Raw genomic sequence first — 144,179 nt, forward strand, 5'->3', positions numbered from 1 at the left:
GAAACCCAGCCACCTCTGCCTCCACCGGCCACGATACAAAAAGAGCGAATCCCGAACTCGCAACATCCCATCAAAGAAAAGCAAAAACCCGAAACTGAGTAATCGGGGGGTGGGGAGCAAAAGAAAAAAAAAAAGGGGGGGGGAGGAGAGCCCACAACTATAACCTTGGATCAGAAAAACGACACAAAAGCGACAACCCAAATCCGACCCGCAGCCGCCACCAAGCGACCCAAAAACTGATGGGAAAAACTGGTCGCCGACAGCCAGGCCACCCACTTAGATTTATTTATTTATTTTATTTAAACTTTTGCGTGCCCTAAGTATACACCAACATCACACCAACCCCAGAGCAGAAAAGAAAAATCTCCCCCCGCCATGGGCCGTGCAGCCGCACCCCACTGGATCGCAGCACTGTGGGAAATCCACCCAACTTTTTATTTATTTTTATGTATTGTTTAGTAGGAGATTCACATGAACAGGTGAAGAGTACCCAGCGTCACACACTAACAATGTTATTGGGATGCACTGATAACATAGCCCAAATCTCGGACCTCCTTGGAGAGTTGACACAGAAGTTAACTTCCATTATCACATACCATTAAAATGAAATAGGAAATCAAAACATCAGAGCCTTGGAAGGTTACTTCAAGGGGCATTCCAGGTATGAAAAACAAATCCCCTATCCACAGACAAATTTGGAACCTCTGGGACCCTCCACAACTGTAGACATCCCGGCCTCAACACCAACCACTCGCAAGCGCCTTACTGTGAGTGAGACCAGGTCGCATGAGCCACCAAAGTGGACCAAGAAGTACACCACTCTCCACGATGACCCACGGGCCGGCCGCACAAGCAACCCTCCGACTCCGCCCGAGGGAGCAACCTCCGGAACTACTGCCAGAGAAAAATGGGACAAGCGTCAACACCCAATACCGACCCCAGGGAGCGTAGCCCTGAAATAAAATGCAGCTCCAAACAGCGAAGCACTAGGTGCAACAAGCCGAGCACAGGAAGAAAGCCAAAAGAAAGAGAAATATTAGCAGTGACAACATCCCTACTGTCAGACCGACAACACGCCCCACGATCACTCAAATCACACCCTAGAAAAGAAGAAAAGTATCACCAAATGAGTGTGCAACCAAGCGCAGGGGCCATGCCAACCCACACAGTATCTTTACAATTCTAGAATATGAGCTGCCGAAGCAAGCACGCAAAGTCCCACAGCCAACACTGACTACCAAGACCCAGGGGTAAACCACTCCTCAGCACCACTGGAAAACCAAACACCACACAAAAAACCGACCAAACCGGCCATATCCGGGAACGGAGCGAGCTCCCCGTGTGCTGCAACAGGGGACTGAAAGCAGGCCTGTCCGTCGCACGACTCTTGAAAACCCCAACCACCCGAAACACCAGCCCTTAGCGCACCAGGGGCACATATGCGGGGGCATAGATACTGCACACCCTCAGTGGCCAGAGACAACCTGCAGGAAAAAACCCCACCCAGAACCATATTCTACACGGAACATTCAGTAAACCAGCAAGGACCGGAACAGGGGCACCCAGCGAGCCCCGAGGAAACCAAAACAGAGAAAACACAAACACTCCCCAGTCCACAGGAAAGCTGCAGACCAACGCCAACGAGGCATGCGGAAGACAGCAACAAACCACACCCCAACAAGCGTAGAGCACAGTAGAATCGCCCTCCGGAATACCACCACGAACAGAAGAACCCACAAGGAAAGACAAACGGAGACTCAAGCGAAACACACCCACAGCCAAAGCAGCCAGCACGACATACAGGAGTCCCATGCCTACCAGAGATTGGGAGCAAAACAGGAGAAAACATCAGACAAATACACTAGGACAAATGGAGCAGCAGAGAGGGACTACAACTAATGACGGAGAGAAACACCAAACAAAGGGGGAGAAAACCAAACGGAAAAAAAATGTAACTGGGTGGCAGCCACCGATTCAGGATAAGGAACAAGCCTCAGCATTTAAGTCCACAAAAACCCGGCCATCCAGAGCGTAAGGCCAAAAGACCACTCACCCAAGCCCGCCAAGTATGCTAAGCCGCCGAAAATGATACCCTACCAAGGTATCCCATCAAGAAGAGACGTACCCAACTCCCAACCAGAGACCAACATAGACATACACACATATCCGAGACCCAAACATTGCAGTGGCTGCAAGAACCATGGGGAGTACTGGAGAAGCAGGAGGAAAAGGGGGGCTGCAGTGGGAGGGGGGAGGTAAGGGGGGGGGTGCTAGTGTGGTGGGGGTGAGGAGCTGGGTAAATGAGTGGGGACGGTATGAGGGATCATTTAAGTTGTCAGCGGTACCATTGTCGTTTTGATCTGAGTTTTGATCGCTTTTTATTAATTTATTATGGTATAAAAAGACTTTGGAACTTATTTATTTTATTTTCATTTTTTGCGCGTACACCATTGACCGTGCAGTTCAATTAATGATATAGTTTTATAGATTGGATATTTACGCACGCAGCGATACCACATATGTGTATGTCTGTTGTAATTTACACTGTTTTTATTTATTTTTTGCATGGGAAAAGGGGGGTGACGCAAACTTTTATTAGGGAAAGGGTTAAATGATCTTTATTATTTCATTTTTTTTTTTTTGCAATGTTATAGCTCCCATAGGGGGCTATAGCACTGCACACACTGATCTGTACACTGATCACTTGCCATGTATCAACATGGCAATGATCAGTGTTATCTGCGATTGATTGCTCAAGCCTGGATTTCAGGCTTGGAGCAATCAATCGACGATCAGACGTGCAGGAGGCAGGTAAGTGACCCTCCTGCTGCATCCCAGCTAATAGGGACATCGCGATTTTATCGCGATGGTCCCGATCAGCCCGACTGAGCAGCCGGGATGTCTGTACTTTCACTTTCAGACGCGGCGATCAACTTTGATTGCCGCGTCTAAAGAGTTAATGCCGGACATCAGCCCGATCGACAATGTCGGCATTAGCATGGGTCCTGATTGCTTATAACAACCGGGACCCACTGGCTACGATGCGCGCTCACCTTGGTAACGTCCATTTGCGCTAAGGGGTGAAAAACAGCAGCAGCCGTCCAGGGGCTGCCACCACAGAGACGGAGAGGACAGTAACAGGGGGGAAAAGGAGGCAGAGCGCGCTCATAAGGAGTACGCCCGGGGAGAGTGCTCAAGGCACAGGCAGGGGAGAGGGCTCGGGCCACAGGCAGGGAAGAGGGTGCAAGGAACGGGCAGGGCTCACAGGGACTACAGGTGAAAGGAGGGTGGGACTGAAGAGAGGTCTGCCAGCCTCCCGAACCTAATGCTGGCGCCACGAGCACAACAGGAGGGGAGGTCAGCTCAGTCACAAGCGAGCATGCCAGCCCTCACCCTCCTGCTCCATCCGGGCCATAAACAAGGGGCAGAAACATACCAGCTGGCAGCCAAAACTCCAGGTCCTGGGCAGATTGAGGGGGGAAGGGAGACACCCCAGCTATAAATACCCAGGGGTGGGCCCCTGAATGCCCGGGAAACTATTAAACCCCTGATTGGTGCACTCCTCCCCCCCCCCACCGATGGGACATACCACTACAGTTACCGACAAATTTTATAGGCGGGGAAGGGGGCTAAAAACCTTGCCTGTATTTTTCTTAACCCCTTAACTGCTCACCAGTCAGGGGGCAAGCTAGATATGCACAGCTTGCCCCTCCATATGAGTGACTTGAGACTTGGAGATATCCCATGCTGACTAGGGTTCGGCTAAGGTCCAACTTACTGACACCGCCAGGGTATGAACTCACCAACTCCTGTGCGGGGAACACTTGCAGAATGGCGGGGTTGATTTAATGAGAGATTTCATTCCAGCTACTCTTGGAATCGCCTTTTAAAATTATTCAGACTCCTCTCCACACTGCAGCTGGCATGGAGATCTGAGCAGCAGGGCCTAGGTCAGGCAACTGAAGCAATGTTTACCTGACAGGACACACTGGGATACCAAAATTTCATCTTCAAAAAGGCCTCTGAAAAAGAAGCAATCTGATTGCTATGGGCAACTGCAGCACTCTTCTACACATGCTAAGGGCCTGGAGCCTTAAGTGAAGGGCCACATGGGAGGTGCCTCCAGCCCGGGGAGTTGTTGGAATAGGGGTTAATAAAAAAAAAAAAAAAAAAAATGATAGATATCAAATGGTTGTTTTACATGCAGTGGGTGCTGATTGGTTGCTCACCTGTAGCTGGGCAGATGTTCCTGGCCAGATGTTCAGATGGCATGGGATTGGTCGCTGGGCAACGGCGGGAACTCGCTGTGTTTATAAATAAGGATGCTGCCCCTGGTTCCAGTCAGATGCCGGCGAGTCAAGCAAAGAAGAACCCTTGTCCGCGGCCTGAAGGATGGAGAATATGGATTTCAGTCAGCCCGGACCCAGCTCGGCCACTAATCCAGCAGACGCCGTGCAAGAGCTGTATGTGCGGCTGCTGGAGAAAGCGGAGGCAGCCGGGGGAGAGGAATGGCTCCGTAGATGCTTGAGCCTGTCACTCACCGGTGAGGGCGGCAGCGCGGTTGCCGGAGAAGCGCCGTCCCTGGGAGCAGCGTCGGGGACGGCGAGACCTGGACCGGAAGTCGCTCCGTCGCCGGTGTCTGACGTCGGCGTCGCAAGGGCCGGAAGTGACGCTGGGGCGGTGCCGGTGACCGGAGGTGACCCAGGGCCTGTTCCGGCGGCGCCCATAGTGGAGAGGCGTTCAAAGAGGCAGGCCAGCCGGCAGAGGAAGCGCTATGCCCCGACCGTGGCCAGCGGGGGCAGAGGACCGGGAGACAGGGGTCGGCAGAGCGGACAGAGGCGTCGGGATGGACGGGGTAATGTAAATATGTATGTTTCTAGTGCCCCTGCTGCCAATGTTATGGATTGCTTACCCCGAGTGTCCTCTTTGTCTGCTCCAGGTCACCAGTCAGTAGCTACCCAGCGGCAGCCTGCGGCGGTAGGGGGTTCTTCAGTTGGTCCAGCAGCTCCCACCCCCCCGGCCCGTGATGCCAGTGCGGGTTCCTCTGCATTACGCAGGTCTGCCCCCCTTTTGGGCGCTGGCAGGGAGCTGGTCTCCTTTCACCCCCCTGTGAATCCTGGATCTCTGCCTCCTGTACTTCCAGTGGCTGATACATCTGCTGAGCCGGCCATGGGTGAGTGCAGCAATGCGGGTAACAGTGCTCAGACTGGGATGGATGCTTTAAAAAACTTGCCAGGTAGTCAATTGTTATCTGGGATGGCGGCTTTATTTAATATGTTGGCTGCCATTCCGGGTAATAATACCGGGGCTGTAAAGGCTAGTGCTGGGCAGTCATGCGCCGCAGCTTGGGTTAATCCACCCACAGCTAGTGGGGGGGATCCTGGAGGTCTAGTTCCGTTTCCTCTCAGCTGTCTAGTGCATCTGTCTTGGATGTTGCTAACTCAGTCGTGTCTGTCACTAATGAGAGTCCTGTTAGTGTGGTTGCCACGGTTACTAATCCTTCTGTTTCCAAACAGGATGTTGCGTCAGTCTCGTCTGTTTCTAATATTCCTGTGATGTCCCAATCTGTCCCGGAGATTTGTTTGAAAGAAGCGATTACATGTGAGGTGTCGCCACTAGGGTACCATTTAGCGTTATCTGTAAAAGAAAAAATTTGGAAAGGTGATTTTGTTGATATGTTTTCATTGCTTCCATCCTTCAAGGAGCCAGTCAAAGATAAAGGGGAGAAGGAAAAGGAGGAGGATAGAAGAAGGATGGCGGCAATGAAGACATTCAATAATTGGGTGCAAGCATTTAGTATTTTTTCTGCCGTCATGGGTGAGAAATTTCCGCATAGATGTGCATTGCTGTTCCAGCACTTAGATATAATTTTAGAAGCGTACCGCAATTTCGGTGGTTCTGCATGGCACATCTATGACGAAATGTTCAGGCAGAAGCTGTCGGTGCACCCATCAGTTAAATGGGGTCAGAAGGATGTGGGGTTATGGATTAATTTGATGATCCCACAAAGAAGTAGACAGGTGCCGGGCAGCACGCCTCCTTCCTTTCGGAAGGGGGTGTGTTTTGCCTTCAACGAGTCGCAGTGCAAGTGGCAGTCCAACTGTAAGTACAAGCACGAGTGCTCTCATTGTGGGGGTACCCATTCACTCTCCAGATGTTTCAAGAAGAACGCGTTGTCTTCTCAGCAGCAGCCCTCAGTCAGAGAATCTCTTTCAAAGAGCTTGGACGCCAGTGAAGGTGCAAAACTTGCGTCCTTGGCTAGAGCTTTACCCAGACAAAGCGAAAGCTGAATTGCTATTTAAGGGTTTTACAGTTGGTTTTGAGGTTCCGGAGTTCACTGGTCGGGGCTGCTGCTGGGTGGATAATTTGCGTTCAGTTAATCTGAACCCGTTAGTAGTGCAGGAGAAGATTGACAAGGAGGTCAAGGAAGGTAGAGTGGAGGGGCCGTTTCGGTCCCCTCCTTTTCCTAATTTTAGGTTATCCCCTTTGGGGCTTGTTCCAAAGAAGGAGCCCAACTCTTTTAGATTGATTCACCATCTTTCTTACCCTCTGAAGGGTTCGCTGAATGATTCTGTTGACCCTGGGGCATACTCGGTTGAGTATGCGTCCTTTGATTCTGCTTTAATTTTGTTAAGACAATTTGGTCAGGGCGCTTTGCTTGCCAAAGCAGATATTAAATTTGCTTTCCGGCTACTACCGGTTTGTCCTAAGGGTTTTAATTCGTTGGGTTTTCAGTTTAACGGTTGTTTTTATTTTGACAAGGCTTTGCCTATGGGTTTTTCTTTATCTTGTTTTTATTTTGAGAGTTTTTCGACGTTTTTAGAATGGGTGGTTTCTTCTTCTTTTAAAGGGGGCGGTTTGCTACATTATTTAGATGATTTTTTGTTTTTTGGTAGACAGGGCACTAATGATTGTCTAGACATTTTTTCTTGTTTCCTGCGCATTTCTCAGCATTTTGGCATACCTTTGGCGTCAGAGAAAACTGTTCTCCCTTGTAGCAGGTTAGAATTTTTGGGTATCGTAATTGATACTGTTGACATGGTTTTTTATTTACCGGGTGAAAAGATTCAAAGAATGTTACAGTTGATTAATTTTATGTTGTGCAGAAAAAAGACTACCCTTAGAGCACTTCAGAGTTTGCTTGGCTTGTTGGTATTTGCTTCTAAGGTGGTTCCTATGGGTAGAGTGTTTTGTAGGAGATTGTTCTTAGCTACTAGGGGCCTTAAGTCGCCTAGAGCGCATATCCGTCTGTCTAGAAGTCTGAGAGAGGACTTATTGTTGTGGTCAGAATTCCTTCAGGTTTTTAATGGTGCTTCGGTGTGGCAGCACGAGTTTGTTGAATATGGATCTCTTGGGGTTTTCACGGATGCAGCTGGGTCTCTCGGCTTCGGAGCCTTTTTCTCAGGACATTGGTGCGCTGAGCCTTGGCATGATTCTTGGGTTAGGGCTGGTTTAGTTAGTAATATTGTTTTGTTAGAATTATTTCCGGTTTTGGTTTCACTAGTGATTTGGGGTGAGCACTTTAGGGACCATAGGATAGTTGTTCATTCTGATAATAAAGGTGTCGTTTTTGCAGTCAACTGTTTGTCTTCAGCTTCCGACCCAGTTATCAAAATTCTTAGGCATTTGGTTTTGATTTGTTTAAAGTTAAATATATGGTTAAAAGCCAAGTATGTTAAAGGAGTGTCCAATGTAATAGCTGATGCATTGTCTCGTTCTCAGTTTTCCAGGTTCCGGGAGTTGGTGCCGGATGCGGATCCAGAAGGGGCAGCTTGTCCGGACCATCTTTGGGAGCTGGTTTGGGACTAGCTGAGCATTATCTACATCAGTCTATTGCTCCTAAGACATGGTCGGACTATAGTAAGGCGTGGAAGTCTTGGTTGCAATTTTGTGTCGACCACGGTCATGATTACCTTAGATCAGATGGGGATTTGGCTATCAGTTTCGTGTCAGGTTTGTTAGCTGAAGACGTGTCGCATAGCCACATCCATAAACAGTTGTCGGGTATTTCCTTTTTTCAGAAATGGTTTGGGGTTAAGTCTATTTTGTCGTTTTTTCAGGTTAAGCAGGTTTTAAAGGGGTTAAAGTTGGCCAAATATAGGAAGGATGTTCGACGACCTATTAATTATGGTCTTTTAGAGAAGTTATGTGCTGCTTGTTTTCAGGTTTGTTTTTCCGATTTTGAGGCGCATTTGTTTTCGACTGCTTTTGTGACTGCATTCTTTGGGGCTTTTAGGATTAGCGAGCTGGTTTCTCCCAACAAGGTTAGTTTGTCCCCTTTGCTGTATACTGATGTGTTTTTGTATGATTGTCATGTCTCTATTTATGTTTCTCGTTCAAAAACTGACATAGCAGGTAACGGATGTTTTATACGTTTGAACAAAGTAGAAGGCATTTCCTTTTGTCCATGGGGGACTATTTCCAAGTTTTTATCCATTCGTCCTGTTGGTTTTGAAAATTTTTTCATTCACTTGGATGGTTCGCCATTGACAAGAAGTCAGTTTAATGGGGTCTTGAAGAAATGCCTTTGTTTTTTGGGTTTGGGTAATTTTCATTTCAGTTCGCATTCTTTTAGAATTGGTGCTGCCACCGAGGCCTCTTTATGAGGTTTAGATCCGCGGGCTATTAAATCAATTGGTAGGTGGTCGTCGGATAGATATCTGAGTTATGTTTGCCCTAACCTGGTCTTGATTTAATTTTTAGGTCCTTCTGCAAAAGTGGTTTGGATTTTAGGCCATTCTTTTATCCGGTGGGCGGCTAAAAGAGCAGCTTCACGAGTGTATACGTTGAATCTTGGTTTTCAGGAGGAGAACTTCAACATCTTCTGGTGCGGTGTGAGCGGGTTGCAGCTTTGTCATATTTGGGACGTTATTCTGAAGCGTGCTGCTATCTGGCCATACCCGGATATATTTATCCTACATATTGGGGGTAATGATATTGGGAAGGTAAATACGGCAGTCCTTTTTTCCGAGTTAAAGGCTTTATTTCTGGAGCTCCAGTTGGTCTGGCCTTCTTGCTCAGTGGGGTTCTCAGAAATTGTCCCTCGCTTATTATGGGCGTCCAAAGAACTTATATTTTTGGAGCGCATCAGAAGAAGGGTCAATAGAGGTATGGCCCGCTTCATGAGACGGGTGGGTGGTTTTTCCTTTAGGCATGTGGAGCTTGAAGGTTTCATCCCTGGTTTGTATCGTGATGACTTTACGCACCTGTCAGATGTTGGAAATGATATTTTCAATACGGGTCTTCAGACCCTGATTGAAATGGCCGCGGGTCTGGTGGTACATGGATAGTAGGCTATCCATGTTTGTGGGGTGTCACCCAGCTAGGCTGGGCGGACAGGTGGTAAAATTCACATTGGTTTAATATTTATTATTGAGTTTTTTATTATGTTATGTTATTGGTTTTCTTAATAAACGAGGACCGCGGCCTGTTTATCCAATTTAGTGTGTGGTCATCTTTATTTTAGTTTGGTACTTAATGTTAATAATAAAGTGGTCTCCTCCCTGGGTATGGAGGCTAGCCCTCCCATGCTAAGGGCCTGGAGCCTTAAGTGAAGGGCCACATGGGAGGCGCCTCCAGCCCGGGGAGTTGTTGGAATAGGGGTTAATAAAAAAAAAAAAAAAAAAAAAAAAAATGATAGATATCAAATGGTTGTTTTACATGCAGTGGGTGCTGATTGGTTGCTCACCTGTAGCTGGGCAGATGTTCCTGGCCAGATGTTCAGATGGCATGGGATTGGTCGCTGGGCAACGGCGGGAACTCGCTGTGTTTATAAATAAGGATGCTGCCCCTGGTTCCAGTCAGATGCCGGCGAGTCAAGCAAAGAAGAACCCCCCGCCCACCCTCCCTTGTTTTCTTAATGTTCCTTTTGTCGCGGTCGGAGTTTGTTAAGCAGGGTGTCACCCAGCTAGGCTGGGCGGACAGGTGGTAAAATTCACATTGGTTTAATATTTATTATTGAGTTTTTTATTATGTTATGTTATTGGTTTTCTTAATAAACGAGGACCGCGGCCTGTTTATCCAATTTAGTGTGTGGTCATCTTTATTTTAGTTTGGTACTTAATGTTAATAATAAAGTGGTCTCCTCCCTGGGTATGGAGGCTAGCCCTCCCATGTTTTGGTAAGTCTCTGCCGTAGTGTACAGGTGAGCGCTCCTGTCTCTTGGTTTTATTGATCAGTGGAGATGACATGTCACTATGAGGTTGGCAGAAGTTGTGTGAAAGTTTAGGTACAGTTTAATGTATTTAACAGTCTTTTTTAGTTTTCTTTTTCATGACAACTATTAAATAAACCCTGAAATGTTGCACTTTACCCCCTAGTGACTAATGCTTATAAATAGCCAATTTCCTCTTCTCTAGAGAATTTCTCAGCAGTCCTCTCACTATTATCGTAGACAGATTACACTTAATCATGAATCTCTATTATAAAGCTAGAGGTAGATAACACGGGTTCACGCCATTGATAATTGGTGATAGGGCAACTCAGCTCATTACCCTCCTTGTGCAGTGACGTCTGTCAAGTGTCTAAAAGAGGCTGCCGGGAGTAAATAAGTCATCTTCTGACTGAGGTTCCTAATGGTCATGTGGCTGCTAATAAGTACATGTCTGAACTGCCCGGTCATATATGCCGTATAATTCCTCTATTTATATAGCGTCAACCTTTTCCATGGGGGGTCATCCTCACTCAGTCTGTTTCAAATCAACCTATCATGTTTCAATGCATGAGAACATTTGAGTTCCTTGAGGAAACGTGTTAAAACTCCTAGTAGATCTTGCCCTTGGGGGGGTTTGAATCCAAGACTTGGGCATTACAAGGCACCAGTGCTAACCACTGATCCAGAAAATTAACACAGATCAGTAATGGAAGCCATAATTATGGCAAATAGCTACAGCCGTTATGTGTCGGATGCTTATAAGGAAATATTAGGGCGAGTATTTTTTTTTTGATAAAACATAGCTGTGGGAAGATATGCTAATAGGGATATGCACGAACCACAAATATAGCCACATGGCGAGTTAAATGACAATTGCAATGTAATGACAGATTTGAAGACTGAAATTCTGTTTCAAGCATAATATTGCTTTGTCTGCATGGTAGGAGGACCTGTAACCAGGACAAAGCTGGGAAGACTTATTGAGCAATTGCCCAAGGTCCTTATCCCCAAAGTGGGCCCCCACAAATCTAGGGACACCAGAGATTTGGGCTAAGGCCTGAAATTAGGGCAGACCAATGAATCCCCACTTTCAACTGTATGTTTTGTTTGGATGTGCATGCATTTGAAAACTGTGACAGAAAAGAGTAATAGGTTGCCTTATACCTGCACAAGGTGTGCATGAGGTCTCTGTGTTTATTTATATTGGTGCAAAGGGAGCATTAGAAATATTCCTACCTACTAAAGGGACTAACCTTGTTATTAAGAAAATCTTCCTACCTACTGCAAAACAAAATTACTTAGAGAGACCCTAGATAGTGATACTTAAAGTACTTGTCACAGCGATCCAGTGACAGGATGTATGTAAACTGGCTGGCATTTTCTTAGCAAGAGATTAGTCCTGACATGAAATGCCAAAAGTCCCATGCAAAGTTCATGGGACTCTTAGTGTTTTGCCTCCTAATCGTGTCATGTGTATACTGGCCAATATACACATATCCTGATGCCAGAACGTTGTGACAAGTACCTTTTAAAGAAGTTATTCAGGCAATTAAGGTTGTGTGTGGTATTTAGAGATGAGCGAATTTACAGTAAATTCGATTCGTCACAAACTTCTCGGCTCGGCAGTTGATGACTTCTCCTGCATAAATGAGTTCAGCTTTCAGGTGCTACGGTGGGCTGGAAAAGGTGGATACAGTCCTAGGAAAGAGTCTCCTAGGACTGTATCCACCTTTTCCAGCCCATGGGAGCACCTGAACGCTGAACTCATTTATGCAGGATAAGTCATCAACTGCCAGGCCGAGAAGTTCGTGACGAATCGAATTTACTGTAAATTCGCTCATCTCTAGTGGTATTACAACTGGACTATTTGCTTTAAGAGAAATGAGCTGCAAAACCACATACAACTTTAGGACAGGTGTTGTGCTCTTTTCTGGGTAATCCTTTTAATGAGGATGACATTCCTACCCAATGAGTAGTCCTTCCTACCCACCCTTACTGATTGGACACAAAAAGGGCACTGTTACGGTGCAGGGCATCAAGTGGGCATTATTGAACTTTGTGACACCATTGGAAAGGTGTGTAGGTGGGGAAAAGGAGATGAGCTTAAGATATTTGTGTGGCAAGTCCTGTAGAGATTTGAGGCAGAAAAATTATCATGGCGTCTGAGCTAAAAAGAAGAGACAAAAGTGAATGACGTCAATCAGGGAGCAAGTCACTGGATGTAATTGTACAGTCATCATATATTCAAGCTACCCATCACTGTATAGGGGAATTGTTTACTTTGTATTTTGGTATTATTCAGTCACTATTTATAGTAATGTCGTGAGGGTGTGATGAGGGCATATGGCATTAACCCTTGTGTTCGTGATGCCAGGGCGTGGTTTAATCTCTACACCCACAGTAGGAATACAGCTGGATCCTGGGCTAGGCAGGGGGGCAAATAATGACTCAGACGCCAAGTTAAGGAAAAACGGCAGCTTTACTGAGTCAGACAGGTGTATCAGTCTATACAGCTTGGCTAGGCCCTCGGAGGTGACCAGTGACCTTAGGGCTTGCTGGGACTTATAGTGAACTAGAACAATTTGGATGCAGGCCATACTGATTTGAGACAGGATGACTTGCACTAACTTGACTATGACTGACTTCACCCCTTCTGTAGCTTACCAGGCTTTGACTTGACCTGTGGGGAAATTGACTTGAGAATCCGTGGCTGCTTGACTGACTTTAGGCCTCTTCTGGACTCCAGACACACTCTAGCAGGACTTGACCTCACTGCGAGTCAGCATACAAGAGAGAGCAGAGGCTCCACCCAGGGCTTATATGGGGACGACTGAGGAGTCCCATAGATCCCCCCCTTAGGGCACATGGTCACAGATTCCTCACTGGGTTGCAATCACACAACTGGTTAATCACATGTCAACTATTCTTAAAGGCATAATACTTTTATATACAATACACAGCCTGAAGAGAACTGTATAAGGGAAACAGGGGACACTGTAGGGAGGCTCCCTGACAGGGCAGCCAGGGTACAGGGTACTCCTTTACTGGGCCACCAGTGTAAATACAGTGTAATGTTGGACTTTGTATAGTGACTGACTATGGTATGACATTTCAGCTATTTGAGGCCCAACTTATTTTGCCCAGGGCTGCACAATCTAAAACTGGCCCTGCCAAGTCACATTGTCTATGTGGGGTACAGCTTCAGTTAGCACAGTAGAAATAGGCAGCAATAAATATAAATTAAACAAAGGAAGGTCTACTGTGCAACTTGGATGGATTTTGTCTGTGTATGTTCTGTGCTTAATTTGAGACTAATCTCATATATAAAAGGCATTTAAGTTAACTTAATAGGGGTAGATATACAACCCTATTAAATTTGGCTGAAATCAGCCAAACAGAAGGGAATAACTACCCCCCTTAAAAGGGGTATTCTGGGAGCAAAATCCCTTATCCAAAGGGCATGAATGGCGGGGGCATGGCATTACATCACGTCTCCAGTCGGTTTTCAAAACTGGAGACACAGCCCTGCATGCAATGTGGGTGCTGCAGAGGAATTGCGGGGGTCCCAGTGGCGGGCCACCCACGATCAGACATCTTATCCCCTATGATAAAATGTTTGATCCTGGAATACCCCTTTAAAATTCTCGATAGTATGAGTAAGCTTATATGCTGCCCCTATTGTCATAATTGGTTTGGTCCACAGTCACCTGACCGTTGGGACAGTTCATTGGATCAGTCAATTATTTATAGGTAGTGACTCTGTCTCTTAGCTAACTGTGGACTGAACGAAAGCAGTTAGGAGAGGGGAACAATACCTCAAACTAAAAAACACATTCCTGAAAACAAAATGGAAAAAAAAAAAAAAAAAACTATAAAAGCAAACGAAACAATGAAACCTGTACATGAGCTCTGTCATCATTTATAGGTTTAGATTAGGCTGAAACTGAGCTCCTTGCTTCATACTTTATGAGGGAGTTTTCTTCAAACCTATGTAGAGGAAGAGTGGTGCAGTTGGCCACAGCAACCAGATAGCTTCTTTCTGCTTTAAAAAGGCCTCTGAAAAACGAAAGCAGCAATATGATTGGTCACTATGCACTACTGTTCCCCAAAACACATTTTAATAAGTCTCCCCCTATGTATTTGAATGGTCTGAGGTCTACTGTTCACCAAACTACTAGTAAATACAGTACATTGCAAGATCTGGATATTGACATATGACCTATCTCAAGAGCTATATAACAGTCTGAATCCTCAGTTGTGTGGTGAAAGATATTATTACAACACAATAGTTGTAATAAGACACCTTGGCCATTTTAGCCTGTGTCCTGTGATTGGCCGGGGAAGAGGAGATCAACATGGACTGGGCACCTTGGAAACAACAGCGGCACGGGATTGTAGCTGGTAAACACATGTTTAGCCCAGCCTGGCCCCTTCTGAAAAAAAAAAAAAAAGTTTCTGGATAACCTTTTTAATAGAGGAAAGGGGTTAAACTGATCAGTTTATCACACCCCAAAAAAAAATAAAAAAATAAAACAAACACAAAACCAAACATTTAATACAAATTTTATATTATATTAAAGGGTCATAATTTAATAAAAAATATCTTCTAAAAATAGGATAGTACTGTAAACAGTGTACATTAATATTTGTGGTCAACATTATCATCTCAACATATTACATGTTATCTTTACTATTCCTTGTTAAAAAAAAAGTGAAAAAAAAAATAAAAAAAATTTAAAAAATCTCCTTTCGTTTGGTTATTAATAGAGCACAGTATACTTGTTACATGTTTATCGGGGGACAGCGCAGATCCTGAAAGGGTGAGGCTGTAACGTCAGTTTATAGATATATTTTGTGTTGACTTCAGTCACTCCTTCTGGTAGCTGGAAGCTGAAAGACCGCATCAACGTGCTAAAAAAATTGAAGACCTCAGAGCGGGCAAGTTGTTCTCCCAGACATACCCGAGAACCTGTATATAGAACAAATAGCAAATGATGTGTTAGACACAGAGAAATAATGCAAAAAAAACACAATTTTACTTCTACCATAGACTTCTATGGGAGAGAAACCTCAAGATGTCATTATCAAAATCGCAGCATGTTGACTGTGCGTTTTTTCAGTGTTTTTTGGCCTTAGGCATTGTTTCACTTCTCTTTGGCATTTTTTTCAATCGAACACTAACATCTGGCTGCAGTGCTTTTCCTAAAAAACAAACAAAAACAAAAAAAAAAAGGAATAGCTGGTATACGGATAGTGTGGAAAACTTGTTACCTGGAATATTACATTTTCTGGAGTCTATAGGCTACAATAAGTGATCTATCAGTATGTAGACTAATTGTAATGTTCCAGTACAGGACATGGTCCTGTACTACCCTTCGGCCTTGTCAGGTTGAGACCCTCAGTGACCTGCAGGGTTTCCCACTGTTTCCAGAATGTTGTGTATACTGCTTTAATGTATAGATAGTGCAGAGGACCTGTGAGAGGTTGTCTCAAGGACTTGTGAAATGTCACATGTTATGCAGTCACATGATTTGTTGTCACATGTTCTCCCAGAGAGCACAGCTTAACCTTTGACCCGCAGCTTGTCCAATGGGCTTTGGCTCATTCCTCCACTATAAAAAAAGGGCGGCCATTACTATTCACACTCTTACCACCTGCTACTGAGCACAGCAAACACCAGAGATCTCAGACTTTTGACTTACTGGAATGACTGAAGCTTTGTGGCCTTCCAAGTAGCTGACCACTAGCACTATGTCTGCTGTCACTACAAATAGGCAAGTCCTGCATATAGTCAAGCCTCAAGATAATAGTCTCAAGTCTATTACAAGTACAATTGGTCCCAGCAAGTTGCAAGGTCTTCCGAGTTCCTGGCCACCTCTCTGGGAATCTGGTCTAGCTGTGAAGATAATACCATCTGTCTTAAACTCTGTAAAGCCTCTGTTAAACCACAACTGGTTGTGGACTCTGTTCCTTAACTAGCCATTGGAATAGCGGAGATACAGTTAGTGTGGTTCCAGTACCAAAAACCACTCTGTCGCGAACACTAGGGAGTTAATAACATCTTGCCCCAGGGGTTAATACCATTTGACCCCACCACCAACACGGCTACACCCATGGCCCCACCATACACCGGTGGTCCGCCACAAAATAAATCAACCAATTTAAAAAAAAAAAAACGAGCAAGCTCCAGCTGTTAGAAAACGGAAACAGAGGCATAAAAGTATGCAGCAATAGAAACATTTTATTGGAATGGTATATTGTGCTGCCTACGGACTCCAGGAAAGTTAATTTTAGGTAACATTTTTGTGGTAGCCCAGTAGGGTAGGTGTTACCCCGTACCTTTGCTGCCCTCCGGCAGCCTCCCTTCAGTGTTCCATGGGCTCCCTTGTACTTGTTTCCCCCTGTACATATGTTCTGCATTGTAATGTATTATAAAATGTCTTGTTGCTTTAAAGGGGTACTCTGACGCTAAGACATCCTATCCCCTATCCAAAAGGATAGGGGATAAGATGCCTGATCGCAGGGGTCCCGCCGCTGGGGACCCCCGTGATCTTCCACGCCGCACCCAGTTAGAATCAGCCCCCGGAGCTTGCTCGCTCCAGGTCTGATTACTAGCGATCACAGGGACGGAGCATAGTGAGGTCACGGCTCCGCCCCCTCAATGCAAGCCTATGAACCACAGACTTTTCCGAATTAATGTCTTGAAAAAGTCATCAGGTCAGTACTATTAATCCCCAGCACCGCTCAGGAGGAACCTCTTACAAGACTCCTTTATGAATGATTATATTTTGCTAACTCATAACATTTTTTCATGGTGGATGTGATGCAGGTGTCAGAGGATGTGGCTGACCAGAGACTTACATTTTGAAGTCAGAAATCATTTTGCAACTGGTGCCTTAACCTCTTCAGGACACAGGGCGTATGGATACGCCCTGCATTCTGAGTCCTTAAGGACTGAGGGCGTATCCATACGCCCGTGGGAAATCCAGTCCCTACCGCTAACCGGTTGGGGACCGGAGCCGAATGCCTGCTGAAATCATTCAGCAGGCACCCTGGCACATCGCCCAGGGGGGGTCCCGAGACCCCCCATGTCAGCGATCGGAGAAAATCGCATGTCAATTACGACATGCGATTTTCTCCAATTCCGGGCTGATCGGGTCTCTGGTGACCCGATCACACGGAAAATAGGGCTGATCGGAGCTGTCAGCAACAGCCCCGATCAGCCTAAAGGATAGGAGTGAGGTCGCAAAGCTGCGATCTACTCCTATCCCCTGGCATTAGTCAGAACGGAGTTCTGACCTATGGCAGCGCAGGACAGGGGGTTGCCATGGCAATCCCCGTTCTGCCCGCCCCTGGATGTGGAGGGGCTCTGGGAAGAAGATGGAGGCGGTACCTGCAGGAGAAGATGCCTGGGGACCTGGTATCTTCGCTGGAGCCTGCTGGATCCTGATCAGGTAGGGAATAGACAGTGGGGGGGAATTGAAAGTGAAAGTAAATCGATCTTTACTGTGGCAACCACTAGGGGGGCCAAACTGCAACTCCCAGCATGCCCAGACAGCCAAAGGCTCTCTGGGCATGCTGGGAGTTGTAGTTTTGCAACATCTGGAGGGTCACAGTTTGGAGACCACTGTTACAGTGGTGCCCAAAACAGTAGCCCTCCAGATGTTGCCAATCTACAACTCTCAGCATGCCTCGACTGCCCAGGCATCCTGGGAGTTGTAGTTCTGTAACATCTGTCCCTTCAGATTTAGCAATTTTCATGACATTTTTGAAAATTGCTGCTCTACTTTGAAGCTCTAATTTTTTCAAAAAGCAAAAATATGTCCATTTTATGATGCCAACATAAAGTAGATATATTGTATTTGTGAAGAAAAATTAATTTGGAATATCCATTTTCCTTACAAGTAGAGAGCTTCAAAGTTAGTAAAATTTTCAAAATTTTTATGAAATTTTGGGATTTTTCACCAAAAAAGGATGCAAGTAACGCCGAAAATTTACCACCAAAATAAAGTACAATATGTCACGAAAAAACACTCAGAATCAGAATATTCGGTAAAAGCGTTTTCGCGTTATTAATTCGTAAAGTGACGGTGGTCAGAATTGCGAAAAAGGGTTCAGTCCTTAAGGTGAAAAAGGTCTGCGTCCTTAAGGGGTTAAAGAGCTGAGGGATAGTCTACCCAGCTTAGCATGGTCCCTTAGAGCTGTCTGGCTTTTATGCACAGAAGTGTACAAGAATGTCAGATCCCTCGCATGTGCAGCAACACTGGCACCATCCTGAGGAAGAATTCCACTACGTGCATGCCAGACAGAGTGCAGAAGGCACCCCGACCCGCAGCAGCCATATTAGAAGTCCCAATTCCAGAGTACAGGGTATGGAGAGTACATACAAACAGGATATGCACAGCAAACATAGGTATGTTCTAGTAAGTACCAACTTTAGAAGTGGTGCAAACAATTCCCCATATGCAGTAAGACAGCAAAACATGAGCAGGTACAGATGAGCCACCCATACATAAAACATGCTGAGGGACTGGGAAAATTGCAATCTCTTGTTTGTTCCAGGGATAGGAAAAAACAAAACCCCACCATACAGAGAAAAATGTCAAAATCTCAGTAGGGGCATACAGGTGTAGCCCTAAACTTCGTAACCTTTTTATTCTGCTTTATGCAACTACTGAAGAAAAAAAATACAAAGACAGTTTTTTTTGGAAGAGTTTTATGCAATTTTAATAAAAGTAAAAAAAGTAAAAATCCAAAAAGCATGTGGAAGTATCAGTCATATAACCAGCATTAACCAGAATATACAACATATCAGAAACCAGATGCTCGCACAAGGCTACGAGATCCCACAATCAGATACCACAAGTTGCAATGCCAAGAAACCTGACAGACCATTAGCATGCCTACTTAGGTGACGGAATGCCCAACAGGCAAGTTCTAAAATGCTATCAATAAGCAAAAAACTAAAGATAAACACAATACACCAAACACCACAAGAGCATACAACACGGAGGACAGTGAGGGAGAAACACAAGGAAGGGAGAGGAGAGGGCAGATCAGGGAGTTCGCTGATCACAAAAACTGTCCCATGGTTTGCAAACCTCCCAGAGGCCCATGTACCTATGCAAATGGATACCAGCATCCACAAAGAAATTCACAGGGAATAAGACAGCAGAAAGAAGGCCTTTAGTTCGTTATTAGGCCCTGGCTACAAAGCTGTTCAAACTCTGTGGGTATAGAAACCACTGTAGAGCACAATTAAGTAACCATGTGAGGCCTCAATTGCAGGTAATGGAGCAGCTCCGAGTAGGGAAGTCAGTGTTTAGTCACCAGAAGGAGCAGATGAAGACACCAATGACGTCCGCGTTAAAAAAAAAACAAAAACACACTCAACAGACCCCTAGAACCCCAGGCCCCCACCATCTCCAATGCCATACTCGTGGTAGTTCAGGATGATAAAGGAAAGACAGTAGTGAGAGGAGGAAAGTTTGGATTTCAAGGCACATTATCCCCATATGTACATAGGATGTAATATTTAGTCAAATCTGGTACTGCCAGCCCACCCATGGATTTATTAGCCATCATCACCGACATGGGCAGTCAATGTCTTTCCGCATCCCAATTGAATTGGAACAGAGCTGGCTTAAAAAGGAAAACTGTCATCCCATTCACCCTCACTAAACCCAAAACACTGTGCTATAGTGGGGGGTGAACAGGAGACCGGTGCGGGGTCTCTGAATACACTTACATGCAGTTCGATGCCCGTCCCTCTGAATCACTATAACCTGGTGTATTGGGTTTTAGTATGGGTGAACGGGATGACAGTTTTCCTTTTAAAGTCAGCTCTCACCTACCCTGATAGGGTGCATGACTGGGTCATTAGTTATCTTGTCTTTTATACTTTATTATCAGTCTCCCCTGTGTTTCTACAGCTGTGTTTAAGTCTTGTATCCTTTTTCTGCCTCCATTGGCTTATGCATTGTATTGGTAATTATTTTTTATTTCTATGTATCCATAAGGCTTGAACCATAGAACTTTACCCTCCATCTGTAATTATTGACATACAATGTAGCCCCCTTAGATCCATTTGGGATATACTCCATATGTGTTTTCTGACCATCTATTCATTATATCTGATTTTATGGATGTATTTTAATAGGTCTTCTAATAAAGATTAACATATGTTTTCCATATTTAGCCTAAATTTTTTGTGAGAACTAGACATAACTTCTAAAGTCCAACAAATATAATGAGGGAAAAGCAAAGTGCTGCAAAAAAGGCCTACAGACATTTTCCAAAATCCCCACCACAAGTCAATATGAGTACTATTCTGTGATCGAATACAGAGATCATATAGGAGGTCAGATATCTTACAGGCAGTCAGCTGCGTATCACCACACTGCAGACTGCAGAAATAATGAACCCCTTCTCACTGCAGTGTTTATTTTTTTTAAACTTTTTTCTGATAATCTAAATAACATTTTTAATTATTCAGAGCCTTTAATCTTATCATATAACTAGCTGAGTACCTGGGCCCTGGTTTTTCCTACCTAATCCTTGTGGGGTAGGGAAAGCAATGTTGGAGGAAGTACTTATCATATCCCGACCCCATCTCCCATCCTCAGGTGGGGCAGAGTTGTGAAGAAGAGATTGTAGGCCGAAAATTGAAGGAGGCATGGTTTTGTGGAGATGGGCATGACTTGCAAGCTGGACCAATGCACAAAAAACACACAATAAAAGGGGTGTGGCTTAAATGGTGGGTGGTATGCGGGAAGGGTGTGGCTGGACTGGCACACTCACCAGGAAGATGCACTAAGGTATTGGAAGTAATATGGGACTTAGACAAAAAAAACCATCCTTCACGTTAGGGGGTATGTTAGGGTTAATTTAATCATTTTTTATTTGACATAAAAGTAACATGTGTACTAAGTTTCATCAAATATCTCCAGCCATTTGGAAGTCATGCTGGAACACACATTTCCCATAGACTTACATAGGGCTTTAAAGAAAAACCACACCCCTTGCAAATGGGGGTGGGTTGGGGGTCAACATATTAACATGAAGCTTGGTGTACATGTTTTTAATATCTTTAGCCATTTGGAAGTGATGCTGGAACATACAGATATTTATGTATATATAAAATGCTGGTTCATGCACACTATAGCCCAGATTTATCAAACTGAGAAAAAAAAAAAAAAAAAAAAAAAGGAGTGATTTTCCCAGAACAACCAATCACAGCTCTGCTTTCACTTTACCAGAGCTAGTTAGCCGAGCTGTGATTGGTTCTTGTGGGAAAATCAATCAGAGTTTGATAAATCTGGACATATATCTATATATATGATGCTGGAACATACAATATATATTCTATATACACTCTGAAACAGAAAAAAATTGAAAAAAAAAAACATTAAATACATTTCCTGTTCCCTGGCTCCGCCCTCTACACGGTGCCACCCTAATCACTGGTCCCCTCAGTGCCTATTGGCAAATCTAGCCTTGGCTATTGGCCCTCATATCCAGGCAGATTAAGTATCTGATGAAGGACCCTACTTTTTGATAGAACAGAGCTTCCGTAAGTCAATCCAAAAATAACTGCTTTTCCCTTTCTAGGCCACCATTGATTGGATAAACAATGCCAACTGAAAATGCCAAACTATAGAATATATGGGGAGATTTATCAAAACCTGTCCAGAGGAAAAGTTGCCCATAGCAATGGTTCAAATCGCTTTCATTTTCAGAGGCCTTTTCAAAAATGATAGAAGCGATCTGATTGGCTGTTATGGGCAATTCAGCAACTTTTCCTCTGGACAAGTTTTGATCTCCGCCTATATGTACTTGTTTAAAAACCTTGAGATATTATAATCATAAATGCTTGCGAAACAAGAGAATTCTTCTTACCTGCAGAAAAAGGCATGAAAGCCTCATTCATCAAAAAATTCCCATCACTGTCCAAGAAATTCTGTGGGTTGAACTGATTGGGTGTTTTCCAGTACTGTGGGTCATATAGCACCGAGTCCAAATTGGCCAAAACCATTGTGTCCTAACAGATGTATACATAGTATTTGAAAAAAAAAAAGAAAATATAAAGTTGATTTTAGAGAAATTACCACATCACTAGTACAGACTTGTCAAAGCATGGTAAACGTGCAGATCATGTTATATAAAACACTTATGCTGTTCATCACAATATTCACCTTCCGCAATGAGTAGTTCCGAATTTTAATATTTTTTGTGCAAGTCCTTGGCATGCCAACAGCTGCTATGTTTCCATAACGTAGAATTTCATGTATCACAGCATTGGTGTAAGGTAGATTCTTTCTGTCTTTATAATATATCTGAGGTCCATTACTTGTGGCATCCAATTCTTTCTGTACCTCCTCTGTAACATGTGGCAGATAAAAGTAAAAAATTAAAAACAGGCCCCCAAAATGCTTGGGGGGTGTATTGTGAGCTCCAACTGGCCTAGACACTGTGTTCATGTCCTATCGCACAAATAGGGCAAGTTAAAAATTTGTATTTATTTTTTTGATATATAGCTTAAAACTATACTCCACTAGATAAAAAAAAAATTCTATTTAAAACTCTCATCCCTTCCAGTACTTTGCTGCTGTATGCTCCACAGGAAATTTTTGAAAGTATTTTCTGTCTGATTACCGTGCTCTCTGCTGACATATCTGTCCATGTCAGGAACTGTCCAGAGCAGGAAAGGTTTTCTATGGGGATTTTCTCCTACTCTGTCCATTTAGGAACTGTCCAGAGGTGTCAGAGTACTGTGGTCAGACAAAGGAAATTAAAAAAGAAAAGAACTTCCTGTGGAGCATATAGCATCTGATAAGTCCTGGAAGGATTAAGATTTTAAAATAGAAGTAATTTACAAATCTGTAACTTCCTGCCACCATTAAAAAAAAAAAAAAAAAGTTTTCCAGTGGAGTATCCCTTTAAGCTTTTAGCTAGTGCAGAGCCAATTGCCCCATTATGCAGGGTGCCACCCTAGGCTGAATCTCCAGTGCCTAGTGGTTAATATAGTGTCTGCAGATGCGATCTCCTGTTTATCTACTCCTTTGCTTACTTCTGCCCACAAGCATCTTTGCCACTCACCTATTCTCACCTATTCATCCACTTATGGACACACTGACATTCACCTTGCACATGCACTCATTTCACCATGATATAAACATATATACAGTTACCTTTTGTGTAGTAAAATAGGATCTGTCGCAACAGATTTCAGCATAAAAATGTTTCAGCGCATTTTTATGCTGAAAAAGCCCCCCTCAGCTTATAATCGGGCTGTTCACCATAGTCCACGAAGAAGAAGAGAGTCGCGGTCTGAGATCCTGCAGCTCTGCCTTTCCCCTTCAGGAAGCTCAGACCAGACCGTTGAGCATTAAAGGCCCGGCCGGCCGTAGGAAGATAAAGTCAAAGTATACACAACTGTGGTGTCCCAGCACCAAAGGCTGTCCTGTGGGCTGCAGATCTCCTCAGGCAGACCTGCTGCACAGGAGTTGGGCCCACTATGACTGCCTGCTGTATTTTTATTGTTCAAGCACTTTATCATATGTTTATTATGTTTCTCATGTGCACTGTAAATTATGTAATTTAAATTATGTGTGTTATGCCGTAAGAGCAGAGGAGCAGTGTATGTGTGACCCTGCCTGCCCAGTGGGAACCCCTAAACTGTTAGTTATATAGTGTAGTGGGGGAGGAGTTGCCCAGTCTAGCCCTAGTGCTAGAGCTGAGCACAAGTGTGGTAAAGTAGTGAAGTGGTGTCGGGAGAAACTCTGGAAAGTCCAAGAACAAATCTCTTTTCAATCGTTTAAGTGATCCCCCGTACAGTGGAAAGTCAAGCCTTAGCGGAGAAATCAATTGGACCTTGACGGAACCCTAGCCGGCCTGGAGAATCTTCAGTCTCATATCAAGTCAGTATTAATCAAGTGGGTGAAAAGCACCATAAGTCCCAGCAAGGCAAGAGGGCTCTCAAAGGGTTACACTGCATCCTCTCCACTCTGCACCATACTGTTGGCGTGTAACACAATATATATTATAGTATGGGCCAGCCAGGGCAGTGGGCACAACACATTCGATGTATGCATGTCTGATTTTTAACCCCTTAAGGACGCAGGGCGTACGCCTCTCTTTCCGAGTCCTTGCTGCTCGCCGGGCAGGCACCGGACCGTGATGCCTGCTGAAATAGTTCAGCGGGGGGATCCTGAGGTCCCCCCATATCGGCGATCGCGGGTCAATTCAGACCTGCGATTCTGTTCCCCACTGCTAGCCGGGCGGGGATCGGAGCTGGATGCCATTCAGCAGGCATCCCACCACAGTGCCGAGAGGGATCCTGAGGATCCCCCATATCTTCAATCGCTGGTAAATACTAAACTATCAATCCGCTGCGATTCCGGGTCACGTGTGACCCGATGACCCGGATAATGATGAAGACCAGTGGTGTAATATACACCACCAATCATCATCAGTACAGTACTGTGAGGTGTTGCCACCCCCCAGTACAGCGGTGATTGGGCGGCTGTAGTGACCGCACCAATCACATCAGTATGGGGAGGGGGGAGGTGGGTGAAGGAGCATGTTACTCCGTTCTGCCCACCATTATTCAGAGAGCTGGTGTGCAGGATGGAGCCCCGTGCTGCCATCTCCCCCCTCAGTTAAAAAAGTGCCCCCTTGCCCCTTTTCTGTGGCCCCTTAGCACAGAAAGCAATCAGGGACAGTTTAGATTAGGTAGGGACAGATTAGGCGTACCGCCTGTAGGTGTCTACGGGTCCGTAGCACCTTTAGCTGTGTGACCCTGGCCCTACAGGGTCGCTGCGGTCTGCCCCCGGCATTTTTTTTTTTGGGGGGGGGGGGGGGCACAGATTTTTTTTTTTTTTGCTAAAACGTGTGGCCGGGCCCTCTTAGCTATAAAAGAGCGGTCCGCTACTGTTTAGCTATGGACTATTTCAGTGACTTCTTTGTCAATCTGATGGTTGACCAACTTTACGGAGCCTTGTTGTGTGGCCGGGCAGCACGTTACCCCATATGTGAATGTATTTCCATAGTCAGGAGAAAAAGCCCTCCAATTTACAGCCCACTGTTCAAAAAAACCTGTGAGGTGTAAGTTCTCGCTGTACCCCTTGTTACCTTCCTTAAGGGGTGTAGTTTCAAAATTGTGGTTACTTTTTTTATTTTTGAGATTTTATGTCAGAACCTCAACCATTGCAGTGCAAAGCACCACTTTAGGCCTCAAATCTCATCGGTGCTGTCTTACTCCTAAGCCCTGTTTTGCACCCATGTATATGAGGTATATCCTTCTCCAGAAGAAGGATATACCTCATATATGGCGGAAAACACAATGGGGGAGATTTATCAAAGGATTTAGACTGGTTTTTCCTGTCTAAATTTGTCGCACAGAAAGTCGCAGTCTAAATATGTGCGACTTTTCTGCGACTTTTGCTGTAGAGGATTTTTAGAACATGATGCATGCAAGTCTATTTTAGACGGAAATGCATTGGAAAATGCATTGGTGCTGAATTTATCAAGTGCGACTTTTGTGCGACAAGTTGCATCTGCCCAAAATACGCTGAAATGTCAGACCATGTTGGAGCAGGTCTAAATGCAGTTTAAGCTGTAGACCCTGAAGTCTGAGCACAGAATTTATCAAGGGCTGTGAGACCTTTGATAAATTAGGAGCACAATAGACAGGAGACTACCACATAAGCTGGTCTATAAGCATACCCAGAATAGACTAGATTAGTAAATGTCCCCCAATGTGTTTGAGGGGCCTTTCTGTGAGAAATACCCCATTATAGAAACTACATTCCTCAAAGCATTCAAAATGACATTCAGAAAGTTTAGCCCTTTAGGTGTTTCACAAGAATAGCAGCAAAGTGGAGGAGAAAAATCTAAATCTGCATTTTTTTTACACTAACTAACATGTTCTTGTAGCCCCATTTATTTATTTTTTAAAACACATGTAATACTATTTTAGAAACTACACCCCTCAAGGAACGTAACAAGGGGTACAGTGAGCCTTAACACCCCACAGGTGTTTGATAAATATTCATGAAGTGGGATGTGAAAATGAAAATTGGCTTTTTTACACTAAAATGCTGAGGTTACCCCAAATTTTTCATTTTCACAAGTGGTAAAAGGAGAAAATGTCATTGTAAATGTGTAAATACATTTCTTTGGAGTAAGGACATACCGTATATACTCGAGTATAAGCCGAGTTTTTCAGCACGATTTTTCGTGCTGAAAACACCCCCCCTCGGCTTATACTCGAGTGAACTCCCCACCCGCAGTGGTCTTCAACCTGCGAACCTCCAGAGGTTTCAAAACTACAACTCCCAGCAAGCCCGGGCAACCATCGGCTGTCCGGGCTTGCTGGGAGTTGTAGTTTTGAAACCTCCGGAGGTCCGCAGGTTGAAGACCACTGCGGCCTTCGACATCATCCAGCCCCCTCTCACCCCCTTTAGTTCTGTACAGTACTCGCCTCCGCTCGGCGCTGGTCCGGTGCTGCAGGACTGTCCGGAGAGGAGGTCGTCCGGTGGGATAGTGGTTCCGGGCTGCTATCTTCACCGGGGAGGCCTCTTCTAAGCGCTTCGGGCCCGGCCCCAGAATAGTCACGTTGCCTTGACAACGAAGCAGAGGTACGTTCATTACCAACGTACTTCTGCGTCATCGTCAAGGCAACGCCTCTATTCTGGGCCCGAAGCGCAGAGAAGAGGTGCCCCCGGTGAAGATAGCAGCCCGGAACCACTATCCCACCGGACGACCTCCCCACCGGACAGTCCTGCAGCACCGGACCAGCGCCGAGCGGAGGCGAGTACTGTACAGAACTAAAGGGGGGTGAGAGGGGGCTGGATGATGTCGAAGGCCGCAGTGATCTTCAACCTGCGAACCTCCGGAGGTTTCAAAACTACAACTCCCAGCAAGCCCGGACAGCCGATGGCTGCCCGGGCTTGCTGGGAGTTGTAGTTTTGAAACCTCTGGAGGTCCGCAGGTTGAAGACCACTGAGGGCGGATGATGACAAGAGGATGATGAAGGGGGGGTGTGGGATGATGACAAGAGGATGATGAAGGGGGGGGGTGTGGGATGATTACAAGGGGATGATGAAGGGGGGTGGGGATGATGACAAGGGGATGATGACAAGGGGATTATGATGAAGGTCTGGATGATGACAGGTGATGATGATGAGGAGGATGTTAATGACGGGGGTCTGGATGATGACAGGGGGGGGGATGATGTATTTCCCACCCTAGGCTTATACTCGAGTCAATAACTTTTCCTGGGATTTTGGGTTGAAATTAGGGGTCTCGGCTTATACTCGAGTATATACGGTACCTCGTATCTTGGCGTAAACAGCATGCACACCGGTCTCAGAGGTGCCAATCAGGGTCCTTGAGCTTTGGCTTTCTCCTATGGAGCCAGAACAGTGGGACCTCCCCCCCCCCCTCAAGGGGCATTACATGGGGTAAATAACTGGGGTACACTAAACTAAATTGGGGTACAGTGGGACATAAAATTTTAAATGATGTTCCCAGAATGATGACCCAGAGCATAGCCAAAACTTTAAAATATGCCCACCCCAAACCCTATGCTCTGAATCATCATTCTGGGAATGTGATGTGTGGCCGTCCCTAACTTGTTGCCTCAAATGTGCACCCCGCTCAGGTGGAGAGAGAGCGCTGCGCATTTGAGGCAACATAAAAAGTCCCTGATGATAGTGACTCAGTGACCCTTTTTTTTTTTTTTTTTTTTTTTTTTTTTTTTAAGTTATTTTGGGCAAATTAGTGGTTTATGGGGTTAAAACTTGGAATGTACTCTGGACTTGGTACATTGGGGTCAAATTATGGAAAGTTAAAATGAGAAGGGAAAATGTAGTACTCCATGGAAGTGAGATACTCCCTGAAGCAATCCTTAATGCAGAGGCCCGGATGATCGGGGCAAGTGTCACATTGAGTGGTGGTGTCCTTCTGTATCCCCCTCTTGCAACACTCTGCATCTTTTCTGGGTTTGTCCCTTCTTTCTAGTGTGGGGGACTTCCCCTGGAAAGTGTTGGCCTGGGACGATCCTGGCACCTATAACTCCAGTTCCTTCGGAACTCCGGCCTGCTCTTTCCCGGTCGCCAAAGATAAAGACCTTTAGGACTTCTTGGAACTGGAGGAATGTCCCTGTGTTGCCAGCGTGCTGGGAGAGTACAAAAGAGTTGTACATGGCAACCTGTACCAAGTAGACCGCAACGTTTTAGTACCATACCCATGTTTTGCGCATGATCAACTCCCCCCATACACAGATTGTAGTCCAGAATACAATCGGGCTTGAGGACCGATGTTGTGGTACCTCGCACAGGGACAGGTGAGCTGCCGTTGCCATGAATAGTGGTCAGCATAAGGACATCCCTCTTATCCTTATACTTGACCAACAACAGGTTTTCATGGGCAAGGGAACGGGACTCACCCTTGGGAATAGGTTTCTGGATCAAATTTAGAGGGAGGCCACTCTGGTTTCTCCGCACGGTCCCACAAGCGGACATCGATCTGGCGGCAAGGGATGTGAAGAGAGGGATGCTGGTATAAAAGTTGTCCACGTACATCCAGCAATGGGTACACAAGCTCCCAAACAAGTTTCCAGCTAACACCCAGAGTGGGGGAACAATCTGGGGGTTCAATACGGGAATCTCGTCCCTCATACACTCTAAACTTGCAAGTGTACCCGGTGGTACTCTCACAAAGTTTATAGAGCTTCACGCCATATCATGCCCGCTTCGAGGGAATATACTGGTGGAAGATGAGTCTCCCCTTAAAACTGATGAGAGACTCATCAACCGAGAGCTCCCTGAGCGGTACGTAGGCCTCCAAAAATTTGGCCCCAAAGTGATCGATGACCGGCCTCACTTTGTAAAGCCAGTCATAGGTGGGATCACTTCGGGGTGGACATACCTCATTATCTGCATAATGAAGGCATTTCAGAGTGGCCTCGAACCGCTTCCGTGTCATGGCCATACTGTAAAGCGGGGTCTTGTATAGGATGTCCCCGCTCCAGTAGTGCCTGACACTAGGCTTTTTGTCCAGGCCCATATGCAGCAAGAGGCCCCAAAATGTCCTCATCTCTGCTGCATCAATGGCGCACCATTCATTGGACCTGGCCAAAAAAGAATCAGGGTGGTGGGCGATGAACTGCCTGGCGTACAGATTCGTCTGCTCCACCATTAGATTGATCAGGCCGTCACTGAAAAAACAACAAATAGTCAATTTCAGCGAACCCAGCCGCGTCAATCCGGATTCCGCAGTCGCCAACAAACTCCGGAACCCGTGGCTGGTCGGATTCCTAGTACCAGCAGCATTGTCGCTTGTACTAGTCCCGGCCACTGGGCCACTATCATGGGGGGTGCGTGGCCTCACCTGGCGCCGTCTCCGCCACCGTACAGGGGACTTATCACTGCTAGATGAGGACGATGAAGAACACAGGAATGTTGGATCTTAATCGTCCTCATTGGCAGATTCGGAGTCGGAGGTAAGAAAGGCGTATGCCTGCGCTGCCGAAAATGCCTGGCGAACCATCGCCTTTATCTACGGTGGTGGGGGGGGCGGTTTGGGGAGTATGTACTGTGTGTGATTTGTGTAACTATAAACTGTATTGAGGGGGGGGGGGGAAGCGCTGCGGCCAAAAAAATATATAAAAATGGGGGGGCCAAATGCAGCGCCCTGAACCCCTAATAGGGCCCGGGTCCCACTGAAAAATTGCGGCGGACCCTTGGGGACCTATTAGGCTGTCGGGGGGGGAGAAATGTTTTTACTTTTTTTTAACTTTTATATTAACTTTTTACCCTACCTTTCCCTGGACTGCATTCTTTCCCTGATCTATGGGGGGGGGGCTTCTTTTCTTCTGTGGGGGCTCCGATCTCAGCAGAGGGGGGGTCCCGGTCTTCCTCCAGTAGCTCTGACCGCTGACTGAACCCAGCCAGCCGCGGGAGCTGCAGGAGGATGCAGTTAACCCCTCCCCTGCCGGCTGCTATTGGCTGGATGATCGTCCAGCCAATAGCAGCGATCCTGGGGGGGATGAAATCGCCACCTCCCCATAGATACAGGAGGTGATCGGGGGTGTATCCTACACCCCCAATCACCTTGTATCTCCAGGTCAGCGGGTCACCAGTGACGCGCATCACCGGAATCGCACCGGTTCACAAGTGTGAAGTCGCTTGCGTTATTTTGCGATTGCCGACATATTGGGGGGGGGGGGGGGGGGGTCTAATGACCCCCCTGGGCATTTGCACGGGATGCCTGCTGAATGATTTCAGCAGGCATCCCGTCCGATCCCCGCCCGGCGCCCGGAATTGTCCATGACGTACGCGTACGTCATGGGTCCTCAAGTACCAGGGTTTCATGACGTACGCGTACGTCAAGGGTCCTCAAAAATGTCTTCAAAAAGTTAAAACATGTCAACTTCCGGATGCCAACATAAAGTAGACATATTGGATTTGTGAATCAATATAAAAATTTGGAATGTTCATTTTCCTTACAAGCAGAGGAATTTCAAAGTTAGGAAAATGTTAAAATTTTCATGACATTTTGGAATTTTTCGCAAAGAAAGCATGCAAGTAACGACGAAAATGTACCACTATGTTAAAGTAGAATGTGTCATGAAAAAAATCTAGGAATCAGAATGAAAAGGTAAAAGCATCCCATAGTTATTAATGCAAAAAGTGACAGTGGTCAGAATTGCAAAAATAGGGCTGAGTCCTTAAGGGGAAAAAGGGCTTAAGGGGTTAAAAAAGGGGTTAAAAAATTTGCAAATTATGGTAGAAAATAAGTATTTGTCAATAACAAAAGTTCATCTCAATACTTTGTTATATACCCTTTGTTGGCAATGAGAGGTCAAAGTTTTCTGCAAATCTTCACAAGGTTTTCACACAATGTTGCTGGTATTTCGGCCCATTTCTCCATACAGATCCCTTCTAGAGATGTTTTGGGGCAGTCGCTGGGTAACAGACTTTCAACTCCCTCCAAAAGGTTTTCTATAGGGTTGATATCTGGAGACTGACTAGGCCACTTCAGGACCTTGAAATGCTTCTTACGAAGCCACTCCTTTGTTGCCCGGAAGTGTGTTTGGGATCATTGTCATGCTGAAAGACCCAACCATGTTTCATCTTCAATGCCCTTGCTGATGAAAGGAGGTTTTCACTCAAAAGCTCACGATACATGGTCCCATTCACTCTTTCCTTTACATGGATCAGTCATCCTGGTCCCTTTGCAGAGAAACAGCCCCAAAGCATGGTATTTCCACCCCCATGCTTCACAGTAGGTATGGTGTTCTTTGGATGCAACTCAACTAGTCATGTTTGGAGGAAAAAGAATGCTGAGTTTTTACCAAAACGTTCTACTTTGGTTTCATCTGACAGTCTCCCAATCCTCTTCTGGATCATCCAAATGCTCTCTAGCAAACTTCAGACGGGCCCGGACATGTACTGGCTTAAGCAGGGGGATATGTCTGGCGCTGCATGATTTGATTCCATGGTGGCGTAGTGTGTTACTGATGGTAGCCTTTGTTAATTTGGCCCCTGTCTCTTAAGGTCATTCACTAGATCCCCCTGTGTGGTTCTGGGATTTTTGCTCACCGTTCTTGTGATCATTTTGACACCAGGGGGTGAGATTTTGGGTGGAGCCCCAGATAGAGGGAGATCATCAGTGGTCTTGTATGTCTTCCATTTTCTAATAATTTCTCCCACAGTTGAGGTCTTCACACCAAGCTGCTTGCCTATTGCAGATTCAGTCTTTCCAGCCTGGTGCAGGTCTCCAAAGTGGAGTTTGGAGTGTGACTGAGGTTGTGGACAGTTGTCTTTTATACTGATAAGTTCAAACAGGTGCCATTAATAGAGGTAACAAGTTGAGGACAGAGGAGACTCTCAAAGAAGAAGTTACAGGTCTGTGAGAGCCAGAAATCTTGCTTGTTTGTTGGTGACCAAATACTTATTTTCCACAATAATTTGCAAATTCTTTAAAAATCTGTTTGATTTTCTGGATTTTTTTCCTCATTATGTCTCTCATAGTTGAGGTATACCTATGACAATTACAGGCCTCTCATCTTTTTAAGTGGGAGAACTTGCACAATTTGTGGCAGACTAAATATTTTTGTCCCACTGTATATCCCCTGAGGTTTTATGTCACTGTATACCAACGACTGTGCCTACTGCCCTGCCGGTACTACTACCTAACCCACATACGCACAGTTGTACATTCAGTCACTGTGCTTAACCCTATACCATCACATCACTGTGTATATTAACCATGTTGGGACATCACTGTAAATTAATCATGTACTATGCCATCACTGTGCATATTAACCCTGTACTGTGACATCACTGTGTAGGGTTAATCTACACAGTGATGTCACAGTACAGGCTCCTCTACAGTGCTGTGATCAATGATGTAGCCTTTACACAGTCTTACCCATGCTTGGTCACGCCACCCTAGGCTTATACTTGAGTCAATACGTTTTTCCCATTTTTTGTGATAAAATTAGGTGCCTCTGCTTATACTCGGGTATATGCAGTAATTTTAATAATGGGAGTAAGTATTAGATAGGCGGATTATACAGCCAGGGGGCTCCATATCTTTATTCTGTAGGTCCATACGGTTACAAGGATACCCAATTTATGTAGATTTTTATACTTACTAATTTTGGTGCATGTAGTTTATAATTTTATGTTTAAAATTGGCATCTTATGACCCCTAAAACTTAATTTTTCCATGTCTGGGGCAGTATGAGTGCTCATTTTTTGCGCCGTCATCTGTAGTTTTTATAGGTACCATTTTTGTTTTGATGGGACTTTTTGATCGCTTTTTATTAATATTTTTATGGTATATGAAGTGACAAAAAATACCAAAGTCCAAAATTGTGCATTTTTGAACGTGTACGCTAGAGATGAGCGAACTTACAGTAAATTCGATTCGTCACGAACTTCTCGGCTCGGCAGTTGATGACTTATCCTGCATAAATTAGTTCAGCTTTCAGGTGCTCCGGTGGGCTGGAAAAGTGGATACAGTCCTAGGAAAGTCTCCTAGGACTGTATCCACCTTTTCCAGCCCACGGGAGCACCTGAAAGCTGAACTAATTTATGCAGGATAAGTCATCAACTGCCGAGCCGAGAAGTTCGTGACTAATCGAATTTACTGTAAGTTCGCTCATCTCTAGTGCACGCCATCAACTGTGTGGTTTAGCTAACCTAACATTTTAATAGTTCGGACATTTAAGTACGCGGCGGTACCACATGATTATTTTTATTCTTTATTACATTATTTTATTTAAAAAATGGGAAAAGGGGGGCGACAAACTTAATAGGGAAGGGGTTAATGGACTTGTAAAATTTTTTTAATTAAAAATTTTATACTTTTTTTGAGCATATACTGATCAGTGCTCTGGCGTTGCAAAGCACTGATCAGTGTAACTGGCATCCTGCTGCGCAGGCATGGAGCAGTAGATCACCGATCTAACAACTGAGAGGCAGATGAGGACCCTCCCAACTGTTAAGCTGATCAGAACATCACGATTGTGTCGTGATAGTCCAGATCAGCTCTGCTGAGCTGCTGGGATTCTTTTACTTTCGTTTTAGACTGCGCAATCAACTTTGATTGCGGCGGCTAAAGGGTCAATGCCGGCATGGGCCCGATCGGCCATGTCCGGCATTAGCCGTGGGTCCTGGCTGCTCGTAGCAACCGGGACCCACCGGGTTTAACCCGTTCTCTGCTGGCGAGAACGTTTTAAAAGGAACGCCGAGTCCTTAAGGATCGGGGATGCAGGGCGTATGCCTACGCCCTGCATCCCAAAGAGGTTTAAATGCTCAAAAAGGTATCAAGTACCACAGAAATTGTACCAATAAAAATTAGACAAGACACGTCTACACAACTGCATTGAGTGAAAAAAAATGGGGTTCAGAATATGGGGACAAAAAAGGATTTTTTATTTGATTGTGAAAAAGTTTTAAAACCTAAATATATATTATTGCTGTTAGACTTTTTTTTTTTTTTTTTAACATAACCACAGGATAAATCATAAGTGATTAGTGGGGATCCAACTACTGTGACCCTGTTCAATTACAAAAATAGGGCTCCTAAATGCCTAAGCATTTAGGAGCCCTATGTTTGTAACTGGACAGGGCCACAGTAGTTGGATCCCCACTAATCACTTATCCTATGGCTTGAATGGAGCAGCATTATATTTTTATTTTTCACTTTTATTTTTCACTTATAATAAATTTAGGAAGCATCTGTGAGTGTCAAAAGAAGCTCACTACACCCCAAGATAAATTCCTTGAGGGGTGTAGTTTCCCAATATTGGGTCTTTGGGGGGCATTTATGTATTTAGTATCTCAATTCTTTTGCAAACCCAACATGATGCTTGAACAACCTAATAAAAAGGCCCCAAATTCACAGGCTTATTCTTTATTTCTGAGGCATGTCTGCATCAAGCAATGCACTAGGGCTAATGTCGTGTCCCGGTACAGAACATGGTTCTGTACAGTCCTAATGTCCCCTCAGAGGGACCTCAAGTCCACAGGGCACTCCTGCGGGATCCCCCTAGGTCAATATTATGATTTCTATTGTATATTACTCATGTACATTTATTATAGGTATTGTACAGTGAATATAAGCTATGTCCAAAAGGTTGTTAGGATGTTTAAACTGTATAGGACCTTCCTAAGGTCATGTGATCTAGTCATGTGATATGTGATCACAGAACAGTAGTACAGTGGCCTGCATCATCATTATTACCACTACAAGTCCAAGCAAGCCTGAGAGGTTCCCTGTGTCCCGGTCACCTCTGTGGAAGTTTCTGTAAGAAATGTTATACTACCTTCTTCAGTAAAGTTCCAGTTGCATCAAAACCTGCTTTGGACTCATTTAAATACATGCAGTTTTGTGTTGGTTGTCGGCGATGCCCTACACAATACAACCACATCCTGGCGTCATGAACACTAGGGGCTAATAACACCTTGCCCCAAGGGTTAATACCATTTGGCCCCACCACCTACACAGCTACACCCCGTGGTTCCGCCATACACCGTGGGTCACCACAACTTTGGAGTCATTAACATGCATACAGGTGTGTGCCTTAACCCCTTGGGGACGGAGCCCATTATAACCCTAAGGACGAGAGCATTTTTTTGCAAATCTGACCACTGTCACTTTAAGCATTAATAACTCTGGAATGCTTTTACTTATAAATTTGATTCCGAGATTGTTTTTTCGTGACATATTCTACTTTATGTTAGTGGTAAAGTTTCGGCGATACTTGCATCCTTTCTTGGTGAAAAATTTGAAAATTTCATGAAAAATTTGAAAATTTTGCATTTTTCTAACTTTGAAGCTCTCTGCTTATAAGGAATATGGATATTCCAAATAAATGATATATTGATTCACATATACAATATGTCTACTTTATGTTTGCATCATAAAATTGATGAGTTTTTACTTTTGGAAGACATCAGAGGGCTTCAAAGTTCAGCAACAATTTTCCAATTTTTCGCAAAATTTTCAAAATCGGAATTTTTCAGGGACCAGTTCAGGTTTGAAGTGGATTTGAAGGGTCTTCTGGTTAGAAATACCCGATAAATGACCCCATTATAAAAACTGCACCCCTCAAAGTATTCAAAATGACATTCAGTAAGTGTGTTAACCCTTTAGGTGTTTCACAGGAATAGCAGCAAAGTGAAGGAGAAAATTCAAAATCTTCATTTTTTACACTGGCATGTTCTTGTAGACCCAGTTTTTGAATTTTTACAAGGGGTAAAAGGAAAAAAATCCTCAAAATTTGTAACCCAATTTCTCGCGAGTAAGAAAATACCTCATATGTGTATGTCAAGTGTTCGGCGGGTGCACTAGAGGGCTCAGAAGCGAAGGAGCAACAATGGGATTTAGGAGAGTGAGTTTTTCTGAAATGGTTTTTGGGGGGCATGTCCCATTTAGGAAGCCCCTATGGTGCCAGGGCAGCAAAAAACCCCACATTGCACACTATTATGGAAACGACACCCCTCAAGGAACATAACAAGGGGTACGGTGAGCCTTAACACCCCACAGGTGTTTGACAACTTTGTTAAAGTCAGATGTCTAAATGAAAAAAATCTTTTTCCACTAAAATGCTGTTTTTTCCCCAAATTTTACTTTTTTACAAAGGGTAATAGGAGAAAATGCCCCCCAAAATTTGTAACCCCATTTCTTCTGAGTATGGAAATACCCCATGTTTGGACGTCAAGTGCACTGCGAGCAAACTACAATGCTCAGATGAGAAGGAGCGCCAGTGAGCTTTTAGAGAGATAATTGGTTTGGAATGAAAGTCGGGGGCCATGTGCATTTACAAAGCCCCCCGTGGTGCCAGAACAGTGGACCCCCCCCCACATGTGACCCCATTTTGGAAACTACACCCCTCACGGAATGTAATAAGGGGTACAGTGAGCATTTACACCCCACTGGTGTTTGACAGATCTTTGGAACAGTGGGCTGTGCGAATAAAAAAATTACATTTTTCATTTTCACGTACCACTGTTCCAAAAATCTGTCAGACCCCTGTGGGGCGTAAATGCTCACTGTACCCCTTATTACATTCCGTGAGGGGTGTAGTTTCCAAAATGGGGTCACATGTGGGTATTTATTTTTTTGGGTTTATGTCAGAACCGCTGTAAAATCAGCCACCCCTGTGCAAATCACCAATTTAGGCCTCAAATGTACATGGTGCGCTCTCACTCTTGAGCCTTGTTATGCGCCCGCAGAGCATTTTACGCCCACATATGGTGTATTTCCGTACTCAGGAGAAATTGCGTTACAAATTTTTTTCCTTTTACCTCTTGTGAAAATAAAAAGTAAAGGGCAACACCAGCCTGTTAGTGTAAAAAAAATAAAAAATTTACACTAACAGGCTGGTGTAGACCCCAACTTTTCCTTTTCATAAGGGGTAAAAGGAGAAAAAGCCCCCCAAAATTTGTAGTGCAATTTCTCCCGAGTACGGCGATACCCCATATGTGTCCGTAAACTGTTTCCTTGAAATACGACAGGGCTCCAAAGTGAGAGAGCACCATGTGCATTTGAGGACTAAATTAGGGATTGCATAGGGGTGGACATAGGGGTATTCTACGCCAGTGATTCCCAAACAGGGTGCCTTCAGCTGTTGCTAAACTCCCAGCATGCCTGGACAGTCAGTGGCTGTCCGGAAATGCTGGGAGTTGTTTTGCAACAGCTGGAGGCTCCGTTTTGGAAACACTGCTGTACAATACGTTTTTCATTTTTATTGGGGGGAGGAGAGACAGTGTAAGGGGGTGTTTATGTAGTGTTTTACTCTTTATTAGGTGTTAGTGTAGTGTAGTGTTTTTAGGGTACATTCACACTGGCGGGTTACGGTGAGTTTCCCGCTAGGAATTTGCGCTGCAGCAAAAATTTGCCGCAGCTCATACTTGAAGCAGGAAACTTGCTGTAAACCCGCCCGTGTGAATGTACCCTGTACGTTCACATGGGGGGGGGGGGGGGCAAACCTCCAGCTGTTTCAAAACTACAACTCCCAGCATGCACGGTCTGTCAGTACATGCTGGGAGTTGTAGTTTTGCAACAGCTGGAGGCACACTGGTTGGAAAACCTTCAGTTAGGTTCTGTTACCTAACTCAGTATTTACCAACCAGTGAACCTCCAGCTGTTGCAAAACTACAATTCCCAGCATGACTGATCACAGAAGGGCATGCTGGGAGATGTAGTTATGCAACAGCTGGAGGTACGCAACTACAACTCCCAGCATGCCGAGACAGCTGTTTTTTGTGTGGGCATGCTGGAATTTGTAGTTTTGCAACATCTGGAGTGCTACAATTTAGAGACCACTGAACAGTGATCTCCAAATGTTGCAAAACTACAACTCCCAGCATGCCCAGACAGCAAACAGCTGTGTGGGCATGCTAGGAGTTGTAGTTTTGCAAGATCTAGAGGGCAGTATAGAGATCACTGTGCAGTGGTCTCTAAACTGCAGACCTCCAGCTGTTGCAAAACTACAAATTCCACCATGCCCACACAGCAAACAGCTGTCTGGGCATGCTGGGAGTTGTAGTTTTGCAACATCTGGAGGGCTACAGTCTAGAGACCACTATAGTGATCTCAGACTGTAGCCCTCTAGATGTTGCTAGGCAACTACTCACCGGCTTCCGTCGCATCCGGGAGCAGTCCTCTTCTGCCGCACGCCGCCGCAGATCTCAGTCGCCGCCCGCCGATCCCCGTCGCTCCGCTGCCTCCGGAGGGGTAAGTGGACTCCGGTGCCACTCCTCTTCGTTTTCCCCGTTCTGCCCCGCCTATTGTGGGTGGGCAGGACGGGGAAAACGAAAGTAAACCCCCCGCCCCAGATCTGCTATTGGTGGTCGCGTCTAGACCACCAATAGCAGAGATAGGAGGGGTGGCACCTCTGCCACCTCACTCCTATCGCTTTAGGGGGATCGTGGGTGTCTTAGACACCCGCGATCCCCATTCTATTCCGGGTCACCATAGACCCGGAATCGGCGCAAATCGCAAGTGTGAATTCACTTGCGATTTGCGCCGATTGCCGACATGGGGGGGGGGGGTCTAATGACCCCCCTGGGCATTTGCACAGGGTGCCTGCTGATAGATGCGACCGAAATTTACACGGGCGTATGGATACGCCCTTCGTCCTTAAGTACCAGGACGCAAGGGCGTATGCATACACCCTTCATCCCCAACAGGTTAAAGGGTACCTCTCATCAAATAAACTTTTGATATATTTTAGATTAATGAATGTTGAATAACTTTCCAATAGCATGTTAATGAAAAATATGGCTTCTTTCTATTGTATTTTTCCCGATCAGTCCTGTCAGCAAGCATTTCTGCTGGAGTCCTAAACACTCAGAGCTTCCAGCCTGCTTTGTTCACAGCCAAACAGGCTGTGAACAAAGCAGGCTGGCAGCTCTGAGTGTTCTCCTTTGTGAACAAAGCAGACTGGCAGCTGGTAGTGTTTAGGACTCCAGCATGAGTCTGAAATGCTTGCTGCCAGGACTGGTAGGGAGACCCCTAGTGGTCATTTCTTCAAAGTGGAAAAGTAAATAGAAAGAAGCATTTTTTAATAACATGCAATTGTGAAGTTATTCTGCATACATTAATCTATAATATATCAAAAGTTTTTTTGATGAGAGGTACCCTTTAACCACTAAACCCCCAGGTCACCCGCAGCAGGATACGGTTGTATGCCTTAACCACTCCACCACTAAGTCAAGTCAGGCCACCCATTAACCCCTTATGGACTCAGCCCATTTTGGCCTTAAGGACTCAGACAATTTAATTTTTACGTTTTCATTTTTTTCTCCTTGCCTTCTAAAAATCATAACTCTTATATTTTCATCCACAGACTAGTATGAGGGCTTGTTTTTTGCGCGACCAGTTGTCCTTTGTAATGACATAACTCATTATACCATAAAATGTATGGCGCAACCAAAACACACTTTTTGTGGGGAAATTAAAAAGAAAAACGCAATTTTGCTAATTTTGGAAGGTTTCGTTTTCACGCCGTACAATTTATGGTAAAAATGACACGTGTTCTTTATTCTGAGGGTCAATACGATTAAAATGATACCCATTCTTACATACTTTGCGATTTTTTTCAAGCACAACAATAATAGAAAACTTTAACCAAATTAGTAATTAGTAATTTATAATTTATAATCCCTTTATTTTGATGACCTAACTTTTTTATTTTTCCGTATAAGTGGCGGTATGAGGGCTCATTTTTTGCGCCATGATCTGTACTTTTTTTTGATACCACATTTGCATATAAAAAACTTTTAATACATTTTTTATAATTTTTTTAAATAAAATGTATTAAAAAAGTAGCAATTTTGGACTTTTTTTTTCGTTCACACCGTTCACCGTACGGGATCATTAACATTTTATTTTAATAGTTCAAACATTTACCAGACATTGCCGGCGGCTGCGATCAGGGGTTAACCGTATGAGGGTGTGTGCACCCCCCCCCCCCAGAGTTTGAACTGTGTCCAAGTCAAAATCGCATGCGTGTTGCTAAAATCTGTTTTTACTGTGGCACAGATAGATAAAGATTGCCAAGTGTGTAAAGTCAGTACCTGAAGGTGTTAGAGCTTGATGATGCCCATGCAAGGGAGCAGTCACAGCTCCACACAGTCAGTCCCCAGCGGTGACACCTCTTCAGTGTGCAAGCCGGAACTAAGAATCTGCCCAGTGCTGCACAGGGAAAGAATTTGCCACCCGGACCACACCGGAATCTCCCTGGGCGCAGCCACAGTGAAGGTCCCCACGGCTGTGTCAGGTCGTACAGAATATCGGCAAGTACCCACTGCAGCGCAGACTCTGCATAAACCAACGACTTGCTGCAATAAGTCTCCGGCACCAGTGGCAACATTAACCCCTTGGTGCCCAACAAAGTCTGCAGATACTCGCTACAGTCTATTGGCAGGCGTCTTAGACAGCGTACTCAAAAAGTCTACAAGATGTCAGCACCGGTATTCTTGGGGAATCCTGTCCTCCCTACCTACAATGGAGACCCCTTCACCCTGAGGGATTTCAAGGAGAAGATCCAGAGCTTGGTTTGTCTTTTATTCTCTCCTAATTAACAGGTGCAGCTGCTCACAGGGCAACTACAGGGACCAGCACTTGAGGAAGTCCGCACCTGGCCCGCCTTCGAGAAGGCGACGGTAGAGCAGATCTTTGAGGGGTTGTACCAGGTATTTGAGTCACATTCTCCGTCAGAGGTACACCTCCGGTTGTAGGGGAGACTGCAGAAGCCAGGTGAGACTCAGAGCTTATGCAGTGGCTTTACAAAATGCTCTAGAGACTGTTCAAAAACTAGATGGTATCACTAACAGGGCAACAAAGTGTTAATGTACAGGCTTATTGATGGGCCTCATAAGTGGGACAAAGCCCAGTTGAGAATGCTAGCAGTTCAGAACTAGTGTTGAGCCATATTCGAATTTGCGATATTTCGCGAATATATGGACGAATATTCTTCATATATTCGCCAAATTTGCATATTCGTAATATTTACGTTTTTCGCATATGCGAAAATTCGCATATGCAAAAATTTGCATGGATGTAAATTTGCATATGCGAAAAATTAGTATAAGCAAAAATTAGCATATGCGAAAATTCGTACGCCAGTCTCACACAGTAGTATTAGAGCCTTCTTTACACCACACAAGCTGGAAGCAGAGAGGGATGATCACTGTGATGTGTACTGTAAAAAAACAAAACAAAAAAAAAAAAACACAACGAATATATAGTGCTATATTCGCAAATTTGCGAATATGCTATATTCACGAATAACATTTGCATTGCGAATATTCGCGAGCAACACTATTCAGAACCCCAGTCAGTCTTCCGATTTTAAAAGACTGGCTATTGAAGTAATTAAGTCCGGGACTGAGTCTAAAGATATTTGTACTCCCCTTGCACCTGCTCAGGAGCCCTCAGGGGCGATGGTCAGGCCTATACTGCCCCATTCAGATATCCTGACCACAGTCCAAGCAACCATGTTAGTCAATTGTTCAAAGTCTTGTTTAATACGTTGTAAGTCTGAATCCATAGTGACTGCGGTTATCAGGGAGCTCGCCACCCGGCCTGCTCCACTCTCCCTTGAGCAATCCTTGCCTAGAGAGACCCCCTCTACTCCTGCCCCATGTAATCCCAGTTACGGTGCTCTTTCACCCGCTAGGTATTCTGGGAGTAATAGACCCTTCTGTACTCACTAACAAGTCTGGACACTGGACAATGCACTGCAGGGGTTTAAACAGAATTTCCCCTGGGGTTGAGGACCGGTCCCCAGGAAAACAGCCAGCAGTCAACTCCAGAACGCCCTAAGTCAGGACTATGCCTTTAAGTCATCCCCTGCCCCTATGTAAATGTCATTGTAGAAGGTGTACAGTTGGAGACGTTAATCGATAGACATGTTTTACAAGTACTGGAATGCTAAATTGTTGTGTGAACCAGACAGTGTTGATGTCAAGGTAGTGGCAGGTAACAGGAAACCAATACCCAGGCATGGATATTGGGAGCCTACTATTCAAGTGGGGAAACATGGGCTTAAGGGACAGGGAGTGATTGTAACTGATGTGTCTGATAAGGGATCTGCAGAATTCATATTGGGGATAAATATCATGAAATATTGTTTTACTGAGATTCTTTGCATGCCTCTCTCCCATACATGTCCCCCTCAGGCCAGTGGATTGCACAGCACCACTAAAAAGGCTCTCCCGTTTCATATGGGATGGTAAGAAACATCGCCTTCCGATGTCAATCATGCTCGCGAGTGGGGCCTCTCAGTTCCAGATGTCACTAAATACTATTGGGCTGCTCACCTACGTCACCTTGCCACGTGGACCACGTACCGAGCCTATTGTGGCTGGCCCCAATTCATCCTAATACATTTCTCTGGAGTCGCTCCCACCCGCCTTCTCTCTCAGGTCCCCTGCTGGGTCTTATGGCCTTCTCCCTATATGTCAGGGGTTACTGCTCTAGGAAATACCAACTCTTCTCTCGTGTCTCCCCTTTGCAATCTTTCCTTTACCATCCATCTTTCCTCCCGGGTCTTAATTCCCCAGTGGTCAGGGAATGGGGAGGTAGGGGGCTTTTCTGTTGGGCGGACTTAGTCAATCCCCTCACCCGTATACTGTTACCCTCTGAAGATTTGGTCTCCCGCTTTGGTCTTCCCTCCCCCGAACGGCTTCACTACCTCCAGCTCAGGCATTTTATGATGTCGGAGTTGGGGACCTACGAGGTCTCCCAGCCTTCGGCCTTTGAACGACTATGCCGGTCTGGGCCGCAAACGAAAGGCTTGCTTTTTGATATCTATTCTATTATTATAGAACCTCCGGGGGGAGATGCCCCTACCCATCGTTATATGAGTCGTTGGGAGGAAGTTCTGAATACCACTATCACCCTTCCTCAGTGGCGATCTATTTGGGAGAGGGCTTCCCGAGCATCCATTTGTACCACATATAGGGAAACGCAATATGAACTATTGATGGGCTGGTATCACACCCCTGAGCTTTTAAACAAATTGAATCCTAGTATCCCGCCCCAATGCTGGCGGTGTGGTGTAGGGTTAGGTACGATTTTCCATGTCTTCTGGTCCTGCCCCCTGATTGTTCCCTATTGGGTAATGGTGAAGGGTCTGGTGGAGGATGTAGTGGGGACTGGGGTCCTTCTGGACCCTATGGTATACCTTTTATTTCTCTCCTGTAGATCCCTTCCCAAGAAACCATTTAAGCTTTTCATGCACATGGTCCTAGCTGCCAAAAACCCTAGTTGCTAAGCTCTGGAAATCTTCCTTGCCCCCATCAGAATCTGAATTGATAGTCAGAATTCGTGAGATCCGTTCCCTCGAATCCCTCACGGATTCCCTTAATAACACTCAACCTTTCAGTTTGGGAACCCTGGGACAGGTTCATGGACCGACAGCCTCCCTAGCTTGTTTTCTTTCCTTCTTCCTACCTTCCGCCCTCCCCCACCCCCTACCTTCTCTCTCCCCCCTCCTTTTTCTTTTTTTTTCTCTGACTTGTGGTCCCTTGTCTAGCGTGTGTTTCTATGTCTTCCCTAGTGTTGCTCGCGAATATTCGCAATACGAATTTTATTTGTGAATATCGCATATTCGAGAATATAGCACTATATATTCGTAATTACGAATATTTGCTTTTTTTTTTTTTTTCCCACAGTACACATCACAGTGATCACCCCTCTCTGCTTCCAGCTTGTGTGGTGTAAAGAAGGCTCTAATACTACTGTGTGAAACTGGTGTGCGAATTTTGCATATGCGAAAATAAAACGAGAATGTTACGAATATGAGAATATTCGCGAATATATGACGAATATTCATCCATATATTCGCGAATATTCGCGAATTCGAATATGGCCTATGCCGCGCAACACTAGTCTTCCCTTGTCTAATTGTGTTGTGCTTGGTGACACGGAAGAATCAGACTTTAGCTCTCCTGGAACGTTCCAGGTGTTAACTAACTTTTCAGTCAGAGGTTTACTTATTGTTCGAGTTATCCTGAATTTGCTCTGCCTTTGCAGTACTGTGCCTTTTTGTCTATGTTACCTGTACTTATGTTTCAAAAATTGTGAAACTTCAATAAAAATTTACAGTAAAAAAAAAAAAAAAAAAGGCTCTCCAAGCGGAGCAGAATTTTGCAGAGTACAGATTCAAGACATCAGGTTGGTGGATAACAGCTGTACACAGGATGTGTATACCATATAAGTGATTACATTTTGGGACTCACAATTACGTCTTTTCTGATCAGCGGTGTCCTCTTTCCTTTTCTTCTCCGTCCGGATAAGACCGCCATGTGGTTCTCTTAACATCTGCAAGAAAAACATGTCAGACTCTGCATTTTTTCAGAGCCCTCCCCTACTCTACACAATCTTTCAATCTATAGGCCCACAAACTAATAATGCCCCCCTTGGTGTCCTGCATAGTAAAAGGGCAGGTAGGTATGTGCAGAGTTACACCACCCCCCCCATAGGTATATGCAGGAGTTACACCCCCCGTCCCATAGGTATATGTAGACCTACACCCCCCCTCCCCATAGGTATACGCAGACCTACACGCCCCCCTTAGGTATATGCAGGGTTATAAAAAAATAAAAAATTATGCTCACCTGATGTCCCACGCAGCGATCTCCTCTTCTCCCCTCCACAGTATAGGTGCTGATGAGTGACGTCATCGGTGCCTGTACTGAGTGCTGCGTGGGGGCGGAGGTCACGTCTCCTCTGTGTAAGCTGCAGATGTGGCTCACACAGAGGGGACGCATTCTCCTGTATGTGCGTGTATCGTGCATACAGGAGAAGGCACCGCTGTCTGCTGGGGATCTGGGACGAGTGTCCCAGATCCTCAGTAGTGGTGGCGGCGGCGAGTCAGTCCCTTGTGAGTGGCACCCAGGGCGGGCCGCCCCCCCTTGGTACGCCACTGGGGCCATTTAAACTTAGAGTGTCCTGCTGTACCTTGATGATTTCATTGTTTACTCCTAAGTTTAAGTCCTAATCAAGAGCACCTTGGTCATCTGTCAAACGTCTTCCAAGTATTGATCAAACATGGATTGAAGATCAAGCCATCCAAGTGCCATTTGCTCAAACCTCAGGTACACTACCTAGGTCAGGTCAGCGCTGAGGGAGTCCAGCCTAATCCCCACTAGGTGAAAATTGTTAAGAACTGGCCTACCCCGCGCACAGTGAAAGACGTTCGGAGCTTCCTGGGATTTGCTAGCTATTACCGCCCCTTCATTCCTCACTTCGCTCAGATTGCAGGACCACTCACAGCCCTTTTGCGGGGTACAGCGAAGGAGAACTACAGTGGGAAGCTACCCGTTGCCTGGACCAAAGAGCACAAGACAGCCTTCCAAGCCCTGAAACACCTATTGACTGAGCCACCCATCCTGGCGTATCCAGACTACACTCAACCGTTCCTTCTGTACACCAATGCAGTTTTCGAAGGTTTGGGGGCGGTTCTCTCTCAAGTCCAGGAAGGACAACACTGGGTGATAGTCTATGCCAGTCGTAATCTACGCGGAGCAGAAAAGAATGATGACAATTACAGCTACTTCAAGCTGGAAGTCCTTGCCCTTGCATGGGCTGTGACTGAGAAGTTTAGAGATTACCTGGCTGCCACACCATTCACTGTCTATATGGATAATAATCCGTTGGCCCACCTGAACACCGCCAAACTGGGTGCCATTGAGCAGCAGTGGGCTTAAAGGTTGGCCAATTATGACTTCACCATCAAGTACAGAAGTGGCAAGTCCAATGTCAATGCTGATGTACTCTCTCGGATGGCCCCCGGTGAGGAACCACCTGTCGAAGACAAGTGGGAAGACGTGGAGATGCCCCTATTCTACTAGAGATTCATGAGTCAGAATACTGTAACTATTCTCGAAGAGGGCGAATCTAGGTCCAAGAAAGTCCAGGATGATTTGTACACCTGGAGGACTCTGCAGGACGAAAGTCGAGTCATGGGGGATCTGTTGGACTACCTTCTAATGAAAAGGGTACCAACCCATCTATGTCGAGCTCAGAGTGACTGAGTTGAAGCGGCTGTGGCAACAAAGAAAACGACTGTTCGTGCACAAGGGACTGTTGTACCGAAACTTTTTGGATCTGGTTTCAGGTGAATGACTTCAGAGCCTGGTTCCTTGAAGGGACGCGGTGATGGACCTCAATGCCTACCATGATCAGTCGGGGCACTTAAGAGTCCACAGGACAGAAGCCACTGTCAGGCGACGGTTTTACTGGATTCGGAAGGACATTGAGAAATGGTGCAGTGAGTGTGCCGTCTGCAATGTCCCCAAGAACTGGCGTAAGGACGCTAGAGCACCCCTCCATTCCATCCAGAGTGAGAGGCCTAACCAATTGGTCGTGCTAGACCATGTCAAGTTGTCTCCTACCTGGTCCGGGTACTCTTATGCTCTAACCATGGTGGATCATTACTCAAAGTGGGTTGTAGTCATACCAGTCAAAGATCTTACAACCAAAACCACAGCCCAGATGTTCTACTCCCATTGGGTACAAATCCTTGGATGTCCAGAGTCTGTCCTCTCGGAAGAGTGTGTTCCTCGGTCAAAGAGTTGTGTCAATTTCATGCCTGGAAGAAACTCCAGATCACTCCTTATGACCCTCAAGGGAACGAGCTCTGTGAGAGGATCAATCAAGTCTTCATTCACATGCTGCAAGCAGCGTCTGTGTCCAGGCACGAAGAGTGGCCCCGGTTGTTACCCAAGCTCTTGGAGATTTATAACTGCACTGTTCCACTGTATACACCCCATTCTATTTGATGATGGGCCGACATGGCCAGCTAACAAAAGATTGCACATTCAAACTCCAGGCTCCATTCAATAACTCTCCACAGGCTTCTATGGAATGGGTTTCTGACCATCAAAGAAGGATCCAAGAAGCAAAAGAGATTGTCAACAGAAGGATGGGTGAGGCTCAACAGAAGCAGTAGCAAGACTACAACTGTCATGCCTCCACCAAACCCCTCCAAATAGGTGACAAGGTCTGACTGCGGAAGTACCCGAGAACTCACAAACTGGACTCCTAGGACACTGAGCCCTATACGGGAATCGCAGTAACCTATGCTGACAGATGTGTATGCTATCCAGAAGTCTGTATATGAACCGCAAGTCGTTCATCACAATCGAATCAAGTTGTGTCACAAGTAGGATTTGACTGCTTCAGATACCTCCCTCAACACCAGTCGAACCTGTGAGAGCATGTGCCCAAAGAGGGAATTCACCAGTTCATGGATGTTCATGCAATCTTCGGTTTCATACCAACCTCTGGGCCTGTGCAACCAACTCTAGTCACTACACTGGCTCAAGCTCTGTCACCATTGGCACAAGAATATACTCCAATCTCCAGATCACCTACCTCACCCATGACCGAACCTCCAAGTTAAAGTCCTGTCAGTCCAGAATTACCACCTACTTTGGCTGCTGAAGGTGGGGAACCTGTCGTTAATCCAGCTGAGTCAAGAGCTCCTGAAGAGGTTGCTGTTCCTGAGTCCCAAGAGATTGTCCTGCGTAGGTCCCAACGGTCTACGCAAGGGCAGATACCCACCAGATTTACAAAGACTAAAAAGTACACAAGTATTGTATACCTCAGTCGCATACAGCAGTACTGTAGCACTCAAAATTTCAGTCTACTTGTTGTCGTATGTCAAATGTACCTAATGTCAAATATCATTATGTTCGTGCACAGGCAGAAAGTACTCAGACTAAAGTAATGCACTTAGTCAATACAAGGTAACTAGAGATGAGCGAACTTACAGTAAATTTGATTCGTCACGAACTTCTCGGCTCGGCAGTTGATGACTTGTCCTGCATAAATTAGTTCAGCTTTCAGGTGTTTCAGTGGGCTGGAAAAGGTGGATACAGTCCTAGGAAAGAGTCTCCTAGGACTGTATCCACCTTTTCCAGCCCACAGGAGCACCGGAAAGCTGAACTAATTTATGCAGGATAAGGCATCAACTGCCGAGCCGAGAAGTTCGTGACGAATCGAATTTACTGTAAGTTCGCTCATCTCTAAAGGTAACAATAAAGTCATAATGTTATCTATAACAGTTGTCTAGCATAAATATGTCTAGAACAAACTAAAAATAGTGTTCTGGTGGAGATGTTTTAAATGCCAAGGGACCCCAGTAGCCAAGGCATTGGGCAGAGAGCCTCGGGCAACCCAATCCGAAAATGTCAAAGTACTAAATCTAGTCGTGTATACAATGTCTAGTATATAGTCTAGTCATGCATAGTATGTTACGTACATAGTCGAAACGTCTTTTTGTGTATAGTTAACTGACTATGGACCTTTGTAAAATGCATAGTCCAGTTCTATGCATAAAGAAAAGTTATAGGTCATCACTAATCCTGTTCAACCACAAGTCAGAGCGTGTATGGAAAATTTACACAATGACTAATGTTATCCGTTACTTCACTCAGGGCAGTTTACCAGCCTGAAATGGGCTTTTGTTATCTCAAAATGCCACAGAACTGCATACGGCCCAGTGGCCAATTCGCTCCTCTCCCTACAGACGTCAAGGGCGACTTATATTAAGTAAGGGGGTTTGTTGTGTCCCAGTACAGAACATGGTTCTGTACAGTCCTAAAGTCCCCTCCGGTAGAGTCCCTCAAGTTCACAGGGCTCTCCTGCAGGTTCCCCCTGGGTCATTATTATGATTTCTATTGTATATTACTCATGTACATTTATTATAGGTATTGTACAGTGAACATAAACTATGTACAAAAGGTTATTAGGATGTTTAAACTGTATAGGACCTTCCTAAGTTCATGTGACAGTCATGTGATGTGATCCCCTGATACCCAGAGTTCCAGAGACACAGGTGACCACAGGCAACCAGCCACCAATGGGCTTTAGTCCAGCCCCCTGATATATAAGGAGCTGTAGTTTCCACACTAGCTCTCAGTTCCTGCTCTTTTCCTGGACACTAAAGCAAGCCCAAGTACAAGTCCAGTACAGCTAGGCCAAAGCCTACAAGTCTGCAGCTACATCTTATCTGTAAGTCTCATCTATGTCTACAAGTCAAGTCTCTACTGTCCCTACCAAAGTCATAACAGTAGTACAGTGGACTGCATCATCATTATTACCACTACAAGTCCAAGCAAGCCTGAGAGGTTCCCTGTGTTCCGGTCACCTCTGTGGAAGTTGGCTGTAAGAAACGTTATCTTGCCTATTTCAGTAAAGTTCCAGTTGCATCAAAACCTGCTTCATTTAAAGGGGTATTCCAGGCCAAAACTTTTTTTTTTTTTTTTTTTTTTTTTTTTTTATACATCAACTGGCTCCGGTAAAGTTAAACAGTTTGTAAATTTGTAATTTGTAAATTATTTCTATTAAAAAATCTTAATCCTTCCAATAGTTATTAGCTTCTGAAGTTGAGTTGTTGTTTTCTGTCTAACTGCTCTCTGATGACTCACGTTCCGGGACGTGACCATCATTGAGCAGTTAGACAGAAAACTTCAGAAGCTAATAACTTTTGGAAGGATTAAGATTTTTTAATAGAAGTAATTTACAAATCTGTTTAACTTTCTGGAGTCAGTTGATATATATATATATATATAAAAAAAAGGTTTTGCCTGGAATACCCCTTTAATATATGCAGTTTTGGTTTGGTTTTCGGCAGTGCCCTACATCATCTTGCCCCAGGAGTTAATACCATCTTGCCTCACCACCTACACTGCTACACCCCGTGGTCCTGGCATACACTGTGGGTCACCACAGCTAGCAAAGTTTTTAGGCTCTCATTTTGTTGTAACAGGCCAAGTCTAAGGGTGCGATCACACACTAGTAACTAGCAGCGGGTTTCCCGCTGCAAGTTACGCTACCATTGATTTGAAGGTGTCCGTGAACAGTCCGCAAATCTGACACTATTGCGGACTATCCGTGGGCTCCTTCAAATGAATGGTAGCATAACTCGTAGCGGGTTTCCCACTGAGGGGAAACTCTGCTAGCGTGTGAACGCACCCTAAAAGACACTGATAATATGCATTAACTAACTTCGGCTGCTTTCACACTATGAAATAGTTCCGTTTAGGAACTTCCGTCACCAGTTCCGTCACTATATCGGCGTCACTACTACTGCATGCAGTAATTTTTCCACCACGATGTCCCGTCACTGTATAACGCCCGTAATGAATTACGGGCATATACGGGTGCAAACGGGCAGTTACAAAACCCCATAGGCTGCCATGCGATTTAGTCACGGCCGCCAGGGGTTTTGTAACGGCCGGATTTCGCCGATATCGTGACGGAACTGGTGATGGAAGTTCCTAAACGGAACTATTTCATAGTGTGAAAGCAGCCTTACACAAAATATACCCTTTAGTATGTGTGTTCTGTACTTTTTGGGTTGTATATTGCTAGATTTTGTAACCATATAATCCTAATTTATCCTATTAATGTATATTTATATTTTCTACAGCCTGATACACATATGCACCAAATACACAGCGTATACGTTGTGTGACCCTACCCTTAAAGAATCAGTGCCTCTCGAACATGCATCAATCAACCCATAGACTACAGTAAGTGCTGTGCATGTCTGTACTAGATTGGTAATATTACTCACAAAACAGTTTAATACTGCATGATTGGCACATTACTGCATTAAATGGTTTAAACCTTGTATTGTTAGTTAAACTGCTTGATAAATATGTTTTCAAACATAGATAAAGCTTCATAATGGGGCATTTCAGTAATATTCCAGTACCTGGTATGCTGCACATTAGGAAGTATTTTGGAGAGATAATAAATAAAATTAATATTCTATATATTTTGTATATATACACACATACATACACACACACACACACACACACACACACACACACACACACACACACACACACACACACACATACACACATACACATATACATACATACACATATACACACACACACATACATATTTTATATATAAACTATGCCCAGGCAGTTCGTAAATCGAAAAACAGCATTTACTTTCCTTCCTCACTCCCCCACTGACAAAACAGGGGCTACCTATCCCCTATAGCTATCATTAAACATCAAAAACCCGAGAAAAATAGCTAAAATTATTCCAATCCTTTATTAACAACAAAAAAATCTCTAAAAATAAGATAACAAGCATTTACATCACTAGATATCCGGAGCAAATAGGACTCCAGTAAGGAGACCTATGTTAGGGACAATACCCTTACATACAACAGGGACAATACCCCGCAATAAGAAAACTTAAGAAACCCAACGTGTTTCCCTGTACTTAAGGTAGTATTACGGTTCATCAGGGGTTAAAGAGTGCTAACTAGAGTATAATAGGAATCAGAGAATATAACTTATTCCATTCTGTGAAGTAGATACAGCAACAAAACATAAATAGCAGACAGTATACATTAAGCACATGTAATGATTCCTTATGATGTTAATATATATAGTATCGGCATCACTGTGAAGTCCAGGGTTGCGATGGAGTATTTTTTCAATATATATATTATATATAATATATATTATATATATAATATTATAGTAGTAGAAGAAGAACCGCACAACCAATGGAAGAAAAATATCGTAGGGGGGTGCACGCAGCTCCTGGATCCTTGGTTAGGGGATCATCTTTCAAACAGAAGAAAAAGTCTTGTCCACAGCACCAAAATTCATGAAAAAAATGTGTGTTTTATTCCATAAAAGGTGTCAATACAACAGCGACGTTTCAGTCAGCTCAACCTGACCTTTCTCAAGCATCACACAACCAGTGCTAACCATATCTTTATAGGAGTACCAATTACAAATGGTACTAATCAATGTGCAAAATCAATTAAATAAAGTGCAAATGCATAGTGTAAATACAAAAAATATATAGACATAAGTTACAAAGTACAAAATCATGAAAAATACATAAGAGACTTGTACACAATATAGTGCAATAAATACATTATTAATTAAACACAATTAGTGTTTATCTTAAAGTGACATTCATGTGTAGTGAAACATACAGGGTTAAAAAGGTGGGGGAACACACACTCACCGGATGACAAAGTATATCCACGCTATTACAGTATTCGGCATCAGGAAGTAACAACAGCGCCTGCACGCCTCGTTCTCAGAGTGTCTCATGTGGCAAGTAGATCTAGGCCAATCAGCGGATGGCGTCCAGGTGCCCATGGCGACGCGCAGCGGAATCTAGTGCATGCGTACATCACCACGAGTCAACCTGCGCCATCTTGAGTGTGGGAAACAAGCCTCTACATATATATCAAAAAAACAAACTGAAAAAAGGAGAAAGAATAATAGATCCCTATCCAATAGGACTACCAGGTAACTGAATAAGGTCCTAGTCCCCTACATCCATCGTACCATACAGACTCAGGGGGTCCGCACTCATGTGTATTGCCAACATCCGGCTTTCGGATGCATACACCATACACCTTCATACGATGTGTGGGGATGTGGGTCGCGTGCACACTGTGCGTTACAAGCCTCCGAAAGCCGGATGTTGAAAAAAACACATTAGTGCGGACCCCCTGAGTCTGTATGGTACAATGGATGTAGGGGACTAGGACCTTATACAGTTACCTGGTAGTCCTATTGGATAGGGATCTATTATTCTTTGTCCTTTTTTCAGTTTGTTTTTTTGATATATATGTAGAGGCTTGTTTCCCACACTCAAGATGGCGCAGGTTGACTCGTGGTGATGTACGCATGCACTAGATTCCGCTGCGCGTCGCCATGGGCACCTGGACGCCATCCGCTGATTGGCCTAGATCTACTTGCCACATGAGACACTCTGAGAACGAGGCGCGCAGGCGCTGTTGTTACTTCCTGATGCCGAATACTGTAATAGCGTGGATATACTTTGTCATCCGGTGAGTGTGTGTTCCCCCACCTTTTTAACCCTGTATGTTTCACTACACATGTGTGTCACTTTATTAATTAAACACAATTAGTGTTTATCTTAATGTATTTATTGCACTATATTGTGTACAAGTCTCACTTATGTATTTTTCATGATTTTGTACTTTGTAACTTATGTCTATATATTTTTTGTATTGTTTACACTATGCATTTGCACTTTATTTAACCCCTTAAGGACCAGAGCGTTTTTTTGCAATTCTGACCACTGTCACTTTAAACATTAATAACTCTGGGATGCTTTTAGTTATCATTCTGATTCAGAGATTGTTTTTTCGTGACATATTCTACTTTAACTTAGTGGTAAAATTTTATGGTAACTTGCATCCTTTCTTGGTGAAAAATCCAAAAATTTGATGAAAAAAATGAAAATTTTGCATTTTTCTAACTTTGAAGCTCTCTGCTTGTAAGGAAAATGGATATTCAAAATAAAACATTTTTGGGTTCACATATACAATATGTCTACTTTATGTTTGCATCATAAAATTTATGAGTTTACTTTTGGAAGACACCAGAGGGCTTCAAAGTTCAGCAGCAATTTGGCAATTTTTCACAACATTTTCAAACTCGCTATTTTTCATGGACCAGTTCAGGTTTGAAGTGGATTTGAAGGGTCTTCATATTAGAAATACCCCATAAAAGACCCCATTATAAAAACTACACCCCCCAAAGTATTCAAAATGACATTCAGTAAGTGTATTAACCCTTTAGGTGTTTCACAGGAATAGCAGAAAAGTGAAGGAGAAAATTCACAATCTTCATTTTTTACACTCGCATGTTCTTGTAGACCCAATTTTTGAATTTTTGCAAGGGGTAAAAAGGAGAAAATTTTTACTTGTATTTGAAACCCAATTTCTCTCGAGTAAGCACATACCTCATATGTCTATGTTAATTGTTCGGCGGGCGCAGTTGAGGGCTCAGAAGGGAAGGAGCGTCAAATGGTTTTTGGGGGGCATGTCACCTTGAGGAAGCCCCTATGGTGCCAGGACAGCAAAAAAAAACCCACATGGCATACCATTTTGGAAACTAGACCCCTCAGGGAACGTAACAAGGGGTAAAGTGAACCTTAATACCCCACAGGTGATTCACGACTTTTGCATATGTAAAAAAAATATAAAAATGTTTTACCTAAAATGCTTGGTTTCCCAAAAATGTTACATTTTAAAAAAAAAAGGATAATAGCAGAAAATACCCCCCAAAATTTGAAGCCCAATTTCTCCCGATTCAGAAAACACCCCATATGGGGGTGAGAAGTGCTCTGCTGGCGCACTACAGGTCTCAGAAGAGAAGGAGTCACATTTGGCTTTTTGAAAGCAAATTTTGCTCTGGGGGCATGCCGCATTTAGGAAGCCCCTATGGTGCCAGGACAACAAAAAAAAAAAAAAAAACACCACATGGCATACTATTTTGGAAACTAGACCCCTCGGGGAACGTAACAAGGGGTAATGTGAACCTTAATACCCCACAGGTGATTCACAACTTTTGCATATGTAAAAAAAAAAAAAAAAATTACCTAAAATGTTGGTTTCCCAAACATTTTAGATTTTTAAAAAGGGTAGTAGCAGAAAATACCCCCATAATTTGTAACACAATTTCTCCCGAGTACGGCGATACCCCATATGTGACCCTAAACTGTTGCCTTGAAATACGACAGGGCTCCAAAGTGAGAGCGCCATGCGCATTTGAGGCCTGAATTAGGGACTTGCATAGGGGTGGACATAGGGGTATTCTACGCCAGTGATTCCCAAATAGGGTGCCTCCAGCTGTTTTAAAAGTCCCAGCATGCCTGGACAGTCAGTGGCTGTCTGGTAATACTGGGAGTAGTTTTGCAACAGCTGGAGGCTCCGTTTTGGAAACAGTGGCGTACCAGACGTTTTTCATTTTTATTGGGGAGGGGGGCCGTGTAGGGGAATGTGCATATGTAGTGTTTTTTACTTTTTTTTTATTTTGTGTTAGTGTAGTGTTTTTAGGGTACAGTCAAAGGGCGGGGGTTCACAGTAGTTTCTCGCTGGCAGTTTGAGCAGCGGCAGAAAATTTCCCTCAGCTCAACTTGCAGCCGGATACTTACTGTAATCCTCCACCCATGTGAGTGTACCCTGTACGTTCACATTGGGGGGGGGGGGGGGGGACATCCAGCTGTTGCAAAACTACAACTCCCAGCATGTAGGGTCTATAAGTGCATGCTGGGAGTTGTAGTTTTGCAACAGCTGGAGGCTCCGTTTTGGAAACTGTGGCGTACCAGACGTTTTTCATTTTTATTGGGGAGGGGGTATGTGTATATCTAGTGTTTTTTTTACTTTTTATTTTATTTTGTGTTAGTGTAGTGTTTTTAGGGTACAGTCACACGGGCGGGGGGTTCACAGTTTCTCGCTGGCTGCTTGAGCTGCAGCAGAAAATTTGCTGCAGCTCAAACTTGCAGCCGGATACTTACTGTAATCCTCCGCCCATGTGAGTGTACCCTGTACATTCACATTGGGGGAGGGGGGGGGGGGGGGGCATCCAGCTGTTGCAAAACTACAACTCCCAGCATGTACGGTCTATCAGTGCATGCTGGGAGTTGTAGTTTTGCAACAGCTGGAGGCACACTGGTTGTGAAACACCGAGTTTGGCAACAAACTCAGTGTTTTGCAACCAGTGTGCCTTCAGCTGTTGCAAAAGCTACAACCCCCAGCATGTACGGACAGCGGAAGGGCATGCTGGGTGTTGTAGTTATGCAACAGCGGGAGGCATACTACTTTGGCTGGGGATGCTGGGGATTGTAGTTATGCAACAGCTGAGACACACTGGTTTGCTACTTAACTCAGTGTGCCTTCAGCTGTTGCAAAACTACAACTCTCAGCAGTCACCGACAGCCAACGGGCATGCTGGGAGTTGTAGTTATGCAACCAGCAGATGCACCACTACAACTCCCAGCATGCACTTTAGCTGTTTGTGCAAGCTGGGAGTTGTAGTTACACAACAGCTGAAGGTACACTTTTCCATAGAAAGAATGTGCCTCCAGCTGTTGCAAAACCATAAGTCCCAGCATGCCCATAAGTGCATGCTGGGAGTTGTGGTGATCTGCCTCCTCCTGTTGCATAACTACATCTCCCAGCATGCCCTTTTTGCATGCTGGGAGCTGTTGCTAAGCAACAGCAGGAGGCTGTCACTCACCTCCTGCTGCTGCTTGATCGCCGCACAGGTCAGTCCCGCCGCCGCTCCTGGGGCCCCGATCCCAACATTAACGCCGGGGATCGGGGTCCCCAGCACCAGGGGTGCACGTCCCGCACCCGCTCACGTCCTCCGGAAGAGGGGCGGAGCGGGTGCTGGAGTGACACCCGCAGCAGGCGCCCTGATTGGTCGGCCAGGAATCCGGCCGACGAATCAGGGCGATCGTGAGGTGGCACCAGTGCCACCTCACCCCTGCAGGCTCTGGCTGTTCGGGGCCGTCTCTGACTGGAGACCCGATTGACCCGGAATCGCCGCAGATCGCTGGACTGAATTGTCCAGCGATCTGCGGCCATCGCCGACATGGGGGGGGGCATAATGACCCCCCTGGGCGATATGCCGCGATGCCTGCTGAACGATTTCAGCAGGCATCGGGCACCGGCTCCCCTCCGGCTAGCGGCGGGGGGCCGGGAATGGACAGGACGTACTCCAACGTCCTCGGTCCTTAAGGACTCGGAAACGGGGGCGTAGGAGTACGTCCATTGTCCTTAAGGGGTTAATGATTGATTTTGCACATTGATTAGTACCATTTGTAATTGGTGCTCCTATAAAGATATGGTTAGCACTGGTTGTGTGATGCTTGAGAAAGGTCAGGTTGAGCTGACTGAAACGTCGCTGTTGTATTGACACCTTTTATGGAATAAAACACAAATTTTTTTCATGAATTTTGGTGCTGTGGACAAGACTTTTCTCTAAAAATTATATATATATATATATATATATATATATATATATATATATATATATATGTTTTCATTCCTCCATATGTGTTATGTCCAATACAATCTGTCATAGGAAGCCTCACATAACCCAGGAGACAAAGGTATCAGATCAGCCAGAGATGGGATCAAAATTCCCTCTTTCAAAGACAACTTGATCATATAGATCCTTATCAGTCCATATGCATTCCAGCCTGATATATACCATAATACTACTTAGATCTTCACAAATAGGGGCCTAACAGCGATCAAAAATATACTCACTATGTCTCAGATAATGATAAATCCGATGACATCAAAGGTCCAATTTAGTACTGTTCCGTTGCTTTCACACCTATATACTCATTAAGGGCACATCAGATGACCACTCCAGTCCGGATCCCTGCCAGTCACTACCCCACTGCCATAGTTCTCACAGAGCTTCTGTAATTAGGTTGCTACATGGGACACTGCTGATTGGCTGAGTGGGAAATACCATGTGTTGACCACAAGCCTGGAATTGCTGCGCAATGGACCGGGGAGGTCCAAAAGAATGAGTTTGGAAGGAAAGTATGTTTTTTTGTTTCTTTTTAATTTAGCACTGCCTGAGCATAGGTAAATAATCCCATGAATACCCCTTTAAAGTAAAAATTCTGTACATACTGTAATTTTTGCCCTACTCACGTTGTATGTCAGGATAAGCCACCATGTACAGAAGACCCCACAGTAATGCGATGGCTGTGGTTTCTGTCCCTGCCCCAAACAAGTCAATGACAACTGCTATCAGGTTATCCTCATCAAATGTGGAGGCCTCTTTGTTTTGGCTCTGTAGGGGGGGGGGGGGGAGAAGAAAAAGGGGGGGGGGGGAATTATGACAGTATACATGATATAATTAAATAGAAAACATGTTAAATTCAGTTCAAAAAAGTAGTATTAAATATTACTTTTTTAATCTGAGCCAAGTAATGGTCGATAACATCTTGAGGTTCTCCTGGTAATCCATTTTCTTTGTGAATTTCAATCTCTTTTTTGGTATATTCCTCTAAATAGTTCATGTATCCAAATGCGGCTTTATGGGGACCAGGAACATTCTTCATCAGCCAAGGGAACGCATCATATATCTAGACAAATGGAATTTTATGTGGGATTTTGCATTAGGTTCCCAAAGAAAATTGATGTTCAAGAAAAAATGCCATCTGTTAAAAACTAGTATGTAAACAGAGGAAATACCGTATGTAAAAGTTATCCAGGAATCAAAAAACTGTTTTAGTTTTTTTTAAGAAATAAGCTGTCTCCAGGTTGGGTGTGGTTCTGCAGCTCAGTTCCATTGAAGAAAGTGGAGACAAGTTGTAATGCCACACCCAACATGGAGACAGAAAGGGAGCTGTTTTTGAAAGGAATAAGCTCTGTTTTTCAATTCCTGGATAACCCATTTAAGGTCTGGTGCAAGACAAGAGGTAAGCAGAGTAGATCAACAAGGGCACCCATGAGGGCAAAGGACTACAATTTAAAGGATACCTCTCATCAAAAAAACTTTTGATATATTATAGATTAATGTATGCAGAATAACTTTACAATTGCATGTTATTAAAAAATATGCTTCTTTCTATTTAATTTTCCACTTTGAAGAAATGACCACTAGGGTCCAGTCCTGGCAGCAAGCATTTCAGACTCATGCTGGAGTCCTAAACACTATGAGCTGCCAGCCTGCTTTGTTCACAGCCTTTAGGACTCCAGCATGAGTCAGAAATGCTTGCTGACAGGACTGATCGGGGAAAATACAATAGAAAGAAGCATATTTTTCATTAACATGCTATTGGAAAGTTATTCAACATTCATTAATCTAAAATATATCAAAAGTTTATTTGATGAGAGGTACCCTTTAAGGATTAAAAGGTTATGCTTTTAGATTTGTTCCATTTGGGGTTGCCCTTTATTAAAAAGGAAAACTAGGAATTGGTTGGAAAAGATGCAAGTAAAAAACCCTAAACCACCTTCTTCACGTGAGAACAATAGTGTAGAGTAGAAGGGGTGGTAGGTTGGTTGGGTCCTCCAAATTTTTTTTTTTTAAACTAATAAAAACAGTAATACTAAGTGGAGATTTTTAGCCCCAAATGTTAAGATTTAGAGGAATCTGAGCACAATTATTTCATATAAACTGTTAGATAAGGCACAATTCTTTATTTAGGTCCTTTACAGAGGAACAGGAAAAACATTGTATTAAATACTGTCCGCTCAGCCAATCACTGACTTAGATGGGATGGGGCTGTGGCTTAGCTTAGTGAGCAGCGGGTGATCGGAAATCCATGGATTAGGAGTGACAGGGGATTGGGGGAGGTAAATATCACTTGCATGTTATTTTTACATCATGCCAAACATGTAGAAAATCCTATTTCCCCACAACATTCCTTTTTATATATGAGTACATTCTGCTCTGACTTACCCTAGCCCAGGATGAGGAAATATTCTCAACAATACAGTGGGTACAGTTGGTTAGTTCTTGAAATGTAACATCCTCAATAGAAAAACGGTGTCCATAAACTAAAGCGGAGATGATGTTTGCCACAGCATGGTTAAGTATATATGATGGATCAAAGGGTTCTCCTAAATATAATATAATATAATATATATATCAGCTGGTAATTAAAATGTGCACAGTCATAATTTACCTCTTCCTGGACAACTAAACCTAAATGTGAATAAATGTGCCCCACTTATTGTGTCTGCTTAAGAAAATTCACATAATCTGCATCTTTTTGCATGTTTCAACATTGTGCTAATGTGGGTCACCTGAAATTGGAGAAAAAATAAAATATAGGGCAGTTTAAAGTAGAGTACAATCCTCAACATATACCTCTATCCTCTTCAGAAAGGAGTCAGTGTGTTTTGGCATATGTACAGAAGCCGGACCACCCTAATCTTATTTCCAGGTATGCCAACAGTTCGGTTTTCCATTGATATGCAGTTAGTAAAAATGAAACTAAAAAGTGGAGAGAAAATATAGGTGCAATTTACATTAACCATAGATGTGGGCCATGGTTCTAAGGGGTGGACTGACCGTTTATCATGTCAGAATGCCTAGAGTAACAGGGATGCACACAGCCCTGCACCTTGTATCTTTATTGGGGTTGTGGTCAGAGCTCTTTTCCTATAACTATTGTGGTTAAGGGTCCTATGCAGAGGCATAATTTGAAGATGTGGGGCCCCAATGGAAAATATGTACTGTGGCACCAACTAAATAAAGTCTTCATTTATAGTAGTGGTCTCCTCATATAGTAGAGAGACCTAAGGTAGTAGAAATGCATAATAAAATCAGAGACGACTTGCAGTGGCGCTGCCTCGGAAGAATCCGATTCTTCACCTTCCGAGGCGGCGCCACCGCAAGTCTTCCTTATTTTATTACTCCTGGACTTTTACCGACTCCTAAGAAGAGCACGGTCGACTCTGCAGGCTGCAGCCAAGGACCACCGATAAGGGGTTACACGCATAAAACCAAGGTCTGCCTAAGGTGAGCAACAACAACCTAAAAAAAAAAAAAAAAAAAAAAAAAAAAAAAAAAGAGTCCAAAAAATGGCTCCTCAAAATAAGTAGAAAAGGGGTCTAAAAAGACAGAAGACCAAATATGTAAACCTACAATACGCTACGAAAGAGCGTAAACCTTGTGCCCCAATAATGAAGTACAAACAGTATAAAAATATATATGTAAATTTTATTAGGTACCAAAACCTAAATTAAATATATAATATAAAATAGGAACAGGAAGATTCGTGCACAATCAATATAAATCCATAGATATAAGTTAATATAAAAAATTCATCTCAATTTACAGCATGTAATAATTGATAAAAATAAAAGCAGGATAAAAAAAGTATATAAAAGGAGAGTTGGGTCCGGTAGATAGATTAAAATGTATATATATGTATTAAATCTATATGTACATACAGGAGATAGGATAAGTGTACAGAAGTAACTAAGAATAAAGTGCAAGTGCTAAAAAACTAAACACTTCTTACATAGTGAAAAATATATCACACAGTGAATAACTAAGCAAAGTGCAACGTACTAGGAAAGCAGTGGTGTTAAAGCAATATAACATGTAATGTGTAAAATACAAGAACAAAAGTGCACAATGGAAGTGACAGTTAGATGAAATAGAAGGCAGAAGACATATAGATACCGGACTGGACCCTATACCTGCTATGAGTCTCCGACGCGTTTTGCCCACAACCGGGCTTTCTCGAGGAGTGTGGTTTATGATCAAAAACTAGATTATTTATATGTGTGTAAACCAATAAAAACAGAGTAACGCACCTGTTATGTATAAAAGGGAAGTGCCGTGAACCGGAAGGGAGATAGGACGCCGCGGCGCTGGAGATGTAAAGAACGAGGCTAATAGTCTAAGTTCTAGAGTACAGGGCTACATAAAAATGGCGCCTCTGTCAAAGGGTAATAAACTCCTTAAAAATGGCTGCCTCAGCGCATATTGCGCATGTGCACCGGCGATTTCGCCACAAGAGGGGAATAAAGCTACACAAAGATGGCCGCGATCGTAACTAAACAGAAAAATAAAATACACATACACATATATACATATATACATATATACATATATACATATATACATATATACATATATACATATATACATATACACATATATACATATACACATATATACATACATACACACACACACATACACACACACACACACACACACACACACACACACACACACACACACACATACATACATACATATATATATATATATATATACACATATATATATATATATATATATATATATATATATATATATATATATATATATATATATATATATATATATATATATATATACGGAACCACCCGCCTGAATATATTGATAAAAAAGGGGGGGGAAAAATTGTGAGTGGAAGAGTGGATGCAAGTGAAAGTGGGGAGGAAAGCAGACTGGGTAAGAAAAATAAAAAGAAAAGGGATGCGTGAATAGGAAATAAAAGTAGTGAAGATACTGACAAGTATGCATGGTGACATAATAGAAAAATGTGCGTCCCCCATAATTGAAGGTAATACACTACCAAAGATGTAATACTTGTTTGCACATGTCCTTATTGTATATGCACTTAAATCCATATATTCATACATAATTAGGGGGGCCCCCCAATAGAATACAGAACGTAATAATAACATAGCACGTACATGTGCGCAAAAGTCATTGCACACATGACAGGCATACAGAACTAAACATAATATGTATAGGTAACGGACTTAGATAAAAGTAGTAATGAGAACAGACAAAAGATGAAAAAAGGGGGAAGGGGGGGAATGGGGAGGGAAAGAAAGAAAAAGTATGGTCCGAAGAATGGTGAATAGACATCAATCAATATAGGCGGAGGTTCTGAGTACCTGTAAAGACAAAAAGAATGGTGAAAGACAGGGGCAAAAATTGTATAGATACAACAATATACAAATGAAAAATAATAATAATGGATTAATACAATAAAGAAGAAAAGAAAACAAACCACAATGTAACCAGAGATGAAAAGGATATGAAGAATGAATAGTGAAAAAAAGTGAAAAAAAGTGAAAAAAAGTGAAAAAAAGTGAAAAAAAGTGAAAAAAAGTGAAAAAAAGTGAAAAAAAGTGAAAAAAAGTGAAAAAAAGGTGAAAAAAGGTGGAAAAAAAAAAAAAGAACCAAAACATGTAAATGGAGAAAATTAAAAATTAAAAAGATATGTGAAGAACCAAAATATCTTTTTAATTTTCTCCATTTACATGTTTTGGTTCTTTTTTTCACCTTTTTTTCACTTTTTCACTATTCATTCTTCATATCCTTTTCATCTCTGGTTACATTGTGGTTTGTTTTCTTTTCTTCTTTATTGTATTAATCCATTATTATTTTTCATTTGTATATTGTTGTATCTATACAATTTTTGCCCCTGTCTTTCACCATTCTTTTTGTCTTTACAGTTACTCAGAACCTCCGCCTATATTGATTGATGTCTATTCACCATTCTTCGGACCATACTTTCTTTCCCTCCCCATTCCCCCCCCCCCCCCCCAATTTCCCCCTTTTTTCATCTTTATTCTATGTTTGTTCTCATTACCACTTTTATCTAAGTCCGTTACCTATACATATGTTTAGTTCTGTATGCCTGTCATGTGTGCAATGACTTTTGCGCACATGTACGTGCTATGATGTTATTATTACGTTCTGTATTCTATTGGGGGGCCCCCCTAATTATGTATGAATATATGGATTTGTTTGCACATGGCCTTATTGTATATGCACTTATGTATTGTATTACACATCTTTTGTGGTGTATTACCTTCAATTATGGGGGACGCACATTTTTCTATTATGTCACCATGCATACTTGTCAGTATCTTCACTACTTTTATTTCCTATTCACACATCCCTTTTTTATTTTTCTTACCCAGTCTGCTTTCCTTCCATCTTTCACTTGCATCCACTCTTCCACTCACACAATTTCCCCCCCCCCCTTTTTTTATCAATATATACAGGCGGGTGGTTCCGTTTATATACATGTATATTTTATTTTTCTGTTTAGTTACGATCGCGGCCATCTTTGTGTAGCCTTATTCCCCTCGTGCCGAAATCGCCGGTGCACATGCACAATATGCGCTGAGGCAGCCATTTTTAAGGAGTTTATTACCCTTTGACAGAGGTGCCATTTTTATGTAGCCCTGTACTCTAGAACTTAGACTATTAGCCTCGTTCTTTACATCTCCAGCGCCGCAGCGTCCTACCTCCCTTCCGGTTCACGGCACTTCCCTTTTATACATAACAGGTGCGTTACTCTGTTTTTATTGGTTTACACCCATATAAATAATCTAGTTTTTGATCATAAACCACACTCCTCGAGAAAGCCCGTTGCGGGCAAAACGCGTCGAAGACTCATAGCAGGTGTAGGGTCCAGTCCGGTATCTATATGTCTTCTGCCTTCTATTTCATCTAACTGTCACTTCCATTGTGCACTTTTGTTCTTGTATTTTACACATTACATGTTATATTGCTTTAACACCACTGCTTTCCTAGTACGTTGCACTTTGCTTAGTTGTGCTGCCTTCGCAATGTAATTTACATGCTTGGCACTCAGCAGGGTCTGTTCCTTTAAGACCCTCCATTTTCTTGAAGCCTAGAGGCGGGCCTTCTCTCTAAAGCATAGGGCTAGCTCCGGCATGTCTCATTCATTCCAGCTCCAGCCACCACAGTGACCAGATCCACAGGACTTCTTAAAGCTAATACAGACTGCAAATCTGATAAATACCAAAGCCTGTGAGTACGGAATTGTTAGCTTGTGTAGAGAGATGCTAGGCATTTGTAGATAGATAATGTGTGTTTTCAGTGTGTAGTAAGTGAGCACATGTTAGACTATCTATGTATTAGCTATGCATAATGTAAGGCACTTGAATAGCCATGCTTATATTTGTCTTTCATATGTTTGTTTTACAGTTTTACCGCACTTTCATTATATCTCAGTAAAGATTACATCAGTTAAGCAACCAGCGTGTCTTTCCTTGAGATTCGGTATAAACTTGATGTGAAGCTGTGTCCACGAGACAGCGGAGACATTATAGTGAAAAGGCTTTTAAAACTTTATCAGAAGCAGTTAATCAGCTTTGAATCGTCCGCAGCAGTAAAAAAAAAAGACTCATAAATCCTGTGCCCTGCAGTCTGTGTCGGAGTAAGGGCGCGAAGCACTAGAAAGTGAAACTAATTCTCTCACGTGCTATAACACCACTGTGCTGTGTCCAGTCATCATCATTATCTACACTGCCAGCTAAATCAAGATGCAGAACCAAGAGAACAGCACTCTGACAGTTAACCCTCAATGCTCCTATAAAGAGGAAGACACCTTGCCAAGAAGTAGATCTAGGTGCACAACATTGTCTAGAGCGTCCAGTCAAACAAATCTAACTTCGGTTAGCGCCGATGCATCAAGATTTAAACGCCATAGTTCTAGACACTCAAGCACCACCAGCCTGTCATCCGCTAGCGCCATAGCAACTAAGGCAAGAGCGAAAGCAGAGGCAGCTTGTGCAATGGCGTCCTATGCAAAGCAGGAAGCTGAATTGATGAAAGAACAAGCAAAAAGTGAATCTGAAGCACTAAGAAAAGCAAAAAGTGAATCTGAAGCACTTAGAAGAAAAGCTGAATTGATGAAAGAACAAGCTGAAGCACTTAGAAGAAAAGCTGAAGTGCAAGCATCTTTACACTTACTGCAACAGCAGAAAAACGCTGCAGCAGCCTTAGCCGAGGCAGAAGTTCTCACAAGGGCTGCCGAAGCTCAGTTCGCTGACATAGAAACCCAGATGTCACCCCTCAGCGCAAGCCAACGTACCCGTGAGTACATACAGTCACAAGCAACCATGTACACTGACCAGCAGTTCAATGACACACCAAGGCCATCATTGACTCCACCAGCAATAAGCAACTTTGATACTATGCAACACTGAATCAGAACCTCAGGGTAGGAAGTCAAGTGGTCGCATGCTCAGAGACCAATCTGCCAACCTGACAAGAGTGCAAACGGATTCTGATGTACTCCCTCCTCAAGCAAATACAAGTCTGGATTATAGCAGAAAGACTTACAACAGAGGAGAACAAAGCAGACTTAGTCAAGTGCCTCATCAGCCTTACCAGCCGCAGCCATACCCTGAGTTTACACCCAGGAAGTATTCACCAGATGCAGCAAGAGCTACAGAGGTAGCAAGATTCCTTGATGCGCCGTGAGATAGTGAGCGCTGGTCTCATGAAATTCGACGACCGTCCAGAAAACTACTGGGCCTGGAAGTCATCTTTCCTAAGCGGTACCCAAGACTTAGATCTGACAGACAGAGAAAAGCTTGATCTGCTCGTCAAATGGCTAGGACCAGAGTCCACTGAGCAAGCCCAAAGAATCAGATCAGTACATGTTCATGACGCAGCAGCAGGACTTGCAATGGTGTGGAGGAGACTAGAACACTGCTATGGGTCACCTGAAGTGATTGAAGATGCTCTTCTGAAGAGGATAGAAAACTATCCAAGAATGACAAACAAAGACAATCAAAAGCTGAGAGGGTTTGGGGACCTACTCTTAGAAATAGAAGCCGCTAAGTCTAGTGGATATCTGCCAGGTCTCTCATACTTAGATACAGCACGTGGAGTTGATCCCATAATCGAGAAACTTCCTTTCAACTTGCAAGAAAGGTGGGTCACTCAAGCATCAAGATACAAGAAAGATCATCGAGTCGCATTTCCACCATTTGCCTTCCTTGCTGAATTCATCGTAGACCAAGCTGAAACACGCAATGATCCAAGCTTTGCTTTCCTGAACAAGAGAACTGCAAGCTCCCCAAAGGTAGAGCAAAAACATTCAACGCCTTACAAAGAACGCAGAGCAACAGTTTCTGTACGGAAGACAGAAGTCTCGCCTGAGTCTGCAGTCAATCAGGAAGACAGCGCAAGTAAGAAAGTTGAGGAGCCAGACAAAATATGTCTCATCCACAACAAGCCTCATCCACTAAGAAAATGTCGCAGTTTCAGAAGTAAGACATTAGAAGAGCGCAAAGCTTACCTTAAAGACAATCACATTTGTTTCAGATGTTGCGCTTCAATTCAGCATCTTGCAAAAGACTGTACAAAAACAATAAAATGCACAGAGTGCAACAGTGACAAACACCTGTCAGCACTACACCCAGGACCACCACCATGGAAACAAGAAGTTCCAGCAACTCAAGAAGATCATGGTGGGGAGCAAGGCGAGAGTACAACGCCAGCAGTAACCTCAAAGTGTACTGAGATCTGTACAGAGCAGGGCCGCCCCAGATCATGTTCCAAGATATGCTTAGTCAAGGTGTATCCTGCAGGCTTCAGAGAAAAAGCAATCAAGATGTACACAGTCTTGGATGAACAGAGTAACAGATCTCTGGCAAAAACAGAGTTCTTTGACCTCTTCGGTGACAAAGGAAGTCCAACTCCATACACCCTGAAAACTTGTTCTGGAGTTGTAGAGACAACAGGGAGAAGAGCAAACAACTACATCATTGAGTCATTAGATGGAAAGACAAAGGTGACTCTTCCTACCCTCATAGAATGTGATGAGATACCAGACAACAGGTCAGAGATTCCCACACCTGAAGTTGCTCGTCATCACCCCCATCTGGTGCGAATAGCAGACCAGATACCAGCACTAGATCCAGATGCTGCAATCATCCTACTTGGGAGAGATATCCTCAAAGTGCACAAAGTCAGAGAACAGTACAATGGGCCACACAATGCACCATTTGCACAACGCCTTGATCTCGGATGGGTCATCGTTGGAGAAGTATGTCTAGACGGACTCCACAAACCAGAAAAGGTGAATGTCTACAGAATACATCTGTTACAGAATGGTTGTACATCTTGTCTTTGCCCATGTACCAACAGTCTACACATTAAAGAGAGACTTGTTAACCCAACACATCATCGGAGTATCCAGAGGTGCATGGAAGACTTAGCCTCAACTGGAGATACAGATGAACTGGGCTGTAAGGTGTTTGAAAGAACACGAGACGACGACAAGCCAGCACCCTCTGTGGAAGATACTCTCTTCCTTGAGATCATGGACAGAGAAGTCTTCAGAGACAAATCAGGCAGCTGGGTAGCCCCTCTACCCTTCCGGTCACCACGCCATCGCCTTCCTGACAACAAGGTACAAGCAGAGAAACGCTTCACCTCGTTGCAGCACATGCTACAAAGAAAGCCAAATATGAAGAAACACTTCCAAGCCTTCATGCAGAAGATCTTTGATAACGATCAAGCTGAAAGGGCACCACCACTACAAGAGAACCAAGAACACTGGTACTTACCAATATTTGGGGTGTACCATCCTCAGAAACCAGGCCAGATACGCGTAGTATTTGACTCTAGTGCGAAGCACAAAGGCATCTCACTAAATGATGTCCTTCTCAGCGGACCTGACCTGAACAATACACTCCTTGGAGTACTCATCAGGTTCAGAAAAGAACTCATAGCAGTGACAGCAGACGTACAACAGATGTTCTACTGTTTCCTTGTTCGTGAAGATCACAGAGACTACTTAAAGTCATTGTCTGCATACCACAGGAACCTTAACAAAGAAATCACAGAGTACAGGATGAAGGTACATGTGTTTGGAAACAGCCCTTCTCCAGCTGTAGCTATCTACAACCTGAGACGAGCAGCACAGCAAGGTGAAAGACATGGTCAAGAAGCCACACAGTTCGTTATGAAGAACTTTACGTAGATGATGGACTTGCTTCTTTCTCCAGCAACGAAGAAGCTATCAACGTCCTGAAAAGTACAAGAGAAATGTTGGCAGAATCCAACATAAGACTGAACAAGGTAGCTTCCAACAGCAACAGAGTCATGGAAGCATTTCCAATGGAAGACCGTGCTAAAGACCTCAAAGACTTGGATCTAGGAACAGAATCACCACCCTTGCAAAGAAGTCTTGGGATTAGTTGGGACCTGAAGACTGACAGTTTCACCTTCAGGGTCTCCAGAGAAGAGAAGCCATTCACAAAAAGAGGTGTCCTATCTACAGTCAACAGTCTTTACGACCCCCTGTGGTTCGTAGCACCCATCATCATGCAAGGTAAAGCTCTTTTGAGACAGATCACTACTGAGCAAGAACAAAGTGACTGGGAAATACCTCTACCTGAAGAGAAGGAAATGCAGTGGAAGTTGTGGAAAGACTCATTGTTAGAGCTTGAACAACTCAACATCCCTAGACCATACGTATCTGTTTCCTTGTCTGCTACAAAGAGAAGAGAAATATGCATATTCTCTGACGCCTCCACTATGGCTATCGCATCTGTCGCCTACCTTAGGGTAATAGACACTGAGGGACAAAGCCATGTCGGGTTCATCATGGGAAAATCTAAGCTGACTCCTAGACCCGCTCACACTGTCCCACGTCTAGAACTTTGTGCTGCTGTCTTAGCTGTGGAAATGGCAGACATGATTACAACAGAACTGGACATTGAGATCCATGCAGTGAACTTTTATACAGACAGCAAGATTGTGTTAGGATATATTCACAACGCTCCAAGAAGATTTTATACATATGTGGCCAACAGAGTGACACGTATCAGAAAGTCTACAAGTCCAGAACAGTGGCATCACATCAGCACAGACAAGAACTCAGCTGATCATGGGACAAGACTGGTGCCAGCCGCTGCACTCATGCAAACTAACTGGTTCGTAGGTCCATCCTTTCTTCGTAAACCAGAAACCAAAGAAACTACTCAGGTAGAGGCCTTTCAGCTCATAGAACCAGATCAAGACAAAGAGGTAAGACCTCAAGTGACAGTTTGTAGGACTTTAGTTACAAGAGACAGTCTGGGCGCTCATAGATTTGAAAGGTTTTCCAGCTGGAAGTCGCTGACCCGTGCAATCGGAAAACTTATCTGTCTAACCAGATCCTCCTGCAGAGCTACCAATACTGATCAGCGTAGCAACGACCACCTTGAACAAGCCAAGGTCACGATCATCAGATGCGTCCAACAGGAAGTCTTTAAAGAAGAAATCCAAGGCCTTCTGAAAAAGGAAGAGATTTCTCAACACAATTCGCTCAAGGACTTGTACACCAAGCAAAGGAAACAAGTTCAAAGTCTTGCGGACATTTTCTGGAAGAGGTGGAGACAGGAATACCTGGTGATATTCCAGCCACGCAAGAAATGGCAAGATGACAAGCCCAATTTACAAGTTGGAGACTTTGTCCTACTGAAAGACTCTCAGGCCCACAGGAACGAGTGGCCTATTGGACTCATTGTGGGGACTGATCCTAGTAGTGATGCTAGAGTTAGAAAGGTTGAAGTTAGGATTGTTAGACAGGGCATTCACAAAGTGTATGCAAGGCCAAATTCTGAAGTAGTTTTACTCCTGTCCAAGGGTTAGTGGCATAACAAAAAGTATGCCAGGTGGAGAGTGTGCTGCCTTCGCAATGTAATTTACATGCTTGGCACTCAGCAGGGTCTGTTCCTTTAAGACCCTCCATTTTCTTAAAGCCTAGAGGCGGGCCTTCTCTCTAAAGCATAGGGCTAGCTCCGGCATGTCTCATTCATTCCAGCTCCAGCCACCACAGTGACCAGATCCACAGGACTTCTTAAAGCTAATACAGACTGCAAATCTGATAAATACCAAAGCCTGTGAGTACGGAATTGTTAGCTTGTGTAGAGAGATGCTAGGCATTTGTAGATAGATAATGTGTGTTTTCAGTGTGTAGTAAGTGAGCACATGTTAGACTATCTATGTATTAGCTATGCATAATGTAAGGCACTTGAATAGCCATGCTTATATTTGTCTTTCATATGTTTGTTTTACAGTTTTACCGCACTTTCATTATATCTCAGTAAAGATTACATCAGTTAAGCAACCAGCGTGTCTTTCCTTGAGATTCGGTATAAACTTGATGTGAAGCTGTGTCCACGAGACAGCGGAGACATTATATTAGTTATTCACTGTGTGATATATTTTTCACTATGTAAGAAGTGTTTACAGTTTTTTAGCACTTGCACTTTATTCTTAGTTACTTCTGTACACTTATCCTATCTCCTGTATGTACATATAGATTTAATACATATATATACATTTTAATCTATCTACCGGACCCAACTCTCCCTTTATATACTTTTTTTATCCTGCTTTTATTTTTATCAATTATTACATGCTGTAAATTGAGATGAATTTTTTATATTAACTTATATCTATGGATTTATATTGATTGTGCATGAATCTTCCTGTTCCTATTTTATATTATATATTTTTTAATTTATGTTTTGGTAGCTAATAAAATTTACATATATATTTTTATAAGGTGAGCAACATACTACTCAGGGCACTTGGGACACATCTAGCCAACAGAATTACACGAGGCGCTGTCCTCCATTTTTTTTATCTCTTTCCCAAGATAGTAGAAAGACATACCTCTGGTCCCATGACCCTATTGTTCAGATGCCAGATAATTGTCAGTTCAACTCTAAGGCTATGTTCACATGCCAGAATTTCTGCATGGAATTCTGCATAAAAATTCTGTATGAATTTATAGCCAATTCCACTGTCCCCATTCACACAGCAAAATTTCTGCTGCATAAAATACCACTGCAGGAATTCCATTGAAGTGAATGGGCTATACATTTTTACATAATTTACTGCAGAATTTTCATGCAAAAATTCTGCGTGGGAACAAAGCCTCATAGGGGGAGATTTATCAAAACCTGTGCAGAGGAAAACTTGCCCAGTTGCCCATAGCAACCAATCAGATTGCTGCTTTCATTTTTATGAAGGCCTGTGAAAAAAGAAAGAAGCAATCTGATTGGTTGCTATGGGCAACTGGGCAAGTTTTCCCTCTGCACAGGTTTTGATAAATCTCCCCCATAGTACTTACATAGTAGAATTTACTTTTAGAACTCCAACACCACTAGGAAGATTATAGCAGTTTACTTCATATTGATATCAGCTTAACAGTATGTAGAGGATGTGGAAGTCAAAATCAGAAAGATACCTGGAACAATGAATCCTAGTATGTAAACTAAGGTTTTAGGTCCGGTCAGAAAACCGGATACGGGGCAGAAAGGAGCCGACCGGAGTCACTGTTTGATTCCGGTCGGCTCATTAAAGTAAATCGAGTTTGGCTCCAGTCCGGCTGGGGTACAGGAGCGCACAGTTTCCCCCTCCCCAATGTGAATGCAGCCTAAGCCAAATCGTTTTGTAAGCAGTTCTTGTCTGACCTTTCTTGGCTCTAAATTGCTCCACCATACACCTAGCTTCTTCTTGTATCTGAGATTCCAATGCACCATTTCCTAGTCCAAGGTTTCTTAGTGTCATCATCCCAAAACGTCTCTGTTGTTTCCAAGTGTCTCCATTGGACATGACAATGCCTACAATGCACAATATATCAATTTTAGCATAACAGACATTATATTGGAGAGTCCAAAGCAAATGTTCTACCTGTCAGCAGTTTTTAGGGTATAAAGTAAGGGCATGGCTACCGTATATAGGGATTTTGACCCAAATTAGACTTTGAAGCCCACTGTGCATTCCTCTCAGCTTCTACTGAAATCCCCAGTGATGATCAACCTAATGTGTTTTTTTTTTTAACTTCACCATACTTTCTGCTCTATAGGGCCACTTCTAGTGGAATGCAGTATGTTCATTTAAAGAGTACATTGTGTGAGCTCTCAGGAGGAGAAAGTAGGCATTCCGCAGGAGGAGCAACATCACTGAAGCCTGCGAGAGCTGTGCCTCACCATGTCCTGCACGCACTTCCTGAGTTTGGACTTCTGCAAGTCCGGGTGGAGACCAAACTAACTGTTTGGGAACAGAACAGAGCCACCTAGAGGCCATTTAACAGCAAGTAAATAGCAAAGAGTCTTATAATAACATAAGGAACAATATATTAAAAGTTTAGTTTTGTGACAGGTACTCTTTAACCTTCCAGATTAAGTTAGTTGCCAAAGACTACCGGGATCACGTGTACCAAGACTGGCTACTATGCTGACTACTATAAGATATCCTGCACATGAATTTAGCCCTGACCTGAATGACATCTATTTCTTCAAATGTAACCAGAACTGTTTTCTTCAAGGCTTTTCAGGGGATTTACCACCTCAGGAATTACTCATCTGAACATCTACACTCCCAGACGGTACCTCTTCCTCTATGAAGGTCCTTTAATAAACTTGCAACAGGACGGCCAGACAAGACGTCAGAATGAGAGACGATGCCATCTTTCACAGCTTTGCATCCATTTAGCACTACAAGAGGAGTTTCTCCAAGCCAGATTGTGTAGATGTTGCCATAGGATTCAGTCAACTACAGTGAAATAATGAAAACATTAGTTGCTAGAAAAGCTTTACATTTTAGTCACATGTGTTTCCAAGGCATGCTGAGATGAAGTGACCAGAGGTGAAGTGTTTAACCCCTTAAGGACCCAGCCATTTTACACCTCAGGACCCGGCCATTTTTTGCACATCTGACCACTGTCACTTTAAACATTAATAACTCTGGAATGCTTTTAGTTATCATTTTGATTCCGAGATTGTTTTTTCGTGACATATTCTACTTTAACATAGTGGTAAAATTTTGTGGTATCTTGCATCCTTTCTTGGTGAATAATCCCAAAATTTGATGAAAAATTTAGCATTTTGCATTTTTCTAACTTTGAAGCTCTCTGCTTGTAAGGAAAATGGATATTCCAAATAATTTTCTTTTATTCACATATACAATATGTCTACTTTATGTTTGCATCATAAAATGTATGAGTTTTTACTTTTGGAAGACACCAGAGGGCTTCAAAGTTCAGCAGCAATTTTCCAATTTTTCACAAAATTTCCAAACTCACAATTTTTCAGGGACCAGTTCAGGTTTGAAGTGGATTTGAAGGGTCTTCATATTAGAAATACCCCATAAATGACCCCATTATAAAAACTGCACCCCCCAAAGTATTCAAAATGACCTTCAGTCAGCGTATAAACCCTTTAGGTGTTTCACAGGAATAACAGCAAATTGGAGAAAATTCACAATCTCCATTTTTTACACTCACATGTTCTTGTAGACCCAATTTTTGAATTTTTACAAGGGGTAAAAGGAGAAAATGTATACTTCAATTTGTAGCCCAATTTCTCTCGAGTAAGCACATACCTCATATGTCTATGTAAAGTGTTCGGCGGGCGCAGTAGAGGGCTCAGAAGCGAAGGAGCGACAAGGGGATTTTGGAGAGTACTTTTTTTTTAAATGGTTTTTGGGGGGCATGTTGCATTTAGGATGCCCCTATGGTGCCAGAACAGCAAAAATCCCCCACATGGCATACCATTTTGGAAACTAGACCCCTTAAGGTACGTAACAAGGAATAAAGTGAGCCTTAATACCCCACAGGGGTTTCACGACTTTTGCATATGTAAAAAAATAAAATTTCACTAAAAGGTGTGTTTCCCCCCAAATTTCCCATTTTTGCAAGGGTTAATAGCAGAAAATACCCCCCAAAATTTGTAACCACATCTCTTCTGAGTATGGAGGTACCCCATAAGTTGACCTAAAGTGCACTACGGGCGAACTACAATGCTCAGAAGAGAAGGAGTCATATTTGGCTTTTTGAGAGCAAATTTTGCTTGGGGGGCATGTCGCATTTAGGAAGCCCATATGGTGCCAGGACAGCAAAATAACCCCACATGGCATACCATTTTGGAAACTAGACCCCTTGAGGAATGTAACAAGGCGTAAAGTGAGCATTTACCCCCCACTGGTGTCTGTCATATCTTTGGAACAGTGGGCTGTACAACATTTTTAATTTGCACAGCCCACTGTTCCAAAGATCTGTCAGACACCTGTGGGGTGTAAATTCTCACTGCACCCCTCATTACATTCCGTGAGGGGTGTAGTTTCCGAAATGGGGTCACATGTGTTTTTTTTTTTTTTTTTGCGTTTGTCAAAACCGCTATAACAATCAGCCACCCCTGTGCAAATCACCTCAAATGTACATGGCGCACTCTCCCTTCTGGGCCTTGTTGTGCGCCCCCAGAGGACTTTACGCCCACATATGGGGTATCTCCGTACTCGGGAGAAATTGCGTTACAAATTTTGGGGGGCTTTTTTCCCCCTTTACCTCTTGTCAAAATGAAAAGTATAGGGCAACACCAGCATGTTAGTGTAAAAAGTTTATTTTTTTACACTAACATGCTGGTGTAGACCCCAACTTCACCTTTTCATAAGGGGTGAAAGGAGAAAAAGACCCCCAAGATTTGTCAGTCAATTTCTCCCGAGTACGGAGATACCCCATATGTGACCCTATACTGTTGCCTTGAAATATGACAGGGCTCCGAAGTGAGAGAGCGCCATGTGCATTTGAGGCCTGAATTAGGGATTTGCATAGGGGTAGACATAGGGGTATTCAACGCCAGTGATTCCCAAACAGGGTGCCTCCAGCTGTTGCAAAACTCCCAGCATGCCTGGACAGTCAACGGCTGTCCGGCAATACTGGGAGTTGTTGTTTTGCAACAGCTGGAGGCTCCATTTTGGAAAGAGTGGCGTACCAGACGTTTTTCATTTTTATTGGGGAGGGAGGGGGGCTGTGTAGGGGTATGTGTATATGTAGTGTTTTTTACTTTTTATTTTATTTTGTGTTAGTGTAGTGTAGTGTTTTTAGGGTACAGTCACACGGGCAGGGGATTACAGCGAGTTTCCCGCTGCGAGTTTGAGCTGCCGCGCAAAATTTGCTGCATTGCAAACTTGCAGCCCGATACTCACTGTAAGCCCCTGCCCATGTGAATGTACCCTGTACATTCACAGGGGGGGGGGGGGGGGGACCTCCAGCTTTTGCAAAACTACAACTCCCAGCATGTACAGTCTCCGTGCATGCTGGTAGTTATAGTTTTGCAACAGCTTGAGGCACACGGGTTGGGAAACACTGGTTGGGAAACATTGTCTCCTAACTCAGTGTGCCTCCAGCTGTTGCAAAACCACAACTCCCAAACATTCTCAGGCATGCTGGGAGTAGTAGTTCGGCAACATCTTTAGAGCTAGATGTTGTCGAACTACAGCTCCCAGCATGCTTGGAGTTGTAGTTTTGCAACATATGGAGGACTACAGTTTGCAGACCACTAATACAGTGGTTCCCAATCTGTGCCCTTCCAGATGTTGCAAAACTACAACTCCCAGTATGCCAAAACTGTCCAGGCATGCTGGGAGTTGTAGTTATGAAACATTTGAAGGGCCAGATGTTTCAGAACTACAACTCCCAGCATGCCTGGACAGTAAGGGCATGCTGAGGATGTGTAGTTTTGCAACATCTGGAAGGGCACAGTGGTCCAAAAACTGTGGATCTCCAGAAGTTGCAAAACTGCAACTCCCAGCATGCCCAGACGCCAAGGGCTGTCTGGGCATGCTGGGAGTTGTAGTATACAGGGTCCCAATACAGCAATGCATGTCGCTTTACGGTGGCATTGCTGTAAAGGGCCAGACCGCGGCTGAAGATCTACTCACCTGTCTCCGCCGCCGCCGTCTTCATCGTCTGGATCCGGGTCTTCAGGGACGAGGTAAGTACCGGGGCTGGTCCCCAACACTCCCCCGCCGCGTCCTCCGGTCTTCCTTCTGTCCTCTCCGGACTTCAAGGGGCCGGGCAGGACGGGAGGAAGTAACCCCCCCCCCCCCCCCCCCCGTGATTGGTTGGTTAACCAACCAACGGATCGCAGGGAATAGTAGGAGGTGGCAGGCTTGCCACCTCGCTCCTATTCTTTAGCATGGTCCTGGCTGTGTGACAACCGGGATCATGCGAAATTACCGGGTGGTCGGGTCCCAGAGACCCGATCAGCTCGGTATCGCCGCAGATCGCAAGGGTGCGATTTGCAGCGATCGCCGACATGGGGGGCCTACATGGCCCCCCTCGGCGTTTGCCCTGGATCCCTGCTGAAGCATTTCAGCAGGCATCTGGTTCCGATCTCTGCCTGGCAGAGACCGGAAAACGCCAGGACGTACGGGGACGTCCTGGGTCCTTAAAGCCCAGGGTGCGGGGACGTCCCCGTACGTCTTGGGTCCTCAAGAGGTTAAAAGTTATTACTGGGCAATACCTTGTCACCTGGCTAAATGGATGGTGTGTGGATGATCCCAAAAGGGCGTATCAAGAAACTGTAAAGAGACGTGTGAACAGGGCACTTCCTTTTTTGCACTTTCGTTTTTTCCTCCTTACCTTTAAAAAAATCCTAACCCTTTAAATTTTGCACATAAAAAAAAAATCCATATGATAGCTTATTTTTTGCGCCACCAATTCTACTTTGTAATGACATCAGTCATTTTACCCAAAAATCTATTGCACTATGGAGAAAAAAAAATCATTGTGCGACAAAATTGAAGAAAAAAAACGCCATTTTGTAAATTTTGGGGGCTTCCGTTTCTACACAGTAAATTTTTCAGTACAAATGACCCCTTACCTTTATTCTGCAGGTCCATACGATTAAAATGATACCTTACTTATATCTGTTTGATTTTGTCGTACTTCTGGAAAAAACTACTTGCAGGAAAATTTATACGTTTAAAATTGTCATCTTCTGACCCCTATAACTTTTTTTCCCCCCGCATATGGGGTGGTATGAGGGGTTATTTTTTGCGCTGTGATCTGAAGCTTTTAGCGGTACCATTTTTGTATTGATCGGACCTTTTGATCGCTTTTTATTCATTTTTTCATGATATAAAAAGTGACCAAAAATATGCTATTTTGGACTTTTTTGCAAGTACCCCATTAACAATATATTTTTATTATTCGGACATTTCCGCACCCGGCGATACCACGTTTATTTTTATTTACACTTTTTTTTAAATGGGAAAAGGGGGGCGATTCAAACTTATTAGGGAAGGGGTTAATTGATCTTTAACTTTTCCCCCCCACTTTTATTTTTTATTTTTTGCAATGTTTTAGCTCCCATAAGGGGCTATAACACTGCACACACTGATCTTTTACATTGTTCAATGCTTTCTCATAGGAAACTATTGAGCAATGATTCTGCCGCTTGACTGCTCATGCCTGGATCTCAGGCACTGAGCAGTCATTCGGTGATCGGACACCAGGAGGCAGGTAAGGGGACCCTCTGGCTGTCCTACAGCTGTTCGGGATGACGCGATTTTACCACGGCGTTCCCGAACAGCCCCCTGAGTTAACCGGCATTAGTTTACTTTCACTTTAGACGTGGCATTCAACTTTGAATGCCGCATCTAAAGGGTTAGTAGCGTGCGGCGCCGTTGTTAGAGGCCGGGCCCGACCCGCTATGGCCTCCATCCCCAACAGGTTAATGACATTTAAAAAAATCTATTTTTTGGGGGATGGCCATAGGTAGCAAAGCTTTATGTGGTAATGTCGGGGTGTGTGGTGCAGGGCAGGTGTTATTACCCTATGGACAGATGGTATTAACTCCTTGTGTTCATGATGCCAGGGCGTGGTTTAGCCTTAACCACCCGAAGGTATACCACTGGATCCTGAGCTAGGCACGGTGGCAATGAAGACCCCGACAACAAGTTACGGAACAATGGTAGCTTTACTGAGGGAAGACAGTTGTTACAGTCTATGCACTACAGCCAGGGCCCAAGGAGGTGACCAGCAACACAGACCTCGCAGGACTGCTAGGACTTGTAGTGGACAGGAGAATTTAGAGCTGGCCACGCTGAATAGACAGGAGTCTTGACTTGACTGACAGGCCTATGACTTTGGCTTACTGTGCACTTGACTTGTGGCTACAGGACTTGACTTAACTGAACCTCGGCACAAAGAGCGTAGAAAGAGAGCTAGCTCCACCCAGGGTTTATATGGGGGAGACCAGCAGGGAGCCCATCGGTCACCTTTGGGGTCAGCTGGTCATTAGTACCGCCTGGGTAACAATCACATGGCACATTTTATTAAAGATACATTAACAATAAAATACATAACCTATGTACATGGGGGGAAAACAACTGCAGGGGACCCTGGGAACACTTAGGGACACTATATATAACCTACAATTGTCACCTCAAAAATGAGAATCTCTCGTACAAAATTAACTTTATTTAAGATCTGTATAACCAGTACAAAATAATACAAATTTGGAAAGACAACCCCTAACCCTTAAAAAACATATACCCCAAAATAGCACAGATGCCCCTGCAACATCTATCACAGTGGTATGGAATATGCTCAGTAGCTATCAAGCCTCCATAAATAATAAGGGTAATGATCACAATAATAGAAACATTATAGACAGACAATAATCACATCATATAGCATAGCCTAGCAAGATCATATGTTACCTATGGGACACTGCCTGACAGGGCAGGAGAGTACGAGGTACCACCGGCACCACCCATACTGGGCCACCCGTTTATGTATGGGCACACATGGCAGCTTTTTTGCAAATTTCTCTGCATCTGAAAAATCAATTTCATTCACATAAGTGGGGTTGTTCTTCCGGCATGTGCTTTGCATACTTTGTATGGACATTGCACAACTCCACTACAGCATATAAGGCTGGGTTCACACTACGTTTTTGCCATACTGTTTTCAATCCGTTTTTCTAAAGAAAACCGTATGGCAAAAAAACGGATGGAACAGTATGGAAAAAAGTAAACCGTATGCGTTTTTAAACAGTATACTGTTTTTAAAAGTGCATACAGTTCCGTCAGTTTTTATTTTAAAAAAACCCATACGTTTTTGAAAATGTTGTCCATTTTTAATGGGAGGGGTCTTGGGTGGGGACTTTAGGATTCAAATGCGCATGTGCAAAGTAAAAACGTATACGTTTTTCCCGTATGGAACCGTATACATGTGCGTTTCCCATTGACGTCCATGTTAAAAAAAAACGTATGCGGTTGCAGTACGGTTTTTAAACCGGAGACAAAATTGTGGTCAACCACGGTTTTGACTCCGGTTTAAAAAACGTACTGCAACCGCATACGTTTTTTTTAAACATGGACGTCAATGGGAAACGCACATGTATACGGTTCCATACGGGAAAAACGTATACGTTTTTACTTTGCACATGCGCATTTGCATCCTAAAGTCCCCACCCAAGACCCCTCCCATTAAAAATGGACAACATTTTCAAAAACGTATGGGTTTTTTTAAAATAAAAACTGACGGAACTGTATGCACTTTTAAAAACAGTATACTGTTTAAAAACGCATACGGTTTACTTTTTTCCATACTGTTCCATCCGTTTTTTTGCCATACGGTTTTCTTTAGAAAAACGGATTGAAAACAGTATGGAAAAAACGTAGTGTGAACCCAGCCTAACTCTGTTCACAGCTTTAGATCATGTTCAGACAGCAGAATTTCCGTGCTGAATTCCTCTGCGGAAATTCCGCAGCAGCAGAGTCACATTGATTTGAAAGCAATTCTGCTGCACTACGCATATTTCTGGTGTGGAAATCCTAATTCCGGAGCCTGCAAAAATATTGAACATGTTCAATATTTGAGGATTCTACAAGGAAATGCATTGCTGTCTAAGGCTGGGTTCACACCACGTTTTGTTAAATACGGCTCCCGTATACGGCTGGGAGGAGGGGGGGGGCGGGGCTTAATCGCAGCGCCCGCACTCAGTTGTATTCGGGAACCATATTTAATGTATGTCTATGAGCCGACCGGAGTGAACCGCAGCCTCCGGTCGGCTTCGTTTTCGGCCGTATGCGGTTTCCCGACAGCAGGCAAACACGTGGTCGACCACATTTGCCGACCGGAGGCTGCGGTTCACGACGGTCGGCTAATAGACATACATTAAATACGGTTCCGTATACGGCTGAGTGTGGGCGCCGCGAATGAGCCCCCTCCCCTCCTCCCAGCCGTATACGGGAGCCGTATTTAACAAAACGTGGTGTGAACCCAGCCTAGGGCTGCAAAATTAGTCAAATGTGCAGAATGTCTACACCTGCTTTTCGTGCAGACATTCCTCACATTTTTTGTCTGTGTGAACATGGACTAAGATAATGTTCACACTTCAAAAAAGGCATGTGTGTTTTTTATTTATTTATTTATTTTTTATTTAACTATTGAGTTTAATTTAGTGCATTTACAGCCTTTAACACAATAGTTTTATCGTGGAAAAAAATTATGGGAAGTTTCCAGCCTTTATTTAAAGGCTGAAAGCACAACCAAATAAAAACATTTGTGAACATGGCCTTCCCTATGAAGAGCACTATCTTGTCTTAATTTACCTTTAGGATTTAATTGAATTTCCTGTGAATTTGGCACTGCTTTTTAGTCATTTTAAATGCATGCATTTTGGAATGTAGATAGTGTGTGACCTTCCTAAGCTTAAATCATGTAATCTTTTTGTCAATTACGGGTAAACATTCCCATGTTGAATAGAATAAGTATATTTTACAATGTGAAGTTTGCCAGGCATAGTTTATTGCGCCATCCAAAAAGTGTGACATTTCAACTCTTGGCAGTTGCCAATAGCAACCAGATTTCTTCTTTCATTTTTAAAGAGGCCTGTGAAAAATGAAAGAGGAGATCTGATTGGTTGCTATGGGCAATTGCACCACTCTTCCTCTACACATGTTTTGATAAATCTTCCCCTTAGTCTTTTCCAAACCTGCTTGAAAATGCATTAACAACAACAAAACACACCAGGGACTTACTTTAGTAAGAATTTGTGGATGGAGTTTGAAGCCCAGCGTCCAGAGATTACCAATGAAGGGGAAAGGAACTGGTCCGGGTGGAAGACTCTTTGAGGCCCATATTACCTTAAAATATCTGGTTAAAACCACAAAGCTCAGCAGGAGCCATAACAGCTGGGAGACACTCAGCATGGCTAAGATGTGTTCAGAATACACTGGTGATTCAATGAATGCCTGTATGGGTCCTAATATATTAATTTTCCAATCCATCCCACATTTTCCTACATTCCCTTTGTAACCCTTTCTCTGCTTCTTGCACACTTTTAGGAAGATTTATCAAAACCTGTGTAGAGGAAGAGTGCACAGGTTTTGATAAATCTCCCCATTTACTACTATTCCTCTGCCATCCCTGTAAGGAATAATACAATATATAGTTGAATTTATTACAAAATGAAAAACAATAAATATTATTATTGTATTTATTTTTATGTATTAGACCAGTGTTTCTCAAGTGCAGTCCTCAAGTACCCCCAACAAGTCATGTTTTCAGGATTTCCTTAGTCATTCACAGGTGATATTATTATGGTCAGTGAATCAGGCATCACCACAGTTATATCACCTGTGAAGGACTAAGGAAATCCAGAAAACATGACCTGTTGGGGGTACTTGAGGGACCGCATTTGAGAAACACTGTGTTCAGTCCATTTATGCCATTCCACAGTTTGACAGTATTTTTGTCCTTTTACCACGATATAGCTGTTCAAGGCTTAGTTTTTGGCAGGACACTTTGGGGGAGATTTATCAAAAGCTCTTTAGAGGAAAAGTTGACCTGTTGCCTATAGCAACCAATTGGATTGTCTGTTTAATGTAATAAGGCCTCTGAAAAATTAAAGAACCAATTGCTATGGGCAACATGTCAACTTTTCCTTTGCACAAGTTTTAATAAATCTTCCCCTTTGCCTGTATTTTTGGCACCATTTTGTACTACATATATAATACGATTTATTTTATGGGGGTAAAACAGACAACAAGAAATGTTTTCAAATCAGCTAACCCCTTAAGGACCAGGCCAATTTTTTTTTTTGCTATTTCGTTTTTTCCACCTCTCCTTTTAAAATCCATAGCTCTTTTATTTTTTTCACCTACAGATCCATATGAGGGCTTGTTTTTTGCGCAAACAATTGTACTTTGTAATGACATCTTTCATTTTATTATAAAATGTACGGTGCAACCAAAAATAATATTATTTGTGCGGGGGAATTTATAAGGAAACTGCAATTTTGCAACTTTTGGGTGGTTTGGTTTTTACACAGTGCACTTTATGGTAAAAATGATACATTATCTTTATTCTGTAGGTCAATGCGATTAGAACAATACCCAATTTATATAGTTTTTCTATTATTGTACTATTTAAAAAAAAATGCAAACTTTTGTTTTACAAAATTGGTATGCAAAATATTGTAATTTTCTGAACCCTATAACTTTTTATTTTCCATATATGAGGGCTCATTTTTTGCACTGTGATCTATAGTTTTTATCAGTAACATTTTTGTTTTGCTAGGATTATGTGATCATTTTTTTGTAATTTTTTTCCAATATTTGATTAAAAGTCAGTATTTTTGGTGTTAGGTATTTTTTTTATGTTAAGTATGTTGAGTTTGGACATTTACCAAATTTGTTAATTTTTTTCTTTTTTTGTAAAAATGGGAGAATAATGGGGATTTGATTTTATATTAGGGGATGGGGTTTTACATATTTTAGAACATTTTTGTAATTTTTTTTAACACTTTTTAAGTCCCCATAGGGGACTTTTATATGCAATCATTAGATTGCATTTATTGTATAATGCTATGCCCATGGCAGAGCATTGAACAGTAAGATCGGTGAACCACTGATATAGCCTGGCTAAACCAGTTTACATAATTGGATTGGCAATCGGGCAGCTAGAGACAGGTAAGGGTACCCTCCTCTGCCATTTTCGCTCACGACATCCATGCGATCACGTTGCAGGGGTTCCATGAGCTTCATTGAGCTGCCGACATCTTCCACTTTAACTTTAGATGCCATGATCGGCATTGATCATGGCGTATAAAGGGTTAAATGCATAAGCAGAGAAGAGTATGAGGCTACTGATAGTAGTGTGAGGCTACTGTGCTCGCTTCAAAGCCGCTTAAGGATTCAGGGCGTACAGGTACGCCCTTGGTCCTTAAGTATCAGGTAAGCACTTTCAGTATTTATCAGCTGCTGAATGATCCAAAAGGAAATTATGCAGTTCTTTCCATTCTGACCTCAGTGGTCTCTACTGCCACCTCTGTCCATGTTAGGAACTATTCAGAGCAGGGGTAAATTCTCATATTAAACCTCTCCTGCTCCAGACAGTTCCTGACATGGGCAGAGGTGGCAGCAGAGAGCACTGTGGTCAGACTGGAAACTTTCTCTGTAGCAGCAGCTGATAAGTACTGAACGGATTAAGATTTTTAAATAGTAGTCATTTACAAATCTGTATAACTTTCTTGCACCTGATGATTTGAAAATATTGTTTGCCTCCAGAGTCCTCCTTTAACTATAGACAGGATGATTCCAAGGTTCAATACATGTTACAGAAAGTGGAAAGGCTAGTCAGTCTGGTCTGATCTCACAGAACAGCTACTGTAGCACAGATTGCTGAAAAAGTGGTTTTCCTGGGTAAGGCTAGAACCTAGCTTCTTGCCAATTGTTAGATGTATCTGTCAAAGTGGGTTGCCAATGCATACTGCAATGTAGTGTAGTGAATGCCATTCATTTGAATTTTCGAACAAAGTCGTAATTTGGTCCGTATGCGCTATTTTCATCAGACTGAGTAGCGTAGAAGACCGTGCTTTTGAGTTCAACAAATAATTGCAAATGGCCCGAATGGTGACTCTATTCAGGACATTAAAGTGAATGGCATTCGCTGCCCCATGTTACATTATGCGTCGGCAACCCATTTTCTACAGGATGACGACAGATACATCTAACAAGAGGTAAAATGCAGTGTGGACCTAGTCTAAGACTGGAATTCCAATGAGGATTTTCACACAAAAAGGCCATAAACGCCCATTTTGCCACACAGCGTTTTTTTGTGCGAAAAAATTCAGCGTCCAGATGTTAGCTGCAAGTCAATAGTAAACTGCAAAATGCCAGATTCACTTGGCATTTTTCAGTTTGGCATTTTAAAAAAAAATCCTTATGGCGTTTTTTGCACAGAAATCATGGCGTTTTCCTCCCATAGAAGTCGATGGGAGAGCAAAAACGCCAAGAAAAACGCCATGTTGGTTTTAACTTTGGCAATTTTGCCGGCGGTTTTTATTCTTTTTTGGACTTTAGCGATCCAAAAAAGTGATGGAGATACCTTTTTTTATTTTAATACCATTAATCCCTTAACAACAATGGACGTAAATGTACATCATGGTGCCGTGGTACTTGCTGGTGCTCGCGTCATGCGCGGCAGGTCCCGGCTGCTATCAGCCCTCACAGCAGTGTGTGCTCCATGTTGGGAGTAGTAGTATCCGCAGTTAAGGGCATATCACATTGGGTATCACTCCGGACACCCGCTGTGATTGTCCTTTCTATTGCAGAGATGCGGATCGGCTTTCTTCTCCGCTCTGCATCTCTGCACTATACTCCAGCCGGTGTGAGATGGAAATTTGCGCCCCGTGCAGACTTGCCTCCGCTCCTCCCCTCGGCTCTCTGACGTTAGAGCTAGGGGGAGGGCAGAGTGAAGGCAGAGCAGGGGGAAAGAGGAGGTACACATCCCTCATTTTCCCTCTCCCTGCTCTGCCTTTGGAGGACGCAGGTCTGCATGGGAGAGGGGATGTACACGTCTCCTCATCTCCCCTCCCCCTGCTCTGCCTGTGTTCAGTGAACGGAACGGGAGGATGACAAAGTGCAGGGGCTGGGGATTTATAGACTGCAGGGGCTGGGGAATAAATATCGGACTGGGGATGATTTCTATCTGTGAAGAGGGGGAGGGGACTCCTGAATAACACGTGCTGGGAGTTGTAGTCCCTGTTATGTGTGTGTATGCTAGCGTTTCCCAACCAGGGCTGAGTTATATTAATGCGTATAACGCAGGTTTCCACCTCGCACCTGCCAGTGATATGAATAGAACATCACTCATTCATATTTCCCTCTGAGAGCGGTGATTGGCTGCAACCATCTGGCCAATCCCCACTCTGGGTGGAAAATATGAATGAGTGATTCACATCACTGGCTGGCCCGGAGTATAGTGCAGAGATACAAGCGTTGTATAGAGCCGCTCCGCATCTCTGCTATATTATGGACGATAGCATCGGGTGTCAGGACAGACAACCGGGGCAATATGTCTATTAGTACAGGTACTACTACCCCCATCATGGAGCAGTCTGTTCCATGCTGGGAGTAGTAGTACTACCTAAAAAATTAAAAAATGGAGGGGAAAAAAGTGAAACACACACACACACTTTATTAAAAATGAATTAAAAATTTGTTATAAAAAAATGAAAAATTTCGTGAAATACATTTTTTTCATCCCTACTGCATCCTTTTTTTTTTTTTTTTAAGTTATAGTTACCAGATAACACCAGTACATAAGGTAGGTTAATATTCCTGTATGCAGTAGCCACCTGCATGTAGTAGCCCCCTGTAGCTAGGATCCCCCGTAGTTAGTATCCCCCTGTAGGTAATTACCCCCTGTAGGCAGTAGCCCCCTGTAGGTAATAGCCCCTTGTAAGCAGTAGCCCCTGTAGGGGATAGCTCCCTGTAGACAGTAACCCCCTGAAGGCCCTATCTCCCAATTAATTTAGCGCTTTGTAGGTAATAGGCCTCTGTGGGCATTAGTCCCTTGCAGGTAATAGCCCCCTGTGGGCAGTAGCCCCTGTAGGCAGTAGTTCCCTGTAGGTAGTACCCCCCAGTAGGTAGAAGCTCCCTGTAGGTAATAGCCCCCTGTAGGTAATAGCCTCCTGTAGATAGTAGCCCCCAGTGAATAATAGCCACTGTAGGCAGTAGCCCCTTACCATGATTAAAAATCTGGTTCAAATTCATTCCTAATGGCAGAATGAATTTGAAAATTTGAGCCCCAAAATACTGTGGGGGGAATGTATCATTGTAGGTGTAGATGAATCATTTCTGTACACATTTTTTTTGTGTGCTGGTAATGTGTAGGGGCACCAAATTTATTAAATGGTCACAGGGCATTTGCTATTTTTTGTGCAGGTGCACATTTTCCGAAATTTCAGTCCACACACACACACACACACACACACACCGCTAAGCTAAGTCTGGAAGGGTGTATTATTGTGACTCTTGGTGTGTTTTTTTCTCAAAAATGTGCAACTTTTTAAAAAAAAGTCTCAGTTAATAAATTAAGTGCCAATGCAAAAGACTAACCTTAACAGCTGGTCTTTACATACTTAAAAAAAAAAAAAACTGTAAACCAAAGAATCGCAAAAAAGAGCCTGAGACGCTGCGCTGCACCAACTGTAAGACAAATATGCACACAAACACTGCTCTCAAGACAATGATAAATTCCCCCCTGTGTGCCTCACACTATTCCCCCACATGCCATCAACAGTGATGTCACCAAAGTAGTGTGGTCACCTCCTGTGAGGTCATGCCTGCAGCAGGAGGGGACCATTCGCAAGTGGTCCGAAAGTCTGGCTCGGTAAAGGGCCAGCTGCTTCTGCTGCTACTGGGGATTCAGAACACACATGTCCCGGATCCCCAGGCAGGCTAAGGCTGGGTTCACACCACGTTTTCTTAAATACGGTTCCCGTATACGGTTGGGAGGAGGGGGGCGGGGCTTAATTGCGGCGTCCGCACTCAGCCGTATTCGGGAATCGTATTTAATGCAAGTCTATGAGCCGACCGGAGTGAACCGCAGCCTCCGGTCGGCTTCGTTTTCGGCCGTATGCGGTTTACCGACTGCAGGCAAAAACGTGGTCGACCACGTTTTTGCCTGCGGTCGGGAAACCGCATACGGCCGAAAACGAAGCCGACCGGAGGCTGCGGTTCACTCCGGTCGGCTCATAGACTTGCATTAAATACGGTTCCCGAATACGGCTGAGTGCGGGCGCCGCGATTAAGCCCCGCCCCCCCTCCTCCCAACCGTATACGGGAACCGTATTTAAGAAAACGTGGTGTGAACCCAGCCTAAGGCTGCTTTCAGCTGTATGCACGGCTCACACGCATACAACTGAAAACCTCCTCTCAGTGTGAGCTGCATATGCGGCCTACATTGAGAGGAGACGTGACCTTCACAACCCCCCTGCCACGCAGAGCAGGCGCTGATGACCTCATTTATCAGCGGCTGCACTGTGGAGGCTGAAGAACACGGCCAGTGGTAGAACTGAGGAGATCATTTCAATTTGGCACATAGGGGAGGGGGCTAACCTGACCCACACACCCGCTGCCTAGCCTGGCCCACATAACTGGATGCCTAACCTGGCCCACACACTTGGCTACTGTTAGGATCTGGGTACTGAGAGGATACTGGTGGTGGATCCTCTGTGTCAGTGGGGTGATGACGTGGGCCGTACCAGGGGAACGGAGTCTAAGGGGTTACTGGTATTCACCAGAGCCCGCCGCAAAGCGGGATGGACTTGCTGCGGCAGGTAACCCCCAGGTCGTTCCACCCGATAGCGACTCAACCCCGACTGACTGCTGAAATAGGCGCGGTACAAGGGATTAGGCAAGAGCAAGGTCGGACGTAGCAGAAGGTCAGGGCAGGCAGCAAGGATCGTAGTCAGGGGCAACAGCAGGAGGTCTGGGACACTGGCTTGGGACATACAAGGAACGCTTTCACTTGCACAATGGCAACAAGATTCGGCAATGCAGGAAAGGGGAAGTGATGTTATAAAGGCGTGGAACAGGTGGGAGTTAATTACAGTGATTGGGCCAGGCACCAATCAGTGGTGCACTGGCCCTTTAAATCTTAGATAGCTGGCGCGCGCGCCCTAGAGAGCGGAGCCGCGCGCGCCACAAAGTGACAGCCGGGGACCCGGACAGGTAAGTAGCTTGGGATGCGATTCACGAGCGGGCGCGTCCCGCTATGCGAATCGCATCCCTGCCGGCAGTGTCAGTGCAGCGCTCCCGGTCAGCGGGTCTGACCGGGGCGCTGCAGAGAGGAGAATGCCGCGAGCGCTCCGGGGAGGAGCAGGGACCCGGAGCGCTCGGCGTAACAATACCCCTACCCCCCTTAGGTCTACCCATCTTTTTGTCTGCTTGTCCCTTCAAATGAGACGAGAACATTGGGAGCGACTCTTGAGTTTCCTACCGGAAGAAAGAGAAGTCCTGGGTAGCTTTATCAGCGGCAGGCAATCCAGAAGAAGTGGGAATGGGGAGGGGGGGGCAGAGGGTGAAGCTTGTCACGGGGCAGAGTGTTACCAGGAAGGGGGCTATGAGGAGGCAAAATCTCAGCTTGCTTTTTGCCGAAAATATCCTGGTAAGCCTTGTGAGGGACCGGTATGGGTGGAAGCTCAGGAGTTAAACAAGTGGGAGCAGATGTGAGGCATCGTTTGTGACAAGCAGGACCCCAATTCTTGATCTCCCCGGTGGTCCAGTCAAGGGTGGGAGAATGACGTTGGAGCCATGGCAGACCGAGGAGGACTGGGCAGTTGGGCAGAACAAAAAATTCAATTTTTTCGTGATGCAGTCCAATGCTCATAAGCAGGGGTTCTGTGCGGTAACGCACAGTGCAGTCCAATTTTACTCCGTTGACAGAAGAAATGTAGAGCGGCTTGACGAGACGGGTCACTGGGATGCTGAACCTATTAACAAAAGAGGCCAAAATAAAATTTCCCGCAGAACCAGAGTCCAAGAAGGCCACAGCTGAGAAGGGGAATTGGCAGAAGGAGAAATCCGCACGGCACAGTGAGACGTGGAGAAGCAGACTTCACACCAAGAGACGCCACTCCCACGTGAGCTGGGTGCGTGCGTGCGTTTCCCAGACGGGGAGGACGAATAGGGCAATCCACTAGGAAATGTTCGGTACTAGAACAGTACAGACATAAATTTTCATCTCTGCGACGAGACCTCTCTTCATGGGTCAGGCGAGACCGATCCACTTGCATAGCCTCCTCGGCGGGAGGCACAGGGGTAGACTGCAAAGGATTCCGGGAGAGAGGTGCCCAGAGATCAAGGTCCTTTTCCTGGCGGAGCTCCTGGTGTCTTTCAGAAAAACGCATGTCAATGCGGGTGGCCAAATGCGGCCAGCACATCCTTGATGTTACTGGATAGGCCTTTTTTAAAGGTCGCGCAGAGGGCCTCGTTGTTCCAAGATAATTCAGAGGCGAGGGTACGAAATTGGATGGTGTATTCGCCTACAGAAGAATTTCCTTGGACCAGGTTCAGCAAGGCAGTTTCGGCAGAAGAGGCTCGGGCTGGTTCCTCGAAGACACTACGAACCTCAGCGAAGAAGGACTGAACAGAGGCAGTGACAGGATCATTGCGGTCCCAGAGCGGTGTGGCCCATGACAAGGCCTTTCCAGACAGAAGACTAACTACGAAAGCCACCTTAGACCGTTCTGTAGGAAATTGGTCCGACAACATCTCCAAGTGTAGGGAACATTGAGACAGGAAACCACGGCAGAGTTTAGAGTCCCCATCAATTTTGTCCGGCAGAGACAAGCGGAGGCTAGAAGCGGGAACTCGCTGCGGAGGAGGTGCAGGAGCTGGTGGAGGAGATGGTTGCTGCTGAAGCTGTGGCAGAAGTTGCTGTAGCATGGCGGTCAACTGCGACAGCTGCTGTCCTTGTTGGGCAAACTGTTGTCCTAGTTGCGCTATCTGTTGAGACTGCTGGGCGACCACCGTGGTAAGGTCAGTGACAACTGGCAGCGGGACCTCAGCGGGATCCATGGCCGGATCTACTGTTAGGATCCGGGTACTGAGAGGATACTGGTGGTGGATCCTCTGTGTCAGTGGGGTGATGACGTGGGCCGTACCAGGGGAACGGAGTCTAAGGGGTTACTGGTATTCACCAGAGCCCGCCGCAAAGCGCGATGGACTTGCTGCGGCAGGTAAACCCCAGGTCGTTCCACCCGATAGCGACTCAACCCCGACTGACTGCTCAGATAGGCGCGGTACAAGGGATTAGGCAAGAGCAAGGTCGGACGTAGCAGAAGGTCAGGGCAGGCAGCAAGGATCGTAGTCAGGGGCAACAGCAGGAGGTCTGGAACACTGGCTTTGGACATACAAGGAACGCTTTCACTGGCACAATGGCAACAAGATCCGGCAATGCAGGAAAGGGGAAAAGGGGAAGTGATGTTATAAAGGCGTGGAACAGGTGGGAGTTAATTACAGTGATTGGGCCAGGCACCAATCAGTGGTGCATTGGCACTTTAAATCTTAGAGAGCTGGCGCGCGCGCGCCCTAGAGAGCGGAACCACGCGCGCCAGAACGTGACAGCCAGGGAAAGGGACAGGAAAGTAGCTTGGGATGCGATTCGCGAGCGGGCGCGTCCCGCTATGCAAATCGCATCCCCTGCCGGCAGTGTCAGTGCAGCGCTCCTGGTCAGCGGGTCTGACCGGGGCGCTGCAGAGAGGAGAACGCCGCGAGCGCTCCGGGGAGGAGCAGGGACCCGGAGCGCTCGGCGTAACAGCTGCCTAACCTGGTCGACATACCTGGTTACCTAACCTAGCCCACATACCTGGCTACCTGACCTGGCCCACATACCTGGTTACCAAACCTAACCCATATACCTTGCTGCCTAATCTGGCCCTCATACCTGGTTGCCTAACCTTGCCCACTTACCTGACTGGCTAACCTGGCCCACATACCTGGCAGCCTTACCTGACCCACATACCTGGCTGCCTAACCTGGCCCACATACCTGGCAGCCTAACTATCAGCAGTGATGTCACCAAAGCAGTGTGGTCATCTCCTGTCAGGTGATGCCTGCAGCAGGAGCAGACCATTCGGACGTGGTCCAAAGGTCTGGCTTGGGAAATGGCCAGCTGCTGCTATTGGGAATTCAGGACACACTTGTCCCAGATCCCCAGGCAGGCTAAGGCTGTTTTAAATGAATGCGCGACTCACACAATTGAAAACTTCCTCTCAGTGTGAGCCACCTCTGCAGCCTACACATAGAGGAGATGTGACCTTTGCCCCCCCCGCCGCACAGTGTAGGCACCGATGACGTCACTTATTGGCGGCTGCACTGTGGAGGCTGGAGAACGCAGCCAGTGATAGAGCTACTACTCACCTGTCCCGTTCCCCGACTGTCACGTCCCGGCGCGCGCGGCCCCGCTCTCTAGGGGGCGCACGCGCGCCGGCTCTCTGAGATTTAAAGGGCCAGTGCACCATTGATTGGTGCCTGGCCCAATCAGTACCTGCACCTGTGCCTTGCCTATTTAAACCCACTTCCCCTTCCTGTCCTTGCCGGATCTTGTTGCCTTGTGCCTAGTGAAAGCGTTTTGTGTGTGTCCATTACCAGTGTTTCCAGACCTTCTGCCATTGCCCTTGACTACGAACCTTTGCCGCCTGACCAAACCTTCTGCTACGTCTGACCTCGCCTCTGTCTAGTCCTCCTGTACCACGCCAGTCTCAGCAGTCAGTGAGGTTGAGCAGCTACCGGTGGACACGACCTGGTTGCTACCGCCGCAGCAAGACCATCCCGCTTTGCGGCAGGCTCTGGTGAAAACCAGTAGCAACTTAGAACCGGTCCTCCGGTACGGTCCACGCCAATCCCTCACTGACACAGAGGATCCACTACCAGCCTGCCGAATCCTGACAGTAGATCCGGCCATGGAACCCGCTGAGGTGCCGCTGCCAAGTCTCTCTGACCTAACCACGGTGGTCGCCCAGCAATCCCAACAGATCGCGCAACAAGGACAACAGCTGTCGCAGTTGACCGCCATGCTACAGCAGCTTCTGCCTCTACAGCAGCAACCATCTCCTCCACCAGCTCCTGCTTCTCCTCCGCAGCAAGTTGCCACTTCCAGACTCTGCTTGTCCCTACCTGACAAGTTTGATGGGAACTCTAAGATGTGCCGTGGGTTCCTGTCCCAATGTTCCCTGCACCTCGAGATGATGTCGGATCAGTTCCCCACAGAATGGTCTAAGGTGGCTTTTCTGGTCAGTCTTTTGTCTGGAAAGGCCTTGTCCTGGGCCACACTGCTTTGGGACCGCAACGATCCTGCCACTGCTTCCGTCCAGACCTTCTTTTCTGAAGTACGTAGTGTCTTTGAGGAGCCGGCCCGGGGTTCCTCAGCCGAGACGGCTCTTCTGAATCTCGTCCAAGGGAACTCTTCTGTGGGCGAGTACGCTATCCAGTTCCGCACCCTCGCCTTTGAGCTATCCTGGAATAATGAGGCCCTCTGCGCGACCTTCAAGAAAGGCTTATCCAGTCACATCAAAGATGTGCTGGCCGCACAAGAAATTCCTGCCACCCTGTCTGAGCTTATCCAGTTGGCCACCCGCATTGATATGCGTTTTTCTGAAAGACGCCAGGAGCTCCGCCAAGAAAAGGACCTTGATCACTGGGTACCTCTCTTCCAGAATCCTCTGCAATCTACTCCTGTGCCTCCCGCCGAGGAGGCTATGCAAGTGGATCGGTCTCGCCTGACCCAAGAAGAGAGGTGTCGTCGCAGAAATGAAAATTTATGCCTGTACTGTGCTAGTACCAAACATTTCCTAGTGGACTGCCCTATTCGTCCTCCGCGTCTGGGAAACGCACGCACCCTGTTCACGTGGGAGTGGCGTCTCTTGGTGTGAATTCTGCCTCTCCACGTCTGACTGTACCTGTGCGGATTTCTCCTTCCGCCAACTCCTCCTTCTCAGCAGTGGCCTTCTTGGACTCAGGTTCTGCAGGAAACTTTATTTTGGCCTCTTTCATTAATAGGTTCAGTATCCCAGTAACCCGTCTCGTCAAACCGCTCTTTATCTCTTCTGTTAACGGAGAAAAATTGGACTGCACTGTGCGCTACCGCACTGAACCCCTGCCCATGAGCATTGGACTTCACCATGAAAAAATTTAATTTTTCGTTCTGCCTAACTGCACCACCGGGGAGATCTACTAAGTTCTACCCTCGACTGGACCACCGGGGAGATCAAAAGTTGGGGTCCTTCTTGTCACAAACGATGCCTCACATCTGCTCCCACTTGTCATACCCCTGAGGCTCCACCTTTACCGGGCCCTCCCAAGGCTTACCAGGACTTTTCTGATGTTTCCTGCAAAAAGCAAGCAGAGATCTTACCTCCTCATAGTCTCCTTCCTGGTACCACTCCGCCCCGTGGCAGGATTCACCCTCTGCCCCCCCCTCCCCATTCCTATTTCTTCTGGATTTCCTGCCGTAGATGAAGTAACCCGGGACTTCTCCGTTATCTGGCAGGAGACTCAAGATTCGCTCCTACTGGCCTCGTCTCGTATGAAGAGACTTGCAGATAAAAAGAGGGGGAGACCTAAGGGGGGGGGTACTGTTACACCGAGCGCTCCGGGTCCCTGCTCCTCCCCGGAGCGCTCGCGGAGTTCTCCTCTCTGCAGTGCCCCGGTCAGACCCGTTGACCGGGAGCGCTGCACTGTCTCTGCCGGCGGGGATGCGATCCGCGTAGCGGGACGCGCCCGCCCGCGGGTCGCATCCCAGTCTACTCACCTGTCCCGTTCCCAGCTGTCACGTCCCGGCGCGCGCGGCCCTGCTCTCTAGGGCGCGCGCCGGCTCTCTGAGATTTAAAGGGCCAGTGCACCATTGATTGGTGCCTGGCCCAATCAGTACCTGCACCTGTGCCTTGCCTATTTAAACCCACTTCCCCTTCTTGTCCTCGCCGGATCTTGTTGCCTTGTGCATAGTGAAAGCGTTTTGTGTGTGTCCATTACCAGTGTTTCCAGACCTTCTGCCGTTGCCCTTGACTACGAACCTTTGCCGCCTGCCCTGCCCTTCTGCTACGTCTGACCTCGCCTCTGTCTAGTCCTCCTGTACCACGCCAGTCTCAGCAGTCAGTGAGGTTGAGCCGCTACCGGTGGACACGACCTGGTTGCTACCACAACAAGACCATCCCACTTTGCGACGGGCTCTGGTGAAAACCAGTAGCAACTTAGAACCCGGTCCTCCGGTACGGTCCACACCAATCCCTCACTGACAGAGAGGATCCACCACCAGCCTGCCGAATCCTGACAGCTACCTAACCTGGCCCACATACCTTGCACTGAGAGGAGATGTGACACTGAGAGGAGATGTGACTTTTACCCACCCGCCATACAGTGCAGGAGACGATGACATCATTATTCGGCGGCTGCTCTATGGAGGCTGAATAACGTGGCCGGCGGTAGAGCTGAGGAGATCACTGTGTGGGACAGGTGAATTTGTCTTTTTGTTTTGTTTTTTACTTTTTTTATTTCAATTTGGCACATAGGGGAGGGGAGGGGGCTAACCTGACCCACATTCCTGTCTGTCTAACCTGGCCCACACACCTGGCTGCCTGACCTGGCCCATATACCTGGCTGCCTAACCTGGCCCACAAACCTGGCTGCCTAACCTGGCCCACATACCAAGCTGCCTAACTTGGCCCACATACCTAACTACCTACCTATATATCTAGCTACCTAACCATCTACATACTTGGCTACCTAACTATATACCTGGCTGCCTACCTACATACCTGGCTGTCTAGTTACCAACTTACATACCTGGCTAAAGAACTACCTACTTGCATATGTGGATACCTAACTAGCTAGCTAACTACCTGGACACCTAAATATATAATTACATACCTACCTACATGCCTGGTTACCTAACTACATAGTTAGCTGCCTAACTTGCTATCTACCTACCTGCCCTTTTCTGTGCAGGACACCAAGAAAGGCATTGTAACAGTTCAGGCCTATAGATGGGAAGATTATGTAGAGAAGGGGATGGCACTGGAGACAAGTGCAGAGTCTAACATGTTTGTTCTGCAGATGTTAAGAGATGAGTTTTGGTTGGAAGAAGACATCATGGCGGTCTTATCCGGGTGAGAGGAAATTGAAAGAGAAAAATCTGAAAAAATACTGATCTTGTGTACAGCTTATATCTACCGCCATGTTGTCGTGTATATATATTAACCCCCCGACCTACGATGGCCCCGAAATATGATAAAATCGACATACGATGGCCTCTCAGAGGCCATCGCATGTCGACGTCAGCATCGACATACGATGCTTTTATATGTCGGGGCCATCGCATTAACTGCTATCCGACAGCGCAAAATGCTTAAGCTGCTGTCTGATAGCAGTTTAAGCATCCCTGGCAGGTTCACTTACCTATTCCCGCTGCTCCGGGTCCACTTCGCGATCCTCCGGTGTCTTGCGCATCTTCTCCAGGGTCCGGGCCTTGCTTTCCGGCATCGTTATTACGTCACTACGCACGCCGCACCAGCGCAGCAGCGTAATAACGTCACCAGAAAGCGAGGCCCGGACCCTGCAGAAGATGCGCAAGACACCGGAGGATCGCGAAGAAGACACCGGAGCAGCGGGACAGCATCGTGAGCCCCTGGAACAGCAGCAGGAGCGGTGAGGACCTGGTCCGGAGCGGCGGGGACAGGTAAGTACAGCTTCCTATACTTTACATTGCACGGATCCCTCAACATACGATGGATTCGACAAATGATGGGTCGTTTGGAACGAATTACTATCGTATGTTGAGGGACCATTGTAATCACTTATATGGTACACAGATCCTGTACACAGCTGGCATCTACCTCTATATAGTCCTGTATGTAATCGCTTACATAGTATACATATAGTATGGCAGTATTATCAAGTTATTGTGTGGTGAGGTATATTTTCTCCTTGCATACCGATATTGGTCACGGAGTGACAGAGGTGTGACCTGGGACAGAGTCTCGCAGGGTGCCCTTGCTTTATTTGGTCCGGGGGCCCTGAGTGTTGTCAGTCTGCTCCCTGGTCTGCAGTATTATCACTGGCTATGGAGACTTGGGTAGAACAGTCTTGGGCTATACAGCGATCTCTGGTCACACAACCAAATATCACCGTGTCATGCTGTTGTGATCTCATGACTTCTCAACTTATGCAAGTGAAGGGGTTGCTTTGTGACAAGTGGCCAGGACTGTGACTCTGCAGTCGCAAATGATCCAATATTGGAACAAGGGGTCTTATAGAAAATCTGTCAGCTACAGTTCATGTTCATGATAGCTGTTAGTGCAAGGTGACACGTCGTACCTTGTATATATCTGTATATGCTTTCATAACACAGTAAAAGGCCTTTATTCTCTAGCTCAAGGAGTCGAAGAAACATTTCCAAACCCCCAAAGTGGTGAGGACTGGAACATCTCCTATGTCCCCCATCTATCCCTGTCCCTGCTTGATTGACAGTCAGTGTTATGCCACCCATTTTTTCTCCAGCTTCGTGCACACAAATTGGGGGCAGGTGTGAGATTCCAACACAGGGCTCAGCTTTTAGCTGACTGTCAATCAAGCAGGGACGGGGATGAGAGGGGGAGTGAGAGAGTTCCTGGAAGCAGACAGAGATATAAAAGGTAACATAGGGTAGATTTATCTAGAGAAAAAGTTGACTAGTTACCCATAGAAACCAGTCAGATTGCCTTTAAAAAAAATGAAATAAGCAAACAAGCTGATTGGTTTTTCTGCATGAGTTTTTTTTTTTTAAATCCTACCCTCATGTGTCTTGTTGTCCATACAGCTATCTAACAGTGTCATTAGTTTAGAACATGAATTGTAGATGACAGATTCCATTTAAACAGGGCAAAATGAAGCAATCAGCTGACAAATGAACGTCTGTTTGTTCATTGGCCAATCACTGGCCCTAATACACAGGTTGATATCAGCCTGTTCAGCCAATGTGTTCTCTGTGTAATAGAGCCCTAAGCAAGTCTAGACCATACAAAGTGGAGAAATTATAATTTGTGGCATTTTTACACCACTTTTCTATAATTTTTTTTTCCTTAGTGCTTACTACTTGGACCCAGCCTAAAGAGGAGCTTAGGTTAGCTTTATATTGAAGGAGATTTATCAAGCTCCGTATTTGCGCATGTGTGACTTTTCTATACATGCTGAGACTTTTTGATTTTTGCTTATTCCAAAGCACATTTCTGAAATCTGCTCAGGTAGTAAATTATTTTTTTACTTTGCAGTGGTCATGTGTTTATCAAATGCGATATTTATGAAGAAAATAAGTTGCATCTGCATTTAAAAGTCGCATATGTATTCCAGGTCCAACCTGGCTTACAGAAAGTGCATACATCTGCAGAAAAGGACATTAAAGGGGTTCTCCGGTGCTTAAATATCTTATTCCCTATCCAAAGGATAGGGGATAAGATGCTTGATCGCGGGAGTCCCACAGCTGGGGATGCCCGTGATCATGCACGCTGCACCCCGTTTATAATCAGTCCCCGGAGCGTGTTCGCTCCGGGTCTGATTACAGCCGACTACAGGGCGGGCGGCGTGTGACGTCACACCTGCGCCCCCGTGCGACGTCACGCTCCGCCTCTCAATGCATGCCTACGGGAAGAGGCGTGATAGCTATCACGCCCCCTCCCGTAGGCTTGCATTGCGGGGCAGAGCGTGACGTCACACGACGGCGCAGTCGTGCATGATCACGGGCGTCCCCAGCTGCGGGACTCCCGCGATCAGGCATCTTATCCCCTATCCTTTGGATAGGGGATAAGATGTTTAAGCACCGGAGAATCCTTTATCACCTACTTTAACAACTGTTCTTGTTCTGCATCATGAAACAAAACTTAATGTTTTGTTAAAATAGAATAAGACACAAAATAATTGTGTAACAATTACATAACTTAACCCATATGTGGCACTAAAACCTTTCCTTAAAAAAAAGAAACATCCATAGTAATACACCTTAAGGGTACGTTCCCACATGGCGTATTTTGCTGCGTATTTGCTGCGTATTTGGTGCTGCGTATTTTCCTACCCATTGACTTCAACAGAGAAAATAAAATACGCAGCAGCAAATACGCAGCAAATACGCTGTGTGGGAATGTACCCTTATGCACATTTTTTTTTTGGGGGGGGGGGGGGGGAGTAATGTACTGAGCTGTTTTTTTTGTGGCTTCACTATTGTTTATGTGCCTGTTGGTGCTGTGCTGTCTTCCTTCCTGACGTAAACTCCAGCAGCGGCATAGTATGTTTTTAATTTCTGAGTAGGGTGGATTGGTTGTTGCGGGATAGTTGGAGTGCAGCCATTTTGTGTCAGTCGGGCCAGTCAGGGTGTCACCCGATGCAGTACGCCTCCCCTTCCCGTCACTCTCTAGCAACGCTACTGGTAATAAAGGGTAGATAAGAACTTCGGCTATTAGAATAAGGGAAAACTTTTCTGCTTTAAAAAATGCTTTTGTAAGCGGGTTTCCCGGGTTTTGCTTACGTGCGATTTATTTATCAAGTTCGTGCGTCTATTTGATAAATAGGTCACATGTAAACAAAAGTAAGTTCATAAAAAATTGATAAATCTCCATTGTGTTTTAACTCTCTGTCACAGGTATCTGTCGGCAATCCACTGAGAATGGGATATTGATGAATACTGTGGTGTAGAGCAGCAGGCACCATTCATCTAGTCACTCAGCTTGGGCCATATACATTATTTTAACCGGACTGGACAACGTAGCAGACCACGCTTTTGAGTTTAAAGCATGGTTAAAACAATGTATGTGGCCCGAATTAAGTCACTAGGCCAGTTGAAATGAACAATGCCACTATTTCAGGTTGCAGCCCCCTGCAAAGACTAGTATCTGCTTAAACATGTGAAGAAAGATCTTATTCTCAACCCAGCAATGTCAAAAGTCACAAGCTGAGGCTAATGTTCTCATCATGAATGTGGCATTTCACAGATTAGCACCTGCACCTTTGCAATGGCTGGAACCTGTGTCACAGAGGCCTTTCTTATGGAAAGTCTGCAGGAAGGACCCATGAGGATTGCTAACACCAACGGGCTGCTACTTCACACTACAGGAAGGGGGCTGTCCCAGTGGACATTGGGAAATTAACTTTCTTTTGAATAAGAAAGCACTGTGTACTCTGCGCCTTACCCCTTTGTGGCCCATATTATCTTTTAAAAGGATAACAAAGCTTTTCCCAAAGAAAACAAGCCTAAGGACAACAGCGCTTTATGTTATGTCCACAGTATACTCTGCTTATTCTCATAATGCATTTGCTGATTGGTTGAATTTTGGATAACAAAAAATATATAATTTGGGGGAAATATTCTGCAATTATACTGCCCACGTCTATTTTTTACAGACAACTGTAAATGTTATGATAATTGATTTTAACAATAAAGCATGAATAGTATGGCTACATCCAGAAGTAGCACCACACCACATTTGCTGTTCAGTGGCAGCAATGCATTGGCTTTGGCTTTTTTTTTTTGCGATTTATAGGTTAAAAAAAAATACATGTGTACGTTTTTCAGTAATAATCCTTGAATTACATGATGAAAGAATCACATGATTTGTAATGAGAAAAAAGTAGGGGAAAAAATTCCACATAAAAACACCTATAGGCTAAGTTTCCACAAAAACGCCATAGCCAGAAATTACCTGAAAGTCAAAATGGATTTATGAACTCACTTGGCATTTTTTTCCTTTGGCATGTTTTTCACTCATCTTTGGCGTTTTTTTTCTGCTGTTTTGGGCTCAGTGGCAGTTATTCACAATCACAGCATGTTGAGACTATATAGTTTTTTTGGGACAAAATCTTGGAAATTCTCTCCCATAGAAGTCTATGGGAGAAAAAAAAAACTTGAGTCACATGATGAAAGAATCACATAACTTGTCATGATAAAAATGCAGGGGTAAAATGCCCCAAAAATTCCAAGACTAAAACCCAATGGGGGAGATTTATCAAAACTTGTGCAGAGGAAAAATTGCCCATAGCAACCAATCAGATCGCTTCTTTCATTTTTAAAAGGGCCTGTGCAAAATTAAAGAAGTAATTTGATTGGTTGCTATGGGCAACTGGGCAACTTTTACTCTGCACAGGTTTTGATGAATCTCTCCCAATATTTGTGAAAAGATGCCACAAAAACTGCATCTTAGGAGCACAAAATAACAGGGCAGTTTTTTGTGATGGTTTTTAGGGAAAAAAAACACATGCAAGAAAAAAAGGAAACCAAGCCATTTTACACACTATTTGGGGGAAAAAAACACAAAAACTGCATCATGGAGGACATAAAGGAAGGGGCTGTTTTTTATTACCTGAAAAAAACACACACAAAAAAAGGCCAAAAACTGCTACCTTTTTTTCAAGCATTTTAGCTTTTTTTCTGGTGTTTTTTGGGGCGTTTAAAAAAGCAAAAAAAACTAGTGAAACCCTAACATAAAGGATGCCTCTTATGTTATGGATTTAATGTGGATTTAAAAGCTATACAAAGGGTATAAGCCTCTGCAAATATTCAAGTGACTGCAACGTGTGACCAAACCTGCAGTGGAAGGCCATTGTTTGGGACATAAAACTGCGTTTTTACTGCTCAAAAAATTTGCTCTTTTAAGCACAATAGTTAAATGACAGTTAGCAATCTCAATGGATGTTAAATTATTTAGCATGCTCTTTATTTTCTGACAATTTAGTGTAAAAACATCTGAAAAGAGAAAAAAAACTAGTAAAACAAAAAGTGGATGATTTTTTTTTCATTTTGTATAAAAACTCCTTTTGACAAGAAATGAATTAATATATTTTTTAATGGTTTAGAAAGTAACTGCCGAAAAATCAGCATGAACACAGGTTCCATAAAATTGTATGTTGCTTTTTTTGTTAGTTTAAAAAGCCTCTAAAATCAAAAACGTATTATGTGTTATTATATATGTGTGTTTTATTCCATACATTTTTGTTTGCATTTTTTCAGTTGTATTTTTCCCATTATAAATCATGTGATCTATTGTTCATGGGATTCAAACATTAAATACTACAGAGGAAATGGTTTTCTTTTTGGAACACAGAGCTCTCTGCTGACATCACGACCACAGTGCTCTCTGCTGACATCTCTGTCCATTTTAGGAACTGTCCAGAGCAGCATATGTTTGCTATGGGGATTTTCTCCTACTCTGGACAGTTCTTAAAATGGACATGGATGTCAGCAGAGAACACTGTGGTCGTGATGTCAGCAGAGAGCTCTGTGTTCCAAAAATAAAACCATTTCCTCTGTATTATTCAGCAGCTAACAAGTACTGGAAGGATTAGGATTTTTTAATAGAAGTCATTTACAAATCTGTTTAACTTTCTGGCACCAGTTGATTTAAAAATAAAAGTTTTCCACGGGAGTACCCCTTTAATGAATGTGAAAAATGCCACAAAAGCACAACAGAAAACTGAAACACATACAGTACAGACCAAAAGTTTGGACCCACTTTCTCATTCAGAGTTTTCTTTATTTTCATGGCTATGAAAATTGTAGATTCACACTGAAGGCATCAAAACTATGAATTAACACATGTGGAATTATATACATAACAAAAAAGTGTGAAAATATGTCATATTATAGGTTCTAGCCACCTTTTGCTTTGATTACTGCTTTGCACACTCTTGGCATTCTCTTGATGAGCTTCAAGAGGTAGTCACCTGAAATGGTCTTCCAACAGTCTTGAAGGAGTTCCCAGAGATGCTTAGCACTATGTTGGCCCTTTTTGCCTTCACTCTGGGGTCCAGCTCACCCCAAACCATCTCGATTGGTTTCAGGTCCGGTGACTGTGGAGGCCAGGTCATCTGGTGCAGCACCCCATCACTCTCCTTCTTGGTCAAATAGCCCTTTCACAGCCTGGAGGTGTGTTTGGGGTCATTGTCCTGTTGAAAAATAAATGATGGTCCAACTAAACGCAATCCAGACGGAATAGCATGCCGCTGCAAGATGCTGTGGTAGCCATGCTGGTTCAGTATGCCTTCAATTTTGAATAAATCCCCAACAGTGTCACCAGCAAAGCACCCCCACACCATCACACCTCCTCCTCCACACCAGCACACCTGTGAAGTGAAAACCATTTCAGGTGACTACCCCTTGAATCTCAACAAGAGAATGCCAAGAGTGTGCAAAGCAGTAATCAAAGCAAAAGGTGGCTACTTCGAAGAACCTAGAATATGACATATTTTCAGTTGTTTCACACTTTTTTGTTATGTATATAATTCCACATTCATAGTTTTGATGCCTTCAATGTGAATCTACAATTTTCATAGTCATGAAAATAAAGAAAACTCTGAATGAGAAGGTGTGTCCAAACTTTTGGTCTGTACTGTATTTACATGCAGGAAAAAAAAACATTGGCGGACTACAGGAGAAAAATACCAGTATAGAAATGGACACAACTTTGAAAAAAAAATGCCACAAAAACTAACCCCTTATTTCTTCCTCTTTAAAAAATAAAAATAAATTGTGTGTTTGAGTAAATGCATTTTTTGGTTTAAATCTTGCATTTTTATCCCATGCATTTTTCTTGTTACTGGTCATTTGAGTCTTTCAATATGAAACTTAAAGGGGTATTCCTGTGGAAAATATATATTTTTTTTAAATCAACTGGTGCCAGAAAGTTAAACAGATTTGCAAATCACTTCTATTAAAAAATCTTAATCCTTCCAGTACTTTTTAGGGGCTGTATACTAAAGATAAATCCAAAAAAGAAATGCATTCCTCTGATGTCATGACCACAGTGCTCTCTGCTGACCTCTGCTGTCCATTTTAGGAACTGTCCAGAGCAAGAGAAAATCCCCATAGCAAACATATGCTGCTCTGGACAGTTCCTAAAATGGACAGCAGAGGTCAACAGAGAGCACTGTGGTCATGACATCAGAGAAAATGTATTTCTTTTTTGGATTTCTCTTTAGTATAGAGCCCCTAAAAAGTATTGGAAGGATTAAGATTTTTTAATAGAAGTGATTTAAAAATCTGTTTAACTTTCTGGCACCAGTTGATTTAAAAAAAAAAAGTTTTCCACGGGAGTACTCCTTTAACCCCTTAAGGACCCAAGACGTACTAGAACGCCCTGGCACCCTGGGCTTTAAGGACCCAGGACGTACTAGTACGTCCTGGTGTTTCTTCGGTCTCTGCCGCGCGCCGGACAGAGATCGGAAGCGGATGCCTGCTGAAATGCTTCTGCAGGCATCCAGGGCAAACGTAGAGGGGGGCCTTGTCTGCCCCCCATGTCGGCGATCGCCGCAAATCGCGAGGGAAATCGCCCCTGCCATCTGCGACTTTACCGGGCTGATCGGGCCTCTGGGAACCGACTGCCCAGTAATTTTGCATGATCCCGGTTGTCACAGACAGCCAGGACCATGCTGAAGTATAGGAGCAAGGTGGCAAACCTGCCACCTCCTCCTATCCCCTGCGATTCCTCGGTTAGCTAACCTACCAATCGCAGGGGGGGGGGGGGCGGTTACTTCCTCCCGCCCTGCCCGGCCCCTGAAAGTCTGGAGAGAACGGGAGGAAGACCGGAGGACGCGGCGGGGGACGGGGGAGTGCTGGGGCCCGGCCCCGGTACTTACCTCGTCCCTGAAGACCCGGATCCTGGCGGCAGAGACGGCGGTGGTGGCGAAAGGTGAGTAGATCCTCGGCGGCGGCGCGGGACCTTTGCAGAAGTCCAGACCGCCGTAAAGCGATCTGGACTGCTCCATCTGGTCCCTTTACACTACAACTCCCAGCATGCCCAGACAGCATGCCCAGACTGTGCCCTTCCAGATGTTGCAAAACTACACATCTTCAGCATGCCCTTACTGTCCAGGCATGCTGGGAGTTGTAGTTCTGTAACATCTGGCCCTTCAGATGTTGCAGAACTACAACTCCCAGCATGCCTGGACAGTTTTGGAATACTGGGAGTTGTAGTTTTGCAACATCTGGAAGGGCACAGATTGGGAATCACTGTATTAGTGTTCTGCAAACTGTAGTCCTCCAGATGTTGCAAAACTACAACTCCAAGCATGCTGGGAGTTGTAGTTCGGCAACATCTGGCTCTAAAGATGTTGCCGAACTACTACTTCCAGCATGCCTGAGAATGTTTGGGAGTAGTGGTTTTGCAGCAACTGGAGGCACACTGGTTGGGAAACATTGTCTGTTTCCTAACTCAGTGTTTCCCGACCCGTGTGCCTCCAGCTGTTGCAAAACTATAACTACCAGCATGCACTGATAGACTGTGCATGTTGGGAGTTGTAGTTTTGCAACAGCTGGAGCCCCCCCCCCTGTGAATGTACAGAGTACATTCACATGAGCAGGGGGCTTACAGTGAGTATCAGGGTGCAAGTCTGCGATGCAGCAAATTTTGCGCGGCAGCTCAAACTCGCAGCGGGAAACACGCTGTAATCCCCTGCCCGTGTGACTGTACCCTAAAAACACTACACTACACTACACTTACACAAAATAAAATAAAAAGTAAAAAAACACTACATATACACATACCCCTACACAGCCCCCCCCCCTCCCCTCCCCAATAAAAATGAAAAACGTCTGGTACGCCACTGTTTTCAAAAGGGAGCCTCCAGCTGTTGCAAAACAACAACTCCTAGTATTGCCGGACAGCCGTTGACTGTCCAAGCATGCTGGGAGTTTTGCAACAGCTGGAGGCACCCTGTTTGGGAATCACTGGCGTAGAATACCCATATGTCCACCCCTATGCAAATCCCTAATTCAGGCCTCAAATGCACATGGCGCTCTCACTTCAGAGCCCTGTCGTATTTCAAGGCAACAGTTTAGGGCCACATATGGGGTATCGCCGTACTCGATATTTGGAATTTTTGTGAAAAATTGGAAAATTGCTGCTGAACTTTGAAGCCCTCTGTCTTCCAAAAGTAAAAACTCGTCAATTTTATGATGCAAACATAAAGTGGACATATTGTATATGTGAATAAAAAATAATTATTTGGAATATCCATTTTCCTTACAAGCAGAGAGCTTCAAAGTTAGAAAAATGCTAAATTTTCAAATTTTTTATCAAATTTTGGGATTTTTCACCAAGAAAGCATACCACAAAATTTTACCACTATGTTAAAGTAGAATATGTCACGAAAAAATAATCTCGGAATCTGAATGATAACTAAAAGCATTCCAGAGTTATGAATGTTTAAAGTGACAGTGGTCAGATGTTCAAAAAATGGCCGGGTCCTAAGGTGTAAAATGGCTGGGTCCTTAAGGGGTTAACCCCTTAACCCCTTAAGGACGCAGCTCATTTTCACCTTAAGGACGCAGGCCTTTTTTGCAAATCTGACCTTTAATTGTCACTTTAAGCATTAATAACTCTGGGAATGGATGCTTTTACTTTTCATTCTGATTCCGAGATTGTTTCTACTTTATGTTAGTGGTAAAAATTTCGTCAATACTTGTATAATTTCTTGGTGAAAAATTCCCAAATTTGATGAAAAATTTGAAAATTTAGCATTTTTTTTTTACTTTGAAACTCTCTGCTTATAAGAAAAATGGACATCCCAAATAAATGTTATATTGATTCACATGTACAATATGTCTACTTTATGTTTGCATCATAAAGTTGACATGTTTATACTTTTGGAAGACATCAGAGGGCTTCAAAGTATAGCAGCAATTTTCCAATTTTTCACAAAATTTTCAAAATCTGAATTTTTCAGGGACCAGTTCAGTTTTGAAGTGGATTTGAGGGGCCTTCATATTAGAAATTCTCCACAAATGACCCCATTATAAAAACTGCACCCCTCAAAGTATTCAAAATGACATTCAGTAAGTGTGTTAACCCTTTAGGTGTTTCACAGGAATAGCAGCAAAGTGAAGGAGAAAATTCAAAATCTTCATTTTTTACACTCACATGTTCTTGTAGACCCATTTTTTGAATTTTTACAAGGGGTAAAAGGAGAAAAATCTTCCTAAAATGTGTAACCCAATTTCTCTCGAGTAAGGAAATACCTCATATGTGTATGTCAAGTGTTCGGCGGGCGCAGTAGAGGGCTCAGAAGGGAAGGAGCAACAATGGGATTTTGGAGAGTGAGTTTTTCTGAAATGGTTTTTGGGGGGCATGTCACATTTAGGAAGCCCCTATGGTGCCAGAACAGCAAGAAAACCCCCACATGGCATACTATTTTGGAAACTACACCCCTCACGGAATGTAACAAGGGGTACAGTGAGCCTTAACACCCCACAGGTGTTTGACGACTTTTCATTAAAGTTGGACGTGTAAATTAATTTTTTTTTCACTAAAATGCTGGTTTTCCCCAAAAGTTTACATTTCTACAAGGGGTAATAGGAGAAAATTCCCCCCAAAATTTGTAACCCCATTTCTTCTGAGTATGGAAATACCCCATGTGTGGACGTCAAGTGCTCTGCTGATGAACTTCAATGCTCAGAAGAGAAGGAGCGCCATTGAGATTATGAAGAGAGAATTTGGTTGGAATAGAAGTCGGGGGGCCCCTTGTGGTGCCAGAAGAGTGGACCCCCCTACATGTGAACCCATTTTGGAAACTACACCCCTCACGGAATTTAATAAGGGGTGCAGTGAGTATTTACACCCCACTGGCATTTGACAGATCGTTGGACCAGTGGGCTGTGCAAATGAAAAATAAAATTTTTCATTTTCACAGACCACTGTTCCAAAAATCTATCAGACACCTGTGGGGGGTAAATGCTCACTGCACCCCTTATTACATTCCGTGAGGAATGTAGTTTCCAAAATGGGGTCACATGTGGGTAGTTATTTTTTTGGCGTTTATGTCAGAACCGCTGTAAAATCAGCCTCCCCTGTGCAAATCACCAATTTAGGCCTCAAATGTACATAGTGCGCTCTCACTCCTGAGCCTTGTTATGCGCCCGCAGAGTATTTTACGCCCACATATGGGGTATTTCCGTACTCAGGAGAAATTGCGTTACAAATTATGGGGATCTTTTTTTCCTATTACCTCTTGTGAAAATAAAAAGAATGGGCCATCACCAGCATGTTAGTGTAAAAATTTTTGTTTTACACTAACCGGCTGATGTAGACCCCAACTTTTCCTTTTCATAAGGGGTAAAAGGAGAAAAAGCCCCCCAAAATTTGTAGTGCAATTTCTCCCGAGTACGGAGATACCCCATATGTGGCCCTAAACTGTTTCCTTGAAATACGACAGGGCTCCGAAGTGAGAGAGCGCCATGCGGATTTGAGGACTAAATTAGGGATTGCATAGGGGTGGACATAGGGGCATTCTACACCAGTGATTCCCAAACATGGAGCCTCCAGCTGTTGCTAAATTCCCATCATGCCTGGACAGTCAGTGGCTGTACAGAAATGCTGGGAGTTGTTGTTTTGCAACAGCTGGAGGCTCGGTTTTGGAAACACTGCCGTACAATTTATTTATTTTTTTATTGGGGGGGGGGGGGGACAGTGTAAGGGGTGTATATGTAGTGTTTTACCATTTATTTTGTGTAGTGTTTTTAGGGTACATTCACACTGGCGCAGGTTTACAGTGAGTTTACCGCTAGGAGTTTGCGCTGTGGCAGAAAATTTGCCCAAACTTGAAGCAGGAAACTTACTGTAAACCTACCTGTATGAATGTACCCCGTACATTCACATGGGGGGGACAAACCTCCAGCTGTTGCAAAACTACAACTTTCAGCATGTACTGACAGAACGTGCATGCTAGGGGTTGTACTTTTGCAACAGCTGGAGGCCCACTGGTTGGAAAACCTTCAGTTAGGTTCTGTTACCTAACTCAGTATTTTCCAACCAGGGTGCCTCCAGCTGTTGCAAAACTACAACTCCCAGCATGTACTGATCACCGAAGTGCATGCTGGAAGATGTAGTTATGCAACAGTTCGAGGTGCACAACTACAACTCCCAGCATGCCGAGACAGCTGTTGGCTGTTTGGGCATTCTGGGATTTGCACTTTTGCAACATCTGCAGGGCCACAGTTCAGAGACCAAAGCAGCGTGATCTCCAAACTGTGCCCCTCCAATTGTTGCAAAACTGCAAATGACAGCATGCCCAGACAGCAAACTGCTGTGTGGGCATGCTGGGAGTTGTAGTTTTGCAAGATCTGGAGGACTACAGTTTATAGATTACTGCAAAATGATCTCCAAACTGCAGCCCTCTAAATCTTGCAAAACTACAAATCCCAGCACGCCCAAACGGCTGTTTGGGCATGCTGGGAGTTGTAGTTTTGCAACATCTGGAGGGGGGGGCTACAGTTTAGAGAGCACTGTATGCTAGGCAACTACTCACCGGCTTCCATAGTATTCATCAGGGAGCCACGAGGGAGCCGCACGTCATCGCCGCCAGCCGCCGCCAATCAGGTAAGGAACCTCCAACGCTGCCTCTGCTGGTCATGCTACATTTCCCCCGATCTGCCCGGAGTACCGTCGGTGGGCAGGACGGGGGAACCAAACTTTAACCCCCCCGCCCCCAATCTGCTATTGGTCGTCGCGTCTTGATGACCAATTGCAGAAATAGGAGGGGTGGCACCCCTGCCACCTAACTCCTATCCCTTCAGGGGGACCGGGGGTGTCATGGACACCCCCGATCCCCCTGATTTTCCGGGTCACTGGACACCGGTATGACCCGGATCCGCCGAAAATCGTTGGTCTGAATTGACCCCCCCTGAGCAGGACCCCCCTGGGAATATGCACGGGATACCTGCTGATAGATATCAGCAGTCATCCCGGTCCGGTCCCTAACCGGCTAGCGGTGGGAACCGGAATTCCCACGGCGTATACATACGCCCCACGTCCTTAAGGACTCGGTATGCAGGGCATATGCATACGCCCTACGTCCTTAAGAGGTTAAGGACGCAGCCCATTTGGGCCTTAAGGACGCAGACAATTTAATTTCAACGTTTTCGTTTTTTCCTCCTAGCCTTCAAAAAATCATAACTCTTTTATATTTTCATCCACAGACTAGTATGAGGGCTTGTTCTTTGCACGACCAGTTGTCCATTGTAATTCCATCACTCACTTTACCATAAAATGTATGGCGCAACAAAAAAAATACTATTTGTGTGGTGAAATTAAAAAGAAAACCATAATTTTGCTAATTTTGGAAGGTTTTGTTTACACGACGTACAATTTACGGTAAAAATTACGTGTTCATTATTCTTTGGGTCAATATGATTAAAATGATACCCATAATAACATAATTTTCTATTACTGTTGCTCATAAAAAAAAATCGCAAACTTTTTAACCAAATTAGTACATTTAAAATCCCCCTATTTTGAAGGCCTATAACTTTTTAATTTTTCTGTATAAGCGGCAGTATGAGGGCTCATTTTTTGCGCCGTGATCTGTACTTTTTATAAATTTTTTGGGGAATAAAGTGTTATAAAAAAGCATCTATTTTGGACTTTTTTTTATTTTTACGTCCCTGCCGTTCACCGTCAGTATAATTAACATTTTATTTTAATAGTTCAGATATTTACGCATGCGGCGATATCAAATATGTATATAAAATATAACACTTAATATTTAACACTTTTTGGGGGTGAAATAGGGAAAATGGGACAATTTATGTTTTTATTGGGGGAGGGGGTTTTTCACATTTTTTTTACTTAATTTTTTTAAAAATTTTTTTACTTTTATTTTTACACTTTAATAGTCCCCATAGGGGACTATTTATAGCAATCATTCGATTTCTAATACTGTTCAGTGCTATGTATAGGACACAGCACTGATCAGCATTATCGGTCATCTTCTGCTTTGGTCTGCGGGAAGGCAGATCAGAGCAGAAGACACCGGGAAGGCAGTGGAGCCAGGTGAGGGGACCTCCGACTGCCATGCTGGATGATCGGATCCCAGCGGCAGCGCTGCGGGCGATCCGATCATCCATTTTAGTGACCACGATGCTGCAGATGCCGTGATCTGTATTGATCACAGCATCTGAGGGGTTAATGGCGGACATCCGTGGGATCGCGGATGTCCGCCATTATGGGCAGGTCCCTGGCTGCGATCAGCAGCCGGGACCTGCCTCGCATGATCCGGGCATCGCTCCGATGCTCGCGGTTATGCTTAGGATGTAAATGTACATTCTGGTGTGTTAAGTACCACCTCACCAGGACATACATTTACGTCCTGCGTCGTTAAGGGGTTAAGGATTTCTATTAATGTATTTGGGAAAAACAACAATGGATTTTTATTTTTTTTAGAGCATGATACATTTTGGAAAAATGTCCACTAACCATAAAAATGCACCCTGAATAAGGAATCATGTCATGTCATGCCATAAATGTTGGCACCCCTGACATTTTTCAAGGAAGTATTTCTCATAGAAAAGGATTGCAGTAACACATGTTTTGCTATACACATGTTTTTTCCCAAAAAAAAGGAGGAAAAAAGCTAATTGGACGTAATGTCACACCAAACACCAAAAATTTACAAAATTATTGGTACCCTTTCAAAATTGTGGAAAAATAAGATTGTTTCATGCATGTGATGCACCTTTAAACTCACCTGGGGCAAGTAACAGGTGTAGGCAATATAAAAATCACACCTAAAAGCAGATAAAAAGGAGAGAAGTTCACTTAGTCTTTGCATGGTGTGTCTAAGCAAGGACAACAGAAAGAGAGAAGAAAACTGTCTGAGGACTCGAGAACCAAAATTGTGGAAAAATATCGACAATCTCAAGGTAACAAGTCGATCTCCAGATATCTAGATTTGCCTTTGTCCACAGTCGCAACATTATCAAGAAGTTTGCAACCCATGGCACTGTAGCTAATCTCCCTGGGCGTGGATGGAAGAGAAAAATTGATGAAAGGTATCAATGCAGGATAGTCCGGATGGTGGATAAGCAGCCCCAAACAAGTTTCAAAGATATTCAAGCTGTCCTGCAGGCTCAGAGAGCATAAGTGTCAGCTCAAACTATCTGTCTACATTTAAATGAAATGAAACGCTATGGCAGGAGACCCAGGAGGGCCCCACTGCTGACACAGAGGCATAAAAAAGCAAGACTATATTTTGCCAAAATGAGCTTGAGTAAGCCAAAATCCTTCTGGGAAAACGTCTTGTGGACAGATGAGAACAAGATAGAGCTTTTTGGTAGCACATCCTTCTACTGTTTAGCAAAAACGGAAAGAGGCCTACAAAGAAAAGAATACAGTGCCTACAGGTTCAAATATGTTTTGGGGTTGTTTCACTGCCTCTGGCACTGGGTGCCTGGAATGTGTGCAAGGCATCATGAAATCTGAGGATTACCAATGGATTTTGGGTCGCACTGTACAGCTCAGTGTCAGAAAGCTGGGTTTGCATCCGAGATCTTGGGTCTTCCAGCAGGACAATGACCCCAAACATACATCAAAAAGCACCCAGAAATGGATGGCAACAAAGTGCTGGAGAGTTCTGAAGTGGCCAGCAATGAGTCCAGATCTAAAACCCATTGAACACCTGTGGAGAGATGTTACCGAATAAGGTATGGCTAATCTGAGAACCACTATCATATGGTCAGTATAAACACCAACTCCGAAAAAAGGACCATACTAATGAATTATTATACAAAAGGAACAAAGTCTTTATTGATATATAGCAAAATCTAAAAAAAATTATTAAAAAATATGCAAAGAATAGGTACAATGGAAAATCAGGCAGAAGAGAAGGAGATGATGGCGATAAAAAATAAACTTTCAATGGAGAAAAAATCAATATAAGGATATTACTAGGCTGGGTATGGATCATGAATACTTGTAAAGTATGGCATATAACAATATATATCACCAGCATAGAAGTGCAGGAACATCACTGCATAAGAAAATGTTTATGACCCATAACAATATGTATCACCAGCATAAGAGTGCAGGAACATCACTAAATATGATAACTGAATCAAAAGGTATACATGACCCATGCACATGAAGGGTGCCTCTCACCTCCTCCTGTGGAGAGATATCAAAATTGCCATCGGGAAAAGATGCCCCTCCAATAAGAGAGATCTGGAGCAGTTTGAAAAGAAGAGTCGTCCAGCATTCCGGCTGAGAGCTATAAGAAGCTTATTGATGGTTATAGGAAGCCAATGATTTCAGTAATTTTTTCCAAAGGTTGTGCAACCAAATAATAAATTAAGGATGCCAATAATTTTGTCCAGCCCATTTTTGGAGTTTGGTGTGACATTATGTACAATTTGCATTTTTTCCTCCCTTTTTGGTTTAGTTCCAATACACACTGTTACGGAGCTGGATGTGGATCCTCTAACCTGTGTGGCTGATGACTCAGACCGTATCGGGGAGCAGAGTCTAAGGTGCTGCTGGTCTTCACCAGAACCCGCCACAAGGCAGTATGGGCTTGCTGCAGCAGGCGACACCCAGGTCGCTACCCCCGACACGGCTCGACCACACAGGTAGCTGGGCAAGGCGAGGTACCGAAGGATAAGGCAGTAGCATAATCAAACATAGCAGAAGGTCAAGGCAGGCGGCAAAGTTGCGAAGTCAAATAATGTAGCGGGAAGGTCTGGATACACGGCCCTTTAAATTTCAGAGCTTCGACGCGTGCGCCTTAGGAGGCGGGGATGCGCAAGCGGGAGCTGAGACACAGAGGAGGAGGCGGCAGCGGAGCATGGTGAGTGAACGTCTGGGATTTGCATGCTAAGAAGGAAGGTCAGTAATAAAGTCCATTGCTATGTCGGTCCAGGGCAGCTCAGGAACTGGAAAAGGATGTAGTAGACCAGCAGGCTTAGCACGAGGGGTCTTGTCCTGCAGATTCCCTTTCTTGGCAAAATTCCTCAAATCGCTCAAAGAAACGAATATCAATCCGGGATGCCAAGTGTATAAGTTAATTTAAGTTAGATGGCAATTCCCGGGCAGCAAGGACATCCTTGATATGACTAGATAGTCCTTTCTTGAAGGAAGTGCAAAGAGCTTCATTCTTCCATGATAACTCCCATGACAGGGTACGAAACTGTATGGCATACTCGCCCACAGAGGAGTTGCCCTGCGAAAGACTCAGCAATGCCGTCTCAGCATAGGAGGCTCGGGCTGGTTCCTCAAAGACACCCCGAAATTCCGTCAGCAAAGCCTGGAGATTGGTTGTGAGAGCATCACTGCGATCCCAAAGCGGAGTTGCCCAGGCAAAAGCCCTTCCAGTTAAGAGACTGATAACGAAGGCCACCTTTGCTCATTCTGTAGGGAACTGTTCCGCCATGAGTTCAATGTGCATGGAGCACTGCATCACGAAATCCCGATAGGACTTGGGATCTCCCTCATATCTGTCAGGAAGAGACAAGCAGAGTTTTGTTCTGGAGGAGACTGCAGCAGCCGGAGGCAGCACTGGAACAGGAGGAGGCTGTAGTTGTGGCAGTTGCTGCTGAGCAGTTAGCAACTACTGCATCATGGTGGATAACTGGCTCAACTGCTGTGCCTGCTGGCCCAACTGCTGTGACTGGAGCACCACGATAGAAGCGAGATCCGGATTATGTGGCAGAGGAACCCCAGTGGGATCCATGGCCGGATCTTGCTGTTACGGAGCTGGATGTGGATCCTCTAACCTGTGTGGTTGATGACTCGAACTGTATCGGGGAGCAGAGTCTAAGGTGTCGCTGGCCTTCGCCAGAGCCCGCCGCAAGGCAGGATGGGCTTGCGGTGGCAGGCGACACTGAGGTCGCTACCCCCGAAACGGGTCAACCACACAGGTAGCTGGGCAAGGTGAGGTACCGAAGGATAAGGCAGTAGCGTAGTCAAACGTAGCAGAAGGTCAAGGCTGTCAGCAAAGGTGTGAAGTCAAATAACGTAGCGGAAAGGTCTGGATACACGGACGGGTAAGGCAAACAGGCAATTTGGAATGCTTAATCTCAGGCTAGGGGCACTGAAGATCTGGCAGGGAAGAGTGGGAGGTGCAGGGATTTTATAATGTAATGTTAGGTGCAACAACTAATTGTGGGCACACTGGCCCTTTACATTTCAGAGTTCCGGCACGCGCGCGCCCTAGGAGACGGGGATGCACGCATCGGAGCTCAGACACAGAGGAGGAGGCAGCAGCGAAGCGTGGTAAGAGACAGGCTTGGATTCACATGCGGGCGCGTCCCACGATGCAAATCCCAACCCCGCTGGCAGAAAGGGACACTGCACTCACGGCCGGAGTGCAGAGTGTAACACACAGAAAGGGAATAAACATGTGCATAGCAAAACATATGTTACTGCAATCCTTTTCTGTGAGAAATACTTTTATGTCCATGACTGTATATATATATATATATATATATATATATATATATATATATATATATAGTGTTCAAAAGGCAGTGATTTATAATCCCATAGCAAAGTGATACAATACATATATAGTGTTATAGGTATAGAGATTTATATTTCCACATTCACTTTAGCTCACAAGCAATGTTTTTTTGCAAAAAGGAATGCACCAGCACCACCAATGGTATATTACTAGGACATCCTAGTAGAACACTGTTTAAAAAACAAAAAAGGAACACTAAGATAACACAATGTAACTCCAAGTCAATCACACTTCTGTGAAATCACACTGTCCACTCAGGAAGCAACACTGATCGACAATCAATTTCACATGCTGATGTGCAATTGGAACAGACAACAGGTGGAAATTACAGGCAATCAGCAAGACACCCCCCAATAAAGGAGTGGTTCTGCAGGTGGTGACCACAGACCACTTCTCAGTTCCTATGCTTCCTGGCTGATGTTTTGGTCACTTTTGAATGCTGGCGGTGCTTTCACTCTAGTGAAAGCATGAGATGGAGTCTACAACCCACACAAGTGGCTCAGGTAGTGCAGCTCATCCAGGATAGCACATCAATGCGAGCTATGGCAAGAAGGTTTGCTGTGCCTGTCAGCATAGTGTCCAGAGCATGGAGGCGCTACCAGAAGACAGACCATTACATCAGGAGATGTGGAGGAGGCCATAGTAGGGCAACAACCCAGCAGTAGGACTGCTACCTCTGCCTGTGTGCAAGGAGGAGCACTGCCAGAGCCCTGCAAAATTACCTCCAGCAGGCCACAAATGTGCATGTGTCCACTCAAATGGTCAGAAACAGACTCCATGAGAAGGTTTGAGGTCCCGACGTCCACAGGTGGGGGTTGTGCTTACAGCCCAACACTGTGCAGGACGTTTGGTATTTGCCAGAGAACACCAAGATTGGCAAATTCACCACTGGCGCCCTGTGCTCTTCACAGATGAAAGCAGGTTCACACTGAGCACATGTGACAGACGTGACAGAGTCTGGAGACGCCATGGAGAATGTTCTGCTGCCTGCAACATCCTCCAGCATGACCGGTTTGGCGGTGGGTCAGTAATGGTGTGGGATGGCATTTCTTTGGGGGGCCGCACAGCCCTCCATGTGCTTGCCAGAGGTAGCCTGGCTGCCATTAGGTACCGAGATGAGATCCTCAGACCCCTTGTGAGACCATATGCTGGTGCGGTTGGCCCTGGGTTCCTCCTAATGCAAGACAATGCTAGACCTCATGTGGCTGGAGTGTGTCAGCAGTTCCTGCAAGAGGAAGGCATTGATGCTATGGACTGACCCGCCCAATCCCCAGACCTGAATCTGATTGAGCACATCTGGGACATCATGTCTTGCTCCATCCACCGAGGCGCACCAAAGACTGTCCAGAAGTTGGTGGATGCTTTAGTCCAGGTCTGGGAGGACATCCCTCAGGAGACCATCCTCCACTTCATCTGGAGCATGCCCAGGCATTGTAGGGAGGTCATACGGACATGTGGAGGCCACACACACTACTGAGCCTCATTGTGACTTGTTTTAAGGACATTTCATCAAAGTTGGATCAGCCTGTAGTGTGGTTTTCCACTTTGATTTTGAGTGTGACTCCATATCCAGACTTCCATGGGTTGATAAATTTGATTTCCATTGATAATTTTTGTGTGATTTTGTTGTCAGCACATTCAACTATGTAAAGACGAAAATATTTCAAACGATTAGTTCATTCATTCAGATCTAGGATGTGTTATCTTAGTGTTCCCTTTATTTTTTTGAGCAGTGTATATCACTAGCACATACCAGGAAGTATATAATTAGGATACACTAGATGGCTTGTTACTAGGAAATGCTAGATGGTATATTACTGGAACATACTGGGCGGTAATACTGTATGTGAATTCAGGCTAACATTTCAATCTGCTGTATGTCAAACAGACAAACACTGGGACCAATGTCATGAGAAACCAATTAAAGGGGTACTTTGCTGCTCAGCATTCAGAACAAAATGTTCCGAACGCTTAAAGTCGGCGCCAGGGGCTGGTGATGTCATGGCCCTGTCAATGTGAGTCTATGGGAGGGGGCGTGATGTGTGTGTGATGTCATGAGGGCGCAGAGCTGTGATGTCAGAGCGCTCAGAGCATTTTTATTTTATTTTAAAAATTGCAAACCCCTCCAAAACCCTGCAAATCTACACCAACTAAGACTTTGGAAAGCACTTTCAAAAAGTTGCAAATTACAAATCATACAAAATGTTCTAAAGGGATTTATTTTTTGCTTATGTGCTCCAAATTGATCAATCCCTGATAAATATGTAGCATGTAGGCAAAACCAAAGCAAAAATAAATGGGGGAGGTTGATCAGTTGCCCATAGCAACCAATCAGATCACTTCTTTAATTTTTCAGAGGCCTTTTTAGAAATTAAAAAATTGATGTGATTGGTTGCTATGGTACACACTTTCTAAAGACAACAATGATAAATCTCACCCCTATGTATCCCCAATGACACATATACAAACCCAATACAGATGCTACCTGAGTCCGGTTTGAACCAATGACCCCATAATCCATATAGCTCCTACTAAGACTTTGTTTACACGGGGAAAATGTCCGCACGGAGAATCCCTGTGCGGACATTCCTCTAAATAAAATGCCAGTGATAGGACCGCTAGGTAATGTGCCATCTCAAACACATGTCTGTTCTTTTTACGGACGCAGAAAATTTGCGCGGGGCAGTAGAATCCCGTTGAAATTAATGAACAGAAATTCTGGCATGTGAACATAGCCTCAGTCTTCTCATCTGTTTTAAAATGTATCACTAAAATTGCCACAGATAAAAATACTAGTAAATATAGATTATAAACTGTACACATTGATTTATTTGGATTTTTGTGGCTTACACTTGATGCATTATACCTAATGTGAGGATCTATGGAAATACATTTACAACAGTGTTAGTGTATCTATAGCTGTTGCAAAACTACAACTCCCAGCATGCTAGGTGAGAGTTGTAGTTTTGCAACAGCTGGAGGCACACTGGTTGAGAAACACGGATTTACTTTGTGCAGTTGACCATCTTATATGAGAAGATGCTGCTGTCCTGCTCAGGCTGTACTCTGCTGGGTGATCCACTTATATTTTACATGGGTCTAATGGGGTAAGTGCATGGGCAATTGAGCAATAAGGTCCATGCAGTATATTCTCATTAAATAGCTGGGGATCGCCTGCAATTGAGATCAGCATGAGCCCCATACAGATTGCCCTGTGCAGGAATGAGGGGCTTTTCAGTTGTTATTGCTCTGTGCCCATGAATGCCCCCCCTGTGGTGATCAGTAAACTGCAGCTGCTGAGCCATTTCCTCCACTGTCTTCATATGCAGAGCTGGCAGCCTAATGTTCTCCTATTACAGGTTGCAGGTGGGTGTCCTCTCATTCATTCACCATTTCCATTGCCAAAACCACTTGCAAAACATCAGAGGTTTTCCCCACATCATGGTAATGGCAGGCGTGGTCTGCACCTAGTGTTCTCATGTAAAGTGACTGCTCCATTCATCTCTATGCACTTCATGCTCTCTAATGTCATGTATACAAAAGACTACACTTCCCCTGTATGAGAACCCTCTGCTGTTACCAGTATATCCGCAGGAGTATACACTATTGCTTTAAGAAAGAAACAACAACATATATATATTTATTTGTGTGCTTATATATTTGTTTTTATTTTATTGTGCAGAATTGTTATAATAGTTGTATGATGTTTATGTTTTTTTTTATATTTCAAAAATTTGGTCTTAAAATCCATATTATTTGCAACTCCTATGTATGTAATATACTTTAGATGTATGTTTTTTCTTTCAGTTTTTGCTTGCGCTTTAATAACACAATAATACTTTAAGAAATCAAGTTTAAAATCAATTCATTATATTCCTACCTGCAAAGCATAAGAAATATACGAAATACAGCACATCGACCCTTACAGGTTAAACATAGGCAATAGGGTTACTGGCATCAATAGCTGGAAATATACAGCAAATGATTACACTAAGAGTAAATAATAGAGGAAATGGGGTTTAAATAACTTTACCTATAAAATAGATATTAGAGAGAGTAGATAGATAGAAGTATAGGTAGGTAGGTAGATATGAGATAGAAGATAGATTAATATTAAATAGATAGATAGATATGGATATTGATAGATAGATAGATAGATAGATAGATAGATAGATATGATAGATAGATAGATACAATAGAATAGATAGATAGATAATAGATAGATATATAATAGATAGATATATAATAGATAGATAGATACAATAGAATAGATAGATAGATAGATAGATAGATATGAGATAGATAGATAGATATATAATAGATAGATATATAATAGATAGATAGATATGAGATAGATAGTAGATAGATAGATAGATATGAGATAGATAGATAGATAGATAGACAGATATTAGATAGATAGATAATAGATAGATATATAATAGATAGATAGATTGGAGATCTAACTGAACATAATCTCAAATCTATTTGCCTAAAATTGGTATTGTAGGAGGAAACCTACACAAACTAAAATTCCTAAACATTATCGCCTACATGTGAAACACCATTTACAATTCTCCTAAAACGATCGTGTGCACTTGATATTCCACTTTCAGTTAAGAAGAAAAAGGGTTAAAAGATTCAAAACCATAAACAAACAGATAACTGATTTAACCCCCCCCCACAATAAATTAGGATCCGTATGTACTATCATCATCTCTTATCTATCTATCTATCTATCTATCTATCTATCTATACCATATCATCTATCTATCTCATATCTATCTATCTCTCATATCTATCTATCTATCTATCTCATATCTATCTATCTATCTCATATCTATCTATCTCATATTTATCTCATATCTATCTATCTCATATCTATCTATATATCTATCTACCTATCTATCTGTCTATCTATCTCATATCTATCTATCTATCTATCTATCTATCTATCATATCTATCTACCTATCTATCATATCTATCTATCTCATATCTATCTATCTATCTACCTATTTATCATATCTATCCATCTCTCTATCTATCTATCTATCTATCTATCTATCTCCTATCTATCTATCTATCTCTCCGCCTATCTATTGTATGTTAATCTATTTTCTATTTATCTCATATCTATCTATCATATATATCCATCTATCTATCTATTACATCTATCAATCTATCTATCTATCTATCTATCTCTCAGCGTATCTATAGTATATTAATCTATTTTGTACCTATCTCATATCTATCTATCTATCTATCTATCCATCTCATATCCATCATATATCTATCCATCTCATATCCATCTATCTCATATCTATCTATCATATATCTATCTATCTATCCATCCCCATATCCATTTAATAATCCTCTAAATACATACCTACTAATTGTTCTTAGAATGTGGCTGGCATGTTCCTATAATGTGAATAGTGCTGGAGTATATCATGTTCGGAAGTTAATCGTTCGATCACTCATTAACCGATAAAGAATTAGAAGGAATTATAAAAGAATACATTGTATCGATCACGTATGCCAAATCGCTGTTACTATTCCAAGGCTTAGTTCCTGACTACAAGAAAAAGAGTAAACAGACTGGACAAACATTGATCCCCAATGCTCAGCTTAACAAACCATTGCATGTGTTGTAAATAATGAAAGTAGCAATAGTCTATTGATGTGCACAGCAAGTGTTAATTCTCAACCTCAGGACCAACACTATAGACCTAGCCCCTCCTTCCAGGTGCAGGACCCCCTCAGAAAGGCTTATCTGGCAGATTATCTCCAATTCAAGTGCAGATGACTACCTGACAGGGTTCAGTGACTGCAGGGGAATCCTATAAAGAGAAGGGTGAGGAGGAGCACTAGGATCAGTCAGCCCCTTCCCATAGGAGACAACACTGGAGAAGGTGCCCCAGAGATACCAAGGATCACTTAGGGCAATGAGCCTCTGCCAAGAGACGGTGGGTGCCCAACAGTTCTTCTCCAGCATGCAGGAAGAGGACGATGAGATTGATATTTTGGGAGATGATGACAGCTGTGACTTTCTCCATAGTAGATCTTCAGACTCAGATGCCGGGGAGCTGTCCCCTACAAAGCCCTGCCACCTGGAGACAGAGAGCGACTCATCTGGAGAGGGGGAGACCAAGGAGACCACCATAACTGTCGGGGCCAAATCCAAAAGGACCTTGGTGAAGCCCCCATACTCCTACATAGCCCTGATCACCATGGCTATCCTGCAAAGTCCGCACAAAAAACTGACCCTGAGCGGCATCTGCGACTTTATCAGCAGCAAGTTCCCATATTACAAGGACAAGTTCCCCGCCTGGCAGAACTCCATCCGACACAACTTGTCTCTTAACGACTGTTTCATCAAGATCCCCCGGGAGCCGGGCAACCCTGGCAAGGGCAACTACTGGACCCTGGACCCGGCCTCAGAAGACATGTTTGACAATGGGAGCTTTCTCAGAAGGAGGAAAAGGTTTAAGAGACATCACAACGAGTTCTTAAAGGACAACTTGATGGTCTACCCACCTCTACAGTACTACAGGTCCTACAGACCCCTTCAGCCACACAGCTTTGTACAACCAAATGCCCTGGCACCAGCGCCTAGAAGAGAAAGACTAGTCATCCCTGGGCATCATCAGATCCACTACCAGGATGTTATGTCGGGGAAACTGTCCAGTAATATCCAAGGTGTGGGCACAGAGATAAAGCCCCTGGTCCTGGGCACTCAGCAAGGCAGTCCTCCAAACAAATGCTCCTTCACTATAGAAAGCATCATGAAAAAAACTCAGCCCGAGGTATGTGTGCCAAATTTCCCCCAGCCCTGGAACTACAACCAGTTCATCCAAGGACCAGCCACTATGCTCCCAGCAGTCCTAAATATGAATGCAGGGCCAGTGGTGTCCTCCTATGGGACCAGACAGTACTGTCACATGCGGTTTCCTGGGGGCTTCTAAAAGTTCCGTGGACTTGAACTATACCAGAACCTAAGCAATTAGTTACTGGACTCTGGGATTGCTGCCCTTCTTCACCCGAGCACCAGTCCGGACTGTAAAAACTGGAAATGACTTTGCATATATGTAAATTTACTTCACACAATCCTATGAAAGTGAATGGCTCTGAGTGGACGTATTTAATTTTGCAATGTTTCTTCTCCTAACTGTTTGTAAAACTGAAATATTTAAGATGTTATGTTATTTATTGTCATTGATATTTGTGGTATTTCCATTTGGAATAAAAGGAAATGAAATGTACAAGTGATGTATTGTTTATGTTTTTATTATCTCATCGAGGTACTTGATATACCGATTCTTATTACATAACAACTGTAATTATGTATCCACACTACCAGACATCGTTTCTAAGGGCAAAAGTACAATGAATGGGGAACGTTTAACATTTTGCCATATAATCTTACATACTTTACCCATTTGTACTTAAAACGGCATTTAAATTGCTTGTTTTAGTCACTGAATAAAAATAATTTAAGGATAATATAAAATACAGAAAAGGTTACATTGAATTAGCATCATCCTTCTTAAATAAATACAAGAAAATGAACACTAGATATGTACAAAGAAATAACGAAAAAATAATAATGGTAAATAAATAAGCTGAAGATTCCAAAACAAGTCTGATGTGTAAAATGCAAATAAAAGACAAAGATACAAAATAAAAACTGAGCGATTGACAGAAACAAATAATCGCTTACTTTATATCAATATCATATGATATATTTTTCTAGACAGTTGGATGTGAATATATACATACATATATATATATATATATATATATATATATATATATATATATATATATAATCTATAGAAAGGTAGGTGTGACATAGATTACATGATAGATAAATAAATAAATAAATAATAAAACAGTAAATAATCATATCTCATATGTACTACAGTTTATTTGCCTGTATATTAAAAAAAAAAAAAAACAGTAATCATATCTCATATGTAATACAGCTTATGGCCTGTGATGATGAAGATGACACAAGGTAATAATTGATACAAGGTTTCATCTCCTTAACCCCCCTCGTTATCATCATTTATAGCACTACTGTTTATTAAGACCATGCGTGTACATTATTATGGGGGAACTACAATGCACAAAGCAATCAGAGGATTGGGAAGTAACCGGTCATGTCTTAAAAATCATGAATATCATCCCAGAAGTCAGGTGAAGAGGGTCACTGGCAATGAGGTGTGTATTTTATTAGGGGAATTGGATGTGGAAGGTGATAGATTCCCACACATTATGCAGCCAGGAGGATCTGAGAGGACAATACTGCACTGAAACTCATTGTGGACTTTTCTTCCTCAAAACAAACAAGGTTTTCAATTACCTGCAAGGGATGAAACATTGTGTGTATGGACATCATTGCCTGGAGAATAACACATCATTCATGAATAGAAAACATGGAATTCTGTCACTCTAAAATCTATCTATCTATCTATCTATTATCCATCTATCTTATATCTATCTATCATATCTATCTATCTCATATCTATCTATCTATTATCTATCTATCTTATATCTATCTATCTATCATATCTATCTATCTATCTATCTATCTCATATCTATCTATCTATCTAAGATGCAGAAAATATAGCAGCACACCCAGTAGTAAAGTGCAAAAATTGGGATTTATTGACCCATATCAGATGCGACGTTTCGACGGCATCCCGGCATCCCGCCATCTTTTTTGCTTGAAAAAGATGGCGGGATGCCGTCGAAACGTCGCATCTGATATGGGTCAATAAATCCCAATTTTTGCACTTTACTACTGGGTGTGCTGCTATATTTTCTGCATCTTGGATTATCTGAGCTGTCTGCGATTGGGACTGCTATCCTTGCCTGCACCCCAAGACTTCCAGAATACGTGGTTGTGCTGCCTACCCTCTACATTGATATCTATCTATCTATTATCTATCTATCTCATATCTATCTATCTATCTATCTATCTATCCCATATCTATCTTTCTTTCTATCTATTTATCTATCTATCTATCATATCTATCTGTCTATTATCTATCTATCTATCTATCTGTCTATTATATATCTATCTATCTCATATCTATCTATCTATCTCATATCTATCTATCTATCTATCTATCTATCTATCTATCTCATCTCTCATTGTATCATCTATCTATCTATCAATCAATCATCAATGTATCTATCACCTATCTATCTATCTATCTATCTATCTATCTATCTATTATATCTGTCTGTCTATCTATCATATCTATCTCATATCTATCTATCTATCTATCTATCTATCTATCTATCTATCTATCTATCTATCTATCTATCTATCTATCTATCCTATCTATCTATCTATCTATCTATCTATCTCATATCTATCACCTATCTATCTATCTATCTATTATATCTGTCTGTCTATCTATCATATCTATCTCATATCTATCTATCTATCTATCTATCTATCCTATCTATCTATCTATCTATCTATCTATCTATCTCATATCTATCTATCTCATATCTATCTATCTATCTATCTATCTCATATCTATCTATCTCATATCTATCTATCTATCTATCTATCTATCTCATATCTATCTATCTATCATCTATCTATCTATCTATCTATCTATCTATCTCACATCTATCTATCTAAATATCAGATTTTTTATCTATCTATCTATCATCTATCTTTCTATCTCTAAATATATCTCACATCTATCTAAATCTATGTATCTATCATTCTATTTATCTAAATAAATAAATACTGGCGCTTACAAAAATTTAAAATGAATGATTTATTAATTAATACAGGACTTTAAAAAGGAGTGTTCCCTTGATTAGCAGCAGGCGAGATATTCAGTAGTCAATCATGCCTCAGATTTGACATGAGGTAGCCATGTGGTGATAAACTTGAAAAACTGCAACTGTCCCTAGTCAGGTGCAGGAAGAAAGTGCAAATGCAAACCTGTTTGTAGAGGCACGATATTCCTCGATTGCTGGTAAATAATGATATTTGTCGCAAGTGTTATGATTATACAATGTGTCCAGTGTTGGTAAGTAAGATGTATTATTCCTGTTTGTAGAATAGGGGTCAGTGCTGCCACTTGAGATAATTTATCGCAGTCAGTTTTTTCTCTTTTCGCAAAGAACCCGCGGCTCCACTAGTTGCTAGGGACGCCTGCAGGTCTCCGCAATGAGTGCGCCGCTCTGTTGGTTACTACAGATGCGTGTGGCTCACTATTGTCCTGAGAAATTTAACCCCTTAAGGACCAATCATTCTTCTATTTTTGCACTTTAGTTTTTTCCTCTTTACATTTTAAAAATCATAACCCTTTCAATTTTGCACCTATAAATCCATATGAGGGCTTATTTTTTGTGCCACCAATTCTACTTTGTAATGACATCAGTCATTTTACCCCAAAATCTATGGCGAAAAGGGAAAAAAAATCATTGTGCGACAAAATTGAAGAAAAAAATAAATTTTATTAACTTTTGGGGCTTCAGTTTCTATGCAGTACATTTTTTTTTAGTAAAAATGACACCTTATCTTTATTCTGTAGGTCCATAAAATGATACCCTACTTATATAGGTTTGATTCTGTCGTACTTTAGGAAAAAATCATAACTAAATGCAGGAAAATTTATGCGTTTAAAATTGTCAACTTCTGACCCCTATAACTTTTTTCTTTTTCTTTGTACGGGGTGATATGAGGGCTCATATTTTGCGCCGTGATCTGAAGTTTTAATCAGTTTTGTTTTGATCAGACTTTATAATTGCTTTTTATTCATTTTTTCATTTAATTTCATTTATTCAGTTTGGGAGACAGCCCTGGCTGGTGGCGTCTCTACCAGAACTCACGCCCGCCGTCTGGTATAGGTGGGGTTCCCTCCCAGACGAAGGAAACAGTGGATTTCCGAAACGTGTCAGAGATTTTTGGTCCCTACCTGCACCTATAGTGACGTCATTAGCTGCGTGAAGAACTTTTTACCCCACCTACACCGGGTGGCGGGAACGAGTTCTGGTAGAGACACCACCTGTCGGGGCTGTCTCCCAGACCATTCACTACACCGAGAGTGAAGAACCAGAACCCTGGGGATGACACACAAGGACCTGGGTACAAAGGAAAAGGTACTCTAACACAGACAGCTTTAGAGTGAAGAATCGTATGAATCAAAGAATCTCATTATATAAATTTACAGAACCTTTAAAAGTACATTAACACTCTAGATTATATAAAATATAGTGTCATATAGTGTCTCAGTAAAACTGTAACTAAAACATATAGGGAGACATTTATAAAAGCATTTAGTAAATTTTTGTTGTTTATATTTGTCTCTCAAATGTCCCACATTCGACTAGGCACTTTTCTGTTCGACTTTTGATCGGCTGAGCGTGAAGAGCAAGAAAATTCTGGTTGGCTAATTTTCAAAAATGACTTGCAGTGGTCAGAGATTTATAATGTGCGACTGTCGCAAAAAAGTAGCACGCCATCAAAAAATGCCATGCATTTACTCCAGCTCAACCCTTGCTTACAGATTTTGCTTACACGAACAAAGTCTCAAAATGGAAAACAGAATGGAGGAAAACAGCTGATTTGCTTACGTCCGCCAAATTTATAAAGGTCATATGACTTAAATTTGTTGCACATAAGCAAAACATTAAACAAAATAAAACAAATATAGAACATAGAGTATGTGAGTATATTAAATACATAGAAAGAGTGCATGTCGTGTTAAACTGCCCATGATGTGCAGCTGAGTGTTATAAAAGCATGATTAAAAACAATGAGTAGGGGGAAAGAGTTTATGGAGGGATAAGATTTTGTATTTTCATTCTTGAGATCTATATTTGCTTTCCTACGCTTTCTCTCCCGCTGCCTGACCAGATTAATGCTGTGAAATTAAGAGGTTGTTACAATTACAATGTAGCAGGAGGCGGGAGGAATATAGAGAAATTAGGTGATAGATAGGATGTGGTTTATGGTTTCATTGTGGTGTTTACAGCGGCAGATATTGTGTGTTTATGTGTGTAAAACTTAAATAAAGAATTTATAAAAAAAAACAAAAAACAAAAAAAAACAATGATGCGGGAACTGATTACTGTAACTCACAAGCATTCTAAAGTCCGCCATCACGGCAATCATGGACTCGGACAGTGGACATGTGCATCACATGACACACACATACACGCCAAGATTACCTCATGTGAAGCTAGTGTAGTAGCCCTTGGGGGGTGTATGGTAGTTGCTACAGTGGAAATTTCTTTCTTTTTGGAACACTGATGACATCACGAGCACAGTACTCTCTGATGACATCTCTGTCCATTTTAGCAACCATGCATGGTGGCTCGGTGGTTAGCACTGCTGCCTTGCAGTGCTGGGGCCTTGGATTCAAATCCCACTAAGGACAACAATAAATAAAGAATTATTGTTATTATAATAATGTCAGCAAAGAGCACTGTGCTCGTGATGTCATCAGAGAGCATTCCAAAAAGAAAAGAATTTCCTCTCTAGTATTCAGCAGCTAATAAGTACAGGAAGGATTAAGATTTTTTAATAGAAGTAATTTACAAATCTGTTTAACTTTCCGGAGCCAAGGATGGAAGGATGTTTTTATATGTATGGTAAAAAGTATGGTAAAGATCAGTACTTGCAATGTTCTAGCCCCCCCTGGGGGCTATAATATTGCATTAAAAAAGTGTAAAAAAATCATTAACCCTTTCAATTATCCCTTCCCCTAATAAAAGTTTGAATCACCCAGCATTTCCAAGAATAAAAAAAAAAACTGTGTAAATAAAAATAAACATATGTGGTATCGCCGCGTGCGGAAATGTCCGAATTATAAAAATATACTGCTTTTTAAACCGCACATTCAATGGCGTATGCGCAAAAAAATTCCAAAATAGCGTATTTTTAGTCACTTTTTTATCATGTAAAGATGAATAAAAAGCGATCAAAAAGTCCTATCAATGCAAAAATGGTACCAACAAAAACTACAGATCATGGCACAAAAAATGAGCCCTCATAGCCCCCTGAACATGGAAAAATAAAAAAGTTATAGGGCTCAGAAAATAACAATTTTAAACGTATAAATTTTCCTGCATGTATTTATGATTTTTTTCAGTAGTAATACAAAATCAAACCTATACAAGTAGGGTATCATTTTAACCATATGGCCCTAGAGAATAAAGATAAAGTGTCATTTTTAACGAAAAATGTACTACGTAGAAACAGAAGCCCCCAAAAGTTACAAAATGGCTGTATTTTTTCAATTTTGTCGCACAATGATTTTGTTTTCCGTTTCGCCGTAGATTTTTGGGTACAATGACTGATGTCATTACAAAGTAGAATTGGTGGTGCAAAAAATACGCCATAATACAGATTTTTAGGTGCAAAATTGAAAGAGTTATGATTTTTTAAAGGTAAGGAGGAAAAAACGAAAGTGCAAAAAACGAAAAACGCCTGGGTTAAGGTTAAAGTCAAAGCCTGTTAAGCAAATACAGGGGAGAAGTCTAGTCAGTATTGTAAAGTTGATCAAGTCTAAAGTCAGCCTGGCATTGCATAATTGAGTCCAAGTCCACTAAAAGTCTCAGCGAGCCCACAAGTCTCCTAAAGTCACTGGTCATCTCCCGGGGTCTAACTGAGCTGAAAAAGACTTTACCATCTGTCTGCCTCAGTAAAGCTGCCGTTGTTCCGTAACCTTGCCCCGCGCCCTGCTCAGGAAGCAGCGGCCATACCTCGCGTAGTGTAGGGGATAACCAAGCCCTGGAGTCACGAATAACAAGGGTTAATAACATCTCCCCTAAGGGTAATAACGTCTGTCCTTCCATCACATCCTCACTACAACTTTTGGCATCCTACGAACAGGATACGGGTGTGCAACAAACAAAAAAAACCCAGTCTGAACTGTGTCTGTATTGCCAAAAATGTGCACGTCTATGCAAAAAGAAATTGCGCCAGAATTGTATGGGACTTTGTCTGCGAAAACTTGTATGTCGAGAGGCGCTGAAATAGAAGGGGAGGGGAATAAACGTATATTGTCTGCCACCTCGCCGACTCTCTTAAAGGTGAACAAACCTCATGTGCCTTAAAGCGACAACACACTCAAAAATCTCCAAGATGTCTGAACCCAGCACCACAGATCAACTGGGTGTCAGTGCCGTTCCATCTCCAGCGGTGAGCACGCCACCTGGTCCAGCAGCTAGTGTCCTGGCTCCTGCAAGCATCAACAACCCTGGTGTTCCAGCGACCGCACCGGTAGTCAAGGGGAATCCTGTCCTTCCTCCCTACAAGGGAGACCCCTTCACCCTGAGGGATTTCAAAGAGAGGATCTAGAGCTTGTTTATCTTTTACTCTTTCCCTCCTAACCAACAGGTGCAACTGCTAATGGGACAACTCCAGGGACTGGCACTAGAGGAAGTTTGCACCTGGCCAGCATCCGAGAAGGTGACTGTGGAGATATTTGAAGGACTGTACCAGGTATTTGAGTCACATTCTCCATCAGAGGTACGTCTTTGGTGACAAAAGCCAGGCAAAACCCTGAGAGCGTATGCTGTAACCCTGCAGAATGCCCTAGAGACTGTCCAGAAGTTAGATGGTATAACTCCCAAGCAGGGCAAAAAAGTGTTAATGGACAGATTTACTGATGGAGCCCATAATAAGTGGGACAAGGCACAGCTGAGAATGTTAGCAGTCCAAAACCCCAACCCCAATGTAATTTCCTGCTTTTAAGAGACTAGCTATCCAAGTGATTGAGTCCGGGACTGAGTTTGAAGATGTTTGTACTCCCCTTTCACCTGCTCAGGAACCACTAGGGGCGACGGCCAGGCCTATACCATCACCGTCCCCTGTCCCCGCCCCAGTGCAATCTACTCTACCAGTCACCATGGCCTCAGAATTACAAAGTGTGAGGCAGGACATTGAGCAACTGACTAAATCTGTTAAGGAGCTAGCGGCCCGACCTGCTCCACCTGACCCATCCTTGCCTTGGAAACCTGCCCCTGTTTCTTCTCCCTGCAACCTCAGTTATCTTAATTCTCCACCCAATAGATTTTCGGGGACTCAGAGACCTTTTTGCACTTACTGTAACAAGCCCAGCCATTGGAAAATGCAGTGCTGGTATTTAAACAGATTCACCCTGAGGTTAAGGACCGGCCCTCAAGAAAAAAGTGATTGGTCCAACCCCCGAACAACCTAAATCAGGACTCTCACTTTATGTCGCCTCCTGCACCCTTATAACAGTTTTAGAAGGTGTACCTTTAGAAGCCTTAATAGATACAGGGTCACAAGTGTCTACCATATCTAAACGTATTTTCTATCAGACTTGGGATGCTAGTTTATTGTATGAGCCTGAGGATGTTAATTTCAGAGTAGGTGCAGGTTAAGGGCAACCAGCCCCAGACATGGATACTGGGAGACAACCATTCAGTAGGGTTAACATGTACTTACAGGGCAGGGAGTGATTGTAACTAATGTGACAGATAAGGGGTCTGCTGAATTTATATTGGGGATGAACATTATGAGAAATTGTTTTACTGAGATTCTAGATGCCTTGTATGCCTCTCTTCCCAATATGCCCCCTTCAGACCAGCAGGCTGTGCAGCACCACCTGAAAGTCCTACAGGTGGGACAGAAGTTTGCCAACAAGCAAGGCGAGATCTGCAGAGTACGAGTCCAAGACATCAGATCCGTGACCCTGCAACCCAACACTCAGACCATCATATTCTGCTACTGTCTTACCCAAATACACTCCAGTAGCCCAGTTGTACCTCCTAGAGTCAAGAGACATTGTGACTGAATGTCTCTGGTGGCTCGACAGCGTGCGGCCCAAGTCATCAGTGGATCCAGTACTAATCCTCCAGAACCCTGGTGGACACAACTCCAGGTTGGGGATGCCACTGCCCCACAAGATCAGGTCAATGGAGTCGTGAACGTAACTAAGAGGTATCATGAAGCTTTCAGTAAACACCAGACTGACTTTGCAAAGACTTTAAAGAGTAGCTCCCAACATGTAAATAAAAATGTTTCTGTCCCTGCATATTGCCCATTTATTCCTAAACCCATCCCTGCCTTTAAAAATGATTTTACCACCTTATAAATATATTTTTATCTATTTGGTAGTGTGCTCACTTACCAGCCAGACTTCCCGAGCAGGCCCAACGTAATTGATGCCTGCTGGGGGGGGGGCAACTTCTGCCCTTATTCCGTCGGGAGTGCGCAGAGATGAACAGCCAATAGCCCGGCAGGCTGCTCCAGGGTCTCCTGCTCCCTGTTTAGCAGTGTAGTGTTATCCAGGGAGGAGGATTATAGGAGCATCGCCCACCTGTTGCTCTATTCTACTCTGAGACCAAGGACCGAAACGAAGTACGGGTAAGTTAAATAAGACCTCACTTATCCGTACAGGACATGTACAGTCCTGGAGCATCAGCGTAGCACTGAGATTCAGTGCCAAGCTCCCTCCAGATTGTACACGCTGGGGGTGGGGAAAGCTGATGTGCGAGGCCAGGCAGCCAATGCGCGCAGCCCAGGCGTTCACAGTGCTCATTCCCGCCTGTCTGATTGGCAGGCAGGGAGCGAGCGCAGGTTGACTGAATTCGGACAGATGGCCCAGCTGGGATCTGTCTGAATTCAGCTGTGACGTCACAGCAGGCTGCAGCTGGCCACTAGGAGTGAAACCCTTGTGGCCGTATTTCAAGTGGAAAATAAAATAATTTTAACACAAAATAAATAATAGAAGTATATTTGAGATATGTTGTAGTACATAAGTACTAAAATAGATAAAAAAAAAAGTTGATGACAGTGCCCATTTAATGATCCAGCACCGAATTCTCACAGGCGACAGCCCGCCAATCAAAGAGAGGCATCATCCAGTCGCGCCTGGCATGTATCAAACTGTCAAGAAGATGTTAGCCGACATGAAGGAGGCGGACTTGATTCAAGTCAGAGTCCCTGGGTGGTGCCACTCATCCTAGTTAAAAAGAAAGATGGAACCATCCGTTTCTGTGTCGATTATAGGAAGCTGAATAACATTACACATAAGGATGCTTATCCCTTACCACAAATTGAGGAGTCACTTACTGCCCTCGGGTCTGCTGCTTACTTCTCTACACTGGACTTAAACAGCGGTTACTGGCAAGTGCTCTTGGCCTTGGAAGACCACCTTCATGACACCCATGGGGTTGTGTTAATTCAAAAGTATGTCATTTGGGCTGTGCAATGCCCCTGCTACGTTCCAGCGTCTGATGGAAAGATGTCTGGGACACCTGAATTTCCAAAGTGTCTTGTTGTACCTGGACGATGTCATTGTGTATTCCAAGTCTTACCAGCAACACCTCAGTCATCTGTCAGGCGTCTTTCAAGTCCTGATCAAACATGGGCTGAAGATCAAGCCATCCAAGTGTCCCTTACTTAAACCCCAAGTCCATTACCTGGGTCATGTTGTCAGTGCAGAGGGAGTAGAGCCGAATCCTGAAAAGTTGGATGCTGTCAAGAACTGGCCTACACTGTGCACAGTAAAAGTTGTCAGACGCTTCCTGGAATTCGCCGGCTACTACTACAAAAGTTGTCAGACGCTTCCTGGAATTCGCCGGCCACACTTCACCCAAATTGCAGAACTCCTTACAGCTCTCCTGTGGGGAACGGCGACGAAGAATTTCAATGGAAGACTAGCTATTGATTAGGCTGAAGAGCGAGAGACAGCGTTTCAAGCTCTCAAGCTTCTGCTGACACAGCCACCCATCTTGGCGTATCCGGATTACAGTCAGCCGTACAGAATCAGCAAGTCAAACGTCAATGCCGATGTCCTGTCTTGAAAGACCTGTAAACCTGAAAGACTCTACAGGACAAAAGTCGAGTCATGGGGGATCTGTTGGACTACCTTCTGGCGAAAAAGGTACCAACTCGTCTACCCCGGGCCCATTGGGACTATGAGTTGAAGAGTCTGTGGCAACAGAGGAATTGACTGTGCACAAAGGACTATTGTACCGAAATTCTTTGGATCCAGTCTCTAGTGAATCGATTTCATCAGATTCTGGTTCCCGAAGAGATGTGGCAATGGTCCTCAACACATATCATGACAAGTCGGGACACTTTGGAGTTCACAAGACTGAAGCCACTGTCTGGCTAAGATTCTACTGTATTGGAATGCGGAGTGACATTGAGAAATGGTGCAGTGAATTCTCTGTCTGTAACGTCAACAAGAATGTGCGCTACATGGTAGCTCTGTCACTGTACATGTTTCACGTATGCTTCCAGGAGACCTCTCAGGCCAGTAGAGTACCCTGTACACGATGGATAGGAAAATGGTTAAACATTTGACTACTTTATTACTGACTATTTATTGACTGGATAATATACATTGGTTAGCTACAGTCCTGACTAGACATGACATTTGAATAGTTAATATACACAAAGCACTATGTTCATCACTGACTTAGCTATACATGAACTGACACTAGCATTACTTATGCTATACTGACTTTTTTTTTATATCTTTTATTTTTCCATATATAAATTTTACAAAAAATATCATTATCATCTTACATTCCAATAATTTTTAAATGTTGCTCCCTTCCCCCTTTTCTTTACACATATTAAATATCTGGGTGGGTGGGAGGCAAGAGGACACCTCACCCTCTCATAAACTTCTTTGTTTAAATTTGTATATATTCCCCCTTTATTTTTCCTAGGTCGGTGTCCCCCTGTCTCCTACCCCCTTACAAGTTATACGCAAAATAAAGAAAAACAAAAAACAAAAAAACAACAACAATCTTTCTATTACATAACTTCTAATGCCCCTCTATACACCAATTGCCATTCTTCTATCTGTGGTGTATTTGGAGCCAACCATTTCCTAATAATCATTAAAAAAAAAGCATTACCAGTAAACTCCTCCTCTCCTTCCCTGTTTTTTTTTATTTTACTATTATCTCCCAGAATTATCAATGGTAAATGATCTTCTATCTTATATTTTGTCTTTTCCTCAATGTATTTTATTATTTTCGTCCAATATTCCCTAATCTTTCCACATTATATGTAGAAATCCCGCGTTTTCCGCTTTACATATTGGGCAACTACTACTTTCTCTCTTCCCAATCCTGAATAAAAATTTTGGTGAGTAATAAATTCTGTATACTATATTCCATTGCACTAATTGGTGATCTAAACTTGGGGAAATGTTTTTTTATATTCCTAAAGATTTGTATCCAGTTACATTTATTTATCTCCCCTATCTCCTTCTGCCAATGTTGAAAGCATTTATGCTTCAGATTGCCCTCTTTATTTTCCCTTATTGCTTTATATATTTTCGCCATCACTTTCCTTCCTATCTTCCCTTCTTCCATGTTCCTTATTATTTCTGGTACTTCTTTTATTTGTATTACACCTTCTTGAAGTGACCTAATAAAGGCCCTCTTCAAGATTTCATATTCCAGCCACAATCCACTTCCCAATTTGAATTCTTCCCTCAACTCACTCCATTTTTTCATCTTACCACCTGCCCATATATCCTTTATTTTTTTTTACAACCGCTCCTACACAATTTATTAGTACGCAGTTTAGCCACTTCCTTCAAATTTTCATTATACCAGATCGGTGGTGATTCCAATATTCCTTCCACTTTCATTTCCTATTAAACTTTCACCATGTCTTACTTATCCCTTGAATTATAGCATTTTTTTTCCACTCCCCCTCTTTCAATTGTCCTGACTCAAGTACCTGGAATATATTTTCATAATGCCCTCTAATATTTGCTACGATATTCTTTAGGTTTCCAAATCTTCTCCACTCCACCAAATAATACATCTGACTTGCCAAGAAATATCCCTGAATATCGGGGAGTTTTAGTCCCCTCTTCTCTCTTTCTTGGCACAAATAATCTATTTTTATCCGTGTTCTTTTACTTCCCCATATTAGGTCATTAAACATTGCTATTATTTTGCTAAAAAACCCTCTCTCACACTAAAGTGGTGCGGCACCGAACATATACAGAAATTTTGGTAGGACAATAGATTTAATCATAACTATCCTCTCTGTTCTAGAGAGATTCATCTCATTCCAAACTCTCACTTTATTTTCCATTTTTTTAATTAGGGGGATGGTGTTTATTTTATGGTATTCTCCTATTACCCCTAATATTTGAACCCCTAAATAGGTGAAATTTCCCCCTCTCTCCAATAACTTCAGGTCCTTCTCCAGTCCAATTTCCTTTGTGCCGATAGGCAATAATACAGATTTTGTCCAATTTATAATTAACCCCTTCAGGACCAAGCCCATTTTGGCCTTAAGGACCGGAGCGTTTTTTGCACATCTGACCACTGTCACTTTAAACATTAATAACTCTGGGATGCTTTTCGTTATCAATCTGATTCCGAGATTGTTTTTCCGTGACATATTCTAATTTAACATAGTGGTAAATTTTTGTCGATACTTGCATCCTTTCTTGGTGAAAAATACGTAAATTTGATGAAAAATTTGAAAATGTTGCATTTTTCTAACGTTGAAGCTTTCTGCTTGTAAGGAAAATGGATATTACAAATACATTTTTTTTGTTTCACATATACAATATGTCTACTTTGTGTTTGCATCATAAAATTTATGAGTTTTTACTTTTGGAAGACACCAGAGGGCTTCAAAGTTCAGCAGCAATTTTCCGATTTTTCACAAAATTTTCAAATTCGATATTTTTCAGGGACCAGTTCAGGTTTGAAGTGGATTTGAAGGGTCTTCATATTAGAAATATCCCATAAATGACCCCATTATAAAAACTGCATCCCCCAAAGTATTCAAAATGACATTCAGTCAGCGTTTTAATTAACCCTTTAGGTGTTTCACACGAATAGCAGCAAAGTGAAGAAGAAAATTCACAATCTTCATTTTTTACACTCGCATTTTCTTGTAGACCCAATTTTTGAATTTTTACAAGGAGTAAAAGGAGAAAATTGTTACTTGTATTTGTAGCCCAATTTCTCTCGAGTAAGCACATACCTCATATGTCTATGTAAAGTGTTCGGCGGGCGCAGTAGAGGGCTCAGAATGGAAGGAGCGACAAGGGGATTTTGGAGAGTACGTTTTACTGAAATGGTTTTTGGGGGGCATGTTGCATTTAGGAAGCCCTTATGGTGCCAGAACAGCTAAAACCCCCCACATGGCATACCATTTTGGAAACTAGACCCCTCGGGGAATGTAACATGGGATAAAGTGAGCCTTTATACCCCACAGGTGTTTCACAACTTTTGCAAATGTAAAAAAAAAAAAAATTTTTACCTAAAATGCTTGTTTTCCCAAAATGTTTACATTTTTAAAAAGGGTAATAGCAGAAAATGCCCCTAAAAATTTTAAGCCCAATTTCTCCCGATTCAGAAAACACCCCATATGGAGGTGAAAAGTGCTCTGCTGGCGCACTAAAGGTCTCAGAAGAGGAGTAGTCACATTTGGCTTTTTGAAAGCAAATGTTGCTCTGTGGCATGCCGCATTTAGGAAGCCCCTATGGTGCCAGGACAGCAAAAAAAAAAACCACATGGCATACCATTTTGGAAACTAGACCCCTTGGGGAACGTAACAAGGGGTTAAGTGAACCTTTATACCCCACAGGTGTTTCACGACTTTTGCAAATGTAAAAAAAAAAATAATAATTTTTACCTAAAATGCTTGTTTTCCCAAAATTTTACATTTTTATAAAGGGTAAAAGCAGAAAATACCCCCCAAAATTTGTAACACAATTTCTCCCGAGTACGGAGATACCCCATATGTGACCCTTAACTGTTGCCTTGAAATACGACAGGGCTCCAAAGTGAAAGCGCCATGCGCATTTGAGGCCTAAATTAGGGATTGCATTGGGGTGTACATAGGGGTATTCTACGCCAGTGATTCCCAAACAGGGTGCCTCCAGCTGTTGCAAAACTCCCAGCATGCCTGGACAGTCAACGGCTGTCCGACAATACTGGGAGTTGTTGTTTTGCAACAGCTGAAGGCTCCATTTTGGAAACAGTGGCGTACCAGACGCTTTCATTTTTATTGGGGAGGGGAGGGGGGCTGTGTAGGGGTATGTGTACATGTAGTGTTTTTTACTTTTTATTTTATTTTTTGTTAGTGTAGTGTAGTGTTTTTAGGGTACAGTCGCACGGGCGGGGGTTCACAGTAGTTTCTCGCTGGCAGTTTGAGCTGCGGCAGAAAATTTGCCGCAGCTCAAACTTGCAGCCAGATACTTGCTGTAAACCTCCGTCCATGAGAGTGTACCCTGTACATTCACATGGGGGGGGGGGGGGGGAACATCCAGCTGTTGCAAAACTACAACCCCCAGCATGCGCTGACAGACTGTACATGCTGAGAGTTTTAGTTTTGCAACAGCTGTAGGCACACTGGTTATGTATCACTGAGTTTGTGACCTTACTCAGTGTTTCAAAACCAGTGTGCCTCCAGCTGTTGCAAAACTACAACTCCCAGCATGTACGGTGCATGGTGTAAGGTGACTGCTGGGAGTTGGAGTTTGCAACAGCTGGAGGCACACCAGTCGTGAAACACTGAGTTAGGTAAAAAAAACTCTGAGTTTCACAACCAGTGTGCCTTCAGCTGTTGCAAAACTGCAACTCTCAGCAGTCACCGACAGCCAACGGGCATGCTGGGAGTTGTAGTTATGCAACCAGCAGATGCACCACTACAACTCCCAGCATGCACTTTAGCTGTTTGTGCAAGCTGGGAGCTGAAGGTACACTTTTCCATAGAAAAAATGTGCCTCCAGCTGTTGCAAAACCATAAGTCCCAGCATTCCCATAAGGGAATGCTGGGAGTTGTGGTGGTCTGCCTCCTGCTGTTGCATAACTACAGCTCCCAGCATGCCCTTATTGCATGCTGGGAGCTGTTGCTAAGCAACAGCAGGAGGCTGTCACTCACCTCCAACGATCCTCGCCGCGCAGGTCAGTCCCTCGTCGTCGCCGCCGCTGCTCCTGGGGCCCAGATCCCAACATTAACGCCGGGGATCGGGGTCCCCAGCACCCGGGGTGCACGTCCCGCACCCGCTCAAGTCCTCCGGAAGAGGGGCGGAGCGGGTTGCGGGAGTGACACCCGCAGCAGGTGCCCTGATTGGTCGGCCGGTAATCCGGCCGACGAATCAGGGCGATCGTGAGGTGGCACCACCTCACCCCTGCAGGCTCTGGCTGTTCGGGGCCGTCAGAGACGGCCCCGATCAGCCAGTAATTCCGAGTCACCGGGTCACTGGCGACCCGATGGACCCGGAATCGCCGCAGATCGCTGGACTGAATTGTCCAGCGATCTGCGGCCATCGCCGACATGGGGGGGCATAATGACCCCCCTGGGCGATATGCCGGGATGCCTGCTGAACGATTTCAGCAGGCATCCGGCTCCGGTCCCTAACCGGCTAGCGGTGGGGACCGGAATTCCAACGAGCGTATGGATACGCCCTCGGTCCTTAAGGACTCGGAATGCAGGGCGTATCCATACGCCCTATGTCCTGAAGAGGTTAAACCCGCGTATGTCCCATACTCCCCAATAACCTCCATTACTCTAATTAAAGATCTTTCTGGCTCTTCTATAAAAATTAATATATCGTCTGCATAAAAAGGATATTTATGTTACAGGGAGAAGTAGCATATGCCGATGGGCCCCGTCAGCACAGGCATCAGTTTAAGGCAGTTGTAAAGTCAAAAAGAACTCACACAGTCAATTATTGATTTCAACCTGGTTAGGTACACTGTTTTGCCGAGTATGTAAGGTCATTGTAAAATGCCTCATGAACTCTTTCCCCCAGTTTACCAGCCCTGTGCAGGACATTTGCAAAATGCCCCAGGAACTGTTTACACTTGTTTCGGGCCGGTGCACTGCCGTAGATTGTGATTTGCCATAGATTGTGATGGAGTGACTCAGCAGTTTTCCCTGCTCGAGCGCTCCGTCTCCATTACAATCTATAGGCTGACACTCGCACCCCCCCCCCAACCATTGGTTACTGCGGGGGCTGGGTGGGGGGGGGGGGGTGTGCGAGTGTCACGCAACATATTTAATCATCAGGCATCGCAGCTCACGGCAGTCTCACTTGGGCTATCACAGGGAGAGGATCTCTCCCTGTGATAGCCCGAAGCTGCACGGAACTCTCATGGCCTTTGTGGCCAGATTCCGAGAGCGGTAACGGGCCACAAAAGCTAATACTTTTCCTGTTTTATTGTCACCCGCCAGCGCACTCGTTCGCCACCGCTATCAGGATCCCTATGCCCGATAGCGGCGTTTTCAGCTTGTCACCCGCCAGCGCGCTAGTTCGCCACCGCTATCGGGATCCCTATGCCCGATAGCGCTGACAACCGCATGCCTCCCCGCCTGCTGCTCTGCTCCCGGTCCCCTGTTAACTCTCAGGGAACGGGGAACAGAAAGTAGAGCAGCGGGCGCAGCTAAAGTAGTACTGCGCATGCGCAGCACTATGCAAATAGCGTAGGCAGGTAGCGTAGCCGTAGATTAGTGTAGGTTGTAATTTAGCATAGTTTAGTATTAAAAGTGAAAGGGGGTTAGGCACCACCAGACAGCTAAAGGCTGCCCAGGCATGCTGGAAGTTGTAGTTTAGCTGATGGGACCACAACTCCCAGCATGCCCAGACAGCTGAAGGCTGCGTGGTGATGCTGGGAGTTGTAGTGCAGTGAAGGCACCACAACTCCCAGCATGCCCAGACAGCTGAAGGCTGCGTGGTGATGCTGAGAGTTGTAGTGCAGTGAAGACACCACAACTCCCAGCATCACCACGCAGCCTTCAGCTGTCTGGACATGCTGGGAGTTGTGGTCCCATCAGCTAAACTACAACTCCCAGCATGCCTGGGCAGCCTTCAGCTGTCTGGGCATGCTGGGAGTTGTGGTGCCTTCACTGCACTACAACTCCCAGCATCACCACGCAGCCTTCAGTTGTCTGGGCATGCTGGGAGTTGTAGTCCTAAACTACAACTCCCAGCATGCCTTGGGCAGCCTTTAGCTGTCTGGGCATGCTGGGAGTTGTAGTCCCTTCGCTGTCTAATCTAAGCTAAACTACAACTCCCAGCATGCCTGGGCAGCCTTTAGCTGTCTGGGCATGCTGGGAGTTGTAGTCCTAAACTACAACTCCCAGCATGCCTGGGCAGCCTTTAGCTTTCTGGGCATGCTGGGAGTTGTAGTCCTTTTGCTGTCTAATCTAAGCTAAACTACAACTCCCAGCATGCCCTTGCAGCCTTTAGCTGTATGGGCATGCTGGGAGTTTTAGTCCAGTTGTGGTGCCTAACCCCCTTTCACTTTTAATACTAAACTATGCTAAATTACAACCTACACTAATCTACGGCTATGCTACCTACGCTATTTGCGTAGTGCTGCGCATGCGCAGTACTACTTTAGCTGCGCCCGCTGCTCTACTTTCAGTTCCCCGTTCCCTGAGAGTTAACAGGAGACGGGGAGCAGAGCAGCGGGCGGGGAGGCATGCAGTTGTCAGCGCTATCGGGCATAGGGATCCCGATAGCGGTGGCGAACTAGCGTGCTGGCGGGTGACAAGCTGATAACGCCGCTATTGGGCATAGGGATCCTGATAGCGGTGGAGAACGAGTGCGCTGGCGGGTGACAATAACACAGTAAAAGTATTAGCTTCTGTGGCCCGATACCGCTCTCGGAATCGTGCCACAAAGGCCATGAGAGCTCTGTGCCGCTTCAGGCTATCACAGGGAGAGATCCTCTCCCTGTGATAGCTCAAGTGAGACTGCCGTGAGCTGCGATACTTGATGATTAAATATGTCACGTGACACTTGCACACCCCAGCCCCCGCAGTAACCAATGGTTGGAGGGTGGCGTGCCAGTGTCAGCCTATAGATTGTAATGGAGGCGGAGCGCTCGAGCAGGAAAACTGCTGAGTCACTCCATCACAATCTATGGCAAATCACAATATACGGCAGTGCACCGGCGGCCTTGTCCTTCATCCATCCTCAAGGAAAGAAGTCCAGTCAGTATAGTCAAGTCTGTAAAGTCTAAAGTCAGCGTGGGATTGCATAATTGAGTCCAAGTCCACTGCAAGCCCTAGCGAGCCCACAAGTCTCCGAAAGTCACTGGTCATCTTCTTGGGCCTAACTGAGCTGTAAAAGACTTTACCATCTGTCTGCCTCAGTAAAGCTGCCATTGTTCCGTAACCTTGCATCGGAGTGATTATTTGCCCCACGTCTTGCCCAGGAACCAGCGGCCATACCTCGGGTGGTGTAGAGGATAACCACGCACAGGCGTCACGAATACCAAGGGTTAATAACATCTCCCCTAAGGGTAATAACATCTGCCTTTCCATCACACCCTCACCACACTTGGAAAACAGCTCCAGACTGTACGACTGCAGCTGCCATGCACCAGGGTACATTCACACACAGCTGATTTTGTTGCATATTTTTTTTATTGAAATGACAGAGTTGTGGAGGTGGACTGGGGTGAGTCCTGTGCTATCATATACCAAGCTTTGTTTCTTCAAAAAATTCTTTTATGTCTGGTATACCATCTGCCTGCTGATCACTATACTTGCTGCTATAACCTTACGGGGTCTCCCAGGTATTACTATTTACTATTGATTGCATGCTTTTACTTGCTGTATTTGCACCTTATTTACTTTGCTGTATGTTGCTAGATCACTATTTATTATATATACCCCTCCCCACATATCCACATATTCCTTTGATTTTACTTTTTGTATACACCTATGTATTTCACTAGTGTGTTGTGATCCATTTTTTGATTGTGTCATCTTCCCCTTTTTTCACCAGTCACTGTGTGCTGTGTGATATTTTACGTGGTTTGCACATCTTTTTGTGTGGATATATGTTAAATACTTTCCCTTTCCCTGGTGTGCAATCCCATTTATGTGCATGTTAATTGCTATACCTGCAGCCTACCAGCAACATAGAGATCTTTTATGCACTATTTATACTTACTTCACTTGGTATACAGGTTTTTCTCACCCCAGTATCCACCTCATATCTTGTATCTTATATGTATTTTAAACCCGTATATACTTTTTATGAATTGATTCTCTAGTTATATATATATATATATATATATATATATATATATATATTTTAACCAAACATCTTAATAAAATTATTATTTTTATACGTGACTACGTTTATTACAACTTATTTTTGGGGTAAATTTACAGTCTTTTGTGTGGCCTCCCACACCTGTAGGCTGCAGTTTATAGTTGTTCTTTTAGTGAAAAATACCCCCTTTATATCTTATTTTATTTTTTGAGCCCCAAGGAAAGTTTCTTTCGGTTGCACATTAAATAGGCACTGTCAAAATAAAAAAACTTTTTATTTGTTGTACATTTTGGCAAAAATATTAACTTTACTAAAATACTTCATAAAAAGAAATTGTCACTTACAAAAAAGACAACTAGGGGTGGTAATCCTGTCCGGCTGCAGCATCATTTTTCCCCCAGCTGAAGCACAGGCATGGACAAAGTCCAAGAAGTGAGGGCGGGACTAGTACTAACTACTCTGTGGTCACCCCTGTCATGTCTATAAGACTCCAGTCTGAGAACAGAAAGGAGGGGGTTACAGAGCAGCAGTGTTTGGATCAAGAGACCCAGTGTGGTGTCGGACGGGGTAATGTGAAATGAACCTTATTATGATGCCAGGGCAAGGTTGACCTATACACCACCCGAGGTAGGTCAGCTTCACCTGTGCAAGACACGGGGCAAATAATCACTCCGACGCAAGGTTATGGTTAACTGACTTGCTTTACTGAGGATGGAAAGATGGTACAATCCGTTACAGCTCAGATTAGCGTGAAGGAGTTGCAGGGGGAAATTAGGGAAGCTTAACCCCTTAAGGACCCAGCCCAAATATACCTTAAGGACCCGGCCATTTTTTGAACATCTGACCACTGTCACTTCAAGCATTAATAACTCTGGGATGCTTTTACCTTTCATTCTGATTCCGAGATTGTTTTTTCGTGACATATTCTACTTTATGTTAGTGGTAAAATTTTGTTGATACTTGCATCATTTCTTGGTGAAAAATTCCAAAATTTGATGAAAAAATTTTGCATTTTTTTTAACTTTGAAGCTCTTTGCTTATAAGGAAAATGGATATTCCAAATAAATTATACATTGATTCACATATACAATATGTCTACTTCAAAGCTTCAAAGTTCAGCAGCAATTTTCAAATTTTTCCCAAAATTTTCAAAATCGGAATTTTTCAGGGACCAGTTCAGTTTTGAAGTGGATTTGAAGGGCCTTCATATTAGAAATACCCCACAAATGACCCCATTATAAAAAACTGCACCCCTCAAAGTATTCAAAATGACATTCAGTAAGTGTGTTAATCCTTTAGGTGTTTCACAGGAATAGCAGCAAAGTGAAGGAGAAAATTCAAAATCTTCATTTTTTACACTCGCATGTTCTTGTAGACCCAGTTTTTGAATTTTTACTAGTGGTAATAGGAGAAAAAGCCCCCAAAATTTGTAACCCAATTTCTCTCGAGTAAGGAAATACTTCATATGTGTATGTCAAGTGTTCGGCGGGCGCAGTAGAGGGCACAGAAAGGAAAGAGCGACAATGGGATTTTGGAGAGTGAATTTTTCTGAAATGGTTTTTGGGGGGCATGTCACATTTAGAAAGCCCCTATGGTGCCAGAACAGCAGAAAACACCACATGGCATACCATTTTGGAAACTAAACCCCTCAAGGCACGTAACAAGGGGTCCAGTTAGCCTTAACACCCCACAGGTGTTTGACAACTTTTCGTTAAAATTGGATGTGTAAATGGAAAAAAAATATTTCACACTAAAGTGCAGTTTTTCCCCCAAATTTACAATTTTTACAAAGGGTAATGGGAGAAAATGCCCCCCCAAATTTGTAACCCCATCTCTTCTGAGTATGGAAATACCCCATGTTAGGATGTAAAATGCTTTGCGGGCGAACTATACAATGCTCAGAAGAGAAGGAGTCACATTTGGCTTTTTGAAAGCAACTTTTGCTGAAATGGTTTTTTGGGGGCATGTCGCATTTAGGAAGCCCCTGTGGTGCCAGAACAGCAAAAAATACCCACATGGCATACTATTTTGGAAACTACACCCCTCAAGGAACGTAACAAGGGGTTCGCTGAGCCTTAACACCCCACAGGTGTTTGACGACTTTTCGTTAAAGTTGGATGTGTAAATAATTTTTTTTTATTTTTTTACTAAAATGCAGTTTTTCCCCTAAATTTTACATTTTTACAAGGGGTAATAGGGGAAAATGCCCCTCAAAATTTGTAACCCCATTTCTTCTGAGTCTGGAAATACCCCATGTTAGGACGTAAAATGCTCTGCTGGCGAACTACAATGCTCAGAATAGGAGGAGTGCCATTGAGCTTTTGGAAAGAGAATTAGTTTGGAATGGTAGTCAGGGGCCATGTGCGTTTACAAAGCCCCCCGTGGTGCCAGAACAGAGGACCCCCTAAAATGTGACCCCATTTTGGAAGCTACACCCCTCACAGAATTTAATAAGGGGTGCAGTGAGTATTTACACCCCACAGATCTGTGGAACAGTGGGCTGTGCAAATGAAAAATTAAATTTTTCATTTTTACGGACCACTTTTCCAAAAATCTGTCAGACACCTGTGGGGCGTAAATTCTCAATGTACCCCTTATTACATTACGTGAGGGGTGTAGTTTCCAAAATGGGGTCACATGTGTCGGGGGTCCATTGTTCTGGCACTATGTCTGATGACCCCCCTGGGCATTTGCGCGGGGTGCCTGCTGATTGATATCAGCCAAGCGCGCGGCGGGGACTGAAATTCCCACGGGCGTATGGATATGCCCTAGGTCCTTAAGTGGTTAAAGGGGTATTCCAGGCAAAACCATTTTTTATATATATATCAGCTGGCTCCGGAAAGTTAAACAGATTTGTAAATTACTTCTATTAAAAAATCTTAATCCTTCCAATAGTTATTAGCTTCTGAAGTTTTCTGGTAAATAATGAAGATCAGCAATAGCCAGAAAAATATGTGAGGATCCAATAGGATATGCTCCT

At 43.9% G+C, this 144,179-nt stretch overlaps 2 protein-coding genes and 1 non-coding gene across 5 annotated transcripts; 1 reads left to right on the forward strand and 2 right to left on the reverse strand.

The window, feature by feature from the left end:
* Positions 1–1,103: 1,103 nt before the first annotated feature.
* On the reverse strand, positions 1,104–1,210 carry LOC130345422 (U6 spliceosomal RNA). The gene has a single exon (XR_008884148.1). It is a non-coding gene; the product is annotated as a U6 spliceosomal RNA (small nuclear RNA).
* A 13,609-nt stretch (positions 1,211–14,819) lies between these two features.
* On the reverse strand, positions 14,820–81,297 carry LOC130274586 (cytochrome P450 2J4-like). Of its 2 annotated transcripts, XM_056523022.1 has the most exons (9): positions 81,127–81,297; positions 72,684–72,846; positions 71,763–71,912; positions 59,443–59,603; positions 57,944–58,120; positions 57,684–57,825; positions 22,348–22,532; positions 22,052–22,193; positions 14,820–15,122 (listed from the first exon to the last, which is right to left on the reverse strand). In XM_056523022.1, the coding sequence occupies exons 1-9, from the start codon at positions 81,295–81,297 to the stop codon at positions 14,944–14,946; spliced, it is 1,470 nt and encodes a 489-aa protein (XP_056378997.1). In that variant the 3' UTR covers positions 14,820–14,943. The 2 variants fall into 2 exon arrangements, with proteins under 2 accessions (XP_056378997.1, XP_056379001.1); XM_056523026.1 differs by lacking the exon at positions 57,944–58,120.
* Positions 81,298–110,140: 28,843 nt separating this feature from the next.
* LOC130274597 (forkhead box protein D5-like) lies at positions 110,141–121,372 on the forward strand. Of its 2 annotated transcripts, none has more exons than XM_056523035.1 (3): positions 110,141–113,698; positions 113,845–113,927; positions 119,886–121,372. In XM_056523035.1, the coding sequence occupies exon 3, from the start codon at positions 120,118–120,120 to the stop codon at positions 121,135–121,137; it is 1,020 nt and encodes a 339-aa protein (XP_056379010.1). In that variant the 5' UTR covers positions 110,141–113,698; positions 113,845–113,927; positions 119,886–120,117; the 3' UTR covers positions 121,138–121,372. The 2 variants fall into 2 exon arrangements, with proteins under 2 accessions (XP_056379010.1, XP_056379017.1); XM_056523042.1 differs by having other exon boundaries at positions 120,231–121,372.
* The last annotated feature ends 22,807 nt before the right edge of the window (positions 121,373–144,179 follow it).

This window comes from Hyla sarda, chromosome 1 (assembly GCF_029499605.1).
Source record: "Hyla sarda isolate aHylSar1 chromosome 1, aHylSar1.hap1, whole genome shotgun sequence".
Classification (NCBI taxonomy): Eukaryota; Metazoa; Chordata; class Amphibia; order Anura; family Hylidae; genus Hyla; species Hyla sarda.

Excerpts from the sequence above, each read along its gene's own strand:
- LOC130274586 (XM_056523022.1), bottom strand. The coding sequence starts at position 81,297 with ATGCTGAGTGTCTCCCAGCTGTTATGGCTCCTGCTGAGCTTTGTGGTT. Across the intron at positions 58,121-59,442 it reads TTTCCTCATCCTGGGCTAGG|ATATATGATGCGTTCCCTTG; the intron begins GTAAGTCAGAGC and ends CCATTTGTCTAG. Across the intron at positions 22,533-57,683 it reads GGCTTATCCTGACATACAAC|AGGAGGTACAGAAAGAATTG; the intron begins GTGAGTAGGGCA and ends CACATGTTACAG.
- LOC130274597 (XM_056523035.1), top strand. The coding sequence starts at position 120,118 with ATGAGCCTCTGCCAAGAGACGGTGGGTGCCCAACAGTTCTTCTCCAGC.